Source organism: Sarcophilus harrisii, chromosome 5, assembly GCF_902635505.1.
Source record: "Sarcophilus harrisii chromosome 5, mSarHar1.11, whole genome shotgun sequence".
In the NCBI taxonomy this organism is placed as follows: Eukaryota; Metazoa; Chordata; class Mammalia; order Dasyuromorphia; family Dasyuridae; genus Sarcophilus; species Sarcophilus harrisii.
The window spans coordinates 275,174,277-275,318,455 of NC_045430.1; the positions used below are offsets into that span (position 1 = coordinate 275,174,277).

At 43.2% G+C, this 144,179-nt stretch overlaps 2 protein-coding genes and 1 long non-coding RNA gene across 6 annotated transcripts; all 3 read right to left on the reverse strand.

The window, feature by feature from the left end:
* Nucleotides 1-896: 896 nt before the first annotated feature.
* Nucleotides 897-12,985, reverse strand: NUP42 (nucleoporin 42). 3 transcript variants are annotated; one of them, XM_031940620.1, is made up of 8 exons: nt 12,184-12,985; nt 10,638-10,878; nt 8,803-8,897; nt 8,183-8,338; nt 5,686-5,762; nt 4,944-5,030; nt 3,655-3,739; nt 897-2,526 (listed from the first exon to the last, which is right to left on the reverse strand). In XM_031940620.1, the coding sequence occupies exons 1-8, from the start codon at nt 12,332-12,334 to the stop codon at nt 1,922-1,924; spliced, it is 1,497 nt and encodes a 498-aa protein (XP_031796480.1). In that variant the 5' UTR covers nt 12,335-12,985; the 3' UTR covers nt 897-1,921. The 3 variants fall into 3 exon arrangements, with proteins under 3 accessions (XP_031796480.1, XP_012406889.1, XP_031796481.1); XM_012551435.3 differs by lacking the exon at nt 12,184-12,985 and adding an exon at nt 10,987-11,387; XM_031940621.1 differs by lacking the exon at nt 8,183-8,338 and having other exon boundaries at nt 12,184-12,434.
* A 2,612-nt stretch (nt 12,986-15,597) lies between these two features.
* On the reverse strand, nt 15,598-70,799 carry KLHL7 (kelch like family member 7). 2 transcript variants are annotated; one of them, XM_031940622.1, is made up of 11 exons: nt 70,553-70,799; nt 53,471-53,573; nt 52,636-52,729; nt 52,160-52,284; nt 46,932-47,107; nt 44,666-44,840; nt 37,605-37,747; nt 24,293-24,533; nt 22,323-22,524; nt 17,642-17,739; nt 15,598-16,012 (listed from the first exon to the last, which is right to left on the reverse strand). In XM_031940622.1, the coding sequence occupies exons 1-11, from the start codon at nt 70,670-70,672 to the stop codon at nt 15,729-15,731; spliced, it is 1,761 nt and encodes a 586-aa protein (XP_031796482.1). In that variant the 5' UTR covers nt 70,673-70,799; the 3' UTR covers nt 15,598-15,728. The 2 variants fall into 2 exon arrangements, with proteins under 2 accessions (XP_031796482.1, XP_031796483.1); XM_031940623.1 differs by lacking the exon at nt 70,553-70,799 and adding an exon at nt 53,898-53,915.
* Nucleotides 70,800-115,106: 44,307 nt separating this feature from the next.
* Nucleotides 115,107-131,470, reverse strand: LOC116419612. The gene is made up of 3 exons (XR_004229864.1): nt 131,170-131,470; nt 117,350-117,508; nt 115,107-117,132 (listed from the first exon to the last, which is right to left on the reverse strand). It is a non-coding gene; the product is annotated as an uncharacterized LOC116419612 (long non-coding RNA).
* Between the last annotated feature and the right edge of the window lie 12,709 nt (nt 131,471-144,179).

The window sequence follows — 144,179 nt, forward strand, 5'->3', positions numbered from 1 at the left end:
TTGGTTTTAAAGTTTAACACTTAGCCCACTACCTGGTGGGAGAGAGAGCTTGTTGACTAACCAAGTTTAGGAAAGAAGGGATGTGAATCCTCAGATGCAGATCACCATCCCTCACACACACCGCTGTGGGATTAATACAGAGACCACCATAGGACAAAGCGGGCTGTCAAATCTTCTGCCGGGGCTATCTGGGGAGGCGGCGCAGCAATTCCGATTTAAACAATCAACAGGAATCCATCAAGGGAAGGGGAGGGAAGGCACCCTGGGCATACAGAGCCGGGGGGTGTACAGGCTATCTTGGGGACCCGCAGGAGTCCACTCTGGCTGACTTCCAGTGCATATGACCCAAGGCTTGGGACTGGTCCTAAATTGGGGAGGGTCTTAAAAGGCCGAGCACAGGACCAACTTGACAGGGCGGACGGTGTGGAAGGGTCAGAGCTCTAGGTAGGTGCCGAGTCTTAAGAGAGCTCGCACTTAAGGGGAGGCAGGACCAGCCCTGGGAGATGGCACTGCTGACTCCTTGGGAGAGCTGCAGTCCTGCGGGCCGTCGGGCCCTTAGCCCACTCCAGCAATACTTCCTGCCCAGGCTCAGCCTGGCTCTGGAAGTTTCTCTCCCTGACACTGGGCAGACATCAGGAGGTCGGTATGATTGAAGGGGGCTGGGGGCAGCCTTGGGGCTTCCCCAGCTCCCATTTTGGTTGCAAGGGGCTTCACCTGGGCATCTTTGGGGTGCTCTAGGTTTGTTCCCAATGCCGACTGGTTCTAGGAGGGCTGGGGTGGGGAGCCTGGTGCCAGCCCCGAGCCTGGCAGGTACCCAGTCCCTCTGTGGCACTCTGAAAGGATGCCAAACTTGCTCGCTCTTTGCTGGTTAAAAAAACACAAGACATCACACGTGCCACATTCATAGAGAACACAGCTGCTAGGCAAAGTTTTTATTTTCATAAAAAAACCAGCCCGACCCAAGCCACCCACCTCCGCGGCCACGCCGCCTCCAGCACCGGCTGCTGGGCTTCAAGGAGTGCGTGGGAGACCCCCACCCTAGAGAACTCGGAATCGATTTTACCAGACGCTAATTGCAGGTCTCTGCCTCCAGTCTTTCACGGGAGATAAAACGGTACAAAAGCCCACTCCTCCTGGCGGAGGACAAAGAGGAGCCTTCAGTGGGCTCCACAATTCCCAGCAGAAGGCTCCCAAGCAGAATCCTGGGAGCCTGGGTCCATTGTGCACTCGCCATGAGCTCATGGGGCAGGTCACAACTTCCATTTCTCTCCCTATTCATCTATCAAATGGGGATGATCTTCTTCACAAGGCACTGAGAAGAAATATCAAGATTATAGCAATCATCTGCTATCGAGATGTTAGTCATCATCTGAATGCTCAGAGTAATTCAATTGGCAAGCCCTCAGTTTGAAACTTTTTCAAAATCAAGAGGGATACAAACTTGTAGAAAGGAAAAAATGGCCTATTATCACCTAGGAACAAAAACTTCTCCGGTTCTATTTAAACGTATACTTAACACACATCCCCTCTATCGTGAAGGAAAAGTTCTAGTGTCTGGTATTCATTGTGTAAGCTGGCTAGCGTCCTCTCTTCTGGCTGCAGGCGGCAGCACCCCCCTAAGAGGGACACCGCCAAGAAGAGGAAGGGGCAGGAGGTGAGCCCGAGTGGGCCAGGGCCGGGACAAAGCCAGCCAGCCGACCGGCAACCCTCGGGCGGACGTCCCGTCCATAATTACGTGGAGAGGAGCCCCCGGTTGCTAAGGGTCCCTGGCCTAGGACATGAAAACATAACTGAGGAAAATAAAGTATTTCAAAGCCAAAAACATTTCGGTGTGGAGCCTGGACAATCTAGTTATCATCATGTGTGCAAACTATCCAAATTACCCACAAAAGACATGCTCCCCTTTCCTTAAAGTGTCCTTTTAAACGCTCAGAAGCCCTTCCGGTGGTGGCTTGAGGGGAACCTTCCCTAACGTAAACTTCTTTGCCACAAACTGTTTGAGCTCCTCGGCTGTCAGTTCGTTCTTGGGTGTGAACAGGTTCTCGGCCGTGTTACCGGCCCCGGACGGCGGCCCAGAGGAGGAGGAGGAGGAGGGGCCACCGGGCCCAAAGCCGCTGGTGGGCAGTCCAAACAAGTTGGCCCCCGAGCCCGAGGGGCCAAAGCCACCCCCCCCTGTTGCGCCACCCCCTCCCCCAAAAGCAGGGGTGCTGGTGGCACCTGCTGTGCTTAATGGGGAAGAAGCAGGAAATCCCGAAAACCCAGCTGATCCAAAGCTAAAAACTTCCGGGCTTTTAAATGAAAAAGATGCTGCCGAGACAGTGGAGGACTCCCCGAACCCAAAGGAAGTGGGAGCGGAGGAAGTCATCGTCGAGCCGGAGGAAGATGCAGCCGTGAGCGCCGGGGAGGCCGGTGAGCCAAAGACAGAGGTGCTGCTGCCTGACGGGGCGGCCCCAAATCCTGAAGTGGGCTTAAAACTGAAATTCTGGACACTGCTGCTGCTGCTGTTATTGCTGCTCCCTGGGAAGGCTGCAGACACACAAAAAAACAAAGCAAGCCGCTCAGGCTGGAGTCTGCAGCCGCCCCCGGCTCGGGGACAGGACCCGGCCACTTGTCAGAGTGCAAAGGGCCTCCGTGGGGGAAGGTCTCAGGGGTCACTAAGGCCTTCGGCCTGGTGCTACCGAGCTGCCCATTGTGATGATCAAAGTGTTTTGGGAAACCTCCAGCCCCACGGCAGAGGCAGCAATTAGGAGGAAGGGAGAGAGCAGACAAAGGGCTGGGAGGGGAGAGAGAACAAAGTCCCCTGAAGGCCCCGGCTGGCCACCTTTTCCAGGGAAGCCGCTCGGCCCCACCAACTCCGAGGGCAGCCACTCCGACCCCTCCCCCCAGACCCCACTTCTGGGCCAGGCTGCGGGTGGGCTGGGGAACAACGAGGCCCACGATCTCGTCCCCACGCAGACCTGTGTGTCGCAAAGATGAAGCAGAAGGGAGACACGGGGGTGGGGGTTACGGGGGCAGCAGATGTGGGGTCTCCCACCCTAAACTGATCTCAGGACACTTTAAAAAAAAGTATTCCCCTCCCCCAAGAAACAAACAAAACAAACAAAAACTCCCGAGTTCTAAAGCAGAGGGCCTCGGCCCTGGCCCACCTCCTGTGAATGAATACCCAGACACCCGCTGGGGCTACCAGCCCCCACTCTTACTGCTACTGGCCTGCCCAGGAACCCTCACCCCATCTTCGGCCCGTCACCCGCTGTTCTGTTATTCTACAGACACAAACGATCCTCTTTCCGGGGGGGACTTTGGGGGGCAGCTCTGAACATTCCGAGGTCCCAGAAGCAGGGCTAGGATGGCCCTTCCAGGAAAAGCAGACTCCATCTTTCCCCACACGGGGCCAGCTACGATCGGCTGTTGGGGAGGTCAGAACCTGGCCAAGCCTCCGAGAGCGCTTCCAGAATTAAGCTGCGATCGAGTCTGTCCCCTTCGGGACCGACTGCCAGGACGAGGGGGAGTGACGTGGGCCGGCCTGGTTTGGAATGGAGAGGCTCCCACTTCCAATGACCCCGAAAAAAAGGCTTCAGAGCTAGAGAAGCGCTTTGGGTCATAGCACTGGGGTCAGGCAGGGGAACGAACAGGATAGACTCCCCTATAACATACCTGCTGAACCGAATGTGGAGGTTGGCTGACTCTGAAATCCAAAGGTAGGAACCACTTGTCCCCCTTCATTCTTCAGTTTAGAAAACTTAAAAGAACAAATGCAAATACAATACTCAATTGTTAATTTTGAGAAAACCTTTTCCCATACAACTATATGTAAGAATTCTTCGTTTTAGATAAATACAAGTAGAAAAGGGCACATTTCAGTGTCTATTTTACACTGATCTACAAATGTTGATAAATATCAGGCAACTCAGTGTCACACTACAAAATCCCTGGTCATGATTAGAATACATTTAGTTAAAAACAACAACAACAACAATCCAAACTCATTAGTTTAATGAGAGCTAGGTCAAGAAAACCCCCCAAATGGTCTGGGGATACCACTGTACACCTCCTTGTATAATATAGGAGGCCAGGGGCTTTGGGTAAGCAATTCTGTCCAAGACCCCCTGCCTCTTTCTTTCTTTTGTTACAAAGTTTTACTCTGGGCCAGTTAATCAGGCTTTGCTTCTTGGAACTGTTCTTTCCATATTTCTCAGTATGTTCTTACTATTTTTAATGGCATCATTATATTAATATACCATAATTTATTCAATTACATAATTTCTTTTCTATTAAGATGATTTTAAAGAAAAGAGTAATTTGAATGACAGGCTGATATGTCCTATACAGTCTATCCTAAGTGTTATTAGAGACAAATGGGTCAATTTGGAACCCTCTTCTACTAATCAGAATCATTTTTTTCTTGATTTTGATAAATGACCAAGAATACATGCATCATCAAGTGCGTTCACTTATAAGAGACGACTGCCATTACAATGAATAGATACTTATAGCTAACCATTTTAAAAACCAATTTCTATACTTCTCAAGTGGTGAACTTGAAATTCTTGGAATTAATCTAACTTGTTTCAATTTTCACAAAGTTTAACTAACATTAAAACTAAAAACTTAAGTTTCCAAAGTATTCTTAGGCAAGGAAAAGAAAGGAAGGAAGAAAGGATGGGAGGAAGGAAGGAAGAAGGAGGGCAGATATTTATGAAGCACTCTCATTGTGTCAATAAAGGACAATATCATTTTTTAAGATGAGACCAAAAGGTCTTAACTCCTAACTATAAAGCCAGAGTAACAAAAACAAAAACAACTAAACATCCTTTTTGAATTCTAATAATTCCTAATACCACTGTTTATGGAAAAAATCTATTCCTAACAAGAAAGGAAACACTGTTCTTCCAAGGGTTGTCAGAACCACCCCCCAGGAAGAGAGTTTGAGCTCCCATTCTTACCAATGCTCCTTTGGTTGCTGAATTTATGTTCTTCAGCTCAAGTAACCTGCTCTTCCACAGGTTTACTAATTGCTGGATAGAATTCAGCTGAAACAAACACAACGGATAAACATGCTTGTCACTATTGGATAATTTAGAGATATTTTAAATGCTAAACATTAACAAAGGCAAAATCTCTGTTATTTAAAGAACCGTTCACATCAATCCCATTAGGTATAACTTTCTCCAATTACAAAGCCAAACAAAATTGGATCTGCCGCCGCAGCTTTGAAAGGGGTTATAAAAAGCATTTGGCCCACCCACAAATGTCCACTGACCCTGCACAGATGTACCCACCCTCTTCACCCCTCCCTGTGCTAACAGGCAATAGAAGACAGATACGAAGTACATACAATTTTAAAGGTTACTAACTCTCTCAAGGCTCAGGTCTTGGACACATCAGGATGTGGTTATTTGCATAACATACAGAAAGGACTTTAAGACTGCCATCAGTGAGTTTTCTAAATAATCCAATGATGTCTCAAATTAATAAAGCCAGGGTTACCATAATTATGTAATTGGGTCAACTAAAGAAAAAGCTTCTGAAATAAAAATCAAACCATCCTCAAGAAGGAAAAAAAACCCCAAACCCCCAAGTCTAAAATTCATCCACTTTACAAACAACAATGAACAGAGGAAAAGCTACAAAAAGAGATGGCTGGCCATGACGTCTAAATGTAAAGTGAACAGGAAAGAAACTTACATAGCTTTGTAAGTTATTGCTGCTTATATAGTTAGAATATTCAAGTCTCAACTCTTCTGGTGAAATATCTGTAAAACCTGCAAGGAGAAATCAATTGGAATCTTAAAGGAGAGAGGACTGAGCAGAGTTTCTAGTAGAAACTAGCTCCCCCCCAAAGACCTCTTCAGTTACTAATCAACGTGAACAAAGGTATGAAAAGATTGACAATTCAAGGAAACGTGTATTAAGGAGGCAACAGACGGAGGAGCCGAGACCAAAGTCAAACAGCCTCGGCCCCCAGGAGCAGCCGTTGGGAGGCCAGCCGGGACCACGGGCCTGCCCCAAGAACGTCCCGCCATCTGGGCAGGGGGCAGGCTGAGACGGGACCCTCGGCTGCTCAGACCTTCAGCTCTGTGGGGCTTTGTCAGCACCATGAAAAGGAAGGATTACAGCAGCTCCAAGGCCCCTTTCACAGACCTTCCACATCATTTCACCCAATCTCCACATTTGATTTGGGGGACGTCCTTCGGGGAGGAGGAGGAGTGTGGAGGGCAGGTTGGAGCCGGCCAAGACTCGCCAAGGTGACCACGGGGGGAGCGGCCTTGATAAGAAAATGCCCCAACGATGTCTGTGCAGGGTGGGGAGGGAGGGGCTGCAGCCAGGCCCGTGCCAAGGAGAGCCTGTGTGCAGAATCAGAGAACAGGATGGTGTGTTTATGAGGGTCCTGATGACATTGAGGGCAATGGGATGGTGGGATAGGATCCAATGCTTCCACTTCTGGCACCCCTGGCTAGTTTCCCATCCTGCCCTTGTCTCTGGGCATGAGTTCAAATGCTGCTCTTTCCCTCCCCTCCCAGGTAGTCCTTAGCTCCTGTCCCAAGCCCTTTGGCCCAGGTCTTGCTGCTGAGCTCGACCCACTTCTGCCAGGATGCAGATTTACTGCGGAGAGGGAAGCTGTTGAGTCCACTGGGTCCTAGGCGAACAGAGGCAGGGCTAAAAGGGCCCTTACTGGCCATTGAGTCTGAGTTTTCCTTTACCGGAGGAGGGAGGCTGCCCCAGAGAGGCTCACAGGGGCAGCATTTACGCTCTGACACGCTGATGGAGACTTTGGGCCATCCAGGCTCAGGGCATGGCAGCTCTCAAGAGGGTGGCAAGTCTTCTCCCTTTCCTTCTTCCCTCTTTGCTTCCCACATGAGAAAGTCCTTTTGCTAGCTGGTCTCTTGTGACCTTCTCAGAGGGAGAGTAGAGATGACAAGGTAACTCCCCCACCATCGGACCCCGCTAGAACACAGTTTCTTGAGGGAGGGGACCTACCCCTTTTAGAACCGTGCCCTGGGCTCAGCAAGGTCCAACAGCCAATGAAGAACCGTCTGCCAAGTGCCCACCATGTGCCAGGCAGGGCATCAAGCAAGAGGTATCGAGGCACAAGACCAACCCTCCCAGTTGGAGGCAGCCAAATCTGACCCAGGACACATCTGGCAGAGGCAGGTTGGGTGGAAGATGACTTGTGGAAAACAGGATGGGGCCAGGCCCTGAACACGTGCCCCAGGCCCTGGATACCAATAAGTGTGAAAAGGCAGGGGAGCCTGGGAGTGGACTGAACGGGGATGGGGTGGGGGGCTGGGCCAGAGCCAGATTAGGGCTGAGCCAAAGACCCTGGGGCAAACTGATGTGGCCCACGCCAGGCTGATGGCAGCCTCGGGGAAGAGGGCACTGACAGGAAGTGCCGATAGACAGCACAGACCGCGTGCTTTGTCAGTGTGGCTTTTATTCACGCCTGTTCTCCCCAAGAAAGGGTCTGAGGGGATCCACGGCTAGCACAAGAGGGCTGTGCCCTCCCTAAGGGGGATGAGCAGGGACTAGGCAAGAGGCCAGAGTGACCCATGTCACTAGCAATCAGGGACAAGAAGAGGGGACCTGGGCCTCCCAGGGGGGTTGTGAAGGCCCAAGAGCTGATCCTGGAGAAGAGCTTGTTCCTCTAAGGACTGAGAGCAACACGGTTTCTGAGCCGGCAGCCCACCAGTGTTTAATAATCACTTCTGTCACCTTAGCTTCGTTTCAATGCAATTGGTTCTTCTCTAACCCTGTTTTAGGTATTCAAAAATGGGCTTCTGAGATGGGTGCAGGACCCAAACGAGGGGCTGTGGGGAAGCAAGGGGGGTCCTGTGAGACTGGTGGAGGCCAAATGGGGGAATGGTGAAGGAGCAGAGAGAAAGGGAGAAGTTCTGTTATTGTGGAAAACAAGGAGGAAAGCAGGAGGCTGGGGCCAGCTGGGGAGATTTCAGTCATTAGCCAAATCGGGACGAGGGCTCCACGCACTAGGAGAAACAGGCCGGGAGGTGGAGCCTTCCGGGGAGGGGCTGCCCTCGACCCTGGTGCCAGCCTGAGCCGAGCCGAGCTGCTGACAGCTCTGCCCCCGAGACAGGGCCTTGCTGCCGGGACTCGCACAGAAGCCTCAGCGGCTCGAGCGTCCTGCCCAGTCGACCCCACCCCATACTTGTCCCACTTCTGTTCTTACTTGCCCGAGCCTGCGAACTGCCTTGGCATGAACTCCGGGCCTCCTGTTTGGGGTGACCGCACCGGGGCCACGAGGGGCCAACCAGGGAGAGTCTGAGGTGTGGCCCTCGGTCTGACCGAGCCAGGGAGGCCCCGAGGCTGCCTGCTTGTGCCGGCCCTGGGGAGAACAAGGGCTGTGGGAGTTGTGACGGGCTTCATTGGGAAGCTCTCAGTCATCAGCTTTCTGAGACCCCGGAGAAGGGATGCCGAGAGCAGAGGCCGTCCCACACCCACACCTAGCCCTCCCGGGACCATCAAGCATCACACATCCCCATGCAGGAGCCAGCTCAGCTCCCAGTCGTTCAAGAGAAGCCCAAAGGCGAGCCTCAAGGGCACTCTAGGGGGCTTCTCCCTTGCTCTTCCAGCCCAAGAGAAGGACAGGGGAGAGTCCATCCGCCTCTGGCTGTGATCAAAACGTACTGTCACAGACACATTAAGCAGTTAGCACAGAGACGGATACAGGGAACTTCCAAATGAGGAAGGTCCCTCTGCTGATGCAGGTCTGCACCTTCTGAGCAGCTAATAGCAAGACTGGCAGAAGTGATGAACAATATGTATGTGTAGAGAGAATTCCTCTATTACCTGATATATTTGGCTTTTCTTTCACTGGTGAATAAACAGAGAACATCCACTGCCCCGAAGATTCCCAAACCTCCATGTCCTTTACTATTCCTTCACTGATGGGGGAAAAAGCAATAATACAAACTTCAGAATACTACATTAAAAAAAAACCCTACTTTATTATAAATCCATTTTTAATGACTTCAAAACACGGAAAAGTATCAATCTATATATAGATTTATCTACTTATAAATCTATCTTTATATATATATATATGTATGTATCTTGCTTGTTCATCTGAAGACTGTTCTTTAACAATGTCTTGGAGTGGCTGAGCTGGGACAAGGGGAAGGTTGGCAGATTGCACCCATCTATTGGGATCTAGCTAAACATCCGAAGTGAAACAGGTGACCTGCTAGAGCGCACGATAACTCTCTTTGGATTACAGAAGAGGAATTTTCTGACATTAACTACAGGTGCATTTATAAAAACAATAATATCCATTTTTCACTCTGTCCCCTGCAGGTCAGACTCTAAGCAGCTGCTGCCTCCCCGTGTGTCCTCATTCTGGCCATGCTCAGACCTCACGACTATTGTTATCAACAATAGACAGAACATACTTCTGATTTCAAACGACAGAAAATTATTATTCACCAGGCAGGGAACCCAGTGTTAGGGCTAATCAAAACATTCTACGTACCATATATCCACCAGACATTGATGACATATTTCAAAAGAATTACACTTTAACAATATAAACAATCCTGATTTCTCTTTCCCTGCTAATTTGACCACTATACCTCAGTTACTGTAAAGAACTTTATTATACTGAGAAAATGTTAATGCAATAGTTCATAGAAATAAAAAAAAAAAAAAACACCCCCCAAACCTAAAGCTGAATAGTAGGTTATTGTACTGAACTGGGGATTTTATTCACACTTAGGTAACTATGAAGAGGGGTTATTTTTCAATTATACACTGGGCTCAAAATGCAGCCCAGACTACTGCTGCTTCTGCTATTCACTAGACCTTCTGGTCGGCTTCTAGAGAGGAAAAGAGCCTGTAAGAAAACAGCTGGCTTAAATAAGCCCCTCAGTGGGGTGGGATGCTAGTCCGAAGGAAGTCAGCTCAAACTCCAGCATCTGTGACCAACTCCAAAGACATTTTCATCCGATAACATAAAATTCTGCTTCTCAAAAATATCTTGAATTTATTTTACAAAAAGCAAGTCATATATTCTATTACTCTGAATAGGATTGAAACAAGCCTACAAAGGGAGTGATCAGATTCAGAAATTTAAAATAGTACTTTTCAATTTTTTAACAAACTGAAACTCTTAGGTAGTTATGAATTTTAACAGTAATGTCTATAAAAATAAACAGAACTAGATTCAAGCATGGGGATAGAGCACTGGGCCTGGAATCAGGAGAATCTGAATTTAAATCTAGCCTCAGACACTTCCCAGCTGGGTGGCTCTGGGCAAATCATTTAACTTTGCCTCAGTTTCCTCATCTATCAAATGAGCTGGAGAAGGAAATGGCGTTACTGGAGTATGTTTGCAAGAAGAATCACAGAAAGTCAGACATGACACAACCAAATACCACCACCACCAGTTTCAATCATCAATGATGCTTTAGAAATAAAGCACTGTGAATGATGGAAGGCACCCGAGTCAAATGCTCAGGGTCAGTGTGGTTTTAGGTAAACTGCAGCCCCCCACTGAGACTTAATCAAGTTGTTAGGGGGGTCCTCAGAAAATACAAATGAAAGCTGTGCATAAGAAACATGAGTGATCATTGAACAAATATAAAGGATAAATTATCACTATGAAGAGACATTTTCTCAAAGCCACTTACATCAGTTTATCCTCTTCATCTTTCTGCCCATCCACTTGGTTGGAGTTCAGTGAAGAGAATCTATTCTGAGAAAACCCCACATTTCTGCTTCCACTACTTGAAGCCCCTGAGTCAAAGGACCCAAAGGATGTCTTCCCTGGATCTCTGCTGCCCCCCCAAGTTGTGGACTTGGAGAAATTAGATGGTTGGATGACATTAGAATATCTCTGAGAACTGTTGCTCCATCCCCCTCGGCTACAACCTAAAATAAAAAATAAAACCTGAAATTATTTTATTGGCCATTTAATGCATTTTTAATGAATTATTTAATTCATTTATTTGATAATAAAAGAGAATTTACATATCTTACATAAGTCTATTTGCCTCTTTAAGATCACCGTAAAACAGGCCACAAGTATTACATTTCCAGTTTTAAAGATGACGGGGGCACACGTATCATTTGCAGAATCAGAGATGCATCAATGAAGCAAATCATAGCAAACCGCCACTTTCATTAAGCACAGTTGGAAGTACTGGAATTTCAGCGTGGCCATACTGTGGGTGTGGTGGAAGACGGCCCGACAACCGAAACAGTTTAGAAACTGTCCCCAAAGCAGCAGCAAAAACTGCGCAATCCAGCGCTAACACTGAGACAGCCCGTTTCTCAGAGTCCGGGCCGAGCCGGGCCCCCGATGGTTTTCGGGGGGGGGGCACCTATTAGTGCAGGGCTTGCAGCCTCCCAGGATCAGCGGTTGTTGGCGAAGGTGAGAGTGCGGTCCCCGCCCCCCCCCCCCCCCCCCCCCCCCCCCCCCCCCCCCCCCCGCTGGCGGCGGCCCCCAGGGCGCTTTCTTCTCACTAGTTCGCTCATCTTATTCCTACCCAAGTTCCCTAGCTGGGCCCCAAGAAGCTGGAGTGAACTGCTGGAGATGAGATTTTTTGGGAAACGGAGGGAAAGACCAGTCCGGTTCCCGCCTTGACCCCGAACGAGGGGCGCAGGGGCCGGCGCCCCCACATTTCTGCTCCTCTCTCACGCTCGTCCTCGGGGGAGGGGGGGGACAGAGAGGCTCCAAGGGTTTTCTCGCCCGGGGCAGCCGCCCTTCCTTCCCGGCCTCCCCCAGCCCGCACTCTGCCACGTCCCCACGGAGGGGCAGCGAGAGGAGGCGGGCACCGGGCGTAGGATCAAGGGGCAGGATGAGCTGGGGTCACGTGAACCCCGGACACTCGTGTCTCAACTCAGTTTCCTCATCCGGGAAATGGGCTCCTACCGCACGAGACCCTGACGTCACCTAGTCCCCCATTTGGCAGGCGAGTAAAACGAGTCCCGGGCAAGCCACGTGACCCCGCCCAGCCGCCTGGCCGGGACTCTGCGGGGTTTCCCTCTCGCTCCCTCACGGGCGGGGCTGGGGAGCACCGATTAGACACCTTTTGAAGCCAGGCTGTCCCCTCCCCCCTTCCCCCCCCCCCCCCGGCCTGATTCGGGGCTGGGCACCCAGTGGGGACTTATACACATGGGCCCGAGTTCGGGCCCGGGCCGGCGGGCCCTGCTGGGTCCCCGGGGTCACCGTACCGGAGGGCGCCGCCGGGTACTGCTGCGGCGGAGGCCGACCCCCGCCGCCGCCCCCGCCCCCGCCGCCGCCACTGCCCCCTCTCGGGTGCTCGTTCCAGCAGCGCTCCCCAAAGCGGCAGCGGCCCTGCAGGAAGAAGTGGCAGATGGTCATGGCGGCGGCGAGGCCCGAGGCCCGACGTACGTCCGAAGCGGCCTCCCGCTGCTCCTCCTACTCCGCCGCCGCCGCCGCCGCCGCCGCCGGGGCGAGAAGCTCCGCCTCAGTTAGCGTCATTTTCCAGCGCCGGTAGGCGCGAGGCCGGGGGCGGGACTTCGCTTCGCACGCCCAATAGAGGGCAAGCTCTGGTGGGCGGGGCCATGACGTTGTGAGTTCGACGCCTTCTTGCGACAATCCGGACGCGGACCGTTAACGGCCCCAGGCCTTTTGCCTCAGTGTACGCATGCGCGGCTAACGGCCGCGGGAGGGCAGGAGGCGCATGCGCACGCCTCTGCTGTGGTGACTACCTTCATTTCTGCTCTTAGCAAACCCCCCTCTTCGGCCCATTGTACAAAGCAGTAAACTGAGGCCGGGGCTGGCCTCAGGACCTTTCTAAGCTGTGCAACTCGGGTCCCCTCCCCGAATAGAGAGAGACAATGAGGCCTGGAAAGACCAAGTTCCCTGTACCAGGCCTCCTCTGCTCTGGGCATTTAAACCGTTCAGTTTGGAGACAAGCCCATAATTCCAGGCACCACTAGTCAAGTCGGGACCGGCAGAGAAAGGGCTCCTTTGGGCCCCTCTAGTTAGTCCCGCCCCCTGACCTCTGACCCCCGGGAGGTGACAATTGTCAGAAAGAAGCAGGATTGCAAGACTGCGCGGAGGACCCTGGGACCCTGAGGCCCCAGGCAGGGCTAGGAGGAGACGCCGAACAGGACGCTCCCCCAAATGAGGGCTCCGGGGCCCCAGTTCTTGTACGGGGGCAGCCGGGGAGGAACCGCCAGGCCGGGGGGCCGCCACTTTTATCCTCGAGCCTCCCCCCTGTTTCTGGCCGGAGCGTTCCCGGAAAAGCGCCCCCGGGAGGGAGACACGGAGGGAGGCCTTGGGCCCAGAGCGTCACGCGGCTCTCCGAGCGTCACAGCCCCCGGGAAACGCGGCTCTCCGAGCGTCACAGCCCCCGGGAAACGCGGCTCTCCGAGCGTCACAGCCCCCGGGAAACGCGGCTCTGGCCGCTGTCGGAGCCCCGGCTCGGGGCCCCGTGTTTCACTGATGCTCGGTTGGGCTCCCGACAGCCGGGTGGCAGATCCTCGTGTAAGAGGCGCCGTGTCACACTTTGCACACACGCGGACCCCGCGCGGAGAACGAAGGCCTCCTTAAAAAGGCAGCCGAGGCTTCCCGCGGGGCGCCCTCAGAGCCCGGGGAGGCGGGAGCCGGGGGCGCCCCGCCCTCAGGCGCAGAGACCCCTGGTGCCGGTGCCATGGCCCGCCAGTCCCGAGGCCCGCCAGTCCCGAGGCCCCCGAGTCCCGAGGCCCCCGAGTCCCGAGGCCCGCCAGTCCCGAGGCCCGCCAGTCCCGAGGCCCCCGAGTCCCGAGGCCCCCGAGTCCCGAGGCCCGCCAGTCCCGAGGCCCCCGAGTCCCGAGGCCCGCCAGTCCCGAGGCCCCCGAGTCCCGAGGCCCGCCAGTCCCGAGGCCCCCGAGTCCCGAGGCCCGCCAGTCCCGAGGCCCCCGAGTCCCGAGGCCCGCCAGTCCCGAGGCCCCCAGTCCCGAGTCCCGAGGCCCGCGAGTCCCGAGGCCCGCCAGTCCCGAGGCCCGCCAGTCCCGAGGCCCCCGAGTCCCGAGGCCCGCCAGTCCCGAGGCCCCCGAGTCCCGAGGCCCGCCAGTCCCGAGTCCCGAGGCCCGCGAGTCCCGAGGCCCCCGAGTCCCGAGGCCCCCGAGTCCCGAGGCCCGCGAGTCCCGAGGCCCGCCAGTCCTGAGGCCCGCCAGTCCCGAGGCCCGAGGCCCGCCAGTCCTGAGGCCCGCCAGTCCCGAGGCCCCCGAGTCCCGAGGCCCGCCAGTCCCAGAGCGAACGGGCCGCTCCGAGCTGCTTCCGTGCCGTGCCTGAAGCACAGGGAGGAGCCATGCAGCCTCCTACTGCGAACAAGAAGGAACTTCGGCTGGGCGCATTTGATGCGGCTGCCCTGGTGCGTTAAAGAAGCGGCTTCGGCCGGGCCATTCGGCTTTGCTAGGCTCACAGTGACGGATTCGCCGCGGCCCACGGGGAGCCTTTGCAGAAGGAGCGGTTTAAGAGCCACAGTGACAGCTTGTACAGCGCGGTCCGTTCGGCGCCTGGGCTGGTCTCTTCTTTAACTTCGTGTCGCATCATGGAATACAATGACAAAATACAAATGTAGTTTCACAAACTTGAGAAGCAGATGCTGATTGAGCACAATCTTTGTAACCTAGAAAAGGCAAAACTGAGCCCAGGGTCCCTCACACAAGGATTTTATATCAGCTGTGAAGAGTGACCCCCGACGACTTACGTGACTCCCTAAAACAGCAGCAACTGATTGTTGATGGGAAGAGCGGCATGGAAAGGATTGCTAAAGATCTGATTGGCCACGGAGTGGCAGGTGCGGAAAAGACATCAAGGTCTGAAAGCCGAAGTATGGAAAGGACACTAAGTCTTGAAGGCTGACATTTTAGTTTCAGAGAATTCTGGGTAGAGCATCTTAGGTGAACTCTGTCTTCTAAGAAGAGATCAATAATGGTTTAATGCAGTACAAAGCTTAACAACTGATGCACACAGTGTGATCATCAGTGTTATGCTAGGCAGTCTAGAAGTAAGTTTTAAACTGCTTTTTATTTTACCGAAAGTGCAGATGGCAAGACAGACTTCTTTTCACCCATGAGTGCCTCAGGAGATCTTTTAGCCACAAAACAAAGAACCTAAGCTTCAGACTTTGAGTTTCCAAAATAACACGAGAATATAAAAGGAATTAAATCGATTTTGTACCCCCTTAGTGAAGAGTTGGACAGGCGTGATTTGGATTTCTATTTGCAACGTGTGTGTGCATGCACCATATCTAAGTCTGGACTAACTGCGCTTGCAACTTTTAGAATGGAATACATTTGGCATCAACAAGTGGACAAGCAGCATTTCCTTAATATTTGAGCAAGTATAAGTAAAAACCAAGTTGTTCCATCAAAGCACCTTGGCTTGGGCTCAACTGCTGCTATGACTTTAGCAGAAGCTGTAAATTGTACCAGGCAGCACAGTGCCTTCATTGAGAACCGAGTTATCTGTCTTTTCATAGTGATCTAATCTCACAACCCTATGATCACATCTGGACCTGAAAAGCCGCAAGGACAAACAAGCTTGATCAGCAAGCTCTATTTTCACGGAGGACTTACAATTTTGCGAGTTTATCCTTGCTAGATTGTGAAGGAAAAAAACCCACATAAAACCAGCATTTAATAGGGATTTTACTTCAGTTACAAATTTTGAATTTTAAAAAAGGTAACAAAAATGTCAGAAGGAAGCACAAGGGGGCAATTGTTTTCAAAGACTCAGAAAATATCCTGTCTGTGAGAATTCTTCATGTTTCAAGAGTTTCTTCATTTGCTCCACAGGTATCGACCACACAAATCAAACAGCTCGTCACAGGAAAAGCTCGGACTTTTGAGTTGGCTATCCACTTGTCTGTTTCAGTATTATATTCAAGGATGTGTCCTAAACGACCCACACCCTGGAAACCCGCCAAGACATAAACTATGGAACCGACCGCTGCACATTTCACCGTTACGCCCTTCCACGGCATTGGGGACACCATCTTCCATTCATTCAGCTTAATATCATAATATTCCACATTGTCCAGACCACCTTTGAAAGACAGAAATGAGAAATTACTCTATCTGATCAGAATGAATAATTCCAATTTCATAAATATTTCTTATAAGGCCTCTAAACACCAAATACATTTATAAAGATATTTCAACTTATATAACTTTTCTTAGGTTAGAATCATGCAAGTATTTGCTTTAGTGCTTTTTAAAATGAAGAGACATCGCATTTAGGGCAGAATCAGACACTGAAAATATCTGAAAACAATCAATGGCATTTTATTATTGTCCAACTTGAATATAAGTATTCAGAGTTCCTTATTTCTTTTCCTTGGACTGCCTTTCAAACATTCTACTGATCAATAACATGCTTGCTTTCTATCTCAAGGTATTTATGTTGATATTTAAATATAGTTTAAAACGTATTTGAATATTATTTCTTTCACTTTGCCATTTAGGGTTTTGTTCATATTCAGAGTTTGTCCATAGGATTTAAGCTAATTTTTTTTTCTGGTGAAGCAATTGGAGTTGTGACTTGCCCAGTCATACAGCTACTAAGTATTAAGTGTCTGAGGCTGGATTTGACCCCTGGGACAGTGCTCTATCCACTGGGCCATCCAGCTGCCCTTCCAACTAAATTTTTAAATAGAGAAACATGCTCAGAAGAAATAAGAAGAAAAAATTAATATTTAAACATCCAGTTAAAAAACAGTGCCCTGGCATATAGGATTAGGATTAGCAGGAGAAGCAACGCCTATTGCTAAGGATTGTATTAATTATATTAGGTTTTGCAAACTGTTTCTTCAGTGTGTGTGTGTGTGTGTGTGTGTGTGTGTGTGTGCACGCGCAACGTGGGCAGGAAACATGGGCAAAGAAAAATAAGGCTGGATATATGAGGGGTGGGCTGGTGGTAGTGTTGAGTCTGAGCATCATGTAACCTATGAAGAGCTTATGTGCTCCACTAATAGTCTCAGGAGTCATGAGAAAAAAAGAGGGGCTCCCCACAATCTGGTGGACCATCTGATGTGAACTTATAAGGGAAAGCATAGATGAGAGTCGCCCTAGAATGGAAGGCTTGGATGGCCCATGATCCATATCACGAGGCAATATCTGACAGCAGCCGTGACATCCCCAACCCACTGGAATATTGGGGGTATTGCCCACTTTTTCTTCCCAGGGGAAATGGCTGTGCAGTGATCACCCTCAGAAATTGAGTGTCCCCATCCCGCAGGCCTGACCTCCACGAAAGGCAAAGGTTACAGGTAGGAAGAATAAAACATGCACAAAGCAGGTATGGCCTACAAGGTAGGAACCCACGACTGTTGGGTACAAGGTAGACGTGAGATGGGAAATCCCTTCCCTTCACCATCAATCCCTGCCCATGTTTCCCAGAACTTCTTTCCTTCATTAGCTACAGATAACGTCATTCTATTTTGCAAGCAGCTCTTTTTTTTCCATGATTTTCTCCCCTGGAATATTGCAGATTTAGACCAGATTCAGTTGACCTTTGCAATGCAAATATTTTACCCAAGTTTTCATTTTGAAAATGATCTACTAATTCTATGTCCTGTGAAGGAACAAGACAAGCTTCATGCTTGTAGATTAGAGACACTCTTTGGTCCTCTAAAAGGAGGAAGACTGTGGGCCCGGGAGTTAGTAAGTCAGATACCTAAGCCGTTTTGGCCGCCCACGGCAAATATCTTGTCTTTTACAAACACCAGGCCGTGATTCTTCCTGGCTTCAATCATTGGACACAGCTCCGTCCACCTGGGGAAAGAAAAGAAATGGACTTCTGAGTGTTTGCATCAGAGGAAGAAAAAAGGATTTTTATTCTCATCAATGAGAAAAAAAGGGCAGTTATTTTCAAATAGTTATCTACCAAGCTCATCAATTACTCTTTGCTGGTAAGGGTATGAAACCGTATGCGCACAGAGGCCCACAACGGTGCTATATCTCGGGCCTGTGGGTGAGGTGGTGCTGTCCCTGCTATTCTGGTATCATGGCTGACCTGTGTCCTGGGCGTGGCTGACCTGGGAGTCACATATAGATGTAGACTTTCTTGAAGAAAATCCAACGTGAAAAAATAAAAATACAATTTCACAAAGCAAATAGAGAAGGACGTGATTATTCATTACTACAAAAGGACTTCTTGCATCAGAATAAAAGATTTGCTAGCAGATTCTTTCACGTGACGTAGTCCTTCTTGAAGTCCTTTTTGTATAATCCTTTTGTATCATTACTATTTTTGATTCTGGTGAGGTAGGTCAAGACACCATAGCAATGGCTCTAGAGTCATAAGAAATTGTAATTTAAATTCATGCTCAAGACACATATCTGATGTATGACTGAAAGTAGGCAATTCTCACTTAACTTCTCTGAACCTCAGTTTCTTTACACGTAAAATGGGGATAATAACTGTACCACCTATCTTGCAAGGTTGTAATGAAAGCATCTTGTAAAAGTTCTCAAATTATGAATTAACTGAGGCAGGGAATAGATGCGAGATGATAGTACTAACATTTTAACATTTTTTTCTTCCTACATATATTTTAAAGTTTATTTATTTTTAATACACATTGTTTTTTGAATCATTTTGGGAGAGAAAAATCAGAGCAAAAGTGAAAAACCATGGGAGAAGAAAAAAAACAGGAAAAAAGAAATGAACGTAATATGTGTTGATTTATATTCAATTTTTTCTGGATGCAGATGGCATTTTCTGCCCAAAGTCTACTGGGATTGCTTTGGATAGCATTTTAACTTTGGAAAAGATCTTTGAGGTCATGGAGTCCAAGCCTCTTTTCTAGATAAGAAAATGAGGTCTTAATGAAGAACACAACTTGCTAAATTGTCTCAAGTCAATCTGTGGGACAGGCAAGACTTGAATTCAAGACTTGTCATTCCTTTTCCAGGCCTTTACATGCTGAATCATACTGCTTCTCCAAACAGCTTTATTCTTATATTTCTAGGATCTTTGATGTCATTCTTGTCAAAAGTCTCTCTGCCAACGCAGAGAACAACAGCCCCTATGCACACTAGGAAATGCCCTCTGTGAGTAGGGATGTCCAAAAAAAAAAAAAAAAAAAGTCACCCCTTGAGGTTCTTGTTGTGATGAGCCTCTCCTAAATAGTAAAGCCTTTACTAGTGGGGTTCCAGTGGCAACACCCTTTTAGAACCCTTCACACCAAAATAAAGCATTGGAACAAGAGTCTTTAAATAGTGAGGCCATAGTACACATGGTGGAAATGAGCTGAACAACAAAAATTCAATTTGCATGCCCCTCCCTCACAAAACATTATACAAAGGGCACCTGTGTGTGCATGTGAGTATATACATGTATGTGTGCGTCACTGTCTCCACTGTAGACTCAAAGATCAATAAATGTTAAAAATATGCTTCTTTCCATAGACCATATGTAGTGCTTGGACCTGGCCCTTTTCTGATTTATAGAAAGTTGACTCCCAGAAGTTAACAGTTTGTGAATTTCTGTTTTTCCCTAAGTAGAACCCAATTAGCTTAATTCCTTAGTTTAGTATTAAAATAATAATTTTTTAAAAATATGATAATTTCAAACCTGTTCAGGAATATGTCAAAACAGGTAGAGAAATTTCATGAAAATTAACTTGGATGTTTGCATTGCCTTTTAGAAGTGAAATTAGGTTCACAGATGATGTTTTTTCCTTTGGATAACTAGATCAGATAATGTGTTCATAGTATTTTTGTATTTGTGAAAATCTAAGTACTCTTTGAAAAATATTGAATTTTATTTCAACACACATGCTTTTAAATTGCAGAACAGCACTTAGGTGCCATATGTTTAAAATATTCTCTATACTGAATAAATGTAATTGGTTTCCAAGATTCTTAGGGCTATATGATCCCTAAGTAATTGAAAAACCAATAATGGTCTTGGAAAAGAGATCATGGAGTAGACCTCCTTCTCTTGGAAAGACAAGGCAACTGTAGGGCAGGATGCCTAAAAATTGTTAGATGAGCTCATTGAACTGGGGGCTTTTGCTTAACTGGTTTTCCTTATTATAAGATGGGGCTGAGTTCTAGGCATGAGGAGGGGGAAGGTTTCCAAAAATGTCTGATGCCAAAACAAAAGGCATCAGTAAAACTTATTTAAAAATAAAATAAAAACAAAACTACTAGGGATATGGATCTTCATAGCTCTCCTCTTTAGTGGGAAGGACTGTAGCTTGGTTTAAATGAAATGGGAGGAAAGGAGGACAGCTTGATTGTGAAGGTGTCCATGATGACGTTAGCCCAGAAGAGGTGCTGATTTTCTTAAAATCTTCCTAAAGGGTGGGCGATGCTCCTAAACTCAAGCACAGGCTATCTGACCATATCGCTTCCCTGACTTGTTTCTTAACTATTACTTCATCATTACACTGAAACCGATCTCTCCAAAACCCAACAGTGATCTCTTAAATGCTAAATCAAAAGGCTTCATCTCAGTCCTCTCCTTCTGGACTTCCCTGCAGCATTTGCCAGATCACCCTCATTCCCTGCAGAGTCTCTCTGGGATGTCCCGACACTATTCTTTCCTGGTCCTTCTCCTCTCAGACATCAATCCCCAAGGGTTCAGCGTTTTTTATGCAGACAATTTCCCAATCATGTAGATGAATCGGCCAGGCCACTTTCCCTGTATGGTGGGTTGTCCTTCGCTCCCTCCCAACCAGTGACTCTTGGCTTTAAGGATCACCTTCTGCAGAAGGCCCTTCCTAGTTATTGTCTCTTCCACTGCCAAGTAAGTTCCCTAAGGACGGGGGTCATCTTTTTTTTGCCTTTCTTTGTATTTGTGGTTGCTCTTCAGTCTATCCAACCCCATTTGGGGTTTTCCTGGCAAAAGTAGTGGAGTGGTTTACCTTTTCTTTCTCCAGCTCATTTGACACATGAGGAAACTGAAGCAAACAGGGTTGAGTGACTTGCCTAAGGTCGCTAGTAAGTGTCTGAGGCTACATTTGAACTCTGGAAGATGAATCTTTCTGACTCCAGGCCAGGTAGGCACTCTATTCACTGTACCCCCTAGCTGCCCCTTTCTTTGTCTAGCCAGTGCTTAGCAGAGGGCCTTGACAAAGTGAGCTTAAAGAAATTCTTTAATTTATCTAGAAATTTAGCTAAAGAAATTTAAATTCCCCATTAATGCCAGGAGAAATATAAATTGCTCAGCCTGGCATTTAAATCCCTTCACAAACTATAATTTCCCTTTAAAGCCTTATTACTCATGGCTTTTCTTCATTCTCTCTATGGACAAACGGAACTGGCCTTTCTTTTGTACTTTACATGTGACCTTCCATTTCTTGTCTTGGTATACCTCTGTCTAAATTGTCCCCCATGCCAGGAATGTAAATGTATTCTTTCAAGCAAGTAACCAGGAAAAAAAACAAAACAAAACTTTGCAGCCAATTTCTTTGATTAAAAAAATTTACATAAAAAATACATAAAGAACTGATGCAAATTTATAGGAACAAGTACCATTTCCCCATAGACATATAATCAAAATCTATGAACAGCAAGCAAGATACCCAATAGTCATATTAAAAAATGCTTCAAATTTCTAATAATCAGAAAAATGAAAATTAAAGCAATTCTGAGGCATCATCTCTTAAACAAAGATGACGGGGAAAAGAGAAATGCCAATTGTTGGGGGATTGTGGGAAAAAAGGGCACACTAATGTGCGACGGACAGAATTACAAATTGGTCTGGTTATTTTGGAAAACGATTTGGGTCTATGTTCATAAAGTCATTAACTTCATCCATTATACATTAAACTGCATGCTTCAGTCCAGTGATATTGCTGCTAAGGCTAGACCCTCCAAAGAGCTGAAGAAAGAGGAAAAGGGCCTAACTATTAGAAAATATTTATGCAGCATTTTTTCACAAAAGCAAAAAATTGGAAACTAAGGGAGTGGCCATCAACTGGGGAATTGGGGAATATCCTATATGGAATACTGCTCTGCCAGAAGAAATGGCAAAGGGATAGTGTCTGAGAAATCAAGGATAATTTGTATGAACCGATGCAGAGCCAGACAAGCAATATTTACAAATACGATGACATTGCATGGACAAACAACTCTGAAAAACCAAAGAACTCTGACCAAAGCCAGGCCCCAGCACAAAGGCAAGGGGCTGGTGTGGAAGCCCTCCCTCTCTCCTGATGCAAGGGATGGATTTACGATGCTGAATACATACAATTTTGAACATGGCCGATGTAGGAACTAGTTTTTCTCAAGTCTTTGTGTCCATTTGTTAGAATGTTTTCGATGGGGAAACGAGGTAGGAGAAAGAGAAAACAAATGTTTATGAAATGAAAAAATTTAAAAAAAAGTTCTTGATCAATACATACGTCTCTGTGGCAGGATCATAAACTTCACAGGAATTCAAGACTCTTCCAGAAACATTGTTCCCTAAACTTCCACCGCAAACATATATGAGACCATTGGCTTCCACCATTCCGTGGCTGCAGCGCTGAGTCAGCATGCTTGGCTTGGTGTGCCAGCTTTCTGTTCTGGTATCATAGCATTCAAACAAGTATAAAGCAGAGTTTCCTTTAAGAGAAAAAAGGCCCATCAGTGTTTATTTCACTTAGTTTAGTAATCACGCGTGAATTCAGAGTTTAGCGAGCCAAATCATTAGTGACTGGAGGGAAGAATTTAAGGTTTGGGAATCAGTTTATTCCAAAGCCACAAAAATTTCATGTATTTCAGCAAAATGAGAAGAAAATTATTCCTACATCACACGTTGTTTTTAGAGTGGCTAACTATGGTTATACAAATGTTGGAAAATATGGGAAAGACAATCTGTGGGGAAGACTGTTTTGTGGGTGGGTTGAGCTTCCGAAGAAGAATTTCACTGTTTAATTTTCAAAGAAAAGTTAAATATGCCTTCAAGCTAGTGGTCTGTGAAAGAAACTACCTAAACCAGCAATGTTTACATTGTACCAATGTACAAATGGAAGAAAAACAGTCCAAGTGAGCCCAGATGGTAAATCCACATCTAAAAAAATTAGGAAAAGGAAAAAACCCTATTCAATGGAATGCCAAGTCCTCTCATTTAGATTTCTTTATTGCACAGAACAAACCTTTGGTCCCTCCTAAAGCATGAGTGATGTCACATTTCCCTGCGGTCCTACCTTTGGTGATGGACCATGTTTGTCTGACACCCAAGGTCATTATTGATCTACTCTGTTGGGGTAGGTTGTGTATTAGTAGCTAATTTACCTCCTCCTACTCTGCATTTGAGCTGCAAATCCCTGAGGGCGATTCCCATACATTTCTCTTACTTTGCTGCTCTGCCTCCCTAGGAGCATTCTGGACAGAGCCATCTCTGTGCTCCTCCATCCTACTTCACCCTAGAACTCTGACTCCTCAGATGGCCCCACGAGCCCAGGAGAATGTCATCTCCTGAAGATGGTTTACATCTGTCTCCCCGTGAGGGATTACGGTGAATTGTGGCAGACAGGAGGCACTTCAATAAATGTCTGTTGGAGGACTTGAATTTGGTTGGATCTGAATTCCTTCCCTACTTCCGGACCTTGCAAATATTAAGAGCAGAAAAGGAGTCAAACAGCCGCCAAAACACTTAAACAGAAGAAACATCAACAGATTGCTTTTCAGGGAGTGTCAGGAAGGAAGCCTCAGCTCAAAGCATCTCGGATGGTTTTCCCCTGACTGTCAGGGCTCTTTTTTCTCTGTTGCACTGGTAATATGGTAGCTTCATCTCTAGGGCTCTTGGGGAACATCTAGAGGACCCAGCAGATTTTCCAAACAGCTGGTGCTGAAATCAGAAACTGAAGTCAGCTGATGAGGTGGCTGGGAGGGTGCAGAAGGGGCTCCTGAAGAAGAGAGAGACCTGCAACAGTAGAGGGCAGCTCTGGGCTATCGCCCCACATGGGTCATTGTAGGGCTTACAATCACTGGACAGGCAGAAAGCCATTTTTTCCCCCCGATGGAACAATTGATGGTTTAAAACTCTCCCACATAAGACAAAGCTACAAGGGAAATGGGAGAAGAGCCCAACCAGGGAAGTGCATGTCTGGAGTGGAACCCTAGAACTGAAAACCATAAGGCAGCAATGTAGTATCACATTTTCAGGTGGTGCTTAATAAATGCCTTAGGAGAAGAACCTTGGGTAGTTCATAGGTTGTAGGAAGCTGTGGCCTTTTCTGAGAGGGAGCTGTCAAAATCTGGCTTATTAATCAAGATGGCTCTAAACACCGACAGACAACAGAGCAGCTCCTCTCAGAGATGTAAGAAATGTTCACTGAAGCACTCCAAACATCAGAAAATTATATCAACCCTTCCCCCCGGTTCTTACCCACTTCTGAGCCTCCAGACGTGTAGATCTTGCCTTCGGCAGCACATGCTGCTAGGCTATCTCGGGGTGCCGGAGGTCCCAGTTTGGAATACCAACTGTCCTTGACTACGTTATAGCAATCCATCCGTTTTATAGGGAAGAGCTGAGAGCCTCCCAAAATGTAAACTACATTGTCCCAGAAGACGCAAGCTGCATCTCTGCGCTTTTCAAAAGGGCAGCGGATGTCTGTCCAGCTGTAATCCTGTAATGGGAGAGAAGAAGATTTGGTTTGATGAGGGTCAGTGAACAGTGTCCAAATTTACAAATTAACCCACACAATGTTGTATGGAAAAACCAGGTAATACCTCACCCAAGCCCAAGATTTCAATTTAAACTGCAATGATTCCTTGAGAATGGCTGTTAATTCAAGGGGTAGGTGGTCCCTCCTTCTACTCTGAAGTAGATTTGGTGAAGAATCTTAGATCTATCACCCCTCTTCCTGTTTTCTGCTTATAATAATGACTAAAACACTCATGGTGCAAACATCTTCAGTTTTCTAAAGTAAATTCCCTCCCAGATCTTCCCACTTCCTTCCCAATGGACACAGACCCTTGGAAGATCTTCAGATAACAGAACCAGACTGCAAGCTTGTAATGATGCTTGAAGATAAAAGAGGAAGCAGGAGCTTGCCTTTACTTCCTCAAGCGCCTTGCTGGTGGGGTTGCCCATGTCCAGTCTCTTTCCACTGACATTCATTATCTACTCAGATGCCAAGGTGACCTTCTGAGAGTGAAGGTCTCCTTATGTCACTCTCCTCCTCAATCAACTGCATCAGCTCCCTATTCCTCCTAGAATCAGGAAATCCTCTAGAGTTCAAAGACCATAATTTGCCCTCCCATCTTCCTTTCCAGTCTTCTTGTACCTTACATCCTACCTAGTACTCTGTCATCCAATGATAATGGTTTCCTTCTTAGCCCTTAAACAAGAGACTCCATCTCCAGACTCCAGGCATTTTCCTTGGCAGTGTCCCATGCCTGGAATGCCCCCCCCCCCCACTTCTGCCTCCATGCCTTTTTCCTACAGCATGCCTTTTTTTTTTTTGACATCTCTTTATTCTAATGAATTTCTTTGATATCTCTTTATTTCTCTATTAATTATGTCTACTTATCTGGTCTATAGCTTGTTTGCGCATAATGTTTTGCATGTTTGTGAACTCCTTGAGAGTAGAGACTACATTTTTTTTAATTATAATAACTTTTTATTGACAGAATCCATGCCTGGGTAATTTTTTTTTACAACATTATCCCTTGCACTCACTTCTGTTCCGATTTTTCCCTCCCACCCTCCACCCCCTCCCCTAGATGGCAAGCAGTCCTATATATGTTCAATATGTCCTAGTATATCCTAGATACAATGTATTTGTGCAGATCCAAACAGTTTTCTTGTTGCACAGGGAGAATTGGATTCAGAAGGTAGAAGTAACCCGGGAAGAAAAACAAAAATGCAAACAGTTTACATTCATTTCCCAGTGTTTTTTTTTTTTTTTTTTCCCCTTTGGGTGTAGCTGCTTCTGTCCATCATTGATCAATTGAAACTGAATTAGGTCTCTTTGTCAAAGAAATCCACTTCCATCAGATTACATCTTCATACAGTATCGTTGTTGACATATATAATGATATCTTGGTTCTGCTCATTTCACTCAGCATCAGTTCCTGTAATTCTCTCCAAGCTTCTCTGTATTCATCTTGCTGGTCATTTCTTACAGAACAATAATATTCCATAACATTCATATACCACAATTTACCCAACCATTCTCCAATTGATGGGCAGCCACTCAGTTTCCAGCTTCTAGCCACTACAAACAGGGCTGCCACAAACATTTTGGCACATACAGGTCCCTTTCCCTTCTTTAGTATCTCCTTGGGGTATAAGCCCAGTAGAAACACTGCTGGATCAAAGGGTATGCACAGTTTGATAACTTTTTGGGCATAATTCCAGATTGCTCTCCAGAATGGTTGGATTCGTTCACAGCTCCACCAACAATGTATCAGTGTCCCAGTTTTCCCACATCCTCTCCAACACTCATCATTATTTTTTCCTGTCATCTTAGCCAATCTGACAGGTGTGTAGTGGTATCTCAGAGTTGTCTTAATTTGCATTTCTCTGATTAATAATGATTTGGAACACTTTCCTATGAGTGGTAATAGTTTCAATTTCATCATCTGAAAATTGTCTGTTCATATCCTTTGACCATTTATCAATTGGAGAATGGCTTGGTTTCTTATAAATTAGAGTCAGCTCTCTATATATTTTGGAAATGAGGCCTTTATCAGAACCTTTCACTGTGAAGATGTTTTCCCAGTTTGTTGCTTCCCTTCTAATCTTGTTTACATTAGTTTTGTTTGTACAGAAGCTTTTTAATTTGATGTAATCAAAATTTTCTATTTTGTGATCAATAATGGTCTCTAGTTCGTCTTTAGTCACAAATTTCTTCCTCTTCCACAAGTCTGAGAGATAAACTATCCTATGTTCCTCCAATTTGTTTATAATCTCGTTCTTTATGTCTAAATCATGGACCCATTTTGATCTTACCTTGGTATACGGTGTTAAGTGTGGGTCCATGCCTAATTTCTGCCATACTAATTTCCAGTTATCCCAGCAGTTTTTGTCAAATAATGAATTCTTATCCCAAAAGTGAGGATCTTTGGGTTTGTCAAACACTAAATTGCTATAGTTGACTATTCTGTCTTGTGAACCTAACCTGTTCCACTGATCAACTAATCTATTTCTTAGCCAATACCAAATGGTTTTGGTGACTGCTGCTTTATAATATAGTTTTAGGTCAGGTACAGCTAGGCCACCTTCATTTGATTTTTTTCATTAATTCTTTTGAGATTCTTGACCTTTTATTATTCCATATGAATTTTGTTGTTATTTTTTCTAGATCATTAAAATATTTTCTTGGAAGTCTGATTGGTATAGCACTAAATAAATAGATTAGTTTAGGGAGTATTGTCATCTTTATTATATTTGCTCGACCTATCCAGGAGCACTTGATATTTTTCCAATTGTTTAAGTCTGACTTTATTTGTGTGGAAAGTTTTTTGTAATTTAGCTCATATAGTTCCTGACTTTCCTTTGGTAGATAGATTCCCAAATATTTTATGCTGTTGACAGTTATTCTGAATGGAATTTCTCTTTGTATCTCTTGCTGTTGGATTTTGTTGGTGATGTATAAAAATGCTGAGGATTTATGGGGATTTATTTTATAACCTGCAACTTTGCTAAAGTTATGGATTATTTCTAATAGCTTTTTTATAGAATCTCTAGGGTTCTCTAAGTATACCATCATATCATCTGCAAAGAGTGATAGTTTGGTTTCCTCACTGCCTGTTCTGATTTCTTTAATCTCTTTCTCGACTCTTACTGCCGAGGCTAATAGTTCTAATACTATTGAATAGTAATGGTGACAGTGGGCAACCTTGCTTCACTCCAGATCTTACTGGGAAAGATTCCAGTTTTTCGCCATTGCATATGATGCTTACTGATGGTTTTAAATATATGCTCCTGACTATTTTAAGAAAAAGTCCATTTATTCCTATACTCTCAAGTGTTTTTATTAGGAATGGATGTTGGATTTTATCAAATGCTTTTTCTGCATCTATTGAGATGATCATATGGTTTTTGTTAGTTTGCTTATTGATATAGTCAATTATGCTAATAGTTTTCCTAATATTGAACCAGCCCTGCATTCCTGGTATAAATCCTACTTGGTCATAGTGTATTATCCTGGGGATGATTTTCTGTAATCTTTTTGCTAATATTTTATTTAAGATTTTAGCATCGATATTCATTAGGGAGATTGGTCTATAATTTTCTTTCTCTGTTTTCAGCCTACCTGGTTTAGGTATCAGTACCATGTCTGTGTCGTAAAAGGAGTTTGGTAGGACTCCTTCAGTCCCTATTTTTTCAAATAGTTTATATAGCATTGGGGTTAATTGTTCTTTAAATGTTTGGTAGAATTCACATGTAAATCCATCTGGTCCTGGGGATTTTTTCTTAGGGAGTTGGTTAATAGCTTGTTCTATTTCTTTTTCTAAGATGGGACTGTTTAGGATATTTACTTCTTCCTCTGTTAATCTGGGCAAGCTATATTTTTGAAGGTATTCTTCCATTTCATTTAAGTTGTCAAATTTATTGCCATAAAGTTGGGCAAAGTAATTCCTAATTATTGCTCTAATTTCCTCTTCATTAGTGGCGAGTTCTCCCTTTTCATTTTTAAGACTAACAATTTGATTTTCCTCTTTCCTTTTTTTAATCAGATTTACTAAGGGTTTGTCTATTTTGTTGGTTTTTTCATAGAACCAACTCTTAGTTTTATTAATTAATTCAATAGTTTTTTTACTTTCAATTTTATTGATCTCTCCTTTTATTTTTAGAATTTCAAGTTTAGTGTTTGACTGGGGGTTTTTAATTTGTTCCTTTTCTAGCATTTTTAGTTGTAAGCCCAATTCGTTGACCTTCTCTTTCTCTGCTTTATGCAAGTAAGCCTCTAGAGATATGAAATTTCCCCTTATTACCGCTTTGGCTGCATCCCACACATTTTGATATGATGAGACTACATTTTTATATTTCTGTTCATCTCCATCATTTAGCACAGTGCCTGGTATATAATAGGGACTTAATTTAATAAAAATTTGCTGTCTAATTGGATATTCATTATTAACAATTATTGATGTTTTCATTAATGTTGATAATAATATAATGCTTCAAAGTTTGTAAAACAGTTTAGAATTCTTGTTTATTTTGTTCTCACAACATCTTATGTGCTAGATGTTATGGTTATGCCTTTTTTTACAATTGAGGAAATTGAGGCACACATGACTTGCTTAGGGTCCCACAGCTAGTAAGTATCTGAAGCCAAATGCATCATGAAAGCTGGATCTACTGTACCCCCTAGCTGCTAGTGTCTATTGGATCCTGGAAGCTAACAGGGTTATCTGAGGAGGGGGTGACATGGTCAGACCTGTTCTTCAGGAAGATCACTCTGGGTGCCTGCCAGGCTGGCCCAGGAGACTCTTCCATCAGCCGTGACACAGAGAGATGTTTGGGGACTAATAAGGGGCCATCCACCTGGCATGACATGGGCCACTGAGGGGATGCTCTGCTTGTCATGTACCAAACCTTATGATCCTCTAGCATCCTAATAAAGGAAATGTTACTTAATATATGCGGGAGCCTCCAAAGGCTAAAATTCTAATTCTGGGATTCCCATAGAGATTCTGGAAGAGTTGCTGCCCCTCTCTTTGTCTTGCCCAGAAGCCATCAAAGGGTCATGATCAGGCTCAGTTTAGGCAGCAGGTGGGGAGAGCACTGACTCTGAATCGAAGGTGAGTTCAAATCTAGCCTCAGACACTTAGTAATATGTGACCTCTGGCAAGTCATTTAAGTTCTACTTGCCTTCATTGCCTCAACGATAAAAAGGGAGCTGATAAGAGCATGTAGCTTGCAGAGTTGTTGTATCAAAGGAGATGATATTTTGAAAGCCCTCAGCCCAGTGCTTGGTTCACAGTAGGTATTCTATAAATATAAGCCATCATCATTATCAGAAGAAGAAGAATGAGAATATAAGTGATGCTAAGTGAAGGAATATAAGTAATACTGCTCAAAGTGAGCTGTCCCTGTGTCGAAGGAATTAATTCTCATTTCCTCCAAAAATTCACTCTCCATCTAATTTGGCTAAGGAAACCATGAGAAAAACACAGCAAAACCAATTTCATGAGTAGAGCATGATGTTGACAAGGTGCTCTTCCATTCAGCTGCTTGAAAGCATTGATTTCTTTCCAGAGTACTCTCTCAGAGCTAACATTTTGGGTTTTTTTTTTTGACTCAACTAATGAAACTCTCAAGACAACTCACCTCTCTTCCAGTTTCACCCTAATCTCCTCCACCTCAGTTGATGGTGGTCAGGAAATTTAACTTTAAAAAGTTATTCTCAAGTTCCAACTTGACAATTAAATATAATTGCCTAGATCCTGAAAGTGACAAAAGTTTTTCTTTGCCAATAACGTATTTGGTTGCTTTTAGCCTGAACAAGTGAGATAATAGTTATGGAGGCACTTTGAAAAATGTCAAGGGTTATGCAAATAGCAGATATTATTATTAAGGCCCAAAGAGACAAATCAATCAGAATACAGTTTGTATTTGAGGTGAAATAATTCCCTGTGATCAAAGGAGAGAATGAACAGTTATCTGCAGAATGTGGTTATGCTGCAAAGACTGGAATTCAACTGATATGCTCTAACAAATGAAACACAGGAAAATGATAAAAATATAATCGGGGAAAGGCAAACACATTTCCCCTTGCAACTTGATCTCTTGCAGCTTTCTTCTATCTAGAGACCCCCCCAGTATAGAATCTTTAGAACACGGGTTGCAGCTAAAGACCCTATGCTAGGATCTGACTAATTTGATATGAACCAAGCAAAATGAAATGTTGTCTCTGAATGGATTATGTCTCTAGTAAAGAAAGATTGGAAATGATTTGTTGCAGAAAAAGCCACTAGAATGCAGTCATTCAAAATGGAAATTTAGGAAATCTCCAGGGAAAAGAAAAATAATAAGGAGGTAGAAATGGTGGAGGCAATTGAGGAGGGGGGAGAAAGGGGAGAAGAGAAGAAAGAAGTTACCTTCTTCCCACCTCAACTCTTTACATCACTCTATATCTGTGTGGAGGAGCTCATATTGTACATGAGGCAATGAAATAATAACATATGGCAACACACGATCAAGTGGATTGTGGCCTTGACTGCATGTGGAAATTCAGAAATGGGGAAAACAATCATGGCTTGGGGTTAGTCCGGAAAGGCACCATCGAATAGATGGGCCATGAGTGTGGCCCTGATAAAAGGGGAAGACATGGAGTATTCAAAAGTGGGGGGAGATCCAAGATATACAGGAAACTAACTACCACATACGATGAAATGCCCCTCCCCAACGGATGAGTTGGCAAAGGACATAAATAAACAAGTTCTCAAAAGAATAAATGATTACTCTGAATCACTATGAAGGAGGAATAACAAATACAACAAACAAAGCTGTTTCACTTTACACCCAGATAACTGGCCAAGATGACAAATGCAGATATTAAAACACTAAAAAATGCTTATTGTTGTTGGCAACATGGGTTGTGGAAAGACTGGCACATCAATGCAAGATTGGTGGAGCTGAAAATCTGATTGAAATTATGCATCTAAAATTACTCAAATGTTTACACCAGCTGAACCAGAGATTCTATTGAAAGGTTCTACAATGTAAAGGTCCCATATGCATCAATATATTTAGAGTAGCAGTTTTTGTTTTTTGTGGTAGGAGCAATGAATTGGAAAGAGGAGGTCACTTTGAGTGAAAAATGGCCAAATAAATTGTGGTACATTAATTTACACTGGAGTTTGTCTATATTTATATGAATATCACAAATAAAGTATAATGTGTTTTATAACTAATAAAAGTGTTACCTTTGAAGACAGAAATGATCTTCTGGCCTCAGTTTTTTGGACCAACTCCAAATGTTTCCAGTGAGGTGACAGAACTGGTTCTGAAAACCTACTCTCCTAGTTTGGAACTATGCTCAAAAAGTTATCAAACTGTGCATACCCTTTGATCCAGTAGCAGTGTTACTACTGGGCTTATATCCCAAAGAGATTATAAAGAAGGGAAAGGGACCTGTATGTGCACGAATGTTTGTGGCAGCCCTTTTTGTAGTGGCTAGAAACTGGAAACTGAATGGATGTCCATCAGTTGGAGAATGGCTGAATAAACTGTGGTATGTGAATATTATGGAATATTATTGTTCTGTAAGAAATGACCAACAGGATGATTTCAGAAAGGCCTGGAGAGACTTACACGAACTGATGCTGAGTGAAATGAGCAGGACCAGGAGTTCATTATATACTTCAACAACAATACTATATGATGACCAGTTCTGATGGATCAGGCCATCCTCAGCAACAAGATCAACCAAATCATTTCCAATGGAGCAGTAATGAACTGAACCAGCTACGCCCAGAGAAAGAACTCTGGGTGATGACTAAAAACCATTACATTGAATTCCCAATCCCTATATTTATGCCCACCTGCATTTTTGATTTCCTTCACAAGCTAATTGTACAATATTTCAGAGTCTGATTCTTTTTGTACAGCAAAATAATGTTTTGGTCATGTATACTTATTGTGTATCTAATTTATATTTTAATATATTTAACATCTACTGGTCATCCTGCCATCTAGGGGAGGGGGTGGGGGGGTAAGAGGTGAAAAATTGGAACAAGAGGTTTGGCAATTGTTAATGCTGTAAAGTTACCCATGCATATAACCTGTAAATAAAAGGCTATTAAATAAAAATAAAAAAAATTTAAATTTAAATTAAAAAAAAAAAAAAGAAAAAAGAAAACCTACTCTCCTTATTCTTACTTGCTAAGTCCATGAAAGAAAGCGTTAATGAGCAGTCAAGGAGGAAGAATATGCTCATCTTGGAATGGAAGTCTTCCAAGCAAGGTAGAGTCTTAGGGACTCTGGAGGTGGTTGAGTAAAATTAGGCTTAATTAACAACAGCATGCAAATGGGCCATTTCCCACTAGTTAAAAAGATCAGCTGAAAAAGCAAAGGTCAAAGGGGATACCAGGACTTAGCTCTAGGTGATTAGCAATTAAGAACCACAGGTAAGATAATAAATCATGAAAGGCTCTTTCCTTGCCCCATCCATTAAAGTACTCAGTTTTAAATACAGTCTTTGGAAGCCAAATCTTGAAGCAGCTTGTGAAGAAGGCATTAGGCACCAGGTCTTTTCTGAACAATTAACAACTGAACAATGAATGGAGAGGGAGGAGCTCTTCCATCCTTCTCTTCTCCACTTGCCACTTTGCTACCATGGGATGACGCTATGAAATGATTTTTAAATCTGGCTTTGGATCAGCCAGAGACATTATGACCTATTAGCTTTAAGCAATTATCCTGACGCCACAAATCCTCTCCCAGCCCCATATACTTCCAGGAGTAACTGACCGACCCATGCCAGCTCTGCCTGCCCGGTCGGGTAGGTCTTTGGCAGACCATGCCTTCAGTTTTCAGCATTGCTGTCCTTGATGGAGAGAGGCTTTTAATTAAATTAACTTTGGGTCCCTTCCCCCCATTCCTCATTAAGTTTGCTGTATTAACAAAAATCTAGACAGTTGGAAATCACAGAATTCTCTATAGCATTAAATAGGAAAAAAAAAAAAAAGGAATAGACTCAGTTCTGATTTCTTTAAATTAAAAAAAAGCCCTCCAATTAGCTGATTGATGCCAGATTAAATTTTTTGATAAAGGTACAGTCGGGGTCAAAGGCTCAAGGGTTTTCCTTCCTTAGTGTGTATTTGGAAACACACATTGTATGTAAAACTATCTACATGTGCATGTGTGCACACACAACTAAGTAAAAATCCTGCCTCTACCTGTCTATGACCTCTAGTCCTGGAGCCGGCCCCCAAGAGATTGTCTTCATGACCCTGAGACCAGCTTTCTATCCACTGTGCCATGGAGCCTCTCACAAGGGAGGACATCTCTTCTGGGAGAAACACCTGGAAAGGCTGGTTTGATATAAGTGGGTGGAAGAAAAGTGATGGAGCTCATCTTCAGGGTATAAAATTTTGACTCATAAAAGTGAGCCTTTTTCCCCCAAATCTGCTGCTGTGCAGAGGTGGAGGAACAACAGGTGGGGGGACACTGCCAGGGATGTCAGACTTCTGTTGGCTGTTTGGCCTCCTCTCTGCCCTCTGGGAGGGAAAATATAAAGAATATAAAAACGAAAGATAAAAGTTAAAAAAAAAAAAAACTTTTGCATCTGATCAAGTGTGACTCACAAGAAAGAGTCCCCTAATTCTACACTTCACATAGAAAAGGAAAGTTTCCTAAAAGGTTGGGGAAAGAGCTGATAACTTTAATAGTAAACGGAAGGTTAAGGTACTGAATTTAATACAAATCCTCAGTAAGTGAAGGACTACATGGATTTCACATTGAGGGATCCTTAAGGGTCTACTTAGGAACTACCATGGTTCCTAACCGATACCTCGGGATGAGGTCATATGACTTCATGTAAAGCCCTTGGTGTAGCTACAATGTATTGGGGCAGTGGTGGAGGCTGTGGGGATGGGGATGGGGGCTGTGACAGTGGAGAGCGCTGTGCCTGGAGTCAGGAACAATCAAGTCTCAGATACTTTGCAGTTGTGTGACCCAGGCCAAGGTACTGAATCTGTCTGCCTCAGTTTCCTCAACTTTAAAATGGGTATAATAACAGCCCCACCTCCCAGGGTTGTTAGGATCCAGTGAGATCCTATTTGTAAAGCCTTCCAAAGTCAGCATTTAAATGCTTGTTCCCTTCCTCCCCTCTCTTCTGCTCTGCTTGAATACACATCTGTTAAGGGGAAGGGTTTTTCTCTTAAGGGAAGGAGTAGTGATAAATATATTTTCTAAGAGCATCAATAATGTTTTTAATCGAAGGAAACCAAAAGCAGCACAGATGGGGGCACAAGCCCCTCATTCAAGGAGGGATAGTTTTCTTTAATCATGACGCCCAGACAGAAGTCTGCAGCTCCTCACATAATCCCCCCTCTTGTTCTCCCCATCCTGAATGTTCATGCTTGTTGATGATGGGGCTCAGGCTAAGAGTTGCCCTTCATTAGGCCCCCGGGCCTCTGATGCTCTGGGCCTGGCAGGGATGGCAGAAGGAAGAAGAGGACGAGAGGAACATGGAAGCCCTGGGACCTTCGCGGGCCGGCGCCGTCCCCCAGGAGAAAGATGAGCCCCCCTCCTCGTTCCTGCCTGCATTCAGCTCATTAGCCGAGCCCAGGGATCCACAGTCCCCGGTCTTTGCCTTTCTATTGATGTCAGTTTGCATTCAGGTATCAACAGCCCTCCCTGTAGATTTCCAGACTTCGCTACAAGTAACTGGATGGGGAGGAGACCACCAGCGCTCAGAACTAGTTGAACAAACAATTCCGAGGGGAAAAACGAGCAGGCTTCAGAAAATAACGATGGTCTGAACAAAGGCATCATTTCAACTCGGCACAATAACAGAATAATCACTCGCTTCCCTCTCGGTGCATAACCCTGTCCCACTGACTTTCACACAGTAATTAAAATTGAATTCTTTCCCTCCTGTCACTACTGATGGGCAAGGAAACTTTGCTGTCTTTTTAAAAAATAACTCTCCGGATCTCAGCTTAAAGATTACTGGCCTAATTCCAGATAATTCAATTAAGCGAATGTTCCGATCATTTCTTTAGCTGGAAATGGTCCCTCTCTCATTGCTGACTGGTACGGGACGGGATTCCTAAAAAGGCTGTCGTCAGCCTGAATCCAGCTTGTTCTGTGGCGGTACTTACACAAACAGGAAGAAGCAGAGGCTGACTAAACCCTCTATTTATTAGGCAGCACATCTGGGACACCGCAAAGGAAAGCCCATCGGGGAACAGGGATCCAGACCTTGCCTCAGTTGCCCCGTTTATAAGATAAGACGGCCTGAGGTTCTTTCCAGCTTCAGATCCACAATCTTATGATATCTATAGATAATTTATGCTTTGGAACCTTCGTTTTGGGATCTGTTGGGAGACCAGCCTTTTCATTACTGAAGAGAGGAGCTGGATGAATTTAACAACTGATATGTCAAGAAATCCCACTCAAATAACAAAAGAGGATAAAAACAAAAACTTTCAGGACTTAAGTAATCAAAAAAATTTTGGACTGGCACAAAGGGATTCTAGTCCACACTGCAGGGGAAGTGGGACTATGGCTGACAGTTCATGGGGACTCAGCTACATCTCACCCTCCCCAGTGATCAGAAGCTCAGGGAGGAGTTTTTTCCTTCCAAGGATGAAGAGAACTTGATGTCTAATAGTCTGTAGGGGAGTAGGAAAGGTGAAAGTTCCAGTCTTCCTACAAATTGCCACAAAAAATACTATCTTGGGAAGCTTTTAGAGATGTTTCCTCCGAACTCTGGGTCTGGGAATAATGGATATTTCTTTACAACTGAATAAAGAAATGAGTTTAGAAACTTGGGGAAAACCACCTCAATTAGAGTTCATCCCATGAAACACATTTCTAGCCCTCCTATTCATATTCTTTTTTTTTTTTTTCTATTCATATTCTTAAAGATCAGTTCTCAACTCCATAGCTTTTCCATCAGTCCCCCAGTCCTCTTACTGGTCAGCCAGCCTTGTGCTAAGCGGCATTCTGGCCCAAGGAAAGCTAGATTCGTGCCAGGGAGCTAGATGGATAACTAAGTTGAGTAAATGAGAAACTTTTCTGGCCCTTTGCTTTCTCATCTGCAAAAGGGAAGTCTCTCTGCGGTTCCTTTCAGTGCTACCTTTTTATGATTTTTACTTGATTCCTAAATGTTTTTTCTATCTGCAATTACATGTCAGCAGGGTCCTCGGCCTTTTGGTTCCTAATAAAGAGAAGCTTCACTGCTAGGCCTTTTAATCCTACAGGGATGTAATTATTTCCAATAGCTTTATCCACCATGGAATTGAGACAGTGCATATTAGTGGTCTGAAAAGATAGATATACAAGACCAGTGAACTATATGTTGCTTTGTTTTTTCTCCAAACCCCTCATTACCACTAAAAACTCCTCAAAATCTCATACATCATTTTTCTGTAATGTCCCCAAATGGTTATGTCTGAAGTTTCTTTTGATCATGTAAAGGCAGTGCAAATGTTAAGCAGCTGGAGCCTGTTAGTTGTTCTCTGGGTAGATGGGGGGACCAATCTATCAGGGTGTCAACTCTTTCAGGTCTTGAGGAGATGGATTGCCTGGCGCTAAATGTGCCTAACATGTCACTATGAGAAGAGACCCACTTTGTTCCTGATGCTGGAGGTTACAAAGACAAAGGATAATTTGGAAATCCCACCTAGCAACTGGTCTCTACAGGAGGGAATGGGGGCAGGGGGAGGGAAGTAAAAAAGTCTGGTTTACTATTTGGCAATAATTCTTAATCAATCAGACTGACCGCAACAGTGACACCAGAGAAATTGTCTGGACAGATACTGACCAGCTAACGCCCCCATCAAGAGGGTGCAAAAGAGAGAATCTAATGGTCTCCCGCACGCCCATCCCATTTCATTGTTTGATATACTTTGGGCAAACACAGCTGTAAAGATGGACGAAAACCATGGACAAGTATGGAAATATCGCTGAAGAAAAGGAGAAAGATTTAGAGAAATTCACTCCAACAGAGTCTGTTCTACGCCAACACTCTGGGATGGGCCCTGAGTGAAAGGGAAGAGAATTCCGTTACCTTTGGATTGAAATATCTACAGGACTGTGGTTGGGATCCTCCAAACAGGGCAATCCGATAATCATGTTTTTTCCTTCGAGGCCGTGTGCCTTCTACCAATTCTTCTCTATCCTCTGGGGAAAGCAGATGGTACCTCATTCCACCTAGAGAAAGATGACTATTTACTGCTAAGAACTTCAGATTTCTGACCCCTTTGAAAACCTGCCGTTGTAACTACAACGTTATATTTCCTCACATAATTTCTCCATAGTTTCCCTCTAAAATTCAAGAAGGGGAGAGGGAAGAAGGGAGCCGGTAGAAGGAATGCAGGTGAGTTATCGGCTGCCCCTACTACTACCCTTGGGAATGGTCACTGCTCTGAATCACAGACTGAGTCTGACTCCTAATAAGACCAGATAAGATCGCCTTCGGTTATATCCCCAACATGGGCAGGAAGAGCCCTGAATGGGAGGGCGGGGGGTGCGGCGGGAGTCCGTTGCATCCCCAGCCTGCCGCCTGTTCCATTCTGGACGACTCACTGCTCTAACCTAAACTTGCCTCACTGAAGCTTCTATCCTATCCTGTCTTTCACAATAGTTCTTCAAATCACCTTCCTCTGAACCTTCTCTAGGCCCAACAAGTTCCATTCCTTCAACTGATCCTTATGTAACATGACCTCTTCCATTTAATTCCTACAACCTTCTAAAGATTGCCCAAAGTGTCTAAACAATCTAGGCAATTTCTCTACACATCAGGTGGGGGGATTGAAGTAAAAGGAACAAGGTGTTCTTAGCATCTCACTACTGTTCAGTGCTGAAAGAAATTCATTCAGGCTCTTCACTAGAAGGCCAAATACCGAACCCCAAACGTACAGACTTTGGCCACTAAATGAGAAGATGAGGCTCATTGGAAAGATCCTGGTGTTGGGAAAGGTTGAAGGCAAAAGGAAAAGGGGATGGCAGAGGATGAGACACGTAGATAGTATCATGAAACAATGAACGTGAGCTTGGACAGCCTTCAAGAGAGAGTGGGTGATAGAAGGGTCCAGCATACTGGGGTCCGAGGCATCATGGAATATTAGCCACCAGGGAATGACTGAACAACTCTGACTCAACAACTGAGCTGCTCACCTCTGACTCCTGACCTCTGTGACACTATTTTGACAAAACTACATCTTGCTTTTTTTTTTTTATCCTATGACATGCTGTAACCTTCAAATTCTGTACATATCTTTTTTCCCCCAAAAAGCTCATTTACCAATCTCTGTATATCCACAATATTCTCCTTAGACTGCCGCTTCCTTTTATCAGAACTGTTCTATTTTTGTCACCATAATTTCATTCCCAAGAGTTTCAGATTCCTCCATAGCATTTCCGTCTGTAGGATCCCACTGGCCTCTGAAGCCTTGGCTACATATGACTCTCTCTCCCTGCTCTGGTCTTTCTCTATAAGAAAGTCCAAAATGGAATGTTCAGTTTCCCTCAGGGTTCCTAGCCCTCTATCCAGGGCTTAGAGCTTCTTCTGATGAGGATGTCCTCTCTGTTTCTGCCACTCACGAGTTTCTCCATCCAATTTCTTCACAGACACCTATCTTAATTGCAAAGAGATTTCACGTTGCCCTCTAGTCTGCTCTTTTAGTGGAATAAAGTTTACTCTTATAGAGGAATCTGCCAGTAATGGGCCCCCCATCCTGCCAGGTTTCACAGACACTACTGACAGGGTCAGATCGGCCTCCTGGCCATCCTTCGCATTTGGGTATTTGTCTCTCTCTGCTTTGGTCTCAATAAAGAGCTGGATGTGCATGAGCAAGGCTAGCGTCATCGTACTCCTAGCCTGTGGGGCTTGAAAGGAGAAGGTAAGTGAGGAAGCAAAGGGACGGACAGGAGGGCAGGAACAGAAGATTGTTGACTCATTCTTCTTGACACCCCGGCTGCAGTCAGTGGGAAACAGTTGATTCCCTTGTTGGCAGCCTTGGAATGGGAGAGATTATTTGGGCAAAATATTTCTCTTGATTCTCTTAAAATGATAGTAGGGAATGAAAAAAGTAACTCAGTGACAGAAGTTTCAAGGTAGAAAGGACTCCTGGGTCAATCTAGTACAAACTGTTCATTGGATTAGATGAGAAAACAGGTTCAGAGAGGAAGTAACTAGCTCCAAATCACAGTGTTAAGTTCTAGAGTTCGGATTCGAACCAACGTCTTCTTATGATTTCAAATCTGCCTCCTTTCACTACATTAGGTGCCTTTCAGTAGAAGGGATTTTAAAACTATCTGCACAAAAAAAAAAATCAATCATTGATACTGTACTTAAAGCTGATGAATATGATGGCACCGTTTCCTGACCTTTATTCTTTATGATAAACATCTCATAATCAAAGTTTAAGATACATTGGTCAAGAGTACAATCACCCAAATACCTAAAAAACTTAATAAAAGGTCCACATTCCACTGCTAATGAAACTCATTTAATCTGACAAACTAAAGGATGCTTTTTGTTCCAAATGAGCCAACTTCAGGGAAACTGCAGTGGTACAACTCGAGAGCCAAGAAATGCTATCCCAATGTCTTTTGGAGCCTAGAAGCCTCTGGAGAGATGACCAAGTATCTAACCTTGTTGTTCTGTACACGGTATCTCGTTGGCACTCACACCAGAAGCACACAACTACCTGATGATATCTATTTAAGGAAAACCCAGAGACAACCTCAAGTATTCACAATATATATATTTGTTGGCTGAACTGATAAGTCACTCCAAAAAAAAAGTATTTTAAGGAAAAGAATAACAAAAATAATCTCTTGGATGCCAACCACAGGGAAAGCTCTCCTGCTTTGAATGTTACAGAGGCCAAAGAATTCTTCAGATCACAATTTGTGTGAAATGAATGACTTAGTTACGTGTGATTTATCACTTCACCTATCAGGCTACAAGTTCTTAGAGAGTGCAGAGTGTTCCATTCTTTGTATTTATAACCCTAATACCTAGGACAGCTCTGACATCATGGAGATGGTTAATAAATGCTTGTTAGGTGACTAACATATCACAGACTTTCATATTCTGAAGCCACCAATGAATCAGGATTTTGCCCATTTCCTTAGATGGCAAATCCAAAGTACTATAGAACATGAGGGTGAAACCTCTATTGAAGAGTACTTTGGATGTTAGGCAATGGTTTGCATGTGTGAACCACTTATTATCTGGCTTATTTATTTGTATTAAAAATTATAGGACTGTACAGATCTCTCAGGAAGAAGGGAGAAAATGATCTCATATAAAAAAGAGTGCAAAGAAAAGCTTTTAGAGAGTAGAGGAAAACTGGAGGAGAGTGGCGGGCAACTCTTGAACTTGACTTTCATTAGAATTTGGACCATAGGGAAAGAATATACATACATACACACACACACACACACACACACACATACATCCCCTCACTTGGGTAGAGAAATATATCTTGCCCAACAGGAAAATAGGACAGGGAAGGGGATCAGAGAAAGCAGGGGAAAGGAGTAATAAAAAGGAAGGCAGATTAAGGGAGGCAGTTGAAAGAAGCAAAGGACTTGTGGGGAGGGACAGGATAAAAAGAGAGAAGGATAAACAGAAGAAAATAGGATGAAGGGAAATACACAGTAATCCTAATTGTGAATATGTCTAGGATGAATTGAGTCATAAGACTGAATGGATTAGGCACCAGAACCCAACAAGATGTTGTTTATAAGAGACAAGCTTGAAATAGAAAGACAGACACAGTGTTAAAATAAGTGGTTGGAGTAGAATCTATTAGGCTTCAGCTGAAGTAAAATAACAACAACAAAACAGAAAACAAAAAAAGTGTGGTAATTAGAAGCAAAAGAAAAATAGATCTAAGTAAAAGAGATAATGGGAAACTACATTTTGCTAAAACTTACCATGGACAGTGAAGTAATATTTAAAAAATTTAAACAAGTTTCTCTGATAAAGGTCTCAGTTCTCAAATATATAGGGAACTGAATCAACTTAATAAAACTAAGAGCCATTCTCCAATTGATAAATGGTCAAGGGATATAAACAGGCAATTTTCAAAAAAAAAAATCAAAACTTTTTATAATCAAATGAAAAAATACTCTAAATCACTACTGATTAGAGAAAGGCAAATTAAAACAACTCTGATATACAATTTCATACCTGTCATATTTTTTAAGATGAAAGAAAAGGAAAATGATAATTGCTGGAGGGGATTTAAAAAAGCAGGGATGCTAATGCATTGTTGTTGGAGGAACTGGTCCAACCAGTCTGGAGAACAATTTGGAACAAGGTCCAATGGGCCATAAAACCATGCATAGCTTTTGATCCAGCAATACCACTATTCAGTCTGTATCCAAAGAAAAAGGAATATGACCCATATGTACAAAAATATTTATAGCAGCTTTTTTTTTTTTGATAGTGGAAAAGAATCAGAAAATGAAGAAATAACTATCAATTCAGGAATGGAATATATCAAGCTCCGGTATATGATGAGGATGGAATACTATTGTGCTATAAGAAGTGATGAGCAGGATGCTTTCAGAAAAAAACCTGGAAGACCTATATGAACTGATGCAGAGTAAAGTGAGCAGAATCAGGAAATCACTGTACACAGTAACAGCAATATTATAATGATGATCAACTGTGAAAGACTTTGCTACTCTGAATAATATAATAATATGAGGTAATTCTGGATGCATGATGAAAAATACTATCCACACCCAGAGAAAGAACTGATGACCTCTAAGTGCAAACTGAAGTATAATTTTTTTACTTTCAAAGAAAAAAGAAATAGATCTCTCCTTGAAGTCAGGTTCACTGAAATATGAGATATCATCTGGTTTTTAAAATGAGCCCTTTTAATATCCCTACTATTTGTAGACTAATCAGAGAAATAGGAAGAGGCCCAGAATTTTACCCCAAAGTATTGCAATCATACATTGGAAACTGCTTTCACCACATGATCTTGCCATATATGGACCGGAGACAAGTTCTCTTTAAGGTCCTTGAAAGGAACCAGAGCCAGAGAGGGGACACAGAGCCACTGTCATTAACGGCATCATTGGGTGGCACTTTTAGCACTACTTCTGCATCCTAATACACTTGGCTGAGTCCAGAATTAAGCCTGTATTCTTGCCATCCATGGGGCTCTTTCCTTCAATACACGGTAAAAGCGGGCTGTAGGAGTCATTACTACAATCACACTGACTCCTTCCTCTGGGCTGGTGACCAGTGCTGATTATCCCCTAGCTTTTTCTCTGCTCCTGCTCCCAAGAGGTGGTACTAGAGAACCCCATGATACTGGAGCAATGAAGGGCTCCTTTACACACCCTCAGGAGCAGCTAGATGGCACAGTTGATAGAACACTGGGCCTGGAGTCAGGAAGATTCATCCTCATGAGTTCAAATCTGGCCTCGGACATTTACTAGCTATGAAACCTGTTTGCCTCGATTTTCTCACGTGTAAAAGGAACTGGAGAAGGAAATGGCAAACCACGTCAGCATCTGTGCCAAGAAAACCCCCAAAGGGAGCCATGAAGAATGGGACACGATTGCAAGGGACTAAACAACAAAAAATCTTCAGTCTCTAATCCCAGCTGAGTGTTAGGCCAATTGTCAACAGTCAGCTTTGTGAACTTTCCCCACTGTCCTCAAATTCTTCAATTCCCTCCTCCCCCCTTTTCCTCAGTCTTTGCAAAATAGTCTCTGTCCCACTGTAGTAGGGCATAAGATAGAGTGGGGGGTTAAAAACTCACAGAGAGGCTATCTCAACCCATTTCTGCATCTCCAGTGATCTACAAGTCCAATCTTAGAAGAGAGGTCATCTTTTACCATTTTTACTCTTATGTGCTCAATTCCACTCCTTCCTGACTCTCAATTGTCCTCTCTTTTTTTGAACCTTTGCTCTCTCCTCTCAACTGGCTCTTTCCCTTCTGCCTATTAAAATGCTAAAGACTCTTTTATCCTAAAAAGCCACCTTCTACTAGGTCAACTCTCTTTTCATCAACAGAGGAGCAGGCACCTGCCAATGCCACACTCCCTTTTCCCACATTTCCTTCTGAATCCTCTGCATACCGGTAACACCTATGACCTCCAAATCAGCCCATCCAATGGGCTTTCCTCATTCCCCTTGGTTTTCGGTAGCATCTGAAATTGTTGCCCATATCCTAATGCTTGATAATGCTTCCCTTGATTTCTATGGTACTTGATCACCCTGGTTCTCCTTCCATTATGCTGCATCTTTATCTTCTGCTTTGGTTTCTCACCTCACCGCTTCAACACAGATACCCCCTAAGTCCATTAATTAGCCTTGCTTCTCTTTCTGCCCAGCCCCCTTTGACTGCCTCATCTCCAGCTCCAACTACCACCGCCATGAGAGTGATCCCAAATCCTGCTTCTCTGTCTAGCTCCAGAGCCTTGGCTGTTGTCTCTCAAGTCTCTTATTCATCCTTACATCGAGCACCTTTAAGAGCTATCCCCTTCTTTCCACTCACACTTCTATTAGCCTGGTTTAAACTCTCACTGCCAGTGTTCTCCCTTTTTAGTGTCTTCCTCTTTTAATCCATTCTACACACTTTTTACCAGAGAGATTTGCCTAAAACAAAACGTTCCCTTGTAGAAAGACCTACAGTGGCCATCCCTGTTAAAGAAGCAAATCTAGTTTCCTTTGTCTGAGGGCAAGGCCCTTTAAAGCTTTCTGGCCTTGGGCTTACTAACCCTCTTCACATACCTCACGTCCCAGCTCAACTGGACCATTTTCTGCCCTATCCTTTCTCAGTCTCCATATCTTTGTCACACTGTCCCCTCCGAATGGGATAGCCTTCCCTGACAGCCGCCCTGCTGATCTAAACTTTACCCATCCTTCAAAGCCCATCTCGAATTCTAGCTCTCTCAATGACATGCTCCTTGCTCCCACTAGAACAATCTTTCCTTCCTCTGACCCCACCGAGCACTGCCCATTAGACTCTAGGTTCCTAGAGGGAAGGCATTGGGTCGACCTTCACAAAATACTTGCTTAATAAACAGAAAAGAACAAGTTGCTTTTATAGCTTAGCTTATAGATGGATATAAAGGCAACTTACTTACTTATCACCATTTTAAGGCACTCGGGATTGTCCTGAATTAGTGGTTCGGCTTGTACTGTTTTACTTAAGAAATTCTTTGATATGAGAGGAAATCTGACTTTTGCAAGAATGTCAACCATAAATGATTGCCGATTGGGTTCATCATATTTCAGCCACCTGACTGCAGCATCGTATACCTAAAGCCAAAAAAGAACAATGATAAGGCACAAAGTTCTGCTCGGGCAACACTATTTCCCAGCTGCCTTTACTGCCCCTTCTCCCTCAACATGCATGGGAGGCTCTGGAGTTGGAGAAAGCCTCCAAGCATGTATGTGCTATTTCCATATTTTAGACAATTTTACATACACTTGTGAGATGCTGGTTTACTAGAGCTGATCACTAAAAGTAAATCTGTCTTTTGTTATCAAACCATGAGATCATTCTGGTACATCCACTAGAGAACACCAGCCCCTCCTGCTCTTCTCCGGCAGGGCCCACCTTGGAAATTGTTTTTAAGTGAATAGATTTTAGCTCATCGGGATGCCACCAATAACACTTAATCTCTCTGGAGTTCAGCCTTCTCATCTGTAAGATGGGGACAATAATCCCAAGTCTCTTTCTTCTATGAATACTATTGGGAGCAAATGGAAATGCGCATAAAGCACTTTGTAAATCTTCAAGTGTGAAATAAATGGCAGCTACTAGGATGATCATAACAATTTTTACATTTATCTACACACCCCATCTTCAGGGAGGTTGTCTCTAAAGATCCCTTTAAGTGTAGGAAATAAAATCACATGGTGATCTCCAAACCAAAGGTCACTTACTGTGACTTGATAAATCATATACATTATAAATAATGCGCACTACCTTAAACAAGATCCAAGTAGCAAAAATTCTACCTAATGAAAAACTTCAATTTGAAGGTTCCAATTCATATTATACACACATTTTTAATCTTGAGGGCAACTGCTTTAACTGGACCATTTCAAATATCTGCATCACAACAAGATTAATGTGGACGCAGCCTTTTCTTGATGTAATTCTATTACATAAAGCCAGGGCACTTGTAGAGAGTGCATATTGGACACTTTAACAGAGAGAGAAAGAAAGAAAGAGAGAGAGAGAGAGAGAGAGAGAGAGAGAGAGAGAGAGAGAGAGAGACAGAGAGTCAGAGACAGACAGAAACAGAGAGAGTGAGAGAGAGAGAGACACACACACACAAAGAGAGAATGTGTGTGTGAGGGGGCGATGACCATCATCAGCTGGTAAAAATCAAGGGCTGATGATGACAATTAGTTTGTTCTTGGTATAAAGCACAGAACACTGCAAAATGGAAAGCCGCCCCTCCCAGGGCATCTCCCATATCCCAATGTGTGCGCCTGGGTCCCAAGGAAAAGGAGGCAGGGGAAGCCTTGGAACAAACTTGCTGCCAACTGGAAAATCAGAGAATGGAGCTTCCTGCTGGGGACTCACAGCACCAGCTTGGTGTGGGCGCATTCTAGCCTGGGCACTCACCAGCCCCCGGGGCCTTAGAAAGGTCACTCTCCTCTGGGCCTCATTTTCTCCAAGTACAAAAGAGAACTGATGCTATTTAAGATTTACACCCAGCAACCCTCGGTGAAAATGTAAAGTTTCAAGGTATAATTTTCGTACATGTATAATTCTTCAAGGTTGGCAAATTGCTGTATATATGCTTTCTAATTTGATCTTTACAAGAACCCAAAGAGGAAGTGCCATTATTATCCCCATTTTATAGAAAAATAAATTGCATCAATGTTGAAAAATTATCCGTTAAAAAAAAAGAAAGAAAATTATTCATGCATGTTTTGAAAATAAAAAGCTTTAATTAAAAAAAAAAAAAAAGAAAGAAAAAGAAATTGCAGATGGGAAGGGTTAGGTAACTTATCCAGCATCTCACATCTTATTAACTGTTGAGCTTGAGCCCACGTTTTACTGATTTCACATTCATTGCTTTACCCAACACGCCACCAAACTTCTCCAGGAAAAAGAGCTTTATTTGCAGGTTTAGACCAAGTGGCCTCTCATCAGGCCTTCTAGTCAACCTCAGGTCTTTAAAACTCATTTCTTCCCCCATTTCTCATATCGTGGAATATCTTCCACTTATGATCATTTCCACAGAGAACCAATCTTTCCCATTCTTTTTCCACATGCTCATCCTATTCACATTCTGAGATTTACTAAAGCCTTGCTGGGGAATTAGTGGATGAGGCACGACAACTGAGCACAGGGCCCTCTCTCCTCCCTCCATATGATGTCAGTCTCACCTGATCCTCTGCTCTCACTGTCAGGGTGTCCTGGTTCAGGAGGTGGGTTACTCGTTTGACATCAAGTTGCAGGAACTCATCCGTTTTGTAAACTTCAGTGAAATGCTGATGAATGAAGTCATCGGCTGTGGCCTTCAGTTCAGGGCAGTCAAGGCACTCAGCTAGAACACTTATACCTACACGTAGCAGGAAAATGAAAAAGATAAAGAAAAAGCAACCAAGGAAATACATTCAGAAATACTGAAAGCACAGAACTATAGCAACTGTGGCTTAAGGAAAATTAAGCCAGTGTAAATCAATTTCAGAGATTCCATTTTTAAAAATATAACATTAGCTGTGTGACTTTGGGCAAATCACTTAACCCCAATCGCCTGAGCAAAAAAACAAACAACAAAAGGAGGTCAAGCTTCTTTCAAATTGTTTTAAGCTCATGTTAAAAACAAACAGATAAAACTTGGATTCAATAAAGTGAACACAGATAGTAGATTCTATATCTATAGATATAGATAGTACAGACAGCAGATCCTAAGTTAAATTCTAGCATTGACACATATCTAGAAGAGATGATTCCCATTAGTTAACTTTATTATTAATATCTTTAAGAAAAGATTGGATAAAAGAGAAAATAACTTGATTGTCAAGATTGCTTTCAAATCAAAAAGCACATCAACAAGAGCAATAATGTGCCAGATCCTGTCCTCAGAACTTAGCACAGCAAGAAAAGGCAAAAAAGAGCTACCAGCCTCAAGAAGTTTACATTCTCTCTGGGAAAACTTTAGTTGAGATGAAATGGATTTAATGTATCTGAGTCATCTCTGTTACCCATGCTACTTAGTGATAACTGAGAATGGATTAAATAGAAAACTGGCTTTTTATGCCATTTAAGTTCATAAGATGCACTTCTCTGTCCAGTTTACACACAATGTGATGGCCTTCTACCCCTCTGCCAGTATTTGAGGAGTAAAGTACAAGAGCGTGGGGGCAATGGCATGCTAAAAACCATACTATTGATGGGAGAAAATATTGGAGAAAGCAAGATGTAAATATATAAGGTAAAATAAAAGGGAACAAATAAAAGTACTTTTCTTTTGGTGAAAAGGGGGCTCCTGGTTATATAATGAAGGTCCTGTTTGCATAAAAGTAGACCATCCTTTGAAGCACTCAAAGGACTGATGGTACCATCAATAGGAGAGACAGCCCTGTACCAGAATATCATTCACATGCACACATTCACACACATTTACATAACATATACATCCACACAGCTACACACTCACATGTACATTTCCAGTCACACATACTACTCCCAGTCACTATCTAGACCAGAAGAAATAGAAATTTAAACTATGTATGTAGGCTTACATGTCATTTCTGGCCCTCTGAACAAAATACTCAAAAAATATTCTCTTATTCTCTCTGAAAATTTCAAAATAAAATAATAATGCTAGCAAAAGTCTCCCCAGTGGCAAATTCCTAGGAAGAGAAACTGTTCCTTCAAGAATGATAAAAGGGGCTTTGGCCAGTTACAAGACTAAAAATATCAACTAAAACCCTTAGGACATGGAGAAAAAAGAGCTGCTGCAACAAATATTTACTTTATGTGTCTGCTCTGGAAAATGTCCCTACCCTTTGACTCAAAGATTCCAATAATAGGCTTACATTACAAGGAGGCCATTAAGAAGAAGGTCCTCATATATACCAAAATACTGAGAGCACCATTTTTGTTTTTTTGGTTTTTTTGGTAATGGCAGATGACTGAAAACAAAGCAGATGCCCATTGATTGAAAAATAGCTAAATATATAGATACGTGAATGTCACAGAATATGACTGGACTGTAAGAAATATAAGAAAGAAGCATGGAAGGAGCTAGATGAACTGATGCAGGATGAAATAAGGAGAATCGAGAAAACAATTGAAACAATCACTACAATAATGCAAATGGAAAGTGCAACCACACACTCCACACAAACACAATTCAAAAGTACAAGATTAAAAAGAACAAGCCTGGTTGAAAAAAGAGATATGAGATGCTCTCTGACAGGGGTGGAGGTCCACAAATGTGGCACATCACATCTATTTTCAGACTTATGCAATGTATTGATCAGTTATGGTCTTTTCTTTTTGTCTTTAAAATATTATTTGTTATAAGATATAGTTCTGGGAGGGGAAAGGAGAGAGATCCCAGGAGAAAATGAGTGATATTAAAAAAAAAAACAATAAAAATTTATATTCTTAAAAAACAAAGTACCTACTTTGGGGAAGATATTGCCAAGAATGTTAAGTAAGAGTGACACACCTCAAATCAAGAATGTGAAATGATAAGCTCAGAAATCTGAAGCTGGAAGGAAGGAAACAAACATTTCTTGAGAACTTCTTATGTGTCTAGCAATATATTAAACTTGGAAAGGAACTTACAGCCTATTTATTTCAATCTCCTTATTTTACAAATGAGAAAATGGAGTCCAGAAGTACCCAAAGTTCCCCAAGGAGTAGCAGGGACAAGATTTGAACTTCCTGCCCTTGGAGTTGTGTTCTTTCTGTGCTAGTAGACTGCCTCCAAATATTTCCAGGAGAAAATTAGCCTGGATTCTATTGTCTTGTGGATGAAGACAAATCCAGTGTTATTAAAAACCCTTACAAGGAGCTCCAAGATCTTCTTGACCTGACAGCCACTCCCGGGAATCCCTGATGCTCTCTTCTGGGGCTCATTCAGGGTCTACATTTGTAAATGAGGGAAGTGGCCCATCAGAGCTTTAGGATCCTAGGACTCTTCAAATCAGATTCTGTAGATGCTCACTCTACAGTAAGACTAAAGGTCTGGCCATTAGGGCCAGCAAACCATCACCACTCACTCAGGCGAAGAGAAAGAATGTTCTTTACAAAGTTCTCAAGTAAACATTTCAAACAGGAAAAATAGCAACCACTTTTCTTTTCTTTTCTTTTCTTTTCTTTTCTTTTCTTTTCTTTTCTTTTCTTTTCTTTTCTTTTCTTTTCTTTTCTTTTCTTTTCTTTTCTTTTCTTTTCTTTTCTTTTCTTTTCTTTTTTTCTTTCTTTCTTTCTTTCTTTCTTTCTTTCTTTCTCTCTCTCTCTCTCTCTCTCTCTCTCTCTCTCTCTTTCTTTCTTTCTTTCTTTTTTTGTTGCCAAAGATTTTTTTGATCCTTATGAAATCCAGGAATCTCTCTCCCTACTCTCTGGCTTGGCTCCTGGATGTGTTGGTAACACAGATAATTAATATTCAGGTTTGTCTGGGATCCTACTTTAGTCAGAGGTCTCCAGTCTCTCAGTCTGGCTGTCTCCCCTCTACCTTTCAGGGTTTGAGCAATGCTGGCCATTTCAATGAGCAAAGACATGTGGTTGATAAGCAGAAGAAAGAGGGAGATCATGTTAGGTGCATGAAGTCTTACTAGGTTTGGGAGTGCATTAAAAAAAGTAATCTCTTTAAATGAATTAAGCTCATAAAATCATTCAGAAAAACCAACCTGACTTTGTGATTCCTCAGTTTAACATTTTAAATCCTCCACAAGTTGGCTTCTTGCTCAGTCTTATTTTATAAATTTCATAAGTTTTATGTTCTCATTAATCTGGCTTCCTTTCAAGCCCAGTTCAAGCACTGCATTTTCGACAAGACGAGTACTCTGTTATAGCTCTTAGCATTTTCTCTCCCTTGAAATTACTCCACATTACAGTAACACTGTATCTTTAAGAGGCAACAGAATCTTGGAGAAATAGTCTGTTAAATTCTTTTTTTTTGGGGCAATTTTTTACTCTGTTGAGTTACCCATCATGACTGGAATGAGAGGGAGTGAGGTACAGAGATAAACTCTTTCCTGAAAGAACTTGCTTAACTCTGTCTTGGAAGGAAAATAAAGAGAATAACTTGGGGAAAGACTTTAATTAATACTGTGAGATAACGACATGGTGGGATTGTGTTTCCAGAATTGAGCAACGATGGCTAAAGCTGGTTGTGATTTTTCTCACAGATGACACTTGGTAAATACTCACTGGGATCTTGTTTGTTAAGCTGCTAATAAAAATTGTACAGCCAGCGGATTACTTTAGAAGATAGGAGTAGGAGTAGAGATCATCAACATATGAAGACGGTAGATACCGAACCCTAATGTACATGGGTATTGGGTATTGTTAACGGAGATTATGATATTTTTTCTTTTCCGTAAGTATTTTCCTCTGTATCAATCATCTATATATTATTTATTTAGTTAGTTGTGCTCTTCTTGCATCCCCTCAGGGAAAGATAAGCTCTTCAAGAATACAGATGGTTTTATTTCTGTCTTTGTGTCTCTAGAATCTTGTACACAGTAGGTACTTAATAAATGTTTGCTACATTGAATCCCAGAATGTTAAAAATGAAAAGAAGTTTCCTAGAACTTTCAGATGAAGAGGCTGGGGCTAGGAGAAGGTGACACCTCAAGTTACACAACTAATTACCCAGAGGTGTTACCAGAACACAGAAGTTCTCACCCTTCAGACTGTGCAAAGAGCAATGATCACAGTGCTAGCTGGACTTCAGGCCCCCTGGGTGGTAGTGAGGATACAAAGACATAACAAGGGCTAGTGGAATGGGAGCTGAGACTATTCCACTACCCCTCACAGTTCCCGCTCCTCCACTGTCACTGTGGCAAGCCTGCTACAAAAGGACTCATTAGAGCCACAAGACACAGGATCCTGTGCCAGGCCTCCTGTAATGTCACCTTCATTACAGAGCCCAGGGAAATCTCGGTGTTGACTAACACGTTGACAGAAATGGTGATTTAGTGACAAGAGCAACTTTTAAGGAACATACACTATCACCCACCGAAGGCTCCCGGTCGATGTTCTAAAAGCAGTAAAATTCTTTTACATTTCAGAATGATTTGATGCCCTGCTTTAATGGGCTCCTGTGCTTATGAAAAATCGTTAGTTTTACGTGGGCCATGAAAAATATGTCATTGGACCAAAACGTGGAGCAAAAAGAGAACTTGGAAGCTGTCTAGTCCGACCCGCTCGGTTCTTCGGATGAGGAAACTGAGGGAGGGACCATGGCATGGGATGATTTCTCCCAGGTCATCCAGCCAGGAAGTTGTAGATTCAGTATTTGAACCCAGGTCTTCTACCTTCAAGTTCACTCTTTCCACTTCACCAGATGAGAAAAATTAAAACTAAGGGACATGGGCCAAATTCAAACTGCTGGGAAAAAGCACCGACTCCTAACGAGGTCCCACTTCCTTACCGAGACAGTTGGAAGCATCAACTTGTTCTTTTAAAAAATCCACACACATCTTCTTCACGGGCTCAATCTGATACTGGTTTGCAGCATCCAATAGAGATTGAACATTGTTACTGTTCACGGAGATCCTGCAGACACAACACTCAGAGTTACCTCAGGCTTTCCACGAGTATCCCCTCCCTATCTTCCCTTCAGCCCAACACTGAATTTCCGAGCGCTGATTAAGCTTTGCTTTACTTGGGCACCGTAACATCGGAGGCCCCGAGTTGGACAGTCAGTCTTTCCGGAGTAAAAGGGTGTTGTGCTCCCCCCCTCCTGCCAGCCAGAGAGAGCGGATGGCAGACCCCGTTGGTGCACTACTGCCCACGGAACCGCGCTGGAGCTAGACCTAGAAGCGCGTCAGCTACAGTCCGGGCAGGAGCACTTCCCCAGAGGTCACAGGGTAACAGGAAATGGGAACCCTTCTCATGGCCACTTACCGGGCAGTGTAAGCAAACTCCACCAGCTGCTCGATGATGTCCGGCTCAGCATCTTTGAGCTCAACTTCAAAGGACTTTGATTCCAGCATGTTGGCTAAAAGGAGAAGGAACGAGAAGCTTGAGCTTGAGCCACGGTCAGCTCACAAAGACCTTGTGCATGTGATTAGTGGACACGAGGTAGGGAAAAAAATCAACCTCCTCATTTCCCCAAAGGGGGTCACCTCAAATAGCAGTAACAGGGACTCAGAGCTATCCTTTCTCAAGTGCTTTAAGGTTTCATGCATATTATTACACTAGAACTTCCGGTAAGTAAAAGTGCTTTCCACGCAGGAGATGACTAAGTGTGACATCTTTGGTTTTTATATTACTTGCAAGTCCCTTTGAAAGACAGAGTGAATATTACCTCAAAAATTGGCTCCTTTGGCTTCCACTATCCTTAAGATAATTTTTAGTATCACCCTCTTAAATCCCAATAGGACAAGTGAGTTGGGAATGGTTTAAACTTCCACAAATTGAGTTTCTGGTTTAAATTGACCCTCAGGTTGAAATGACATTTGTCTTTTGTCTCCTTCTCTCCCAGATCTCAAAAGAACAATCTCCGAGAGCTCCAGCAGGGCCACAAGTCTATGGGTATGACCGACTCCACTTCCAAAACGGTCTTAATAACAGTAAGGCAGCTGACCTAAGGCCACCCCAGCCGGGGATGATGAATCACCACCAAGCCAAGGCTTCATCCCCCCAGTGTCTCCATCAACATCCCCTTCATTTCTTGGTGCCTTTACAAAAAGGGGCTCAGGAAAATGGTTTATTTATTTATTTTGCTTCAGATACTTACTTGTAAACATTAAGTTAAAAAAATGACTGGCTGCAGCAAGAACCACCCTATGAGCAGGGATTTTTCTCTCCTGGACCATGAGAATCACGTCACACAGAGTTTTCTGTTTAAAAAGAAAGAGCATATTCATTTTTTTAATGTTAAAAATTGTTTATTCTGAACTTTTCAAATAAAACGAGTACTTCAGATGCAAAACAAAAGGGCGAGATAACCAACTGATAAGCAACTTTCAAGGATGTAAAATCCTGCTTCTCAGTGATTCTTTCTGACTTTTTTCTTAGCATCTTCTGTTCATTAAGAAACAAATAAGAATGCACCCACCCCCCTCACTAACTCCCCCTCTGTCCTTACATCCCCACCGCCCTGCAGATGGAAAAAGCAAAAACCCTCGGAATAATGACGCATCCGGGACAAAGCCAAAGCCCACCTTGGCCGTGCCCCCAGACGTCTGGCTCTTTGCACGCTTTGATTCCCTGGTCTCTGTCTGGAGAAGGTGAATGGAACCAGGGGAAGAGTTCTCAAAAAGTCTAGGAGAGTGATGGGTCAGGCTTAGCCTAGGAAGTTTCAGGAAGTCACATGGTCCCTGTTCTTTGAGGGTCAGAGGGCAGAAAAGGTCAGACTTGGGCCAAGTTTCAGGAAGTCACGTGATCCTGTTCTTTGAGGCTCAAAGGGCAGAAAAGGTCGGACCCTAGGCCTAGGGTTCCGGAAGTTGTGCATCTCACAGGAAGCAGACAGCGTTGCTAACCAGTGGTCTGTGGTTACTTCCTTTTTAGTCCAACCCAATGAACCTAAGTCTTTTGCTATATAACTGACTCTCTATGGGATTGTCTTCATTTTAAAGATGACTCACAGGGTCTGACTGCAAAGCTTTTGCTTTTTGGTCAGAATGACATCAGTGTGTGTCCTTTTGGAAAAGCCCTTAAACCTGCAGGGATTGGGCTATTTCCCCCTTTGCTGTGTGATCTTTGCCCAAGAAGCTCCAAGGGCTCCCCATTGCCTCTAGGACAGAAGAGGGACGTTTCCTGCACTTGGAAGTGCTCACACTCAGGCCCTTCCCCTTCACACACAATGCTCCGTCTCTCACCTCCCAGCCTTGGCTGGGCTCCCTGCCTGCCACACTCTGGAACTCCCTTAATCCCCCCAGGCTCAGCCAAGGGCTCCCTCCAACTTTCCCAGTGGCCACTGACCACCCCACTTCTCACATGCATTTTCAATGTACTTATAGTTCTCCCCAGGGCAGTGCAAGGTCCCAGAGTCCCGAGGCTGCCATTTTGTTCCTGCAGGTCCAACGCACTCAAACATACTGAGTCCTGGCTGAATCCAACGGAACTAGGGAAACAAAGGCTGCGCTTGGCTTTTAAAATTCATTGTTAAAAAGTAACGCCGAGTCCCGGGGCAATCTTGGGATCCCAATCCTAAGGCCTGGAAGAGTAATGGCAGCCACCATTAGCCAGTCTTCAAGCCCGGGCAGATTCTCCCTTTGGCTTCTCCTGTCTTTCCTAACCCCCCTCTCCCCGGCTCTGGGCTGTCTCCCCTCCCGGCCTGACTAATGTCTTTAGGATGCCGTCAGCGCACCATTCCCTCCTGCAGAAACCCTCTCCGGCTCGAGCCCAGAGGCCTCTGGAGGCTTCACTGTGGCCGGTGGGTGCTCACCACTCTCCCAGCCCCTCGTCTCTGCCCTCCGACGTGGCTCTCCTTTTGGGCCCATTTCATAGAATCCCAGTGGGCCAACCAATCTAGTGCAACCAACAAGCCAAAGGATCCCTGTTGGGGATCTAGTCCTGACCAGCAGAATAGATCCCTCCATGTGAGAGGGATGAACATGAAAATGCTACAAGGAGACTGAGAGGCAGGGGGTTCTCTGGCCTCCCTCCTCTTCCCTCTGATTTATTTCATTCCCAATCCACAAGCAACCTCTGTGTCAGTAAAGGCTGATTTGCAAACTCCTCCAGGGGTGTTGGGATTCCCAGCCGTGGGGGCTTTCAAGAACTAATGTGCCCCTTCATACTTAGCAGGGTCCTTAACAGATCCCCATGAGAACATACCCAACAAGTGTCCTTCCTGGGTCCTCCAGGGATAGGGGACCCATCACCCCTTGAGCTGCCATTCCACTCTGGGAGAAGGCCTATCATTGTTAGGGAGTTTCCTGGCCTTAAGCTGGAATCTCCCTCTGCACCTTCTCCCCCTTCCACCTACTGGGAGCAAACTGAACAAGGCCGATTCTTCTCCAAAGACACTGAAGCCAGCTCTTCAGCCTTCCTGGAGCGTGTGCTCCTTTAGGATACACCCATTTTTTCAATCTGCGCTCCTATGTGACAAACGTAAGGCCTTTCTCCATCCTACCTCCTGTCCTCTCAGCTCTCTTAGTGTCCTTAAGCTGTGGCCTCCAGAACTGAACGCACGACTCTAGATACAGCTCCCTTTTCTTGGAAGCTGTGACCCTCCTCGTTCACAGGATACAAACTGACCAGAGCCCAGGAATCCTGGGATCACATTCTCAGTCGTTGTCCTGAGAAGCCAGCACCTGGTACCTGCTTCTGCAGAACATACAGTCACGGCTGCTGAGGACTCAGAGAAGAAAGTTCTCACCTACCTGGTCCACAGTCCTGTGAAATGGATCAGCATATGAAGCTGAGGATTTTAGCCACAGAAATGACTAAAGCGAAGGGATCACCATCAGCTTAGCTGCTCCACTCTAAAGACTATGAGACCTGCTGCTAAATCTTCCTTATGTATTTCCCCCCACCCCCATTAGAATGTGAGCTCCCAGAGAGGGGGGTGGGGTGGGGTGGGCTGACTCCCCTATTGGTATTCCCAGTGCTTTGCAACCACGAAGTGTTTCATTCATATCTTCACTTTTTCAGCTGCCACCTCACACTGTTGATTCATACTGAGCTTGCAGTCCATGAAAATCCCAGGTCTTTGGCCACACCAGTGCTCTTTCTCCCCACATTTCCACCCATCTTATACTTGGGGAATTGATTTCTTGTACTCCAGTATCAGACTTTGCATTGATCCCTACTGAACTAATTTAGTCCAAGGCTTAAGTCTTAGTTCGGTTCAATGTCACTTCAAAGTCCACCCGCGTTGAAGTGATCTGCCTCTCCTGCTCCCATCATTGCTACTCATTATGTACTTGCTTGAGTAAGTAATTGCACCTCACCACCAAAACAAGACTGCAAGCCTTCAGAGGGTGAGATTATATCTTCAGCTTCTTTATATATGCCACAGAACCCAGCACAACGTCTGATCCTTGGAAGTAATGGCCTGCAGGCTGCCAAGTTCTTCCCAGATGCAGCTCATCTCCTTTCTTTATCCCTCCCCTCCTCCCTCCCCTCCCTCCCTCCCTCCCTCCCTCCCCTCTCCCTCCCTCCCTCCCTCCCTCCCTCCCTCCCTCCCTCCCTCCCTCCTCCCTCCCTCCCTCCCTCCCTCCTCTCTCTCTCTCTCTCCTCTCTCTCTCTCTCTCTCTCTCTCTCTCTCTCTCTCTCTTTCTCTCTCTCTGCCATCCTCAAATCAGGATTACTCCATCTCCTGTTCGCTGATCCTAATCTTAATTGTACTTTAGGTTGAAGACCTACTTTCTCCCAGAAACCCACTGGCTCTGTCCAAGAGCACTGCCTACTGCCTTCCCTCTGTGGCACTTACCACCTCTACCACTTTATAATTACAAAATCACAGGCTCTCAGAGTTGAAAGGGATCTTTGAGGTCACCGAGTCCAACCCTTTCATTTTTACAAATAAGAAAATGGAAACCCCGAGAAGTTAAGAAAGTTTTCCCATTTCACACAGTGTAGAACAGGGATGCAAACACTAGATCAAGCTTAATATCCCCCTCTTTCCCATACACTGAGATGCCTCCAAGAAGTGACAGTAAAAGTACAACTGTGTGGCTTTCTGCACTTGACAGCAAGTAGTAAGGATGGACATTTGAGTTATTATATAATTGCTTGAAATTAACTCTCTCAATGTTGTTACACTACTGACAAATTCAGACTGCTAACAGGTGCCTCCCACGTACCCATCTCAACGTATTTTCTTCACAAATCTTCCACTAGAGATTTCATCCTCCTCTTCCCAATTTCAATCTCTGCTGATTGGAATCCCATTCCTCTTTTAAGTTCCAGTTAAGTTGAGGCCATGGCTCCATGAAGATTTCCTTGATCCCCTCAGAACAAAGAATTCTTTCTTTTGGGAACTCTCTTGTGTATTTAATTATAAGCCAAAACAAAATATAATATTTGTATATAACTTGTCTTCTCTACTATACTACAAGCTCTTCAAATAAAATATCTCCATTGATTTTAAGGGCCATTTACTAAGAGATTCTTGCATGCAGAACACTATACTAGCTTGCAAGCTAAAGACAAAGGCCTTTTCCTCATGGAGCTTACAATCAAACAGAGAAAACAGGACATAGTGACAAATATCTTTCTGTATTTTGTGTTAAAAGGCCATGAAGAGGGGCAGCTGGGTGGTGCAGTTGATAGAGCATCAGCCCTGAAGTCAGGAGTTCAAATCTGATCTCAGATACTTAACATTTCCTAGTGGTGTGACCTGGGGCAAGTCACTTAACCCCAGTTGTCTTACCCCCCCCCCCCCAAAAAAAAAATGAAAAGAAAAGAAAAAAAAAAGGCCATGAAGTGTAGCCAGGAAATGTATATTTACTAAAAGACAAGTGACCAAATATGAACAGTTCTCAAAAGAAAAATTAAAAGCTATTAGCCACCATAAGAAAGAGTGCTACAAATTACCAATAATAAGAGAAATGCCAATTAAAATAACCTTGAACTTTCACCTGCAAATTGACAAAAGTTGCCAAAAGATGGGGACAGTCAGTGTTGGAGGAATTGTGGGAAGATGGGCCCGCTAATAGTGCATTGTTTTTTTGGTTTTTTTTTTTTTTTATTTAATAGCCTTTTATTTACAGGTTATATGCATGGGTAACTTTACAGCGTTAACAATTGCCAAACCTCTTGTTCCAATTTTTCACCTTTTACCCCCCACCCCCTCCCCTAGATGGCAGGATGACCAGTAGATGTTAAATATATTAAAATATAAATTAGATACACAATAAGTATACCTGACCAAAACATTATTTTGCTGTATAAAAAGAATCAGACTCTGAAATATTGTACAATTAGCTTGTGAAGGAAATCAAAAATGCAGGTGTGCATAAATATAGGGATTGGGAATTCAATGTAATGGTTTTTAGTCATCTCCCAGAGTTCTTTTTCTGGGCATAGCTGGTTCAGTTCATTACTGCTCCATTGGAAATGATTTGGTTGATCTTGTTGCTGAGGATGGCCTGGTCCATCAGAACTGGTCATCATATAGTATTGTTGTTGAAGTATATAATGATCTCCTGGTCCTGCTCATTTCACTCAGCATCAGTTCGTGTCAGTCTCTCCAGGCCTTTCTGAAATCATCCTGTTGGTCATTTCTTACAGAACGATAATATTCCATAATATTCATATACCACAATTTATTCAGCCATCCTCCAACTGATGGACATCCATTCAGTTTCCAGTTTCTAGCCACTAATAGTGCATTGTTAATAGAGCTGGGAATTGCTATGATCACTTCAGAAAGAAATTTAGAATTATTCAAATAAAGAGACTAAAGTGTCCATAATCTTTAATCCGAAGATTCTCTTACTAGATTTATACTCCAAGAAGGTCACTGAAAAAAGAAAATCTCCACATATACCATTTATAACAGCACTTTTCACAAAAGCAAAGAATTAGAAACAAGGTAAATGCCCATTGTTTGGGGAATGGCTAAATACATGGTGATCCATAACTGGAATGAAATGTTACCGTGCTGTAACAAAGTTCAAATGTGGAGAAGGCAGAGAAGCCTGAATAGAGATCCATGAACTGATTTGGAGTGAAGGAGGAAGAGCCAAGAAAACAACATTTACAATGATTCCAACAATGTAAATAGAAAGAACAATTACATCTAAACAAATGTTTACATCGTGAAATTACAAAGATTGTAATCTTTGGCAGAGGTGGGAGGTCAACAAGTGTTGTACAATCTACATATTTTGACTTTAGTTATGCTGATTTTTTAATTTTATTTTGGTCTTCAAAAGTATTCATTTATCATATAAGGTAGCTCTCTGGGATGAAAGAGGGAAGAACAATGAGGGAAACTGTGATGATATAAAAAATGCATCAATAAAAATGTGTTATAATAGGAGTGTTTAGAAAAATTGCACATATTTAACTTCTATTGGATTGCTTGCTGTCTTGGGGGTGGGGAGAGAAAAATTTGGAACACTAAGCTTTGCAAAGATGAACGTTGAAAACTGTCTTTATAGGTATTTGGAAAAATAAAATATTAAGCAGAATGTTGGAGGGGATGTGGAAAAAACTGGGACACTGATGCATTGTTGGTGGAATTGTGAATACATCCAGCCATTCTGGAGAACAATTTGGAACTCATGCTCAAAAAACTATCAAACTGTGCATACCCTTTGATCCATCAGTGTTACTACTGGGCTTATACCCCAAAGAGATCTTAAAGAAGGGGAAGGGACCTATATGTGCAAGAATGTTTGTGGCAGCCCTCTTTGTAGTGGCCAGAACTGGAAACTGAATGGATGCCCATCAGTTGGAGGATGGCTGAATAAATTGTGGTATATGAATATTATGGAATATTATCGTTCTGTAAGAAATGACCAACAGGATGATTTCAGAAAGGCCTGGGGAGACTTACATGAACTGATGCGGAGTGAAATGAGCAGGGCCAGGAGATCATTATATACTTCAACAACAATACTATATGATGATCAATTCTGATGGGCCTGGCCATCCTCAGCAATGAGATCAACCAAATCAGTTCCAATAGAGCAGGAATGAACTGAACCAGCCTTGCCCAGAGAAAGAAATCTGGGAGATGATTAAGAACCACTACATAGAATTCCCAATCCCTCTATTTTTGTCTGCCTATATTTTGGATTTCCTTCACAGGCTAATTGTACACTATTTCAGAGTCTGATTCCTTTTGTACAGAAAAATAACTGTTTGGACATGTTTACATATATTGTATTTAATTTATACTTTAACATATTTAACATGTATTGGTCATCCTGCCATCTAGGGGAGAAGGTGGGAGGAAGGAGGGAAAAATTGGAACAAAAGGTTTGGCAATTGTCAATGCAATAAAATTACCCATGCATATAACTTATAAATAAAAAGCTATTAAAATTTAAAAAAGTAAAATATTAAATCAAACAAATTAAATAATTATTTAATTAATCATTATGTTAAATGTAAATAAAAATTTAAAAGAACAAAAATGTATTATAAAAAGATAAATGATATCTGAAGGAGAAAGGATCATTTCTGATTGAGGGAAAAATCACAAAAACCTTCAGATAGGAGATGACATTTGAACTCAGCTCGGATTCAGAGCTGGAATGGATCTTTAAGAAGTCATCCAGTTACCAATTTACCCCCTTCATTTTACAAATAAGGAAAACAAGGCACAGAAATGTTCAATAACTTGCCCAGAATTGTACAACATATGAAGTGAGACTTGATCCAAAGTTTTCCTGACTGTGACTATAATGCTATCTTCACTACGGCATATTGATGATTAGGTACTGAACAGGAGGAGAGAGGCCAGGTGAGAGGTTGGATAAAGTGTGTGTGGTTATCAGGGAGGGAGAGATTGTAAGATATAGATGGTGTCAAAATACAGCAATAAAGTTTGTTTTAAAGAATCCATTCAAAGAAAGTGCCCGAGGGGCAGTTAAATGGATAGAGTATCAGCCCTGAAGTCAGGAGGATCCAGGTTCAAATCTGATCTCAGATACTTAACACTTCCTAGCTGTATGACCCTGGGCAAGGCACTTAACTTCATTTTGCCTCAGAAAAAAACAAACAAACAAAAAAAAACCCAAAACAAAAACAAAGAAAGTGGCCCAGTTCCAACAGTCTTGTGATGAAGAGAGTCATCTGCACCCAGAGAGAAAACTATGGGAAACTGAGGGAAGATCACAACATAGTATTTTCACCTTTTTAATGTTGTTTGCTTGCTTTTTGTTTTGCTTTATCATTTTTTCCTTTTTGATTTGATTTTTCTTGTGCAGCATGATAATTGTGGAAATATGAAATGAAGAATTGTACATGCCTGACATATTGGATTACTTGCCCATCTAGGGGAGAAGGTGGGAGGAAGGGAAAAGGGGAAATTTAGAATATAGAGTTTTGCAAGGGTGAATGTTGAAAAGTATCCATGCACATATTTGGAAAATAAAAAGCTTTAATTAAAAAAAAAAAGTGGTTAATGAATCTAGAGATAGCAAATGTGACCTCTTCCCCTTCTTTCCCCCTTAAAAGTTTAGCCTCAAAGAGGAGAGAGGTGTAAGCTGGAGGCAGAGGAGACAAAGACTTGTTGGCGTTTGGTGGTTCTGGTTTAGTATGTTATCATAGTCATCACAGAAGAGAAAGAGACTGAAGGTTAGAAGCAGAAGGGAAATTCTCAATGGGGTTGAGATTGCTGAAGAAATAGAAGATGACAAGATCTTTGAGCAAAGACCTACACGGTGAGGTAGACAGGACAGAAAGATTATGGGAAAGCATGAGACAATCAGACCTTCCTCCTTGGTTGTCTCCTTAACCATCCTCACCAGTACTGGTTCCAATATTCTATCCCTAGGGGAATCTCCTTTCTCTTCATAATGACCCTCATTCTTGGCGATTGCGACACATAAGCAGATATCCTCTCAGATGCTCTCAATGCCCAGTTCTCTGACCTAGGGAATGGCCACATCCTTCTTTCTCCATGCTACCTCAGCTATGCACAAGAAAGATTTGACCCTCGATCTTCACATTAAACACAAGTTCTTCCTTTTCATGTTCAAGAACTCTTTCTTCCATCTGATACAAATCTTTTCTTTTTACTTCTCTTCCTGTGCCCAATGACTCCTAAACCTGCTTTTCCCCCCTACAAGCTCTAACCTCTCCCTCTACCCTCAGGACCATCCCAGGTCATCACCTTTGTTCTGGTAAACTCTCCTCCCACCCTAATTTTGAACTTGGTGAATTAGTTCAATTCGATACAGTCTTAATTTGTTGAATTCCTTGTTCTCTTATATCCTATCCTTGTTCATGCTTTACTAAATCTCAGTCGTGGATTACTCCTGCCATCCATCTCCACTCATAATCACTTGGTGCTGAACAGAACAAGAAGAGTAACAATATTGTGCTGTTGGGGCAGTTGGGTGGCAGAGTGGATAAAACACTGGGCCTGGCATCCAAAAGACCCTAGTTCAAATCCAGCCTCAGATATTTACCAGTTGTGTGCCCCTGCACAAGTCACTTAACTTGCATGTACCTCTTCTGTAGAATGAGGATAATAATAGTAACCACATTAAGTTGTTAAATGAGATATTTTATTTGAGAGAGAGTATTTTCTATCTCTTTTTTTATATGATCTATATAGATTAGATTTTATATGAGAGATAGTATTATCTGCTATGGGCCAGGCACTACCAAATGTATGCCTGGCCCATAGCAGATAATATGTTTTCCCTTCTTCTTCCACCCAAACACAAAAGATGACTGAGGAAAGAGGGAAAAAAATACATTTGAACATGAAGGTGCTATGTTAAAAACAAAAATAAAAACCATTCAAAGTATTCTTCAAAGGAGAGAAAAATGAGAAGAGAGCTAGGAAGTAACATTTGAGCCATGCCTTAAAGGGGAGAAAGGAAGAGAGAGAGACAGAGAGAGAAACAGACACACACAAAAACACATACACACACAGAGACAGAGAGAGAACAATTAAAATATCAGTTGGAATCAGATCACAGAAGTCAGTTTTATTCTATAGATTTTGAACTTAACCAAGTAGGCAGGAACTAGAACTATAGGAAATACCCAATGAAGACTGGGGAGTCAGAGAAAGGCCAGTGGAGGGTAACTTAGTATCTCAGTAGCTCAAGAGGAAAGGGAGTATGGAGAGGGATCAGTGTCAACTGCTACTGTAAAATCAAAATGGAAACAGGCCAAGAAAAGGCTACATGTTATTAACCAACTTTGTATCCGGGAAGCCCAATAGTCTCTGCACACGATAAGCCCTTAGGAAGCATTCGCCTGATGAGATTTTGGGGTCTAGAACTCCGGTCTCCCGCCCTCAGCTTGCCAGAAGCCACTCATTGCAGCCACCTGTAAGCCACAACCCACCATGATCTAAGGCGAACGCAGTAAAGACACAGGAGAACACTTTACACTCGATCGCAGCAGAATGGGGAAAGCACCACGATGCCCTCTGCTCTCTGACCAGCGCGGTCCTTGGCAGCTAAATAGTCAGGGAGGCTTCTCCACTTTCAGTGGAGACAGAGGCCTGGAAGTGGAGGCCATGCCGGCCAGCTCAGCTGCGTGGGATCAGTGAGTTGCCTTCTTGGGCTTAATAGCCTTCCTTGGTTCTCCTCTACAGAAGAGGGGGTGAAAATTGACAAGGATGTTTAAAAAAAAATCAATAAAATAACCTGCGCATATCCCTCCCCTCCAGAAGAGCTAATGGGGCTTCCTCTGTAGCCATCAATCTTGGAGAAATTCTCTTCTGAATTCAGATACCTGGCTGGTCTCAGCTTATGAAATTCCCAAACTCGCCACTCTTTGCCAATTAATGTTAAAAGAGGTTGATGATGATGAATGGGAATTGCCCTCTCTATTCCTGGCTGACTTGAAGAAGACAAAGGACCAGCTAAATATAATGTTGTGGTGTCTTTGTTTTTAAATGACTTGGGGCTCTAATGGTGTCCTCCTCTTGTAGCTCTGTGTCTCTGATGCCAATAAGGCCCAAACGATCCTCAGTGGACAGGATCGTTGTACTAACTCCGGACAAGCACCAGAGCTTGTCACTTCACTACTAGCCTGGAAAAGTATTCTTCCTGCAACTACTTGGAGAAGATTATTAAGAGTTTTCCACCCTTATTTTTGCCTTTTTGCATCTCAGCAGTCTGCTTTTAAATTGGGAGCCCCCAAAAGGCCCAAATAGAGTTCTGCTACTTCCCAAGGTCAAGGCTCGGGGTGTATCTGAGAAACAAAGAGCTTCGACTAGGAGACCTGTTCAAGCTCTCTTTCAGTTCAAAATCCCTTGATCCTTAGGAGTTCATCTAATTTGACTCTTATTTATCGTCAAGGAAACTAGCCAGGATGTCAGTGAACTTTTCCTATTAGTTGGTAGCCCCCAGCAAGGCTGTGTCCATGATACCCAAACTATTGGGCCTGCCAGTCGACTAAAATAGTCCTCATTTCTTTCATAAAAGAAAGGTGAAATGTTAAGGCCTTTTTATTTCTTTTTAAAGAAAGCAAACTTTTTTCCTTTATAAAAAAAAAAGAAAATAATTGCAAAAATAATATCTAGGAAAGGCCTTCCCCCTCACTCATTTACCTCTGAATGATTTGGAAGTTTGTTCCTTAGCAAAGTATTCTTTGACTATAGGAGGAGGGTGGAAATTGGAACCTCATGCAAATTATGAGAGCTAGTTAAAGGTTATTTTCACTTCTTTGCAAGACAAATTATTTCCTTCCTTCCTTCCTTCTTTCTTTCCCCTTCCTTCCCTCCTTCTCTTCCTTCCTTTGTCCCTCCCTCTGTCCACATAGAGTAGCATATACCTACCTACAGATGCTTTTAAAAGCTTTTTTTTTTTTTTTTTTTTCCCTTTTGGATCTCTGAATCTTTGGCCAGAAACCCTGAGAGTTTCCCCTCCAGGACTTATTTGTTTAGATTTTTTTTTTTTTGGAAAAAAGGGATTCTTTGTCTCAATTGCTACCTAGCCTTAATCACTGAATGGATGTGGCCTCTGTCAGACAGACTGAGAGACCTATTAAAGACCTGAGCTTAAAAAGGCCAAGAGCTCGCATTTCATCCTGGACTATCTCCAGCAATCTTGATCTATATCTTGCTACCAGCCCTAGATGGCTCTGAAGGGGAAAGTGAGGCAGATGATCTTGCTCAGCCCTCCCTCACTTAAATCCAATTCACTTGCATGTCATGGTGTCACCTCCCTAATATCATGGTCCTCCTTGAAAATGAAGGACACACAACAAGAAGTAGCTTCTTGCAAAGCTTCAATGGTGGGGTGACAGAGACCCCCCCAAAATCCCTTATCCTTAAAGAGTTTATACTTTACTTAAAGAAGATTAACATGTAGAATATCTATTGTGATGGTTCCAAAGAGAGGGATATATCTTGTATATCTATTATATGACATTATACATAATTAATATATACAAAATATATAGGTAATATATTAATATAAAATTAATATAATATATAAGTATATAATCTTGTATTATATTATTGTATCGTATTACATATATAATATTAATATATAATTAATATATTATATAAGTACATAATCTTGTATATCTATTATATACAAGAGGGAGAGAGACAGAGAAAAGGGGAAAAAAAAGAGAAGGGGAAAAGAGAAAGAGGGAGGGGTGTGTGTTGATGATGCCCTATGTCCTTCCGTACCATAAGACTCTCAAACACTTGCTGCCAGGCCATCTTCACTAAGTTCTCACACAGAAATAAGATCTAGTTTATTGATCAAATAAAATTATCTTTGTAAAGTACTGAACTCAGTGCCTGGCACAGAGGAGACACTTAGTTCAGGCTTGTTCCCTCCTCTTCCCTTCCAAATTTTGCTCCTTCTTTTTACTCTCATCCTCATCTTCTCTCCTTCAGAATCTTTGTTATTAGAATTATCTAGATAAAGTTTCTCAGCCTGTGGTTCATAGACTTTTTTGGGGGGGGGGGGTGGGGGGGGAGCTCTATGAACTAAGAGGGGAAAAACTCTACACCTCTATATCCACTAGATATATCTCTATATATCTCTCTCTATATTATATCCACTAATCTCTAATCGAAATTTAGTATTTCCTTCAGTGAACCTAACTCTGAGAAGGGCTCCATAGGCCTCACCAGGTTGCCACATTTTTAAAAGAAGTCATAAAAATAAAGAGAGCCGATGATAAAACTGATTCCACCCTTCACATCCCTAATGCCTTCAAGGCCATCTCTGCTCAGAGACCCAGCATTGGTTGTTGGGGACGCTCCCGGCCGTCCAGCAGCTACCTGGAACACAGGAGGCTGTGCCCCAGAGTGCAGCCTCCAAAGGCAGATTGTCCAGCGGCGCACCCAGAGTCCGGTGGCCCAGGCAGGCCACGCTACACCAAAGGGAGACTGCGTTGGGTTAAAGAAGCCGGCCAGACTGTACAGAAAGATTTGTCACTGCTTTACTTCCAGTAGTGACAGGCTGGAAGCCCCTCTGTGACCAGAGAGGGTGACAGCAGAAGATAATGAGGTCCTAGCTAGTGGGTAACAACACACCACTGCACTGCAGAAGTGACAACTCTGACATTCACAAAGAAGCCCACAAAGACACAAGGACCTGCACTAATAGAAGCCGGAAGGAAGGGAAGAGAGAACAAACAAGACTGGAGGAGTATCTGGCTTTTATTGAAATGTAAATAGTTGGGTATAGGGGCTGTTATTGAAATTTGGTTCCTTTCTTTGCCAGAGATTAATATTATTTAAAAAATGTAAAATATGGTTAAAATTCCCAAGGGACGTCCACGTTGGAGTTAGGGCTTGCTAGGGCTCACTAAGGCTCACTAGGGCTCACCAGGGTTTGCGAGGGCTCACTAAGGCTCACTAAAGCTCAGTAGGGCTCACCAGGGCTTGCTAGGCCTCACTAGGGCCTGGCTAAGGCTCACTAAAGTTCACTAGGGCCCGCTAAGGCTCACTAGGCCTCACCAGGGCTTGCTAGGGCTCACTAGGGCTCTGTATCCACACACACAGGCGATGACTCTGGCATCTTCCATGGGTCAGGACTCTTGCTGGGCCCCTGGCCCCCCCCAGCTCTGACAGGGGAGTTTTGGGCCTTATCTTGCTGGGAGCCTCCTGCCCCAGCTTCCTGGCCATGCCAGCTTTCTAGGGCTGCTGTATAGGTTGTCTTTCCCAGCAGAACGTGAGCTCCTTGAAGACAAGGATGTCCTCCTGGCTGGGATTTCTGTGTGGAGTGTTTAGCCCAGTACTGGACACAAGTAAGAGCTTTAACGAGCTATCTCAGTGACTTGGGCACCTGGAAAGATGTGGCAGCGACTTCAGGGACCTGCAGGCCCCAAGCACAGGCCACCCACACAGCCATTTCAATCTGAGTAGGGGAAGTGTCACCTGGATACACCTAAATCACAGAAATCACTTTATTCCGACCCTTATGGGATTCAGAGCTGTCATCCAGCCCACGTCCAGGAACAGCGTCTCCACAGTAACAGATGGGTACTTGCTCAGCCTTTGCTTAAACAACAGGGTGAGTGGGAAGCCATGTCACTACTGAGAGTGAGATAATTCTGATAGGTGAAGCTGTTCTGTTCCTAAGCACTGGAGGGGCCTGGCTGCTGCTCCTCTCAATTGCTCTTGGGACTAAAACATACAGCCCTTCAAATACTGGAAGTATTTGAAATACTATTCTTCCCACCCCCAAAACTCCCAGGGTCCTCTTCTTTAGGTGAAACATTCCTTCCTTTTCTTTCTTTCTTTTCTTTTTTTTTTTGCAGAGGCAATTGGAGTTAAGTGACTTGCCCAGGGTCACACAGCTAGGAAATGTTAAGTGTCTGAGGTCACATTTGAACTCAGATCCTCCTGACTTCAGGGCTAGTGCTCTATCTACTGCACCATCTGGCAGCCCTGATTCCTTCCTTTTCAAATAGCCTCATTTGATATGGACTTGAGGACAGTAGTTCTCAAAGTATGATCTAGAGAATCCTGGGGATCTCTGAAATCCTTTTAAGGGCCTACAAATTCAAAAATAGTTTTTATTTCCAATATGGTAAATGTCTATAAATATAATCCAGATCAACAAAAACGCTTTGGAGAGCTCCTCAGTCATTTTTAATAGGATAAAGATACTGAAAACAAAAGTTTGAGAACCACTGCTTTAGGAGCTCTCCTCTAGATGTCTTACCCTGATGTGGTAAGACACCCAGAATCCATTGGCTCACAGAACAGAGCAGGAATCTAGCCACATTTCACCCTACCCCCCATGGGCAAAGGCCAGTTACAAAGTAACAAAGAGAAATAGATTTGATGTCCTAACTGTCCATTGCCCCATGGTTCCTGTTCCTAATCTCCATTGCTAAAAGTAAGGCAAAAAATGCAGAAGGAAGACACTCGTTGCACGTCTCAGTTGCTATTTTTATTCACTGAGTGCTAGAGCTGGTGGTTGCAGCACAGATCCACAAACATTTATTAAGTGCCTGTTGTGTATCCTGGGGGGCCCTCTGCTCCGCTCTCTAACCCTAACCCTCTTTCTTGGTAACTTGCCCGTCTTCTAGGGGTTGGCGGTGCTTTCTCCACATGACTCCCAGCTCCCTACATCCAGGCTCAGGCTTTCCCCTGAGCTTCAGCCCCGCGCTACCGACTGGCTGCCCCAGAGTGATCACAAGCCCAGTGTGGCCAGAGCAGACCTTTCCTCCCTCTTCCCTTCTGTACCTCCTGAGGTAGGAATGGAAAGATGATAAACCAACCCAGTCCTACCCCAAAGGGTTCCTGCTCCGGAAACAAAATCCCTACAGGAGCAGCTCAAGGATGGGCATGTGGTTGTGCAGAACAGACGCTGAGGGGGAAGGGGAACCTATTCTGAGTCTGGAAGGACAACAAGAGGAAAGGCTCGTGGATGAAGGAAGAAGAAGACTGTGATGATCTAGTTGGGCTGAAACGGCATCGTCCTGGAAAACTGCTCCAGGATTATCAGAGGAAGGGCCCTGAATGTCAGAGCAAGTCTACAGAACAGCCCATGATGTAGGGAGCATTCTAACGTTTATACTCAGCCCCGGAGTTTGTTTCCAAAACACACCTTCCTTTCTCCACTTTCCCAGGGGAAAAGTTATCAGGGAAACAAAAGTGTTTCCATGACGCACCACCATGTTTACTGGCGAATGTTTCCGTTCTGGGTAAATATAAACAGAAAGGTTGGTCTTTGACATCTACCAACTCTCCTCCTCCACCTCCTCCCCCATCAATATTTAGTAGATTTAGTAGACGGCCTTCCTGGCGACATTAAGGGAAATGTCTAGATCTTAGATGTAGAGTGGGAAGGGACCTCAGGAGGAAACGTGTAGAGTGAGGTGACTTGTTCAGGCTCACACCACTAGGGTGCGGGAGAGGGAGGATTCGAATTCAGGTCTTCCGATGCCAAGTCCTCCGAGGCCCCATTTGGCAGCGGTGGGTAGGGGAAGAGCCACCTGGGCATCAGCTTCGGGTGTTCCATCTCTACCCCGAGCAGAGGAAGTAAACTCCCTGAGGGCAAGACCTTTCACTTTCGTTTTTGTTGGGAGGAAGGGACAGGGTCTGTTTCACTAGTCAGTTTCTCCGGGTTTATTTCACTGTTGTCTGTTTAATGCTCTCTCCCACCCGCTCAGGGCCGGGTCGGTTTCACTGAATCAGTTTCACTGGGTTTAGCTTTTTCTTTGTCTCAGTGCCCTCCCCCAGGAGCAGGGTCAATTTCATGGTGTCAGTTTCTCCGGGTTTATTTCACTTTTGCTTTTGTCTTAGTGCCCCCTTCTCCCCACCCCCGCAGGGTCGGTTTCACCCGGTCAGTTTCACTTGGGTAACATATTCCCCCGCCCCTCCCCCGCCCCATGTAAGTTCCCTGAAGGCAGGGTCTGTTTCACTTTGGTCTAGGTCTTCCCAGACCGTAGAACTGGGTGCCTTTTTTTTTTTTTTTAAACAACCACAAATGCTTCTTGATGGACGCCGAATGCTAGACTGGAGTCAGAAGGTCTGAATTCGAATCCCTGTCGGCCTCTCACTCCCTGGTTGACCTTGGACCAGTCAAGGTCCTTTCTCCTTCTAAAGCCAGGAGGCCACGACGGGGCGCGTCGGCGGGGCCCGAGGGTCTCCTTCGGCGGTCAGGCTCCGGGGACGGAGAAGGGGGAAGGGTCAGCGGGCGCCCCCCGAAGGGCCGCAGGAGAGGGAGTCCCATTCTCGCCCCTCCCCCTCCCCGGCCTGCCCCTCCCCCCCTCCCGGCCCTGCCCCTCCTCCCGGGGGCGGTACCTGCTTCCGCATGTTATTCATGACGCCCATGAAGCTCGCCAGCAGCTTGGCCTCCTCCCGGGCCGCGAGCTTTTTCTCGGTTTTCTTCTTGTTGCTTTTTTCCGCGCCGGACGCTGCCATCCTCCCTGGGCACACGCGCGGCACGACCCCGCGCGCACGCGCACACGCATACACACGCACGCACACACACTCACACTCACCCGCTCACCCCGAGAGCGGCAGATGGAACGCCCCGGGCTCCCTCCCCCGCCCCCGGCCCGCCCCGGCCCCGCCCCGCCCGGCCCGCCCCAGGCCCCGCCCCGGGCCCGCCCCGGGCCCCCGCCCCGCCCCTCGGCCCGCTACGTTGGGCCGGCCGAACGCGAGCCCGGCCGCCGAGCCTGCGCACAGGGTCTCCCCGAGGGCCCGGGAGAGAGGAGTAAGGGGGGAGGGCCCGCCGCGGACTCACGTCACCGCCGGGCGCAGGCTCCGCGTCTGCAGCTGAGGCCCGCGCGGGCCTGGCGCTGGGGCCCGCGCCCCCGGGCCTTCCCCCCCCCCTCCCAAAGGGGAGACTGAGGCTTCTGGCCTGGGGCCCTCAGGTAGGGCCGGAAGGGCCCTTGATCTCTGGTCCAACCACACTCCGTTTACAGCTGGGGAAACTGAGGCCGAGGGGAAGGAACTCACCCGGTCATTCCAGTAGGGCCGCCAATGCCCGGGTCTCCCCGGCCAACAGTGTCATCTGTAAACGGAGGTCCCAGGCCCCCGCAGTGCGCCCAGCTCGTGCCCCGTCTCACGGAAAGGGCCCCTCTCTGCGGGAGGTGGGAGGGAGGATGCGGAGCCCCGGGTCTCGTGGGGGCTCCCAATGCCCGCCACTCAAAGCCGGGAAACTGAGACCAGCAGCGCTCTGTTCTGGATGTTGAGATGGGGAAATCGGGGCGCGGCCAGGAAAGGATCCCGAGAAAGGAGAGGACTCTCAAGTGGCTTTTGCCCAAGGAATGAATCTCCATTTGAGCTAACTCGGGCTCCCAGCATTGCTTCAGGCCTGCTCGGAGCCATGAACGGCGTCCCCAGCCCTAAAGAAGACTGATATAAATGCCATGTAGGCTGTGAGGCCCAAGCCGGGGAGTCCGCGCTAAGGATGGGTCCCCCAAAGCGCTGGTCTGGGAATTAGGGCTGGGCTCAAACCCTGCTTCGGATAAACGGAACTTGTTTAACTCTGGGCAAGTAGCTCGGCCTCCCCAGGCTTCGTAGGCTCATCCGTCAGATGGGGAAGCTGGGCGGGAAGATGGATTTTGAGGGCCTTTCCAGCTCTAAATCCATGGTTGGAAATGGCAGAGGGAGTGGACGTTGGTTCAGTCTAAGGAAAGTGCGTTCACTCCAGCTTTCCCAAAGTGCAATGTGCCTCAGAAGGTGACTGGCTCCTGCTCACAAGGTTTCAGCTAGGAGCTGGATGATATTGTACTTGCTGGGGATATGATAGAGGAGGCTCTAGTTCTGGGGCTGGAGGAGGCCCCAAAGTTCCTTCCAATCCTGAGAAGAACCAAAGACTTTGTGAAATGGGTACAATTCCTAAAGACCCCAGATTATGTGGGAAGGAACTGCAAGATATGTGCCCCCTCCTCCCTTAGCAAAGTTAATTCCTTTGCTGATATAAAGAAGCATATAAATTTCAGTCACATCCTTTAGGCATGTTTCCCATAGATAAGCTTAAGGGGCCCAAGGGCACTGTCTGAGCTCACCCTATGTGTGTACCCCAGATAAAGTTCCAGCCCTTCCCCTTGCAATACTAAAAATCACATTTTGTAAGCTCTTGGTTTTGTCTAGTGAGCAGCCAGCCTTAGCCAGAGCAGAGCAGCCGGCTTGGTCACTGAGACCGACCAGCTAGTGGGACGGGGAACCACGATTCAGCAGCCTTTAACGGGGTGCTCCTGTGCCCCTGTACATACGGACGGCTCCCATCAGTCTTGCCCGACACCATCCCTGGCTTTGGGCTTTTAACCACCTGCCTTCACAATAAACTCTTGGGGGGGGGGGTCCTCAAACTACGTCGCTGGCCAGATGCAGCAGCTGAGGACGTTTATCCCCCTCACCCAGGGCCATGAAGTTTCTTTATTTAAAGGCCCACAAAACAAAGTTTTTACTTTTACTATAGTCCGGCCTCCAACAGTCTGAGGGACAGTGAACTGGCCCCCTATTTAAAAAGTTTGAGGACCCCTGAAAACATCATGTATTCTGCTATCACTCCTAACTGGACCCCAAGTCATTCACGGCACCAGCATGTCACATTTTGACAATGTAGGAAGAACATGAAGGCTGTCTTCAAAGTTTCTGAAGGATTGTCGGGTCTGTCTGGCTTTAAGGGCCAGATTGAGAGTAATGGGTAAAGGTTAGGGAGAAGCACACTGCAGATATGGAAAAGCTGCAGAACTATTAGAACCGTCCCAAGTGAGCTGTTTTGGAGTTCATGGGGTCCCCCACTGGCGGGGGGGAGGTTTTCAAACAAAGATGAGAGAGATCAAGAGCCCCCTTGCCATTCGTTGTGGAGAAAACCTTTCTTTGCTGAAAATGGAACCCAATGGATGATACATTCTTTCATTTCCTACTATGTATCTGGCTCCACATGAAACAGTTCCAGGGTTACAAGGAACACTGAGTAGGTGTGGGAATAGCCCTAAAGGAAATACTATAAAACCTAGATTTGGATACTTCAAAGATACTATATTGTGAGCTCTCCCTGTATGACATAGTAGTGGAACGGCTGCTCTGGTGCTTCTGGGGGTAAACAACTGCACTGCAGTCAGACTGCATCAGAGCTGGCCTGAATCTCCCTCCTCTCCTTCTGACTCAACGTAGGCCTTAATTCCAATAGACTGGGGGTAGAAAATGCCAGTCACACCCAGAGAGAGAACTATGGAGACTGAATGTGAATTAAAGCATAGTATTTTCACCTTTTTATTTGTATGTTGTCTTTTTTTTTGGTCTTATTTTTATTTTTTGCACAACATGAAAAACACGGAAATAAGTTTGAAAGAAAAAAAAATGTACATATTTAACCTCTATCAGATTGCTTCTTGTCTTGGAGAAGGGGAAGGGTAAAGGAGGGAAGGAGAAAGATTTAGAACACAGTTTTACAAAAATGAATATTGAAAACTATATATATTTGGAAAAATAAAATACTCATGGAGGGGAAATGTAGGCTTTGAACAGACTTCACGGTAACGTTCTTCATATTGCCAATGTTGTATGATGCCCCCAAACAAATCCTTAGAGAGCTCAGAGCTTTCTGTAGGGAGTGAATCCCCAAGTTCTGGGAAATTGTTCATGGATTAATGTTTCCCAGAGTCCAGCTAAAGTAGTTAGTAGAGAACAGGCTCCTAATTCTACAAAACAAGTCTAATTAATTAATTTACAAAGTCAGCCAAGTAGTGAGTCAGACTGTTTCCCCTGTTTTTGCTTCATTCCCTCTGCAATCTAAATCAAAATTCAAGGATTCCAATGCACTGACCAGGAAGTAGCATCCAAGTAACTTTTCCACTTCTCAGCAGTCCCTGTAAATACATTGGTAAAATATAATACTAGCTAGCATTTTCACAACACTTCAAGATTTTCAAATCCCTTTACATAAGTTTTCTCATTTGGTATTTACATTTCTTTTCTTCTATCTACTTCTTACAACAATCTTATTAGGAAGATACTATTATCATCCCTATTTATCAGAGGAGGAAGGAAACTGCCACTAAATAAATGTCTGAAGTGAGTTTCTAACTTAAAGATTTCCTGGCTATGAGGCAGTTCACTGTTTATTGCACTAAATCAGGCTGTCTCTCATCACTGACACCTCAGAGATAGGACCTTTTCTGTATAATAAGGGAAAGTTGGGAAGTCATCTTTGTGACTATACCCTCATTAATTGATCTTACACAACAGGCATCTTGCTGACTGAATAATGGAGGCCCACAATCTCTCCAATATTTTCCCCAAGAATGAGATCATGAAAAGTCTGGCATGACTGAAATGATTGAATAACGACAATAATAACAAAACCTTATGAACCAGATTTGAAGAACTTGTATCATTCTCTACCAGAAGCCCTCCTGAGGTCTCAATATGTTCCAAAGAAATCCTTCAATAAAGCTCATTATCATATATAGATTTTGTCTTTGGGCTTGTTTTTAGTGCTGACTTACTCCTTTCTCCCCCTCCTCCCCATAAAATACACGTAGAGAAGCATTTGTTAGTAAATAATAGTATAATGGATCAGAGAAATTGATTATCTTCCCTATCCAGTTATCTGAGTCTGTGGACTCAGAAACAAACCAACCAAGCAAGCCATTAACTCAGGCAAATGGGCACATGCCATTCCATCTCATCTGGAACGCCCTCCCTCCTTATCTCTGCTTTCCTGTCCAATGCCCACACCCATATTGACACCATCAAATGAGTCAGTGTCAAAAATGGACATGTCTTTGTCAATGGAAATATCATTAAAGGAGATTTTCTGCTTTACCACTGAGTCCCATGAACCATTGACCATTTGGACCTTTCCATTTGACTTGTTCCCAAGCCTCCACTACCTGGGCAGCTAACTGCCTGCTATGTAAGAGTCAGATCCTTGGGAGCATGCATTGTTTTACTTTGCTGTTTGTACCCCTGGTACTTTCCATATAGTGAGTGCTCCCTTATTACGTTTTTCATTCAGTCCTTTTTAAAAAAGAATTTTTTTTAAAGTAATTAAGATAAAGTGACTTGCCAAGGGTCACACAGCTAGGAAGTATTAAGTATCTGAGGTCAGGTCCTCCTGACTCCAGGGCTGTGCTCTAGCCACTGCACCATTCAGCCCTTCCTTCAAAGCAGAATCAGGTGTCTCATCTTAGAGGAAATCTCACCTAATTGGCTTAGGCTGTTCTGTAATCAGATGTTTGAAATAATGAAAGCTCCTCAAGACTAAGCATGATTTCCACTTTGCATTTTGTAAGGTTCTCTAGTTCTTCTTTGGCCACAAATTCCTTTCTTCTCCACAGATCTAAGAAGTAGATTATCCCTTGCTCTTCTAATTTGCTTATAGTATCATCCTTTATATCTAAACCATGAAGCCATTTTGACCTTATCTTGGTATACTATGTTAGGTGTTGGTCAATTCCTAGTTTCTGCCATATTATTTTCCAATTTTCCCAGCAATTTTTGTCAGATAGTGAGTTCTTATCCCAGAAGTTGAGTCTTCTGTTAAATACTATCTATCAAACACTAGATTAATATAGTCACTGACTATTGTGTCTTGTTAATCTAATCTATTCCACTGATCTATTAAAGAGAAGGGATGGTTTTAATTATTTGTGTCTGTCTAGACATTGACCCGTACCTAACACCATGTACCAAAATAAGGTCAAAATGTGTTCATGATCTAGACAAAGAATAATATTATAAACAAATTAGAAGAATATAGGATAGTTTACCTCTCAGACCTGTGGAGGAGGAAGGAATTTGTGACCAAAGAAGAACTGGAGATCATTATTGACTACAAAATAGATAATTTTGATTATATTAAGTTAAAAAGTTTTTGTACAAACAAAACTAATGCAGACAAGATTAGAAGGAAAGCAATAAATTGGAAAAACATTTTTACATGCAAAGGTTCTGATAAAGGCCTCATTTCTAAATATATAGAAAATTAACTCAAATTTATAAGAATGCAAGCCATTCACTAATTAATACATGGTCAAAGGATATGAACAAACAATTTTCAGATGAAGGAATTGAAACTATTTTTAATCACATAAAAAGATGCTCCAAATCACTATTGATCAGAGAAATGCAAATTAAGACAACTCTGAGATACCCCTATACACCTCTCAAATTGGATAAGATGACAGGAAAAGATAATGACAAATGTGGGAGGGGATGTGGGAAAACGGGGACACTAATACATTGTTGGTGGAACTGTGAACAGATCCAACCATTCTGGAGAGCAATTTGGAACTATGCTCAGAAAGTTATCAAATTCTCCATACCCTTTGTTCCAGCAGTGTTTCTACTGGGCTTATATCCCAAAGAGATCTTAAAGGAGGGAAAGGGACCCACATGTACAAAAATGTTTGTGGTAGCCCTTTTTGTAATGGCAAGAAACTGGAAACTGAATGGTTGCCCATCAGTTGGAGAATGGCTGATTAAATTATGGTACATGAATGTTATGGAATATTATTGTTCTGTACAAAATGATCAACAGGATGGTTTCAGAGAGACCTGGAGAGACTCACATGAACTGATGCTCAGTGAAATGAGCAGAATCAGAAGATCATTGTACACGGCAACAACAAGATTAGACAATGATCAATTCTGGTGGACTTGGCTCCCTTCAATGAGATGATTCAAACCAATTCTAGTGATTTTGTGATGAAGAGAGCAAGAGAGAGAAAGGAGTATAGGAACTGAGGGTGGATTACAACATAGCATTTTCACTCTTTTTGTTGTTTGTTTACATTTTATTTTTTTTCTCATTTTTTTCCTGTTTGAATTACTTTTTTTTTTTTTTTTTTTGGTGTGTGTGCAGCAAGATAATTGTATAACATGTATGCACATATTGGATTTAACATATATTTCTATGTTTAAAAAATAAATATTTAAACCTGTAATTGGAGGAAATTATAAACCTAAACACACACACATATATCTAGATATATATAATAAGTTGCATTTAAAATGTTTAATAACTGATATTGCATGAAACTAATTTTAAATATCATTAAATTCTGTTCTCTATAACTTACTTGACAAACAAAATTAAAATTTCTGGATTTGATTAAAAATAATAAAAGTATGCTTTTCATTCTTCAAATCTAAAAAGAATTATTTGTGTTTTGTGTTTCCGATACCTACTAGCTGAGTGTCTGGCAGACAGAAAGAACTCAATACATAGTAGTTAATTGTTGACACATTTGTTTTATTTTGTATGCATTTACTTACCTGTATACATTGTATGCACCCAGTAGAAGATAAACTCCTGGAAGTCTGGAACGAATATCTGTGTTAGTATCATCATCAATGACCAGCACAGGATTCTGCACAGAGTGTGTGCTTACTAAATATTTGGTGGATTAAATTGATTGAAGAATGACAGAACAAATTGCCACATGTCAATGGAATGCATCATTACAAATGAGAAATAGAAAGACTACAGAGGGGAAAAATCTAATAAATCTAATTAACAACACAGGGTGAAGAGCATTTCTATCTTTATATGTAGAAAATGATCTGGAAAAGGAAACAGAAAGCTAATCCAGCATCTTTGGCAAGAAAACCCCAAATAGGGTCAAGAAGAGATGGGCAAGAAGAACAACGGAACAACAACAAATATAGAAACAATGCAACTATAAGTAAATGGACAGAAGAAACATGAGAAGGAAATCAGGAAGAGGAATAACCAAGTTTTGATGTTGGTAGAGTATATTTGCGATGTCAGTAGTTTTGATTACATGCTATATTAGGCTCTGTTTTGTCTTTTTATTTTGTCTTGTTGAGATTGTTAATACTTTTTTAAAAAATAGAGTCAATGGGGGCAACTAGGTGGCACAGTGGATAGAGCACCAGCCCTTAAGTCAGGAGGACTTGAGTTCAAATTTGAACTCAGACACTTAACACTTACTGGCTGTGTGACCCTGGGCAAGTCACTTAGCCCCATTTTCCTCAGGAAAAAAAATACTTTAAAAATAGAGTCAATGAGTCAATGTGATGTGTTGGTAACACAGAGGCTGACAGAGGATACAGAACTGGCTGAAGATCTGGCCTTAGGTGCCAGTGACAGAAGGGGGAAAATCAGGTCCAGGGAACCAGATTAGGGGAGAGATCAGGCCCATGTCAGAAATATTGAGTTAGAAGTGAGAAAGAGGCATTCTTGTGCAATATTAGGCAACGAAATACACGAGCCTGGAGACCAGGAGAAAAATGAATAAGCAAGACTTTCTGTTGGTTACACCCATAGGATTGGGTCACCAGGCTGCCTTACGTTCCAGACAACTTCTTCTATCTGGTTTGTTTCCTTCTATTTTGGACAGGCAATCAACGCCACCTAGCAGATTCCTTGTAGATTCTTTCTGGATCCCAGTGTGGCCATCTCTGGACTTTTTCTTTTTCGCTTTCATCCCTGTCCCTGATCTCTCAATAATACCTCTCAAGGGAAGGCTGAGATCACACAACAAATCAATATCTAAACTCTGTCCCTAGAACCCAAATTTTCCAATTATAAAATTAATCCTTCTACCTCACAACTCTGTCTCTATTTATTTCCAATACATCAGCTTAATGTGGTGGACAGGGCACTGGATTCAATCAGAGGACATGGCTTCAAAGCCCAGGAGCTGCTAATTACTATCTGTGTACCCAGAACAGTCATCATGCTCTTTGCCTTAGGTGTGATTTGTGGTCTTTGTTTCTCATGCCGTAAGAATTAGTTATTGAATTTTCAAAAGGACAGAGCTGAGTCAGAGTTAAGCTAAAAGTTTGGAAGATAGAACTTAGTGTTCTATTCTTCCCCCTCCCTACTTTCCTGTGCTCCCAGTTTGGAAATTTTGAGAGCAAAGGAAGCAGGCCTTAAAGGGAGAAATCTCAGGAGCTGCTACCAGAGCTATTGCATTTGACTGCATTAGTAGGCAATAGGGCCCTTCAGGAAGATGCTTTTTTAGCACAAAAGAGCACAAAACAGGCACCTGGAAGATTCCCTCCTTCTGCGTCCTCATGCTCTGAAATTCAGCCGAGATGATGCTTTCTCTAAGTAATAGAAACAAAAGGGTTGTTGTTTTCCTTCATCGGGAAGAGGATTTGGTTGAGACAAGGCTGTGCAAAGTCACCAGCCTGAAGAAATAGATTAGTTGATCAGTGGAACAGGTTAGGTTCACAAGACAAAATAGTTAACTATAGCAATCTAGTGTTTGACAAACCCAAAGATCCTCACTTTTGGGATAAGAATTCATTATTTGACAAAAACTGCTGGGATAACTGGAAATTAGTATGGCAGAAATTAGGCATGGGCCTACACTTAACACCGTATACCAAGATAAGATCAAAATGGGTCCATGATTTAGGCATAAAGAATGAGATTATAAATAAATTAGAGGAACATAGGATAGTTTACCTCTCAGACCTGTGGAGGAGGAAGAAACTTGTGACCAAAGATGAACTAGAGACCATTATTGATCACAAAAATAGAAAATTTTGATTACATCAAATTAAAAAGCCTTTGTACAAACAAAACTAATGGAAACAAGATTAGAAGGGAAGCAACAAACTGGGAAAACATCTTCACAGTTAAAGGTTCTGATAAAGGCCTCATTTCCCAAATATAGAGAGAATTGACTCTAATTTTTAAGAAACCAAGCCATTCTCCAATTGACAAATGGTCAGAGGAGATGAACAGACAATTTTCAGATGTTGAAATTGAAACTATTTCCACTCGTATGAAAGTGTTCCAAATCACTATTGATCAGAGAATGCAAATTAAGACAACTCTGAGATACCACTACACACCTGTCAGATTGGCTAAGATGACAGGAAAAAATAATGATGAATGTTGGAGGGGATGCGGGAAAACTGGGACACCGATACATTGTTGGTGGAGCTGTGAACGAATCCAACCATTCTGGAGAGCAATCTGGAATTATGCCCCAAAAGTTATCAAACTGTGCATACCCTTTGATCCAGCAGTGTTTCTACTGGGTTTATACCCCAAAGAGATACTAAAGAAGGGAAAGGGACCTGTATGTGCCAAAATGTTTGTGGCAACCCTGTTTATAGTGGCTAGAAACTGGAAAATGAATGGATGCCCATCAATCGGAGAATGGTTGGGCTAATTATGGTATATGAATGTTATGGAATATTATTGTTCTGTAAGAAATGACCAGCAGGATGAATACAGAGAGGCTTGGAGAGACTTACAGGAACTGATGCTGAGTGAAATGAGCAGAACCAAGAGATCATTATATACCTCAACAACGATACTGTATGAAGATGTATTCTGATGGAAGTGGATTTCTTTGACAAAGAGAAGATCTAACTCAGTTTCAATCGATCAAGGATGGACAGAAGCAGCTACACCCAAAGAAAGAACACTAGGAAATGAATGTAAACTGTTTGCATTTTTGTTTTTCTTCTGGGGTTATTTTTACCTTCTGAATCCAATTCTCCCTGTGCAACAAGAGAACTGTTCGGTTCTGCACACATATATTGTATCTAAGATCTACTGTAACCTATTTAACATGTATAGGACTGCTTGCCATCTGGGGGAGGGGGTGGAGGGAGAGAAGGGAAAAGTCGGAACAGAAGTGAGTGCAAGGGATAATGTTGTAAAAATTACCCAGGCATGGGTTCTGTCAATAAAAAGTTATCTAAAAAAAAGTCACCAGCCTGATTTCTTTCTCCAGTACCATCTGGATCCAGTGGCATGATATAGATCAGGATGACCAGAGATTGTTTTGTTCTGGATGCAAAAGGCAGAGGGGACAGGGCAGGGCTTAGGGGGGAGAGACAGATGCAAAGACAGAAGGACAGGGCAATGTGGCCCAACAAGGCATCTGGAAGGGATATATGAAATCAAAGTTGTGGTATCAATCTTATGTCCAAGAAACCTACCCTTTCTCAGTATTTAAATATCATAGGCAAGAAAAAATCCTGACTTATCGGGTCAACAAAAAACTTTGAGTTCTGTTCCATTCTTAAATGGAGAGTCTTAAATAACATGATAGGAGATTTCATTGGGAATTCTGCAGCCTCTACACAAAAGGAGTCCCTATTAGAATGTATCTGCCCAGCCATCATTCAGCCTCTGTTTGATTACTTCCAAGGAAGAGGAATCCATGGGTCTGGAGGGAACCAACCCAGTCCCCTCTGGGATGGCTCTTGTTGGAAGGGAGTTTTAGTTTTTTCTTACATCCGACTTCAATTTGTCTGTGGATGCTAAGGGAAAAATATGAGGCCTGATATGATATTGATATATGATGTCATATGATAGTATATTATATGATGTATAAATATATCTAACATATAAAATATGATATACCTTGTACCCAGGTAAGTAAACACATAGGTTGTGCAAAGTAACATAAAGTCATTCTGAAAGGAAGAAAGTGCTAATATAATAACTGGGAGAGGTAGCCCAGGAGAGACCTGCAGAAGGATGGAGCTCTGCTCTCAATCAGTGACTTTGTGTTTTATTGTCCTTGGCCCCCATCTCTTAAAAGTGAAGGGCCCCAAAGACCCATTTAATCGAGGGTCCAAAGGAATTGGGCTCCAGTTATAGGAAGTTTTACTGTAGTTGTGTTAAGAACAAATGTTCTTTTTGAATCTCTCCAAGTGACTGTAATTTCCTCCTGATTGTCCCAATGACGGGGATAGCATGTTGGCTTTAGCATGGGAACTTTTTTTGTCTAAAATTAATTTAAATTTGTTTTGAAGATGACAATAATCTCTCCCAAGCTTACTTTAGCTGCCATTTACAGAGAAATAAAGTAGATAAAGTACAGATCAATCCTCTTAAGGCTAAATTGACTCCAGGAGGAGAGGAGGGTCTGACAGTTAGACCGTGATGGGAAGTTTCAACTTTGATTTGAGAGGCAATTGACTTGACTGACAAATTATTTTTATCTTGGGAAAGTTTAAATGTAGGACATTAGATTATTCCTGGAGGGATGCGTCCATAAAAACCTCTCCCACCTCTCTGTCATTTTATGGCACTCTAATGGACTGTGATTGGGAGTGGGGGACGGTAGAATTGGCAACCTTGCCTGTTTTTCTCTTACTTAGTGACAATCTCCTTTGATTTCCCCGTGTCATAAGGGAATGTGCCGAATGGCTTCAGCAATGACTTTCTCTTCTGTAACTATGCTGTTTTCTTGTTCAAGATGGCCTGTGGATACCCAATGGAGCCAGCTGTCACTGAACCACTTCTAACAGTACTTCTTGGGAAAGGTCCTTGAAAAGCCCCAGCTTAGCTTTGGATTTGACCAGTGAGCTTGTGGTGTCACCTGGTTCGTTATCTAGGCCAGTTTGGGGCATTTGATCTTAGAATTCACTTTGAAATCTAAGAATGGAACAGAACTCAAAGTTTTTTGTTGACCCGATAAGTCAGGATTTTTTCTTGCCTATGATATTTAAATACTGAGAAAGGGTAGGTTTCTTGGACATAACAATAATGATCAGAGATAGATATTTGTGTGCCCTGGGCCCTTAAAACTTGATTCCAATTATATTTGATAATAAGACAGAAATAAAACTCACTTTTTGCCTAACTCTTCTGATCCCTGTGTACAAGTGCCCTTTATGATGTGAGAAACGAGCATTTCTCTCTTGCATTTAATTGCTAATTACTGTATTAGGGCCAAAGTTTTTCGCCTTTTCTATTTCATTATATAGAAACTAACCAGAATGGGAAATCTCTCTTAGAGAGATCTATCTAATCAGACAGTAAGGAAACAACACCCTGAGTTTGGGCTAATGGGTATATTCCTGCTCATTGTGTTTGCTCTGCCAAGGAAAATGTTGATTCTCCCTTTTGTCGATAGGTGATGTCGACATTGATGTCTCTTTGACCAAGATTTGGGTAACCCAGATAACCTCAAGACCCTCATTTTAATGTAGCCCACTTTCCATTGTACTAACTCAGTGGTTCTGAAAGTCTGGTCCAGAGCAGCCTGGGAATCTCTGAAATCCTTTCAGAGAGTCTAGAAATTCATAATTAGTTTTTTTTTTAATGTGATCATTATCTATAACTATAACCCACATAAGCAAAAACTCTTTGGACAGATCCTCAATCGTTTTTAATAGGATAAAGATATTGAGAACAAAAGTTTGAGAATCACTGTTAACTAACCAATCAGAGTTGATTGGCAGCCTGGAGAACACCTACTCTTGGAAGGGCATATAAATGTGGCTTGAGCAAGATGGTCAAATGACCATCCTTTTATTGACAAACATTCTGGCCTTATTAATAAAATGATTAAATTACACAGAAACTACGTCTCTTGAACCTTTTTAATCACCTCAATGACCAAGAGCAAGGGAGAAGCGTCTGAATCACAAATAGGACTCTTGAATTCTGGGTACATTACGGGGAACTATCAGTCAGTCAATCAGCAAACATTTACTAAACGCTTTCTATGTGCCAGGCACGACGTTCGTACATTCCTTTTAAAAAATAACTTGTATTTTGACTTCCAGTGATAAGCGCAGTTTTTCAAATATATGAACAAGAACATTAGAAAGGGAAAATGAGCTTGCCAACGGAAACAAACAGAAAACTAACGACAGACTGTCAACAATCGTACATGTTCCTGTAACTTACTGATCATTTACTAAACCTCAAGAGATGTGGATATTGACTTTGACACGCCGCTAGCATACACATGTTCTCGTTTTCCTAATTATGTTTGACCTTAGAAAAATAATGATAAAAACTAACGATTATATCTCAGGCTAACATTTGCAAGATGCTCTGTCTAATTGTCTTGCTTGAACCAGCTCTGCTGTGTGTCTAATATGACTTCAGCTTTAATGAGTTGGCTGGAGTGATACAGGTGGGATGGTCTTTTGTTTCCACTCCTTCTCTCGGGAAACTTTTGCGTTTCACTCAAGGAGCAACTGTTGGGATCTCCTTCCCACAGACGTCACCTTTCCTTCCCTTTGTAATCTGTATCCCACCAATGGTCAGCGGGAGTTTGGACCTGCTCTCCTTCCCGCAGTTGTCACCTTTCCTTCCCTCTGTAATCTGTATCCCACCACCGGTCAGCGGGAGTTTGGACCTGCTCTCCTTCCCGCAGTTGTCACCTTTCCTTCCCTCTGTAATCTGTATCCCACCACCGGTCAGCAGGAGTTTGGACCTGTTCTTCCTCCCAAGATGTTACCTTTTCTTCCCTCTGTAATCTGTATCCCACCACTGGTCAGTAGGAGTTTGGACCTGCTCTCTTTCCTGTAGATGTCACCTTTCCTTCCCTCTGTAATCTGTGTTTTTCAGGCCGACTCTCCTTCTCCAGTCCACACTGGCCATTCAAGGGCCAGGTCCCACCACCAGTCAGCGGGACCTCCTCTCTTTCGGAGCTGCCTTGGGTTGCCCTTCCCTAAGCAGGCTGGGGTTTCTCTCCGCTTTTGTCCCTGGGCTCATGCCAAACTCAGAAGAGATCTTTGAACCCCCCACCCCCAGCCCCTCCAACACAGAGCTTCTGAGCTCCCGACACCTATTGGCCTTCTCCTTCCAGGCCATAGGGATTACAGGTATGGACCATCTTGCTCAGATCTTGGCTTACTACTTACCAACGCAAGGGTTTGGACATTGCCTCGCTCATATTTTGTGTCCAATCTATATTTGTGAAAGGCAATTTACTTTTTTTTTTCTGATTGGAGTGATCACAATTTTGGTTAAGTGACTTGCCCAAGGTCACACAAGTGTCTAAGACCAGATTTGAACCCAGGTCCTCCTGACTTCAGGGCTGGTGCTCTGTATATCCACTGCACCACCCAGCTGCCTTGGTAATTTACTTTTAAATTAGTTTTTTTTTTAATTTTTCTTAAATGTATTAAATAAATTAATTAAATTAAATAGTGGCTAAAACTCAAACCATTGATCTCATGTGACACCCCATGCCATGTGACCGTGATCATGAGTCAGATGCCTCAGTTTCTTCAGCTGTAAAATGGAGACAATATTATACCACCTGATTCACAGAGTGCCTGTGAGACTGATTTATAGATCTTGGAGCACAATGGAAATATAGGCCGTTGTTGCTATTTTTCTTATTGTTGTTTGTTTGTTTCCTGGGGTTTTTATGGCAAACTCTCAGGAAGAGAACAGGCAGTGTTGTAGGCATATTATAGGAAATGTTTAGACTGAGATCACAGACACATCGATGCATTTGAATATCATTGCTGTTTTTCTTAGCTCTGATCCTGGGGTTTCAACAGTGGAGGAAATGCTTGTTATAGAACCATTAATTGGAATGGATCAATAATTCTTTTTCTTGACTAGGGCAACAGAAAGGTTATATTACTTCCCAGTGGGCATACATATGTCCAGAAAAGGACCTGAAAGCGGGTCTGCTTGACACCAAGGCTAGCCACTGGACCACCTTGCCTCTCATTAGTGTACTGTTATCAATAAATATTTACTTTATTCCACTAATTTGTCCTTAGATTAGTTTTAAATGTCTCCAGAGGGCAAAAGTGAGCTCAATGGCTAGAATACATCTATTCTTTTGGGGAGGGGAGTTTAGCAGTTCAGTTCTGTGATTTCATCAGTGTGAAGAACTATCTCTACCAATATAGGTCTTCCTGGGGCCCTGAGAAGTTAGATGACTTACTCAGGATCATACAATTAGGATGTGCCAGAGGGAGGTCTGGTACACAGGCCTTGATTCCAAGATCAGCCCCCTAGTCACTGTACCACTCTGCCTCAGGGTAATAATAAAAAATGATGATAATAATAATAATAAACATTTTAATAATACTTGAAAGTTTGCCGAGCACTTTACAAACATTTCATTTTAGCCTCTCGGTAGCTCTGGGAAATGGGTTTATAAAGTGCTTCACTTATTTATTAACTTGTTTGATAGCTGGTATAGGCAGTCATAGTTGAGCTTTGACATCAAGATTAATACCCAAACAACTTGAGCTCTCCAAAAGCAGGCTGGGCCGTCTTGGGCGTCCCTTCTAGTAAAGGGAAATCTGGCTGATGGGCTAGGACTGGGGCAGTGAGAATTCCTGTGTCCAGGTGGGTTGAACTGAATGCCTTGGAGATGTTCCAACATGGAGAGCCTGAGAGTCACAGATTTCAATTTCAATAGAAGGAAAGCTCAAGCAGATGTCTCCTGCAAGGAACTTGTTGGACTCCTGGGCAGAAGGATGAAGAGCCTTTCTCCTCTCACTTCTCTTCCTTCTCCATTATATCTGTAAGCCAAGCTCATGACTGGGTAGCCTTCTGCTAAATGTCCCTCAGCATCCTCTCCGGCCGGAGCAGCGAAGGATGGAGCAAAGGCTATGCTCAGAGGAGAGCAGCCAGTCAGCCACGATAGCCAGAGGAATAACACACTTAGAATGCGTTCCAACATTAACCAAAACCTCTGTGTTCCTTATCTCCTTGGAAGCTCAATCTAGCTCTCCCATTTTACAGAAGGGGAAACTGAGAGATGAAATGCTTGCCCAGGGCCACACAACTAGTGTTTGGGATAGCATTTTAACCTAGTTCTTCCTGCGCCCCTGCCAAATGGTCTGGCACCACTCCACAGTTCATGGTAACACAGCTCCAACTTCCTGCTAGCTGTTCCCACTGGCCTTGTGGTCTTGAGAAGTTTTGGAGCTTGGGGCCTGTAATTCTCCAGGGGCACTTTTCCACATGATCCCCCAGCATGCTCTCAACGTGCCGCTCTGCCCGCCCGCTTCCTTCCACAGCGTTCTCCTCCCACCCGCTGTCCCTGCTCACTTTCCACACTTTCATCCCTCTTTGTTGCATGTTCTAGGACCAGTCCTGGGTTGGGGAAGAAAATCTAAAGTAGTGATTCTCTGGCTCAGTCTCTGGGCTGGATTGCTGTTGATTCTTGCTGTTAGTGGTCTCAGTGGCTACAAGTGTCTTTGAATCTCCCAATGCCTCAGCTCCGATCTTCTGTTAGACTGGGATCACTGGCACCTGCTCCTGGGTATTTAGAACTTTGCCAGTGAGCTCTCCTGACTCCTGCCTTCATTAGTGGAAAAAAGTGTTGGACTTTGAGTCAGAAGAGATTTGGTTTCAGGTTCTACTTCTGACACGGCTTGTGTGACTTTGGGAAAATTATTTAATCTCTCGGAACTTCGTTTTCCTCACCTGTAAAATGGGAATAATAATACCTCCTAAGGCTATTGCGAGGAATAAATGAGATGATGTAGGTTAGCTATTATTATTATTATATATTAACTTGCATTGTCATATTATTATATGTTGATTAGAGTATATATTGGCTTCTGTTTTGGTCTTGGCCTATAATAGTTATATGCTTGAACCAGCTCTAACTGGCTCGTGAAAGGTGCCGTTTAAATGTTTAGGTTGAGCATTTACACCTCAGGAAATAGCTAAATGATCTGTTTGATCTATTGTGACTAAAAATGATAGAAAAAATGTTAATATTGCAGATTATGCTAAAAAAACTATGTGATGCATACATTCCCCCCACCTCCTGCCCTGAATCTGATTAGTAAACATTTCCCAGAATACCCTTCCTTGCTCCTCCCTGCCTTGCCTCTTATGCTCCCCTCCCAGACTTGGATCCATTTTATAAATTTACATTCATGCACGTCTAGTCTTTGGCTTGGTGACCCCTGGCCAGTGTGTTTGTTTTTAGACCCCCTAACCCTGCTGCCTCACATCTGCCTAGCTTCTTGGCTTTCCTCACTGTGACCTGCAGCACAATATTAACAATTTAACACTTACCCCTTTAAGAAGCAATCTCTATTAATAAGCAAGGGCAGGTTATAAAATGCTTAAGCCCTGCTGAGACTAATAAATAAACTCATTCTGTTCAATGGGTTTATTTACCATCTTGTCAAAACAATTAGCTCTGTAGCCACCAGTTAAGAGCTTTCAATCACTCTATGTTCATTGGCTCAGTATCAAAGCCAAATTGGAGCCAACCCAATACCCATCTCCAACTTGAAGCCAGGAACTCGACAAATGTGGACCTCCAAGTTCAATGCCTTTTTGGGGACAGTTTCTACCTAAAATCATAACTTCTGACTACAGTATGTTTAGCTTTTGCCAGTTCAAATCATAGGGAACATTAATGCAAAGCAAAACGCATTGAACTTGAATAGAATAGCAAAGGAAAGAACAAAGAAAAATCATCTCATAGACACAGGAAGCGTACTCTTCCACAGGTTCCCTTGCCACTAGTGACCAGAGAAAATAGGGAGAGCCAAGAAGCATCATGGGAGAGAAAGAAATGTGACCTGGACAACTCATGGTCTTGGGTTTGTTTCCCAGGGGGAAAAAAAAACTTCTTTGTCTCCAGAAATGGCTATTTGCTACTTTTGCACAGGTTGCAGATCTATAGATGTCATTAAGTGGGTTGCTTTCTTCCTTGAGTTGTAAGCTGCTATTGTCATCTGCTGGGTTCCCATAAATTCCAGTTGTTAAACAGCCTCTCTGGTGACGATGACTCTTTTAGTCCATAGGAAAGAGTCCAAAAAAGTCCCAAAGACCTTTGCAATGCTGGCTGGGTGTGGCTGTGGATCTGACTGAAGAACAAAACAAAACAAATCTTACACAAGCCTGCAGCTCTTCCAACTCTTCTCTCATTAACAGCTTTGTAACTATCACTTCTGTACCCTGGATAGTCTTTTAATATTCTAGGATGTGGTTCAACTAGGTCTGGCAACTTGAATTTTTCCAAGTCAACACACTCACTTATCTTTTCTTCATTTCTTGGATTTTAATTTATGAACCATTTTTTGTCTTTTTCTTGCAGCTCTGAACACAAAAATGGTTCATAAGTTAAAATCCAATTTCCTTGCTGGAAGTTGAGTGGCTCTGTCTTCTTTATGTTATTCATTATCATTATTTTATTTAAGTCAAGCTGCAGTCTTATTTATCTTTGTTCTTCTTCTTGTCCTAATAACACTACAAACCCCCTGCTTTCCTTAGTATTTATCACCAGCCTCAGCTTGTTCTGGGCTTTAACACTCGGTATTATTCTCACAGGATGGTGCAACTCTTCTGTGCTAATCCTCAGAGACCTACTCTTATTTCCATCAACTATAAATGTCCTTCAAAAACATGATTGGAAAACAAAAGAAAATATCTTGAAACTAAGGATGTAGCTATAAATTAGAGAATGATGGAAAAAATTGCAGTGCAAAATAATGGCATATTATTGCCTCTTAGAAAATGATGAAAGAGAGAATTTCAGAGGATCCTGAGGATTCAGAGGAATAAACCCATGAAAACAATTAATACAATAACAATATTATACAAAATATCAGTTTTAAAGTTTTAAGAACGCCAGTCAAAGCAATGACCAGGTCTCTGAAGGACCTATGATGAAGTATGTTACTCACCTCTTAAATGAAGGAATTAATTAAGTGGAAGGAAACATATATTTTTGAAGGGGCCATTATAACTATTTCTTTTGCTTGACTATGGTGATTTGGATATATGAGATCTTTCTTTCCTTCTGTTTTTGACTGGAGAGAGGTTAGGAAAAGGGGGTGATTGTGGTAATGCAAAAAAAATCCAAAAACCCCTCTTGGATTGATGTCCCCTATAGAATTTTAGGATGCTTTCTTTCTTTGAATTCTTTGAAACTCACTGTCTCCAAGCATAGGTTATTAAACCCTGCCTGACATACCTTTCCTTATTCTGTTATGAGTTCCTAAGTATGGTGAGCATTTTTCCTAATTTCTTAATTTTTCCTAATTTCCTAATTCCATCTTTCTATTCTTCAATATCTGATATTGGACAGAAATAAATCTTGAATCTCATAAAAAAGTTGCATGTGTGTGTGAGGCGGGGAGGATTCTGGGAATAAGGCAAAGTAGGTTGGTAAATTTCAGGCTTTCCAGAATTCCCCCATAAACAGAACACATTTGCTTTTCGGGACTGGTGAAAGATCAAGAAGACTTGGGGAGAACAGGGGTCCTCTTGGCACATCCCAAGAAGATCCAAAGAAAGACCTGACAAGGGATTAACCTATTCGGAGAGCAAACACCTCTGAGCTAACTCTGCAGAAACATCAACTGGGGACTCTTGCGGCTAGATGAGTTTGGTTGGAGCCTCAGCAGGAACTTTCACCTCTGAGATAGCGTGAGGAATCTGGGGTCCAAGTCCTGGAAGACTGAGGGAAGCTCAGTTAATTAGGAACACCAGGCCCAGCTGTGCTGCAGAGCCCCAGCCCTGGGTGAGAAGTAACCAGCACACTGTGAGTGCAGAGGCAGGGGGCACAGATGCTGCTGCCTGCAGGCACTTGCAGGAGAGAGGAACTCTTGATTTGGGGTTCCAGTTCAGAGGGAGAGTGGAAGGGAAGTCAAAGGCAGCATCCCCTCACCCCAAGATTAGAGGTACTTACACTAATACTTCTCATTAAAAAAAATAAACTAGTAAAGAAGAAAGAACTCAAGCATAGAAACTTACTATGGGAACAAGGAAGCCTGGCATTCATCTTCAAAGAAGGACACTGAAATTTTAAAAAAAAAAGCATCTATCCCAAAGAGTAATGTGAAAAGGCTCTTTGCCCAGAAAGAATTTATAGAAGAACTTAAAAAAAAGAATATAAAAATCAAATGAGAGACACTAAGGAAAAACTAAAAAAAAATTAATAAAATAAAAACCATCCAAGAAAAACAATATTATGAAAAAAAAAGTTAACCAAGTAGAAAAAGAGATTTAGGGTCTTAAAGACAAAATAACTCCTTGGAATTAGAATTGGGCAGGGGGAAACCAGTGAAGCTATGAGACCAAGAAATAACAAAATGGAATATAAAAAAATGAAAAAATAGAACAGAATGTGAAACATCTTAGAAGAAAAACAATGAATCTAGAGAACTGATCAAGAAGAGAAAATATAAGAATAATTGAACTATCTGAAAGCTGTGACCAGAAAAAGAACTTTGACACAGTATTGCAAGAAATAATCCAGGACAATTATACTGGAGTGATAGAACATAAGGGAAAAATAGAAATAGAAAAAATCCACCAATCACCACATTAAAAAAGATCCTTTGTGGAAAACACATAAGAATATTACTGCCAAATTTCAAAACTTCCAGATCAAAGACAAACTTTTATAAGAAACAAGAAAAAAATAATACAAATATTCTGGAGCTACAATTAGAATTGTACAGGACTTGTCAGCTACAGGCTGATAAATAAAGGCTACATAAAAAGGCTACAGGTCCTGGAATCATATATACTGGCAACTAAAACAACTAGGCCTGAAGCCAAAAATATCATATCCAGCAAAATTATCCATAATACTGAATGAGAAAAAATAGATATTCAGTGAACTTGCAGATTTTTAGGACTATCAACCAAACCCAAACTCAACAGAAAATTGAACACATGAGAACCAATATCAAAGATCAATATGAAGGAACTCAACATGGACAAATAGTTTTTACATGGAAATGTATATGATATGTTTAAAATTGGCATCAACAATTAGGTAGCTCAAAAAGATTGGGACAGACTCTAAAAAATTAAAACTGCCTAGAAAAACATAAAAGTAATAATTATGCTATACAAATGAAAATTTGCGAAAAAGTTGAAAAAGGAAAATAGACACAAAGACATTGGGAGGGGGGGGAATAGGGCTCATAGTTTTTCTTCTAAGATGTTTCACATTCTGTTCTATTTTTTCATTTTTTTATATTCCATTTTGTTATTTCTTGGTCTTATAGCTTCACTGGTTTCCCCTTGCCCAATTCTAATTCCAAGGAATTATTTTGTCTTTAAGTTCACCTGCTTAAATAGGCATATATACCATGAAGGCTGTAGTACCCTCCAAAATCTATAAAGAAATAAGCAGGGGGAGGGAGGGATGGATTGGGAAGCAAAGAGTGAGAGAATAAGACAAGGGAGGGATCCATAGGTATGGGGAGGTTAAGTAAATAGGAAGGCAAGTCAAGGAGTAGAATTACAGTAGAAGAATTAGCAGGGATAGGAAAGAAGAGATAAGTCAAACTTAAAGATTCAATTAAGAGGGAAATCTATATTATATGTCAGCCACACTGATGTTGTAGATGCATGTTTGTCTATGGGTAAAGTGTGTATGTAGATATGTATGCATGTTGCTCTATGTATGTGTCTGTTTAGATGTTTATATGTGTGAATGGGTGTGAATATATGTGTATGTGTATCATATATCTATATGTATATGTAACACATAGCTGTGCTAACTATAGCCTGCTTGGGGGAGAGGAAAGGGATATGAAAAGGGGGAAAAAGAATAAAGTAAAAAAAAAATACACAGCAGAGAACAAAAGAATAACCTACAAGGAAGCAAAAAAAAAAAAAGATGGACACTCATGAATATACTTTCTTCTACTATTGTATATCCTTTCTTGAACTGGTAGTTTATTGTTAAATATTTTAAATCCTCCCTGATGTTCTGCTGGTCACCTGACCATGTCCTGTTTTATTTTGTTTTTGTTTTTCTTTTTTCTATTCTGTTTTTTTAATAAAATAACTTTTTTTTAAACAAAAAAGTTGTTTTACATTATAATTTTCCTTAAAAGTGTAGACAAATATAGTAGTTGAATTGGACCTTTGATTTAATCAGCCTTAAGAATTCCTCACAAGGAAACTCCTTGTCCAACTGTTCTACCAAACTTAGTCTTCCAGAGTTTTCCTGAGACATTAAGAATTCTGGTGACTTGTCTCAAGTTTCCCTCAAAGCCCATATGTTTCCTGCCTCCAAGGTCAGCTCTGTATCTGCTCCGCCATGCTGCCCAGAGTCATGAGTTAAATAGTTAATTTGTTTATAGTATTTTAATGAAATGATGTTTTGATCTGGGAGATGACTAAAAACCATTACATTGAATTCCCAATCCCTATATTTATGCACACCTGCATTTTTGATTTCCTTCACAAGCTAATTGTACAATAATTCAGAGTCTGATTCTTTTTGTACAGCAAAATAATGTTTTGGTCATGTATACTTATTATGTATCTAAGTTATATTTGAATATATTTAACATCTAAAAAAAAAGAAATGATGTTTTGAATAGACAAAGTATTAGTGACTCTTTCCTGCACTAATCTCTATTATTCATTTCCAAATATTAAAAGTCAAAACAAAATCATTCCCTCTTCGATTCCCCCCTGCTCCCCAAAAAAGAATGACTCATTTTAACAGATAGACCCTTCTTTCTAACAGTCAAATATTCCTATGGCTCACAGATCCTGGAATTCTTCCAATGATCAGATCTCGGGTCATCCATATCTACTCATTCCACATGGGGCTAGTGTCCACTATCCCAGTTTGGACATAAGGGTTCCATCCAGTTCTGGAGGCCTTTCTTAGACTTCTCTTCCTCTCATGCATTACTTGATGACATCCTTTCCCCCGATTCTTCTTAGGCCTTCCTTCTTGGTTGCACATTGCGCCCACCCTGGTGCCTCCGTTGCCTCCCGCGTGATGCTCATATTTGGTTCTTTGGAGACAGTGGTGTTCCATACCTCAGTGCCATATATTAACACTAGTAAAATTTACTGGTGTTTCTTTCTAATAACTAAGCTAACAATAAAAATGTCCACCTAGATAAGTGTTCCCACACGTGCCAAGGGCTGTCATGTGGAAGAGAGATTGGACGAGTGCTCCTTGGTCCCAGAGGGCGTGATAAGCATGCTATCAATGCCTTTCTCCAAGTTATTGATAGAAAAACCCAGTTCCCTGGGGCGCTCCACTGGAGAGTGCCTTCCAAGCTGACAATAAACCATTAATGATTTCTCTTTGGTCTAGCCATTCAACCTGTCCCAAATCTAATTACGCTCTCATCTAGCCCACATCTCTACAACTTCCACAAGATTAGCATGAGATACTGTCAAAGGTCTCACTAAAATCAAAGTAAACTGTATCTATAACATTTTCCCAATCTACCAGTTTAGTAATCCTGTTAAAAAAAAAAAAAGAAAAAAAGGAAATGAGGTGAATCTGGTGTTCCCTGTTCTTGAAACCCTGCTCCTTTCCCTTAACAGAGCCAGGAGCCTCGGAGCGAGCCCAAGGCTCTGTCCCAGCCTCTTGTTGCTCTCCTCTCCCAGTTGATGACCTCATTAGCTCCTATTCTCCCCAGGATCAAATTTAAGCTCCTCTGTCTGGCTTTTACAGTGATTCATATCCCGGCCTCTTCTTACATTTCCAGCTTTCTTCTCCTTATTCCCATCTTAAATAGGAATGGGCAATGATCCCCTCCAAGATATTCAGACATAGCATCGTTTCCCATCTCCACGCCTTTGCCCTGCCTGGGTCCCATTTCTTGATGCTCTGCCCTTTTAACTTTGTCTCTAAGCTTCCTTGGCTCCCTCCAGGACTTAGCTCAAAATCTGACCTTTTTACCTTTACAGGAGAAGGTCCTCCCATCCACTAATGCCTTCCCTTTTCAGATTGCCTTTATAAACACTGTCTGTAGCTTGTCTACACCCAGGTAGTTATATGCTGTCTCCCTCGTGAGAGCCCTGACTACGGCTTGGCACAGTGCCAGCCCACAGCAAGTGCTCCTCATCTCTCTGACTCAATGACTGAACCTCGAGGACAAGGGTCTTCTACTCAAACTCACACTCACACGTCTCATCTCCCACTGCACGTGAGCCATCACCTGCTCCTCCCTGATCAGCTCCCAGGACCTCAAATCTTCCATTGCCTTCCTCCTACCTTTCCCATTTTTTATTTCCCATTCTGTGGCATTCATTTGTAACTGAGACCTTACTTCAATCCTTGTCTTCCTCCTCCGCTCCCAGCCAATCAATGGCCAGTTTTCCTTATTCCCTGTTGTGTCTCTTCCTCCTGTCCCTTTCTCTCTATTCCCCTTGCCACCATTCTAGGACAGATCCTTGTTACTAACATTTTTACTTCCCTCATTCCTTGGTAACACGTCTCACCATTGAGGCTTCTCCCCTCCCTAGTTCTTGGCTGCGGGACTATTTTATATTTCTTTATCTAAGATCCAGGGTTTTTGCCTAGCAAGATGGGGGAAGCAACTGGCTTTTTTCTTCTTTAAATGACTATCCTCAGCACCTAACACAATGCTTGGCGTCTAGATTGGAAATGGACTTAGGCTTTCCTTGGTCTAGGGCACACCCGGTGAGGAGACTCCCTCCATGGACAAAGTTCAGTATTTTATCTGCAGGGAGGAGAGTGGCCTGAAAGGTCCAGAATCTTGCCCAGTATCACATGGACAGTCCCTCAGAGGAAGGACTAGAATCTGACTCTGAGGCAAGCTCTCTAGCGATGCTGCTTGGCACTTAGTAGGTGTTTAATAAACACTTGTTGAGGAATTGATTTACTTAAAGGAACAAAATTAACCTTTTTTTCAAGTAACAAAAAAGTCATTTTAAAATCTAAGCCAGATAGATGACAGATTTTGATCACAATGTCCCTATGCTATTGCTTAATGGGTCATTATAGCAAAAAAAAAAAAATTAAATGTTTCCCCTAGGGGCCAGCTCCTGGTCACGAGCCTGTCCATGCTCAGCTAGCCAGCTCTTGGACAGCAGACACAGCTTGTTCCTGGGCCCATATTTGAGATGTAGGAAGAACTACCCAGGCTTGTACTCTCTGAGAGCACAGGACCCTTAAGCACAAGAACTGAATACCCAGTTCCATGGCTGAGCCTCTCCCCGGGATGTGGCCCTTATGTGCCTTTCGTTTAGCTCAGGTCCGCCTTGGCAGGTCTCCAAAGGCAGCTGGCTTCTCCTGGCCAGGTACCCAAGCTGTCGATATCTCCTACCTTTTGTGCCTAAACTGCCAAAGGAGCCTTCACTTCCTTTGTCTCCCTCTCTTTTGATCTCTCTAGTCCAGCTTCTGACCTCATTATTCAATGGAAACTGCTCTCGAGAAAGTTACCCACAATTTCTTATTGCCAATCTGAATGGCCTTTTCACAACCCTAGTTCTTTTTGATCCTCCTCTTCTCCTGGAGGATCTCCTTGACATTCCTCTTTCCTGGCTTTCCTCCTACCTCTGAAGACTCTTTCTCCATCTCCTTTGCTGGCCCTTCACTCGGAGCAAGTCCATTAACCATCTTCCACCTGGGCCCCTTTTTTTCCTCTCCCTCTATCCTATTTCACTTTGGTGATCTCATCAACTTCCATGGCTGGATAAGCAGATTTGAGAATCATCACCACTGAGGATCCAACTCCAGCCTCTCTAATGTCCTCCACTCTGGTCTTAAACTATGTTTATGGTTAAATATGTTCAAAATGGACCTCATTGTTCCTCTCCCTGAATTCTTCACTCCCCCAAACTTCCCTAGAACTTTGTACTTGAAAATGGTTCCACCCTGGGAACGCATCCAGCCATTCTGAAGAACAGTTTGGAACTAGGTTCAAAAGGTTATCAAACTTTGACCTAGAAGTGTTACTACTGGGCCTGTATCCCAAAGAGATCTTAAAGAAGGGAAAGGGACCTGTATATGTTAAAATGTTTGTGGCAACCCTGTTTGTAGTGGTTAGAAACTGGAAACTGAGGGGGTGCCCATCAGTGGGAGAATGGCTGAACAAATTATGGTATATGAATGTTACGGAATATTATTGTTCTATAATAAACGACTAATAAGGATGATTTCAGAGAAACTGGAGAGACTTACAGGAACTGATGCTGAGTGAAGTGAACAGAACCAGGAGATCATTGTACATAGCAATAAGAAGACTACATGATGATCAACTGTGAGGGACTTGGCTCTTTTCAACAATGAGATGATTCAGACCAATTCCAGTGGTCTTGTGATGATGAGAGCCATCTACACTCAGAGAGAGGATTGTGGGAAGGAATTGAGGATGGATCACAGCATAGCATTTTCACTTTTTTTGTTGTAGTTTGATTGAATTTTATTTTCTTTCTCATTTTTTTTTTTACTTTTTGATCTGATTTTTCTTGTGCAGCAAGATAATTGTATAAATATGTATGCTTTTAAAAAAAGAAATGATGGCTGACTTCAGAAAAGACTGAAAAGACCTACATGATCTGATTCTAAATGAAATAAATAGAACCAAGAAACATTATACACAGTATAGCAAGATTATGTGATGATTAGCTGTGATGAATTTGGTTCTTTTCAACAATGAGGTGATTCAAAACAATTCCAATAGACTCAGGATAGAAAGTGCCATCCACATCCAGAGAAAGAACTATGGAGACTGAATGTGGATCAAAACAGTATTTTCACTTTTGTTGTTTTGTTCATTTCTTCTTTTTTTCTTTCTTGTGTTTTTTTCCCTTTTGATCTGATTTTTTTTTTTTGCTCAGCATGACAAAAATAGAAATATAAGAAAAATTTCTCATTTAACCTATATAGGATGACTTGTTGTTTTGGGAGGGGATGGAGGAGAGAGGGAGAAAAATTTGAAACACAAGATTTTACAAAGATGAATATTGAAAACTATCTTTGCATCTGTTTGGAAAAATAAAACACCATTAAAAATTAAACAATGAATCTAATGAATATTTAAAAATAAAAGAAAGAAAATGGAGCAACCAGCCTTCCAGTTCTTCAGGCTCATAACCTAGTTCAATAGTCTGGGTAAAAGGTGATAAGGCCAGATATCAGGGTGGTGGCGACGTCAGAGAAAACAAGGGCAAATATGGGAGAGATGTTACAAAGATAAAAGATCTGTTGATTGAGATAGCTACTGGTGGGAATTTCTGCCACAAATCTATTCTCACTCCAGTCTCCCTTCCCCTCAGCTATCAAAGGGTTCCTCCTAAAAGGAGAGTCCAACCATGTTACTTCTTATTCAGTAAACACCCGTGGCTCTCTACTATGTCCAGGATCAAATATGGACCCCATAGATTTGGCTTCCAACACCCTCCTTAACCTTTCCCATCTCCACCTCCTTTGAGCTTTCTCACACCTTCCACTGCCTCCCCCCAGGTAACACTGGCTTCTTCAATATTCCCCAAACAAAACCCTCTGTTTCCCAAGTCTGGGCATTTCCCTGGATGTTCCTTATGTCTCTCCCCTATCATCTAGACCTCCTAGCTTCCCTTTTTCTTTAAGGTAAAAATCCCATCTTCTAGAGCTCAGATTCTTCAACTGTTGGTCATGATTCCATGTAGGATCGCATAAGTGAATGGGGGGGCACAAAATTATGATTTATTATGAATAAATGTTTGGTTTTTAAGCCTACTTCATATGTCTATGTATCTGGGGTCATGTAAAAATTTCTCAGGTGAAAAGGGATTGTGATGGAAAAAATTTAAGAAGCCCCACTCTAGAAGAAGCTTTCCTCCACTCCCTTAATTCTAAGATCTTCTCTCTATGGATTATCTCTAGTTTATCCTGTCTAGAACTTGTTTGTACATAGTTGTTTTCCCTATTGTCTTCTAATATGCTCAAGGGCAGGGACTATCTTTTTACTTTTTTTCTGTTAATACTTCACACGCTGCCTGACATATAGTAGGTGTTTAATAAATGCCTGTTTAACTGACCCAAACACCAGATTAGCCTATACTAAAGTAGCTGAGACAGAAATTACAGCAGAAAAGAGGGAAAGAATCATAGACACAGAGAGAGACGACTAAAAAGCAAAGGTTTCCTTAGTGTCCATCAGATTGTGCCCGGTGGAAGTGAGTAAAAGGGCTAGTTAGCAACTCAAAAAATAAAGTGCCAGTGTCTCCATGAGACTGGAATATTAGCTTGTCAACTGATCATGGGGATAAGGGGGTGTATGGGCTGTTCAGGGAGGACTAGCACCTCCGGTGTGAGGACGTGCCAAACCCTTTTCAGGGCTACACATCCACCTGTGGCAGCCACTTTTCACCCAACTCTCACCTGTGGCTCAGCAGCCACACCCCAGTAAAACCGGCTCAGCAGACAGGCTAAACCAGGTCAAGAGTAACCAAGAAGACTTCAACCCAGTGGCAAATTAGGGGAAATGTCTACCTCAAGCTTGTGAAGACTTCCCCTGGTGAAATGAGTAAATGAGAACAATTTATCCCAATAGCCAAGAAGGCAGTCCAAGCAGGTGCCATGGAGTAGAAGTTGGTCAGACATGCAAGACACCAAGGTCATCCACTGCATCCTGGGCCATCAGTTGTCCTCAGTTTTTCCTAGAGATAAAGAGACTAAAGACTTTGTGGAAACTTTGTCTCACTTAAATCCAATTCACGCTCCATTCAAGTTGTCATCACTGGTCCTCTTTGAAACAAAGGAGAAACAACAATAAGATTGGATTTTATTCTAATAACAATGAGATTCTTTGTGGTTTAGCATTCCTTTTTCTGTATGGGAATAAAACTAAAATGAAAGAGGGAGAGAGAAAAAGAGAAAAGGAGAGAGAGAGAAGGAGAAAAAGAGAAAGAGATGAGAGAAGGGAAAAGAGAGAAAGAAAGAAGAAAGAGAGAGAGATGGGGAGAAAGAGATAAAGGTAGAGAGGAGAGAGAAGGGAAGAGATAGGGAGAAAGAGAGAGAGAAAGAGAAAGGAAGAAAGAGGGAGAAAGACACATAGAGACAGAGAGAAGAAGAAAGAAGAAAGGAAGAAGAAAAAAGAAAGACCTCCACATAATCCTTTTTATTTGATTTCATTTATTTATTTATTTTGTAGAGATACCCATTCTTATGTATTAGTAAACTCCAGAGATAAGAAGTGAGGTAAACTGCTCAAGCCTGAGTCGATGAATTAGTGACTAAATTCTGCCCTAAAAAAGAGAGTGGGGACAGGATCTGAGACCTTCTCTGGGGCTTCACTCTTTGGTTCATCTCTCTGCCAACATCAAGTTCTCCCTTCACAAAATGGATTTTCACTATTTGAATTTAAATGGCAAGGCAATAGCAATAGTAAATTAGTTCCTGACCTGTAGGCAAAGCAGTCAATTAACCAATTACATGATATTTATGAACCTCCTTAGAGTACAAACAAGTGCCTCGTTCCTCTAGTATGAACAGGATGTTCCATGCCCCTAGGCAATATCTGCAGGGAATCTTTGCTCCCTTCTCATCTGATGCCTTTCAATACAACTCTGTTATCATCAAAACCTTCTCAATTTAGGTTGGGAATTCAACACCATTTTTTTTCTTGATTTAAGGATCAGTCATTTTGGGGAGTCCAAATATTATTCTATGTGATTTGGTTTGGCATTTTACATGCTGCCAAAAAAAATTAATGTGACTCGAGGTTTGGCAACTGGCAGCCAGCGTGAATGAGGCTGTCTGTGGGTTGCTTGTTGCCATCACTTCTCCCTCGGTTGCTTGGGAGATTTGCCATTACCACCTGCCAGGAGAGTTAGTGGCTGGCACAAGGTTTTTCATCCCTCCTCTTGAGAATCACCAGGCAGCTTGCTGCAAGAATCAATGGGGGAGGTTTGGTACCCCTCCCGGTATGCCAGAAGGACAGGGGTTGGTGTGCTGGCGTAATACATTTGCAAGGTGGCTGATCCCTATGATACAACTCTTTCTTGGATCTGAGCAAAAAGTCATTACAAAGGTTGGAGGTGTGATTGGGAGAAGATGGGCACAGGAATACACTGTTTGTGGGGATAAAAATGTGTCCAACTCATCAGGGGAAACTAGCAAAGTCACTCACTTGTTTCTGCTCTTTGATTCAGTCATTCCGCGGCCAGAGAAGCAAAGAGGCATAAAAATCCAAATATTCAGAGCAGAGCTTTGAACAAAGAAAGTTTGATTTCTGTCTTTGTTTTCCCATCTCCTATGCTCTCCAGTGCATTTCTTCAATCTCAGTGATTTCTTGAACTTCCAGCCTGTGGCCAGCAGGATATAGCAAAATGTCCATTGGCTCCAGGCAAACACACAAGAATTGCTAATATGGGTTTTGCCAAAGGACTAGAGAGAGGCAGAGGCTGCTGGACCCAATGATTATCTGTCAATAATCCTTAAAATGTTTGCATGTTCAACATAATTCTTGAAACAAGAAAAAGATTACCAAACTCATCTAGGACCAAAGATAGAAATGATGTTCACAGTTTGCCCAGCACCCAGGGGACCTGTGGGCCAGAAAGTAAGCTTCTAGAAATAGTTGGGGGCTATTTGGTTATGTGGTCAAGACCGTGGCCACTCAAGAAGGTCTGGGTCCAGAGCTTGGACCTCATCCCTAAGACCAAGTTGGCATAAGGCTACTATTGTAGCTCTGTAGGAAGGAGCCTGGGAGTATTAAATTTCAATTTAGCCCATTGTTCTAGCTTGTTAAGGCTTGTTGGATCCTAACCCTATCATCCAATGTATTAATCAGGATTCAGTATGTCCTTTGCTGATTTGATAAGTATGTCCTTTTTGTCTTTAACCAAGTCATCAATTAAGAAAACAAACTGTGGAATAGTACAGGATACTCTATAAGAGCTTTCCATTCAGCTTTTATCTTGACCTAGCAATGCTTCCTTTGTTGATTTGGTATTTCACCAGAAATACTAGTGGGATTGCTAGTAGACTTTGATGATTGAGGAGGAGAGAGTGAAGCTGACAATTTTGTGCAGTTCTGCCTTACTTAAATCCAGTTCATCTGCAAGTCAAGACATCTTCCTGTGATGTCGTTGGTCCTCTTCAACAATGAAGAAGAACAAGATGTCTGTCTAATTTTACTCTCACCTAGTACATCTCTCTGTATCTTGTCCAAAAGGGAAGTATGATTGTCAAATTCCTCCGATATTTGAAGTATCAAAGGAGAGCTCAACATTTAGTGGATCTCTTGCTGAGTACATGTGGAAAAATGCCTTATCACTCAGTTCTGTCTGACTGAATGTCAGTTCTGAAATTGTTTTGTCCAAAGTTTCCACTGGTCTCTTTATTGCCTAATCCAATGACCTCACTCTTATTGCCCTCTCTGCAACATTTGATCTAGTTGCTCATCTTCTTCTCTTGGATAGTCTCTTATCTCTGGGAGCTTGTGACTGTGAACTTTCCTGGTTCTCCTTCTTACCTGTATGCTGACTCCTCAATTTTCTTTGTTGCAGCTTTATTTAAGTCACTTCCATCAACTATGGATGCCTCCCGAGGCTCTATTTTTTATTTTCTTTCTCTTTTTTTCTCTACCCTCTCACTTGGCGAACTCACTAATTTCCATCGGTGCTGGCAAGAGCTATATATTCAGCCCTAGTTTCTTATCTGAGTTCCACAGCCACATCAGCAACTGTTTATTGGGACATTTCAAACTCTATGAGCCTTAGGTATATCATATCCAATATGTACAAAATAGAACTTATCTTTCTCCTTTCCCCCCAAACACTCCTCTCTTCCAAACTTTCTTCTGACTGTTGAGGCTCCTACCATCCTTCTAGTCATCCAGTTAACAACCTCCATGTCATCCTCTCCTCCTCCCTCTCACTTATTTCATATAGTTGATAAATTGCAAATTGTGTAGTTGCATTCTACAACTCTCCCACTTTGGGAGTGTCATCTACTCACATGGCTACAACTCTAGTTCAACACACTTCTCATCTCAACAGGCACAATAGCTTTTTAGTTGGTTTTCATGACTCAATTCTTTCTCTTTTCTTAAATTTGTTTTTAACATTGATTTTCTAAAATTTTGAATTCTAAATTCTTTCCCTTTCCCCACTTACTGAGAAGACAAGAAATGATATCAATTATACATATGAAATCATGCAAAACCTATTTTCATATTAGCCCTGTTGAAAAAAAAAGGAAGAAAAAAGAAAAGAAGTCTGCTACAATTTGCACTGAATTCATTAGTTGTCTTTCTGTAGGTGGAAAACCTTTTTCATCATGAATCTTTTGGAATTATCCCTAGCTCAATTCTTAGCCCACCTCCCCTCCTCATCTCTATTTCTACCTCTACCAGAAATCTATGACTTCTTCAAGACCCAAGTCACTTCCTGCATGAGACCTGGCCTGCTAAGTCCTTCCTTGAGATGTCCTTCCACCTGCTCTCTGTGTATTAGAATTTGCATACAACTATTTATGCACAAGTTATCACTCCTATTAGATTGTAAGCTCTTTGAGAGTGGGAGGATATTTTTGCAATTTTTTTCTATTCCTGGGGACTTAGTACAGAACTATCAACACCTTGAAAGTGCTTATTAAAAATGCTTGCTTGTGATTTGTATCATTATATGATGCACTCTCCAGGGAGAACTGAGACCCATCTAAGGATTAAAATATAAGTTTTCAGATTATGTGTCTTCTTCTTTCAGCCAGTAGTTGGGAATTACATTTGAAAAATTAATAGTCAACTGACCATCTCCAACCTCTTACCTCTTTTTTTTTCTTTTCCAATTTTTCCAAAATTATATTCAGGTCTTTATCTTCTTTCTTACTTACATTCTACTAATTGAGACTGAGAAAGGTAAATTAAATCCTCACTATTAAAGTTTTTTTTTCTGTTTCTTTCTGTAATAATATAAATTTGGAATTTGCTTTCTGATCCATTCTGCTATACTCTCCCATTTTCTGGATGAAGTCATACCATTAGCACTCATGATTATTATCACTAATTGTGTATTTCATTCCATCTTATTATTTTATACTTTTATTTCTCGTTTTCCTCCATATCTAGTCATTTTAAAGAAGTATAGAATCGTGTATGGGATGGAGTTAGCTCTTTATCCATGCTCTAACTTTGTACTCTAGATTAGGTTTTTGGAGTACCTTTTGTAGGAAGGCTTTTCATAGCTGTTCATCCACCTTAACTTTTAAACAATATTCTTCACCATCCATTTGTCTTTGTTTGGTCACTGTTTCATAGAGTTAATTAATTGATGATAAAATACTACTTCCTCAGGTTTGGACAATAAAATGATGGTTAGACAAGGGCTTCTTCATTTAGTATCTATGAACAGATCACCAAATAACTATCAACAAAAGATTTTGAAAGAAAAGATATTTTGATATTTATATTTGAAGATAGCTGATTTCCTTTGTAACCTAATGTGTCGAGTTTTTTTTTTTATGCATTTAAATATGAGAATCCTGGAAGACAGGACCAAAACCGAAACTTCTTGGTATCACACACAGTGTCTGACAGAGTATCTCCATCATATTAGGCACTGTTGGGATAGACTCAAATACTCATTTTGTATCAAGCTGCAGCATTTCAGCAATAACCATCACCACTTCCTTAAAGCCGGTCCTTGCTCCCAGAAGTCTGTGCTGTGCGTTTCAAGGCTGTGTCTGCTAGGGTCTGGGATTCTTTTGAAAAGTGCCTCGGAGTTACACATTTTTATCACTTGCCATTTACATGAACTCCCAGCTTAGCACACTGGGTTTTTATACCTAATTGAAGAGGGATTTTAAAATGCATTGGTAAGCATTAGAAATCAAACCTACCTTGCAGCATTGCACAAAGTACTGGTTCTCTGAGCCCCTTGAGAATGAGGACCTTTTCCCACCTTGCTTTGTATTCCCTAGAGCTAACTCCAGTGCCTGGCCCATCATCGGTATCCAAGAAATGTTTATTGACCATCCAGAAGTCCCCTAAATGGGGAAATGGAAAAATGGTGCTCCAAAAGAAAGCAGGGGACTTAGGGAAGAGGGTTCTGGTCTGGGCTTCAAAGCCCTGGTGCTTTGTTCTATCTTGCATCTGGATGCCTTCTACTACTTCCTCAGGCTTGGACAATAAAATGATGGTTAGACAAGGGCTTCAGGCTTGGACAATAAAATGATGGTTAGACAAGGGCTTCTTAACTTGGGGTGTATGAACAGATCAACAAATAGCTATCAACAAAGAATTTTGAAAGAAAAGATATTTTGATATTTATATTTGAAAATAGCTGATTTCCTTTGTAACCTAATGTGTTGAGTTTTTTTTTAATGCATTTAAAACTGTTGCTCCGAGAAGGGAGCCATGGTCTCCCCCAGACTGACTGCCCAAGAGGTCCATGACTCGCTCTAAATGAACTCGCCAGTCCTTTCTACCTTGAGAATCCTGTCATTCTGTCAACTGGATTTTACCTTCTCTTCCTCAGTCTTTTTCTTCTTTGGCAAAGTAAATATGAGGGAGAAAAATGAGCTTTGAAAAGGATAAAAGGCATTTTTATTTAAAAAAAATAACTTTGTGATAAGCTTACTTATTGACAAAGACAAATAATACAAAAAACCCCAATGTGCAAAATAAGGCGGAATCGTGTATAAAATCACAAACATCTCATACTGCACATTTTCCTAATGTATCTTCTCATCTTAATTATACTTGCAGGCACAATTATGAGTGTTGTCAGGACTGTCTTTGGATGGTGATTCTCCATTATCTCCATTGTCTTCTAATTAAGGCCTTTGATTGGAAGCATTGGATGGAATAAGATGGAGCTACTTGAGAAATCAGTAATCTGCTTAGACCCCTTCACATGCATGTCATTTGCATGTCATTCTGCTCTGTGGAGGCCATTGCCTAGGACACCATATACAGGTGTGGGACTTCACCCCTAGCCATGGCTACTCTCTGCTTGTCAGTAATACAATTGTGCTTGATAGGAAAGCGGAGGAGTCTCCTGAATAATTTCAAGGAGCAGGCAGTTTCCTTCAAGACAAATGGTCTAATGGGAATGTTGACAGCTATTTAACCATCAGCCTAAATGATACTGAAATGGAAAAGCCGAACGGTGCTGCTGGTTTCCATTAGCAGGCCCAGATGATTCATGTAAATGGCTTTACTCCCGAAAGTGAAATCACTGAGCACCAGTGATATTTATGGAAAAACATTTAACTTCTATTCAAGTTACTCTCATGTCATATCCAACTCCTTTTGTCCTGTATCAAACTAGTTTTCTGACAGCTAGGGACGATGGGAGGGTCAGGATGGAGCAAGTGAAACTTAGGCTGGTCCAGAGGGATTGGGAAGGATGTCCCAGTTGTGAGAAGCTCCCAGCATAATGGAAGTGGGACAGCCTAGTGCTAGACAGGAGGGAATAAAAGATGAATTTGATGTTCTGATTTGGGTGGGAAAGAGACATTTCCTTGCCCAAATGCTTCTTTGTTCAACAAGCATTTATTTTTAAATACTTTGATCTGATATCTTTTGCTTTTATCTCACCTCCATTGCCTAATTTATTCTTCCCCCTCTCCCCCTGAGAGAGAGATCTTTTGTTAAAAAAAAAAAAGAATAAAAAAGAGGGGGAAACAATTTAGAAAAATGAAGTTCTATATGGAAAAAGTCTGACAATGTTGGGAGCAGAAGGGAAGAAATGAAGGGAGACATTTTCTCTCTCTCTCTTCTTTGGGGCCAAGATTGAGCATTATAATTTCAGCCTTTACTTTCAATTGTTTTAGACTCATCAAATATCGATGAAACTTGAATTAATTGTTGACTAGGTGCTAGGGATACAAGATGTCTTTTGTGGAGTCCTCTGGCTGTCTAGTGAAGTCTATGGATACCTTCCAATAATAATAGTTTGTTGCTCTATTCCTAATTATCAAGTGAGTTAACAAATCTAAAGCACTTTGCAGATCTTAAGGTGATATATAGATTCTAGCTATTACACTGGGGGCCTTTGTCTCTGTTATTGAATTCTTTCTACTTCTGGGTTCACGATGCCCAGTGGCTCTTGGGATGGTGATCTTAGAAAGCACCAAATGGCCCAGGGATAGAGTGTTGGACTGGGAGTGAAGAACACCTGCATTCATGTTGTCCCTCAGACACTAGCTATGTGATTCTGGGCAAGTCACTTTACCTCTTTTCTTTTTTCTAAATCTTTTCTTTAACCTCCATTCCCTCATCTTTAAAGTAAGAATAATAAAAGAACCCATCTCTTGGGATCTTTCTAAGAATCAACTGAGATAGCATATGCAAAGTGTTTTACAAATCCCAAAACTTGATTTACATGTTAGCTATTATCACAATGGCAAGAAATGCTAAATTTCAGTTAGAAGTCAGGGAAAAGAAACAAGTATTTTTTCCCATCTAAGTTCATGAACCTCCCAAATCTGAGAACCCCAAGTAAAGAACCTCTGCTTTAGTCCTTGCATATTATAATCTTGAATTCTTTCATTAGACAAGAGCACACACATTTAATTCACAGAATCACAGAATTTTAGGGTTGTCAGGGGATTCTGTAGCCTCTAGACCAAGCTATCCCTGAAAGGAAAAACCAACCATATCCTATCCTCCATTTTCTTTCTGCTTGAGACCAACAAGGAAAGGGATCCCACCACCCCCTCGAGGTAACCTACTCCACAAATTCAGCACCACATTTAGGAACTTACTCTAATTGTGCAGGACCTCCAGATTACTGAGACAATAATGAAAGGGCCACTCGATGGGTTTCCGATGCATTCAGTTTCCTGTGAATATCCAAACCAACTGGGAATCATGATCAAAGAAATGACTTTGGGCAAAAGGATCCTGTGTCACACATAGTTAGACAGAAGGAGGAATGGTTCTAAGCAGGTTTCACCCTAAATTTCAAATGTGGTGATACACTGATCTAGGGTCTGTCTGTGGCTGAAGAAAAACCTAGGGAGGTTTCACTGAAGAAGTTTGGTGTTGGTGTGGGGCTCTCTTTGATTGGTACCATGTAGTCTTGGAACAAAATTTTTTGGGAACAAGGTTAAGAAATGTCATGTTCCCTGTCCCCTCCAAAGCAAAACTGGGCAAAGAATCTACCCAGACAACAGGGTATAAGATTTGCTTTCCAGAGAAGGAATCTGCCTTAAGAGATAGGGTGAAGATGGGTTGATGAGAATAGGCTATCTCCATATTACTGAGTTTGCACTAGTTGATTTTGGGGTGATCAGATGATCCCTGGAGACTCTATGGATTCTTCTCCCCCAAATTCTAATTGCCATTGACCCTCCAGGATGATACTGAGCTAGGTGGCTAGTGGAGCAAGCTATAATGGACACTGCCATTGATATGCCCATGAAGGGTGGGGCAGAGGAAGCACTCACTCATTTGTATGGTCAGAAAAGACTCATCTTTATACACTCTGTACTCCAGGGAGCATGGTCTGCTTGATTCCCAAACTCTGCCTCGGTGCCTTTGCCCAGGCTGTGCCCCTGCCTGGGATGCCCTTCTCACCCAATCCCTTTGCATCTGTTCCTTTCTTCTAAACTCAGCTGATGAGCTGTTTGCTACCCACAATCTAAGCCCACCCCAGCTGTTAAGGTACCATTCCTCCCACCCCTCCAGTGGGATGAAGTTTCCTTAAAGGCTGAGGCTACTTTGTTTTGTCTTTGAGCCCCCAGAATCTCCTAGGCACATGGTATTTGTTCAAGAGATTTCTTGGGTTAGTGAAAGATCACCCAGGCTGGAAAGACACAGGTTGCATCTTAGAACAACCAAGGGGTACCCATGCCAATGACATCACAGAACAATTTGAGTAACTAATAATGAACCCCTCTCCCCAGAATAGAATGGGAAGCCTGGGGAGGAAGGAGAAGGAAGAGTTCTCCCTCCCCGGAGGTCCCTAGACAAAAGCTTGCTCAAACCTTGTCAAGATTGTTGTGAAGATGATTCTTATCCAAGTCCAGATAGGGCTCTGGAGGTCCCTTCTAAAGGACTCTGTGATAAAAAGAACCTGGTCCTTGGAGTCAGAGCTGGTTCTGTTACTCACTATCAGCCCTCCTTCCACAAAAGTACCGAGAGCCTCTTAGCTCCCTTGTGTTTTGCAGAGCTGGTTTTCTGAGGGCTGCGTAGATGATCCCACTGGAGTCTCACCCGAGCCTGTGATGGAGGTAACGCTACACGGAGGTCAGATGATTTGTTCAAGGTCAAACCTGCACGTTCTGGTGGCCGGTGTCGGGGTCCCCTGAATCCAAGTCCCAGGTTCTCTCCTCCATCTGGTGCCTTTGCACCAGGGTATTGTGGGGATTCCTGAGTTGCCTAATTTTGATGGAAGTGCATTTAACTTTCACAAGAGAAAGGTTTGGCTTCTCTCATCTTGTATCAATCATTTCTCCCCAAGACCGTGGGTGGGACAGGATGTAATTTCATGCTGATATACTGTAACTCAGGCCAAGAGAAGAAAGCTTTTCAAATCCAAATGATACCTAATTTTTGCTGTCAAAAGAAAAACAAATCGTATCTGACCTATTACAGAGGGACCCCCTGGGGAAGCCCCAGGCTGTCAGCATCCTCACAGCCAGGGACAGCTAGAGCAGGTGGAAGCCTGGAGCATCATTTCCTGAGCTGCATCTGGAGCCAACTTCTCCCTTGGGAGGAGCAAACTCCCAGAAGGCTCGACTGTCTTGGGCAGCCACCGTCCCAATACAGCAACGAGACTCGGCATCTGGGAAGGGGAACAAACCCCTAACTTGAGAGATGAGTTTGAAATTTACTTCTCCCTTGTCCCACCTCTGTGTCCTTGAACTGGGTAATCTCTACCCTCTGTTGCAGCTGAGATTTGAAACCAATCCTCCGACTCAGGAGAGCTAAGGTTCCTCCTAAAATTAGAGGGAGCTGCCAGGGCCTCTCTCAGCTTTCCCTGTACACTGACACACTCACCTAGATAACAAAGTCACTTAGAGAGCATGGATGAGCAGAACGAGCCCAACAAGTAGAACCTCCCCTAGAATGAATGGTCCCCAGCTCAGACATCCGGTGCTGGCTTTTTCCTGAGAAAGGTCCCTTCCCTGATTCCCCGGGGCTGTAGAATGCTCTGGGCAGAGGCAGGAACTGTCTCCTCCTCAGCCCAAGCTGGTGGAAGGAGCCTGTGGCTGATGAGGCTGACAAAGGCCACTGGCTTCGGTCCCCAGCTGCAGTAGGTTGCCAATTACTTGGGACAAGCAATCATTTTTGATCTGATTCCGTTCTGTGACAGCCGTCGTCATGTGTTTGTACTTGTACTGCCACTAGACTGACTCCAAGTCTGACTGTGACCAGATGAAACCGAATGGAGCCGGCCCCCCCACCTGGCGCGGGTTTTCTGAAGCCGAGATGTCAGACTGCACACATGCTTTATTCCTCTTTTATTACATTTTGAATGCTGAGGGTTTTAGGACTAGATTTTCCCGCTGCTATATAACAGGTGGTAACAGCAAAAAGGCACATCACCTGTGAAAAGTTTTATTAAGATGGCCGAAGTCTGAAGGCTTAGCGTGAGTCGCTATGTAGGAGTCTTTGTCCGGTGTAATTCTCTTGCACCCTGCGGGAGCTCTGTTGTCCATGGCCACAGACTACGCCTGTAGCCCCCAGCCAGCTGCCTCCAGAGAGCAGGGCCCTGGAAGAACAAAAGATGGAGGCTGGATTCAGTGTGAATTCAGGGGCAGCCAGCTATGGCCCTTGGATCCAGCCCACCACCCGCTCTTATGCGGCCCACCAGCTACCGGTGATTTTTGCAGTTTAAAATAAAATTCAGTCAGTCCTGGGACCTTAAGTTTGCTGATCCCTGGATCCATTTGCCATTTCTGGGGATGCAAACTCTAAAACTGTGCAGGGATCGCTGGGTGTGATTGCCCCCTGATTTCCCTTGTTCTGTGTTTGTATCCATGAAAGCTCCTTCAGGGAGGGAGGGAAGATTTCCTTTTTGTTCTTGGACCACCAGGGCCAGAATAGCAAAGTGTATAGACTACAGCACCTACAAGTATAGAATAGAATAGTGTATCCATCAACAAAGTATTTATTAAGTACATACATATATGTGCCCGGTGCTGTGCCAAGTAGTCTCTAGGGATACAATTATAATAAAAAATGATTTCTATCAATAATAAGAGCTAGCATTTCTATAGAGCCTATAATGTGCCAGGGGTTTTACAAATATCAACCTGTTTGATTCTCCCAATAACCCTGGGAAGTAGTGGCTATTATTATCCCCATTTTACAGATGAAGAAACTGAGGCAAAGTCACCCTGTTAGAACATCTCCGAGGCTGCATTTAAGTTTAAGTATTCCTGACTCCAGACTCAACACTGCACCATTCAGATCTTACATTCTGACAGAGAATATACATATATATGTAAATATATTCAGAAAAAAATAGAAGAAAAACAAATACAACTACAAGATGGTTATAAAGTCCCCGTGCAACTTTATGCTTTAATCACTTTCCATGTCCATATGGTAGGAACACACAGTTAATGGAATACAAAAGGGGAATTCTTAATTTTTTCGTGTACTGGTGTTGTTCATTTTAGATTTAATTTTATTTCTATTTACAAATGCAATTCAAAGAACTTCTGAGCAGCAATTGAAAATCAGTTTAAAAATGAGTCATGAAATGTAATGGTTCTGTTGAAGGTTTTTAAACCACTGCATTGCTTTGAAACTTGGCAATTTTTGTTTTTAGCAGCCCTCAAGAATTTGCCTTTATTGTACATGCATCTGAAATGATTACATTGTCCAAGGACTTCAGAACCAGCTTGTCTAGAGAAGGAGCCTCAGTGCGAGATAGATCAGAAGGAAGGGCATGAGAATTTGGGAAGATTGGGCTTTGGGGAGATGCTGTTACCTAGCAATCTGAAAGGAAGAAATGGAGATGCATTTTTGTCATTTGTCAACCACTACGGTACAAAGACAAGGAGAAGAGAGTGGGGAAATGGATTTTGAGGAACAAAGGGAAGACCAGTTCAGCTGCTCACGGGGTGCAGGAGAGGGATGACATCCAGCCAATCTGGAAGGATAAGCTGGGGGAGGTTGCAGGGGACTTTAAATGCTAAGTGGAGGCACTTGTATTTTGTCAAAGGGGAAGTAGGAAGCCATGGAGTTGACTGAATGACATGATCTGATCTAAGGGAGTGACATGGTCAGATGGAGGTTTAAAAAAATCCCATGGGCAGCCATGTGTAAGGTAGACTGGCCTGGGGATACTTGGGGCAGGGAGCCCACTAAGCAGCCTGTTGTTGCAAGAAGAGATGATGGGGTCCGTCACTACAGGAGTAGCTGTTTGAGTAGAGGCAAGGGTACAAAGGTGAAAAGTGTTATAGAGAATGAAATGAGGTCTGCCAACTGATCAGCTACATGAGGGGAGACAGAGAGAGAGAGAGAGAGACAGAGAGAGAGAGAGAGACAGAGAGACAGAGAGAGAGACAGAGAGAGAGAATAATGTAGAGAATATGAGTTGAAGTTGTGAGCTAGCTTTGAAGTCAGGAAGAACTGGTGGTATGACACTGGGCAAGTCATTTAAACTCTCAGTGCTCCCAGAAAAGGTGCAATCTGCATCAGCAGAAGGGATTTCCTCATGTGGGAATTCCCAAATTGGTAAAATCCCAGGATGATACCTCTACCACATTGTGGCTGGCCTTCAAGAGTTCCTGGGATCAGAGCCTTGCCCAGTTTTTTACTGGTCCCACACTAGGCAGCCTGGTCCTGCCTCCTAACAGGGATGGAGTCTGCATTTTCCACCTTGGTAAGTGAGGCAGTCCGGTATTAGGGAAGTGCAATCAGGCCTTCGGAGGCTCTGACCCACACTGACTGTATGAATCTTTGTCAGTCACGTAACCTTTGCTCCCAAGGCACCTCTAAATCGCAAACCCAGAGGCTTCTGTGGGATTCCTTATGCCTGTGGAATCATGGATATGGGTGAAAACGTGTTACTCATGTCCCTTGTTTTTGAATGTGTGGGTTATCCCCCCCCCCACCTCCCCACGAAGCTCTCATAACAAAAAGCCCCCAAAACAAACAAAAAACCAAGTGACTGATAATAATTAATTAAACAAAACTGACTGACAACAGCTAATTAAGCAAAACTGACGGACAAACCCATCAGGTGTGACAGCATATGGAAGATCCCATCCCCACAGTCCCCCATTCCCCAGTAAGAGGAGGGAAGTAGCTTCCCATCTGTTCTCAGGAGCCGAGCTTGGGCCTCCAGATTCTGGGAGTCCTGCTGCCTGTTGGGGCCCTGAGTCCCGGGGGTGGGCGCGGATCTCCCCCCTCGGGCTCCGCGGCCTCGGATCTCCGGGCGCTCACGGACGGCCCTTTCCTTTGTCTGGGTCCCCGAGCCTCCTCCTTTGCGAGGGGCGACGTCCCAGCCCGGGCACGGCCACTTTCCCCCCCACCCCGACGGGGGACCACTTTTCTGGCAGGTTTGGCCGCCGCGGGCCAGGCCCGGGGAAGACGTTCTGGTGTCGGGGCCTGCTAGTCTTTGTGTTAGCGACCTCCCCGAGCCGCCAAGCCTTTCTGCCCTGACAGCTGAGCTCAGTGGAGAACAGGGGCCGGCTGCCCCCTTGAGTCCTGCGCGTTGGGCCCCCGGCGCCGGCGGCGCGGCTAAGTGGGTGTACCTCGGCGCGGGCACGGCCGGCCTCCAGCCTGGGGAGAGGGGCGGCGTGGGCCCGGCCGCCTTCAGCTCTATTAGAGGCGGATGGGGCACCGGGAGCGGCCTGATGTTCCTGCTAATGCTTCCATCAAGGCGGCCCGGGGCCCGCTGGGGGCAGGGATGCCTGAGTGGCCGCAGAGCACGTCCTGCGGGGCGGCCGCCGGCCGGCAGCTGAGCTCCCGTTCCGGGTGCCGGGCTCTCTCCTCGGCGGCCCCGGGGGCCGGGGCTCCCACCGCGCGGGAGCCGGGAGCGGGTGCTGAGTCACTCGGCCGGGGGCGGGCGCGAGGGGAGCGGGAGCCCGCCGGGAGCCGGCCTCCCCCTCTTTGAGGGGGCGGCCGCGAAGCCGAACATCATTTCCCCGCCTCGGGAGCCGTGGGCAGAGATTGCTATTCATTAGCGCGCGGTGTTTTAAGCCGAGCCACCTTCCCGTTCCCTCCCCTAATTGCACTGCGGCATCTCGAGAAAGGCTTGGTGAATCATAGCCCCGAGCCTGGACAGTTGGCGCCTCCCTTTGGAAGGAGCCCGGGACAATGAGGGAAAACGCGGCGGCCAGATTTGTGCCCCGAGTCAGAGCTCAGGCAAAGAGCCCGCCCCCCAGGTCCCTCGGGCCCCCTCCCCTCCCCTGCGCAATGGCCAAGCCCGGGGGTTCGGGGTGACCTTTCTGCAGTATAGAGGGCCCAGAGCCCCGAGGGCTTCAGGTCTATAAGTGGGTCTCAGGGCTGGGGGACAAGCCCCCGAGGCAGGGTTTGAAACCTGGTCTTCGGACTCCAAGCCCAGCCCCCTGCAGAGCCTCTGCGGCATCTGGATATCCGAGGCCAGACCTGCTCGGTGCCCCAGGGCCAGTGGGCAGCCAGAGGGAGGGGCTGCGCCTCTTTCTGCAGGCCTCCTGAGGGCGTGGGGTCCTTTGGAGGATGCCCACCCTCCTTTCTCCCCTGCCCTGGCTCCCACGCCACTTCAGCTCCCCAGCCTCCCATCCGGGCACCCACCTCTCAGTGTCTCTTCCCGGCTCTTACTGCACATCCCACCTCGGAAATCTCCCCAAAGCTCAAGTCCCTCTGCGTGCTCTCGGACTCAGGAAGTCACACCGTGGCTCCCAGGATCCAAAAGCCTCCACCTTAAAGCAGAGCCGAGCTCCACGCTGCCTTTCCACACTTAGTGCCCCTTTCCTTCTTTGCGCACCGCTATTCCTGCCACGCTTTGACCCTCAAAGTGCAGCGTTCCAGAGTTTGAACCAGCACCTCTTCCTCCCCCTGCCAGGGGTGCCCTCCCTGGCTCCCTTCAGCCATGTGTTCCCCCCTACAAGAGACCTTTTTCCTCCTTCATTGGTGCCCTCCTTAAATTACCTCGGATGGATTTATCTGCTCACAGGGTCTATCTTCCTAGCAAAAAATAAACTGGGGCAGGAACTAGTTTTTGTCATGTTTTGCTTTATCTTTGCATCCTTGGCACTTGGTACAGGGCCTGGCAATCGGTAGGTTCACAATGGGCACTTAATGGGTGGGATTAGATTAGATTGGATATTAGAGCATGGGATGCTTCAGGATAGAATTACAGAATCAAAGAACTTCAGAGCTGGAAGCAATCTTAGAGATGTTCTTGTTCCTCATTTCACAGATAAGGACAATTGAGGGCCAGTGATCAATTCATTCACACAAAAGTACTCATGCAAGAACCCAGCTTTAATTGCCATCCTCCCTGGGATCATTTCTAGTTTAAAAGGTCAGGTTACTCTAGGGGAGGGAGTGGGGGAAAAGGGGGGAATTTGGAACATAAGGTTTTACAGGTTGAAAAATTATCTATGCACATGTTATGAAATAAAAAGCTTTAATTAAAAAAAAAACAATAAAGGTAAGCTAGGTAGTGGTAGAATTTCAGGCAGCAACAGAGATCCTATATGAGAAATTCTGGAGTACTGTGATTTTCCTGCGTCCTTAAGCCTGCCAGGGGAGCCCATGTGCTGGTCTGTCTCTAAGCCTTGCACCCAGGAGGGTGCAGAATGGCGCATTAGGAAGTGTTTGGAGCAGCAAATAACAATCATATTTATCTTCATTTTGATCAGTCCCCCCAGCGGGCCCACTTCAGGCAGAGGCAAGAATATTTGTGGGTCTAAATTACCCAGAAAAAGATGACTTCATAACCATGACCTTCCTTGACAATGCTGGAGCTGGAATCTTTTCCTCAGTCTATGCAGCAGAAAAGTGAAATGGAGAGTTGACAATTAATGAATTTGGGGCCTGATAGACCCTCCATCTGGAGAATTCAGAACTGAGAATCTTTTTGAATTATTCAGGCAATTGCTCACTATACTTTTGAGATATATAGCCCAAGATTCAATACAGTAAACATTTATTAAGCACTTACAATGGGCTAAGCATGGTGCTAAACCTGGGGGATAAGAAGAAGAAGAAAAACAATCCTTGACCTCGAGGGGCTTACTATTATATGAAGCAAGACTAGATACAAAGGGACGGAGGGAGGGGGAGTTCCTAGATTGTAGATTTCCAGCTTGCTTGGCTCTAGAGAACATCCAGTAATAGCCCACCCCTCACCAAGTCACTCAGGAGCTGAGCAGAGACTCTGCCTCCGAGTCCAGATCCTCCAGCCTGACCCAGAGTTCTTTCAGACTTTGGCCAAACCAAGGAGCCAGGCAACTGTAGGAAGGTCAGGATCTGCAGGACCCCCAGACAGCTGTATGGTCCAGGACCCCAAAGGAATGACCAGTAAAATGGCTTTTTAAGGCTGAGGTTCTTCACCCTAGCACCAAGGTTGAACCCCATATCCCTTCCCATTTTAGTTGTCAACATTTCCTGGCTGGAGACTCGATGACATCTCACCTCTGCCCTCTAAAAATTGGGGAACACTACCCAAAATCCTCTGCTCTAGGGACATGATGGAAAGGGAGCAAAGGGGCTTACCCAAAGGGCGGCGATTGGTCTTGTGCTCAGAATCCTGGACCTTAGAATCCCTGCTCCTGGGCTGGGAGACCATCTTTACAGTGGGGGAAACTGAGACCCACAGAGATTCTTGAAGTTTACACAGTGGCAGAGGCCCCAAGAGTCGGTGGTCTCTTTGCTGTTCCCTGATTTCAGGGGACTCGGCCATGGATTCGGCCGAGGAGCCCATTTAAGTCTGGGCTCGCCTGGGTCTGGCTCGGCTCAGGGAAGGCAGTGCTCCTCACTCCAGTCACAAAAGCAGATCTAGTCTCTCGGGAAGGGAAGGAAAGATGGCTACGGGGCAAGCTGGGGAGCTTCTTTCCCGTCCTCCATGCAGGTGGAAGGCCCCGGGTCTGACCACTCACCGCCCGGGCTGGCCCAGAGCCGAGGGGCTCCGGAGACAGTTGGTCCGAATGGCCACCCCCCTGCTTAGCATTCCCCACCACGTTTGCCTTTGCCTGGGCTGCACAAAGGCTCTTGTTTATTCCTTTGTCTGGTGTTTACCGAGGAGGCTCCATGGCCCCAGAGGATCTGGACGGCCTTTCTTCGTCCCCATTGCATCCCCTTCTCGGAGGGCCGAGTCGGTGGGCATGTGTCCCGGGGGGAGGGGGGACCCCAAGCCGTCTGCGACAGTGCCAGGCTGGAGAGGTGTCTGCAGGTGTTTATTCCTGGCTTTGCCAGTAGATGTCATGAGAGTAATAAAAAGCAGGCCCGCCTCCAGGTAGTCCTGTGGTGGCCCAGCCCGCCATCATGGAGAAATGACAGATCTGCCCTTTGCCTTCCATTGTGTGGGGCTTTTTATTCCTCCGGATAAGTGCAGCTTTTCCCTTGACGTTTGCGCATAATTTCTATTAATATCAGCTTATGGACACCTAGAAGGAAGAATAGATTTCAGGTTCCAATGGACTGAAAAACAGAATTTGCCAAAGGAAGCTCCTGCCCAATGGGGCTGGGGCCTGAAAGAACACAATGGGCAGGAGGGGGGGATTGTAAGGCACTCTGACAGGGGCTTTAAGTCCATTAAACCCTCCCAATAGGAACCCACCCTCTGCATTTTTCTTTCTTTTTTTTAAAGACTTCTTTTCTCACCTTTAACACTCCAGCGTTTCAATTGAAGCATTGAAGGTGAAAAATCTGATGTCTCCAAACCAAATGGGTGCCCGTCTATTGACAGAGAAGGTGCTGATGGGGCTCCTGGAAACCGTGGCCTTTTCAGGCTGGATCACGCTCGCGTCGCTCCCCACAGGACTATTGAGAAATTAGCAGAAGTAAGAAAGAAAGCAGCCAGCCTCAAACTCAATAGCCCCCTTTTCATTTCTGAAGCATTATCACCGTCCTTGATGATTTTTTGTCATCAGCCTCCAGATAACAAGGCAGCCTTTGACCATTTAATGCCGGCGATTAATTGGATGGGGACCGGGCCCTGCTTCATTCGGATGGGGGCTGGGGGGAATAGAAAAGGATGAAAGAAGAGCAGAATGGCCAGTCCCCACTGATTTCTCTTGCCTCCTCCAGCCCGTGACAATGACTTAGGAGCTTTGTCCTCAGATAATGTAAATTTCCTGAAGGAGGAGAGGGCAGGGGCTCTGGTGGGCCGGTACCACCTGGGCCTTTCAAATTGAAAAATGACTTGAAAGCCGGGCTCTCATGGTCACAAATGAAAAATGCTGTTTGTTCACTGGCACGAAGCAGTGGAGGCATGTTCCTGCATGAAAGAAATGAGGTCCCTTCAAGAGATGGCCTGGCTCCAGGGGAAGTATCCTGCCGACCCAGGCTAGTACTGAAGAGCTGGGGATGGGGGGACGGCTGGAAAACTAGTTTTTCTTTTGAAGAGTCAGTAAAGGCGACATTTTAAAAGTGTTTACACTGGGGCTACGCTGGGGATAGGAAGACAAAAGGAGTCGTCCCTGTCTTTGTGGAGCTTTCATTTTATTGGGGAGACGTCCCCAAACAAGCCCAAGGGTGCTTGATTGAGTCCATCCATCAGTGACCTTCCCCCACTTGAAGTGCTGCTTCTTACTCCCTTAAGCAGGGGAAAAGCTATTTCCTGATGGAATCAATCAATCAGAGGCTTTAGATCAAATTCTCAAAAGTCTGTGATCGGGGGCAGATGTCCTAGAAAGTGAATGGATGAGCATTGCAGAGGAAGTAGCTATAAAATAGCAAACCAGTTTTAGGACCCTAGGAATCAAGTGAATGGTTTGCTATTTAATAGATGCTTTACAGGGTTAGGATTGAGTTTTAATCAATTGGAAAATGCTTCCTAGTATTCTTAAGGAGGACATATCAAAGACCCCAGAAAAAGAACTTCCAGGAGCAGGGACTTAGCTGCCCCTTGGGAAGATGTGTTCCCTAACCTCAAACCCACTTCTCCCCTGGGCTCTATATTGAAAGGAGAATATGTCCAGACTTTTGGGAGAAGATGTGTTGTACCAACTGTCCTTACCATACTACATAAATAAATACCTTTCTAAAAGTTCATTGTTGGACCAACTAAAACCAACTGATAATCATGGCGGGGGGGGGGCAGGACACTGGTGGGGGCTTATGAACTATAACAGTAAGAAAAGTGTGCCTCTGACTCCAGCCCCCCAGCATTGCTTCTAAAACCCAGAGGTGCCCTGGTTCCCCACTCCAGCACTGTTTGCAAGCACCCACTGGGAGTTCAGAGAATGAATCTAAAGCAAGTGCTCCATAAGTAAATATAAGTGTTAAATCATTTCCAGTAGGAGAGAGTGCTCAGGAAATGCCTCCTGGCATAAGAGAGAGACCCCCCAGTTCTGTTTGTGAAGGCAGTCGGGTATTTTAGGACCTGGAGATGCATTCTGGGTCGGGGGAGATATGCAAAATTGAGGTAAAGGGACATAGAATGTGGACTGGCTAATGGGCCAGTTAGATTGGATTGGAGAGTAAGGGAAGAAAAATGGAGAGTCTGGAGGGAGAGCTGGTAGCTTTAGAAATAAGCAGGAACCCTTGCAGAGCCCTGAGTAGGGGAGGGCCCGGTCAGCTGTGCTTCAGGAAGGTCCCTTTGGCTGCTTTGTGGGGGCCAGGTTCCCGAGGCAGGGAGCTCAACCAGCAGGCGACTGAAAGGAGCAGGTGGGAGGCGAGCAGGGCTGCAAGAGCCCGGGCACGCTCTCTGACCAGGCTCTTACCAACATTTGCTTACAATGACTAGTGAGCCAGCTTTCCCCCTTTGCCTGGCTGGCCCAAGGAAGACACAGCAAGGAAGGTTAAATGGAGATGTGAGGATCCACTGGACCAACTCCCCGCGAAGGGCTTCCGGGTCATGGAAGAATCACTCAGATCTTTCCTAATTTAGTCAAGAAGCTCAAGCCTGTCGCTGCCTTGCAACCATGGCGACCATCTGATCATAATGCAGCCTTGTACAAGGGGGGGGGGGGGGGGGGAGAAAAAGAGGAAGAGGGGGGGAGGGGGAGAGTGAGAGATACAGAAAAAAAAACAGTGAGGAAGAGACAGAGAGACAGAGAAACAGAGACAGAGAAAGACAGGGAGAGACAGACAGAGAGAGAGAATCTCTAGACAGAGACAGAGAGACAGGGAGGGAAGAGAAAGAGACAGACACAGAGAAACACTGAGACAGACAAACAGAGAGGGAAAGAAGAAAGAAGGATGATAACATAAGAGATAGGCTTTGCCTCTTTTCTGACCATAACAGACCTAAAAACACAAAAAAATTCATACTCTTTGTCTTCTGCAGCTTTAAAATACAAAATGTACTCTATTTCAATAAGAAAGAAATAGAAGTTTTTCTTTTATTTGCTGAAGGTTACAGCTGACGTTAAATAAGGATGCTGTCATTTATTTTCAGAATTTTTCTTTTAATTCTTTGGGAGTCTTAGAACCTTTGTGGAGATGGAATTCTTGATTACTGATTTTAAGAATTCTGTGAATAGCATCTTTCCTGGTCCCTTCCACTGGCTAAATAACAAAGAACAGACACCCTGGGCTAAGAACTGAGACTGACTGATGCTCTCCTTCTCTGTCTCTGTCTCTGTCTCTTTCTCTCTCTCCCTCTCTCTGTCTCTCTCTCTCTCTTTTTCTCTATCTCTTTATCTCTCTCTCTGTCTCTCCCTCTATCTCTCTGTCTCTGTCTCTCTCTGTCTCTTTCTCTGCCTGTCTCTCTCTTGGTATCTCTTTCTGTCTCTGTCTCTGTCTTTGTCTCTATCTCTGTCTCTGTCTCTCTCTGTGTGTGTCTCTGTCTCTCTCTCTGTCTCTCTGTCTCTCTGTCTCTCTCTCTCTCTCTCTGTCTGTCTCTGTCTCTCTCTCTCTCTGTCTCTGTCTCTCTCTCTCTCTCTCTCTCTCTCTCTCTCTCTGTGTGTGTGTCTCTTTCTGTCTCTGTATCTCTCTGTCTCTTTCTTTCTTTCTCTCTCCTTATGCATGCATACGAGTGTGTGTGAGTACAGATAAGCCAGACTTCCTCTCTGGCTGTACTTCACCATTCAACTTTAGCCAGAGACAGTATGATAGTGGAGGAAAGAGCACTGAATTCAAATCCATCTCCAAGAGCATTTGTCATGAGTGACTTTCTCTGGGCCTCAGTTTTCTTATCTGTAAAATGAGAACTTGAAACTAGTAACCAAGATCCCTTGTAGCAACCTTATATGATTCTGTGATTAGGATATCCCCTGGATTGATGTTGCTTATACCAACCTATCCTACAATTGGCAGAAGGAACACTGAAATTGGAGTCAGAAATCCCAGTTTTCAAGTCTTACCCCCGACAATTGCTGCATGATCATGAACAAATTATGTATGTAGCCTTTTAAAATCTCAGTTTATTCATCTATAACATGAGCTGATACTACTTCCATAATACCTGTAATTGTGCTAGTCCTATATTTTTAATTTTACATGAATAATATAATCTATAGTATTTATAACATGTATAAGGTGATAGTCTTGTTTTTATTTCACATGAATATATATTACACGTGTCATATTGATATCATATTTATAAGGTGATCACAATCCTATATTTTTGTTTCCCCTGAATAGTTGAGCCAGGATTTATGCCCTGATCTTCTAGCTCACTCTCTTCCCATGGCACCGCATTGCTAATAACAAAAAGGGTATTCCATTTCACTTTTAATGTCAGCGTTTCCATCAGTTGTAGGTTTATTTAATCTTATCACTTTGGAGGCTTAATGAAGACTTTGGAGTAAACTTTCAGTAAATGGCTTTTGGAATTATTAAACGCTTCCACTTCCCTGTGACACTGATTCCATCAGAGAAGACCTTTAAAACCTCATGTATTCCAAAGGCATGACCATTAGCCGGTAGTTATCTCTTGAAGTCTGTGGTGATTTGTTCGTGGAATGGGCTCCTAAAATGTCTTTTGTCAGGACCAGTAGGGAATAGAAGATCAAGGGGATGAGTGTCGCCCATTCGTCTTTGGGTCAAGACTGGCAATTTCATGTTTTACGACATAGAAAATATTTCCTCTGCATCTTGTCTTTATCCAACATGGTGCTGGGAGGAAGGTGTATGGCCATGTAATCAATCTGTTTCTAGTAGAAGAGGATCCTCTTCAACCCTGTTGGAGGCTCTTGCCATCTCTCGCTGGCCACCTGTCTAGCCACCCAGCCTGGTCTTTGGATTGGAGAGCAAAACTGCACCTATATTTTGCCTTCTCCCTGTGGGAGGAAATCAAATCACCATCTGAGCTGGGGTTTAGGGCAAAGTTAATCTTGGGGAAGAGACCCAGATGGTAGGTTCCTGATCCTGCCGTGATCCAGTCCAAGAGCCTTTGCAAAGAGAAAAGCAAACCAGTGCCGGGCACATTCAGACCCGCCATGTGGTTTGCTTACTGGGAAATGTATGGCAACCTCCTGTTTTCTTCATTATATATTCCCTATGGTTCAGAGTTGAAGCCTACTTGAGTGAAAATTTCTTGCTTCTCTTCCTATTCCCGTCTCCCTTATTCCCTTTCATGTCAGCCCTGCTCTTCTCCGGCTCCTTATTCACACTCTTCCTTTGCCTTCCATGGCACCCCTTGGGACATCTGTTCCATCCTTAACAAACTGCCCTTCATACTACAACTCTTTTTCTCAGATACATGGGAGGATGGAAGGGGACCTACCTTTGTTTTGGCTTCTAAAAGGGAGCCGATAATTGTGTTGAACCCCTTTAGAGATTTTTTGGAATATTTCCCTTCTGCTTTTCTTCCAGAGTCTGATGTGTGTGGGAGAAGAGATTTCTGCCCATCCATCCCCAGAAACCTTTACCGGTAGCCTTGGGGCAGAAGCACAGGGGACCTCCCCCACGATGGAGCTTGGGTCTAATTTTCCACAAATATGGGCAATGGGATCCCCAGCTCCAATATCAGCACTCGGAGAGAAATGGAATCCAGGGAGAGAACAGCCTCTATTTCATCCCACAGAAAATGCACAAGGTAGAAATAGGACAGACATAAACAGAGATACAAAAATACACAAATCCTCCCCACCGACCACAAACAATTCACACAGTTCTCCTTCCTCTCGGGCGGGTCTCATTTTTCTCCCCGCGCCCTGGAGTCCCGACCTGGCCACCACATCAGTCCTGCGTGTCTCTGACAGTTACTCTTGGTATAACCATGGCCAGATAACTAAGTTCCAGGCACCTTCCTCTGGGATTCTAAGTTTAAAAAGGCTGAGAGGGCATCGGCTCAGGGATTTCGGGTGGATGAAGAGCAGGGCAAAGTAGGATGGTCGTCTCACTGTCTCCCCTAAGATTGATGAAACAACTTGGACTGTTTAGTTTGAGGAAGAGGAGACGTTGGGGGCCATAATTGATACTTGAAGGGATGTTCTCAGAGGAGAGATTAAACAAGAGGGGAAAAGGAGGGTTCTTTTTCCTCGGTCTCAGAATGAACTGACTTTCAGTCCCTTCTAACTCAACTGGGGGGCGAATGGGGCTCCCACATCCCCCAGGCCGAACTCCTCAGTCCCAGCTCCCTCTTGGCTCCTGGACATGTGAAAGTGGCAAATAATGGCCGGAAACAACTTCCTGTTTGGCTCATTTTAAGAAAAAAAACACAACTCCACAAAATGAGCCTTGAGTCAATGCAAACTTTGACCTACATTATGCTTCTCGGTGATGAAGAGAATGCTCTGGTTCCTAAGGCATCTGGAGCAACACAGTGGTTTATAGATTCCCTGAGAGTAATTTCTTAATTGCGAAGAAAAGCTAAAAGCAGAATGGAAAGTGAGCTAAGGCATGAGACTGAAGAGAATACACATTTTCCTCTGAGCTGAGCTGAGTGGTCAAAGGTGGGAGCTTATCTTCCTAGGCAACAAGGCGATTATCGCTGCAACACAAAAGGGAACAATTTTCTATTTATTTCATTTCTAAGGTAACTAGGCTATCAGTAGAGAGAGTTCAGGGCTTAAATTTTGCAAGATCTCCCGGGATCTTGGATGCTGTTCAGTTTTGTAATTCAAAAGAAGAGGGACGAAGAAGTATGTCCTTGGCTGGGAAGCAGGGAGCAGGAGCCAAAAAATTTTTCCCCATTAAAATTCAACCTAAGTTTACATAGTCTTCAGTTCTTCTACATGTAAAAACAGACTCGTGGTAATTGCAACAAATTTGTGGCAGCCGATGGCAGGGAAGGGCTGTGGTTACAGGACAAAGGCAGAGTTAGAGCTAGGAATTCTGCCTGGGGCAAGAGAGGGAATTCCGAGCAGGAGAGCAGTTAGAAGGCTGTAGGATGGTATTATCAGGGCCCTCCCTTCTTGGTAAAAGCCCTGGGCGTCCTGTCCTGGTTGTGACTATGGACAAAAGGGGTCTGGCAAGAGGTAAACAACTTCATATGCATTTATGTCTAACAGGTATGGGTGGTTAAGGCAGCAATCACTCCAGAAAGGTGGGAATAGCCAGGAAAAAGCCAGTGTGTGTCAGGTGTGTGGGGGACCGAGCTGGAGCCATATTCTTATCCAGGGCTAGGGCTATTAGAAATCATTAACACAGTGGATAGAATTAATTCAGCTTCACGCACTTGCCAGTTCTGTTACCCTGGATAAGATACTACCCTTTGTTTGCCTCAACTTCCCCAACTGCAAAATAGGATTAATAGCAGCACTTACCTCCCAGAGATGCTGTGAGAAATAAGTGAGAGGGCATTGGTATTGGATCAGCACAGTTCCTGGCCCACAGTCCGTGTAAGGTTTGTTATTGCCTACTTCTGTCAGCCAGGTGCTTTGGAGTCAGAACAATGTGGGTTCACAGCTGGGAATCTCAGGACTAGGTGCTCCAGGAACTCTCCTCTCAAAGACTGTGGGTAACCTCTAAAGTGGTCCCTTGTGTGAGTCTGTGTCTGAATCTCTGGGTCACCCCACTAGGGATTTATCCTTGTGTTTCTGGGAGAACCAGGACTCTTTTCTAGGGTCTCGTCTCCATAAGAACCTTTGGACTTCAGCAAAGTTCTTTGTGAATAAACCACAGAAAATCTACTCTTGGGATCTTTGAGGGCAGGAACTCTGTTTTTCACCTTTCTTTAAATTCCCAGTACTTAGTCCATGTCCAGCACATTGGAGATTCTTAATAAATTCCTGTTGACTTGGCTTATGTTTGAAATGCAGGGACAAAAGATATTGAAGAGCCTGCCAAAGCCGGGTATTAGAATTGGGTAGCAAAACATGGGGGCTCACGTTTAACCTTTATCAGATCATATTTAACCTATATCAGATTGTTTGCTGTCTTGGGGAAGGGGAAGATAAGGGAGGGAGGGAGGGAGAGAGAAAAATTTGTAGCCTGAGGTCTTACAAAATGAGTGCTGAAAACTATCTTTACGTGTATTTGGTAAAATCAAATATTATTAAAAATAAAAAAAATGGTGACAACAGAAGAAGAGGGTTGGGTAATTAATTAACATTTGGAGAGTAATAAAAAGTGAAAGGTTCCTGGCCAGGTGCCAGGCAGAGGAGCTGCTCTCCCAGGAAGCTCAGGGTCCAAGGCCCACGCATAGACCCTTCTAGCTCATCTAATGACCTTTGGGGTCTGTCTTTAGGTATTAAGGAGGGACTGTGATCATTGAATTGGGAGAGTCCCCGGCTGCTGCTGGAACAGGTCCAGACAAGGCTCCCTTATCTCACAGATCAAGGAAAAATGTTCAGGGAAAAAGGCAGCATTTTCTCCATTTCTGAACTATTTGGCTTGGGATTATTACATTGTAGATTTAGAATTGAAAAGGTCTCCAAGGCCACTTAATTCAAATCTGCTCATTTTACAATAAGAAAAAAGAGGGCTAAAGAAATCAAGTGTTTTGTCCAAAGGGACACAGCTAAGCAGTAGCCACGGTGAGATTTGAAGCAGGTCCTTTGGCTGCTGACACTGTCCTAAGAGCCCAGCTCTGTGGGTCTTTCTCTCCTTCCCCTGGTTTAGCCCTTTTGCCTGAGGGTACCATAATGATCACACCTCCACACAAACACACAAGCCCTTGTTAGGATGTTTTGTTGGGAATTTCAAGGTCTGTATTTTTACCAAATTACTTAGGGTTGGAAATCCAGGCAATTAGTTCAAGCATCAGAAGTAAACTTGGTACAATGAGAACAGAGCTGGCAACCTGGCTCCCTTGGCCAGAGAGGGCTGGACTGGTGCTTGGAGGTACTTCTGAGCCGCCCTCCCACTGGACTCCAAAGAGCTGGTTTGATTCCCGTTCCAGACTAGCCTCTCGGCGCTAACAGAGGCAGAAGAGGGAGCAACTGGCAGGCGCAGCTGGAGGAGGCAGTGCCAAGCTGCCCATAGCCACCCATGGCTCCCATCGATGGAAGGGCCGGGGGCTCTCCCAGGATAGGCAATGGCCCATGGCTCTCAGCAGGTGTGCCGAGGACTTGCGCCATCCACAAGCATGTCGCCAGGATCCCTCACAGCAGAATCAGGTTGAGAACTAGGGCAGTGCCCCATGGGCTCCGAAGGGGCTGCCAGGCAGATGGATGGATCAGTGGGTAGAGCATAGAATCTGGAGTTAGGAAGCCCTGAATTCAAATCCAGCCTCAGACACTTACTAGCTGTGTGAGCCTGGACAAGTCACTTGGTTTCCTCATTTGTAAAATAAGCCAGAGAAGGAAATAACAACCCACTTCAGTAGCTTAGCCAAGAAAACTCCAGTTAGGGCCACAAGGGCCAGACAAGATGCACAAGAACAAGGGAACTATGGGATATTCTTCTGGTGTAGGGAATCCATGAAATGGGTACAGTTAAGAAGCTGTTAGTTGTTGGAAGTTAGTGACAAAGTGCATGGAGTGTATAGAAAACAGGAGGAGATGATGATGTGAGTGCACTAGAGAGAACGAGATTAACTGGATAGGGCCATGATGGTGGAAGGCGAGAAAGCCCAAGTGTGGATGTGAGTGGGGTGAGTGGGAGTAGCCTTTGTGGTCTGTTCTCTTGTCAGTTAGTGGGGTGAGGCTCCCTGGGGTGTGTAGGAGGTTCTAAGTACAGATCCCCAGAGGGCTCAGTTTGACCCATTTGTTGAAGCTCCAGTTATGAAATAAATCTAAGGTCAAGATTTAGAATAGGAATATGCCTTGGAAGCCAGCAAGGTGACGCCCTCATTTTGGCCACTCCCTTAAGGCCACCGGGGTCCAACGCACCAGTGAACCATGGTCCCCAACTCCGGAGTCTTGTGCTAGTGAAGAGTGATGATGAAGGGAGCACGTGGAGGCACCCAAGGGGCCTTAGCCTGTACATCACCGACCCTGCAAACTACAGTTTCTGCTGCTGTTCCTGTCAGTGCCCACAGAACGCTCAGGAAAGAAGACAGCATTTTCTCCATTTCTGAACTATTTGGCTTGGGATTATTACATTGTAGATTAGGATTGAAAAGGCCTCCAAGGCCACTTAATTCAAATCTGCTCATTTTACAATAAGAAAAAAGAGGTCTTAGGTATTAAGGAGGCACCTTAATCTAGCACCAAGGACAGTGGCAAGTGTCCCATCATCCCTCCCGGGAGAAGTTGGAGCCCCCAGAATTCCCACACCTGGGGGAGAGGAAGAGTGAGAACATTAAGCATGTGTCAGTGAGTCACGCCATTCACCATTGCCAGGCCATCTGGTTGGAGGCCCCTTGCCTTCTCCAGACAAGCTTTAGCAGATAATCCACAGCAAAATTAGGCTTCGGTTCCCTCGGCCTGAGCATGACATGGAGAATCTCAATGTCCAGTAATTTGTGTGTTTGTCTGGAGGCGGGAGGAGAGCTGGTGTGGAGTTAAATGGTCATTACAGGACCCCAAACCTTAATTTGAAGCGATTAAATGGAGACTTGGAACGATTCTTTGGAAAGGTTGTTAGTTCTTGGCTTAAGTCAATAAACACTGAAGTCAACTGTTTACTCCCAGACACATGGTGGCTTCCATCACTCCTCCCTCTGCGGACCCGGTTCCTGACCTGCGCCTTCCAGGATGACTTCTGAGTTCCAGACCTGCCTGTGCACCTGCCAGCACATCTCCATCTGGATGTCTCACTGGCACCTCCAGCTCCCCGGCTGAGCTCATCATTTCCACCCTCAACTCGCTCCTCCTCCTGACTTTGGAGGGTTTCACCATCACCCTGGCTCCCACACCTGTAACCCTGGGGTTATCTTGGCTTTCCACGCTTCTCTCACCCCTCCCATGCAGGCCCCAGACACTGCCAATTCCATCTGCGCAATGGCTCTGGAATCTGTCTCCTTCTCTCCGTTCCCACCATTCTCGCCCCGGCGAAGGCTGTTCCAGAAGCTAACGGCTCCTCCTTCCTTTACTCTTTTCTCTTCAATCCATCAGCCTTCTTACCACATGGGATCCCATGGATCAAAGTGTCCCCCTACTTCACCAGCGAGGCCCACGTTCATTCTCAAGAGCACAGTCTAATTCATGGGCCAACCGGAGAATGCCAGGGCACTTTTCAGGGCTCTCTAATAGCCCCCAGTTTGCACCCGTGTGATTCTCTATTCTACACAGTGCTGGAAGCTAATAGATAGAATTACTGAGTCATAAAGCTATTTCTACCCTGTAAAATTGGGAAAGAAAGGCTCCTTCCCCACCACCACGCCCAGAACTTGTTAGGGGACAGAACAAAAGGCTCTGAATAGCTCATTGGTGGCAACCTGCCCACAAACCCAAAAGCTTTGGCTCTCCCTGCAAGCCTGCCCGCCCCAGGTAAAGCTGTGCTGTTCCCTTCCCTTCATGGTGCTGGTTGAACCTGAGGTCCTTGTAAAAGGGCTCAAGGATGCCCATCTTTTTTTTAAGCTTTTTATTTACAAGATAGATACATGGGTAATTTTTCAGCATTGACAGTTGCAAATCTTTTTGTTCCAACTTTTTCCCTCCTTCTCTCACCCCCTCCCCCAGATGGCAGGTTGGCCAACACATGTAAAATATGTTGAAGTATAAGTTAAATACAATATATCTATACATATCCATACAGTTATTTTGCTGGACAAAAAGAGTCGGACTCTGACATAGTGTACAATTAGCCTGTGAAGGAAATCAAAAATGCAGGTGGGAAAAAATAGAGGGATTGGGAATTCTATGTAGTGGTTCACACTCATCTCCCAGAGTTCTTTTGCTGGGTGTGGCTGGTTCAGTTCATTACTGCTCCATTGGAACTGATTTGGTTCTTCTCATTGCTGAAGATGGCCAGATCCATCAGAACTGATCATCATATGGTATTGTTGTTGAAAAGGATGCCCATCTTAAATGTGCCCTTCACTGAAAACCAAGAGCCATTCCCCAAAGCATATGAACAACCAGTTCTCAAAAGAAAAACGGCAACTATCAGGAACAATAGGGAGCATGGCTCCAAACCAATAATAGAGAAATGCAAATTCAACCAATCTTGAGATTCCACCCCCAATGCAGCAAATTGGCAAAAGTGACAAAAAGGGGGAACAGTTAATGCTGGGAAATATTAGTTAACTGATACATTGTTGGTGGAGCTAAGAATTGGTGCAACCATTCTCAAAAGCAATTTGGAATTCACCCAAGGTGAATAAGATGCCCATAACCCTTGATCCAGAGTGTGAGACATTTACTGCAATGTCTAAGATAGAAAATTCTCCAAGAAACTATTATATTTGTAGGAACACTTTTTGTAGAACTGAAAACAAAAGAGGTGCCTAGGAATAGTGGGGTGCAAAAATATAAAAGCAATAAATGACACTAATGATAACAGCATTTATAGAGACTGATTGGATCAGAAATACCAAGAATTGGCAGGTGATTGTAGATGTGACCCTTTGGGGTCACATTAGACTACCCCAGATGTGTGGACTAGCAGCCTGTACTATTGTAACAGCTTCCTGTCTGGGCTCTAGCATCTTTTCACACTCACTGTCTCTAGTTTATCCTTTATAGGGCTCACAAAACAACCTTCCTAATACACAGGTCTCTCCCCAGCTCACAAACCTCCATGGCTCCCTATTACCTCAAGAATGTGCCACAAATTTTTCAGCCTCCACAGCCTTTATCCAGGCTATTTCTCTGACCCATGTCACCTCCAGGTGACATGAGAGGGAACTGCCCATTCTCTGACTTAGCCTTTCCTCCTCATGCTTAGAAGATTCTCCTTTATCTTTGTCTTTTAAAGTATTTCCCTTATTTCAAGACCCATCTTCCTTGGAAGGCTTCCTGTGCCCCACTTTTGTGCAGGGAAGTTTTCCCCATTTCCCATTTCCTTATCCCTCAGTGCTTCCTTCTTTGGTCCTTTCCCAGGCAACTTTGTATTTTGCTGCCCTGTTTACAGGATATGTTCCTTCCCTCCCCCCCTTTCCCTTTCCTCCTTACCTCCCCCTCCTTCCCCCCATCCCAGAGGCAGGGACTATATGATTTTTCATACATAATACATGATAGATGTTTAATTAGTACTTGAATTATAATAAAAGTCACCACCCCCTCAGGCCCTTAGCTTCCTGTCTGTAGCAGATGAGGGTTGGGTTTGATTATCTCCCAGGGTCCCTCTGGTCCTCAGAGTTTCTGTGTTTCCAGGGGGCTCCCATGTGGGAGATTTCACCTTAATGGGCAGGGGGGAAGATGTGCCTGTGAGCAAGAAGGTAGCCGGCCCTTTGGGCTTCCCATGCCCCTTCCCCCACATTTGCTACACGCTTCTTCATCAGGCTTTAGCTCCCTCAAAGCTCCCTCTAGGGCTGTTCCTTGTATGACATCCCTGGAGATGTCAGTGTCTGCCTGTACCCAATGGGGCTTTTCCATTCCATTATTTCATAAAATCACAGATTTGAGCTAGACAGCATCTTCAAAGCTGTCCCGAAGCCCAGAAAGCTCCAACTTGCTCACAATCCCATAGTAAGTGTCAGGAGGGAGATCTGAACTCAGATCTACTCTGATCCAAAGTCTGCGCAGAGATCCATGCTGCTACTTTAATTCTGGACCACATTTCCTTATTTCTCCTTGACAGAGGGCAGAGACAAAAATATCAGCAGAAATCCTTCATGTTCTTATCTTCTCCCAAGTGTTCACAGAATTTGAGCCTCGGGAGGGATCTCAGAGGAAGGAGTCTCCTTTGCAACGCTTTATATAAATGGTCTGAGCTCCTCCACCCCCCTCCATTCCCTTAAGCCAGAGGGAAAGCCCTCCCCTCCTGAGGCACCCATTCCTTTCAAGGACAGCTTGTGGTCGGGGAGGCCTTTCCAATTATCAAGCTGACATTTTCTTCCTCCCTTGTTCCTCTTTCTGTCCCTCTAGAGTCAGGCAGAAAAGCTTTAATTTATCCTCCACATTCAAAACCAGCTCTCATGTCTTCCCTCCTCCAGCCTTCTCTTCTAGGGTAAATACACCCATTTCCTTGAACCATCCTCATATGATCTGGCTAGTTGTCTGGACACTCTCTGGCTAATCAGTGTCTCTCTTAATGTCAGAACTGAACCCAATGATCGGGATAAGGGGACAAGGGATATGGATCCTGGGATGATCACTTACCTATGTATAGAAGCTCCAATCCCTCTTAATGTAGTCGAAGACTGACTTTACTTTCACAGCTTTCACCAACCCCGAGGGAGCTTCTGTGCTGTTAAAAACAGCCCACATCTCAGAACATCTGGTGAAAAGTTGCGTCTCCCTCATTTCACATCTGTAAAAGTGATTTTTATTCCCTATGAAAGGACTTGACATTGAATTTCATTGTGTTACATCGAGCCTAGTGCTCCAGCCTGACAACGTATCCCCTGCCATGTTACTTATTCCTCTGAACTTTCCATCTCCTGCAAGCTTTCTGAGCATGTCCTGTCTGCCTTAACCCACGTCACTGAGCTGACCATCCTGAGCCAAGCCCTGGTTCACGCCACTAGAGACTTCCCACCATTCTAACACTGTGGATCCCCAGCATCTACTCCCCGAGTCTGGCCATGGAATCGTTTCCAAATCTGTTGATTGTTTTCTTGTTTAACCCAATAATTCTCCACCTTTTCTACAACTTTAGTAGTAGGTGTTTGATCAAGCACTTTGGTGAAATCTAAGCAAAGGAAGGAAGGAAATAAACACTTACAAGCAAGCCCCGTGCTAATTGTTCTTACAAATATCCTCTCTATCCATAGCATTTCCCTCACTGATTGGTTTGGTTATCTTTTCACCAAGGCAAATGAGGTGAGTCTGCTCTGATCTATTCCTGATGAAGTCAGGCTGATTTTCAGATATTTGTCCATCATCTCTAATGACCATTTGAAGAGATTTCCCTTCAATTCAGAACAGTTTGCAGTTATGTTCCCTTAATTTTTTTTTTTTTTTTGCTGTGTCATTGGATTTTTCTGGCATTAAAATTGAGGCGTGGTGATGGTGACTAAGTCAGTGATGACAAAATGAAAAAACAGAACTTGCAGGGAGCAGATCTTTCTTAACCAGTCTCACCAGAACCTCTAAGCAGATGGGAAGGACCCTTCCAGACAACGGAGACTTCTTCATTTTAGTTTTTTAAATGTCTTGACATATTTTGCCATGACAGAACACTTTCCAATAAGCTCTGAGAGAAACCCTCTCACAACATGTATTTTCTTTAAAGTGAATCAACAGAGCAGAGGAAAATGGTCTTTCATTTTGACATTGGTGTGCTACAGTGACCATTGTAACTGAACAGAGCTTTGGTGAATGGAGGTTATTATGAACTGAACATAAACTCTTCACCTATATTCTTTCATCTCTTTATAGCTAAAATAAAACCCACATTCGATTAATTTGACTTTATTAAGTGCCAGCTGTATGCTTAAGAAGATACTGTGTAGATATGTGAAAAAAAAAAGTTATCTGACAGGATCTCGGCCCTTAAGAAGCTTACAGTCTGTGACAATAGCTGCAGGAAATTATATTCAGGAGCACTTGAAGTAGACTTTAAAGGAAGTGAAATTATCTGTTAGGAGGTTTAAATGAGAAATATTAGTTAAGAAGTAGATACTAAAGTGAAAAAAATATGTGCCATTACTCAAGGAAGAGGTTAAATGAAATATAATCAAATGCCCAAATGACTTTCTGGGAGAGGAAGGGAGAAATGGGATCCTTGAAGAGGGATCCACCACACATACACTTTCTGAGTCTTGCTCCAGAATTGATGGATCTCTATCCATTCAGGTGGGAGAATGGTTAGAGATTGTGCTCTTTACTTGTATAACTTGGTCTTCTTTTTCCTGGTTATCAGAAAAATGTAGTTCAATCAGTCATCAAGAATTTGCTAAGTATTTGCTGTGTGCTGAACACTGTGCTGAATGCTAGGAATAAAAAGAAAGGAAAAACCCCCAAACCCTTATTCCTTTCCTCAAGGAGCTCGTGTTCTGGTGGAAAAACAACATGAACATTATTCCATGCATGCAAGATAGAGATGATAGAAAGCCAATCTTGGAGAGAAGGTGTTGGCTGGGAGATCGGAGAAGACTTGTGGAAGGGGGAACTTGAGAGGAGCGGGCACCTCTCTCCTGCCGTGGCCCAGCTGCCAAACTGGTCTGTGACCTCGGTCTCCTCCTGGCACCTCTCTTGGCTTTTTGACCCTTAAGATCTCATATGAAATCCTCTGGTACCCAAGCCCTTTGGAACTTGGCCCCTTCCTTCTATTATAGTCTTTTTATGTCTTGCTTATCTTCATGTTCTTTGGGACAATGAACTCCCTGTTGTCCCTCACACAAAATACCCCCGACACTCCAGACTTGGTTCTTTACACCAGCTGCCTTCTTTATCCGGCCCTCTCTCCCTCTTCATCTCCACCTCTAACTTCTCATCATTCTTCAAATTTCCACTAAATTCCTTTGCCCATCATCCTTAACTTGAGCTCCCATTTATCACACATGTGTCTTAGATGTTCCCATTTGTCTGTATCTTGTCCCCACAACAGACTGTGAGCTCTCTGAGGGTAGGAATCAGTTTTTTTTCAGTTTGGCTTTTCTTTGTATTTTTAGCACTTAGAATAGTTCTTGATGGGTACTAGGAGCTTAATAAATGTTTGTGGTGTCCTCGACAATAAGAGGGAAGCTAGGAAAAGAGAAGCTATTTTGGACAGGTTGAATATGAGTCACATCAGGGACGCTTGGTTCAAAACATCTAAAAGCTAATTGGTGATGGGGATCTGGGGCTCAGAAAGAGACTAGGTAGATATAGATATTGATGAATGTGGATATAGATATACATTGATAGATAAAGAGATAAATATCTCAGAAATCATCCACATAGAGACGATAATTAAGTCCATGGGAACTGATGAGCTCAACATGTGAAATGGAAGATAGGGAAAAGAAGGGAAGGTCCAGGACCAAATCCTGGGGGACACCTATAGTTAGAGGGAGGAAGCTTCCAAAGGAAACGGAGAAGGAGAGGTCGGAGAGATAGGAGGAGGACCAGGAGAGAAGTGTCCTGAAAACCTGGAAAGAAGGGAGTGTTCAGGAGGAGGGAGTGACCAACAATGTCCAGGGATGCAAGGAGGGTAAGGGTTGAGTTCACTGGGGACAGGAATAAGTGTGCTTTTGTTCTTTTGTCCCCATGGTCTAGCATCCTTGCTTAAGGATGATTATTTAATGAATAATTAAATTCATTAAATCATAATTAAATCATAAATGAATAATGCTTAATGAACAATTGTTCAATTGAGTCCTCAGATTTTGATGAGAATTACTTCTCCATCTTCTGCTCTGGGGTAGCTAAGGGCTGGGTCTGGAGTCCAGAGGACTCATCTTCACGAGTTCAAATCCAGGCTCAGACACTTACTAACTGTGTGATTGGACAAATCACTTCACTCTGTCTCAGTTTCCTCATCTGTAAAATGAGCTGGAGGAGAAAATGGCCAACAGCCCCAGTATCTTGGTCAGGAAAACCCCAAAGGAGGTCACGAAGAGTTGGATGTGACTGAAAAACAAATGAACAACAACAAACCCTCCTAACCCTGGCCGGAAGATTGTGCTGCTGGTGGCTTAGCTAGCTCTGAAGGCTGGGTCAGGATGCTTGAGGAGGATGAAAGGCCCTGTTTCTACAAGGAAGTGTCTGTTTAACTGCTCTCACTTGCAGCCGCTCCAGAGTTTGGGGGATTTGGTTTCTGTGGTTGTGGGCAGAACCAGAAAGATGAATTTTCCTGTCTGGGACAAGTACCACAAACCACACCTCTCCTGAGCTACAGGAGTTTTTCAGCTGGGTGGGGCAGGATACTGAAACACGATTTGGATTCTGAGATAGGGCTGTAGTGATATGAAACTGCCATTGGAGAGGGGAGGAGTTCATCACAGCCGCCATCTGGTTGCTTCCTATTTTAGCAAATATTTTTTTGCTAACTAGGTGCTAAGTTCTGTTATTTCTAGCTGAGGAAGCACAATTAATGCTGTAAGCTAAAATTCAGTGCTCTGGGGGAAAGTACTAGTTGCCCCACCCTAGTTAGAACTCCAGCTCTGGAGCTTCAATTTAGGTAGGAAAAACAGTGAGTAATTTGCCACATCATTTCTTTTCATCCGGTTTTCAAAAGGATAATCCCACATTGAAGTCAATCAGTGAAGGAAGGAGAGGGAACTCACCCATCAGGGCTTCTTTAAGAAGTCCTCGGGGACATGTGTGTGTAGATTTCTCTTTTGGAATCTCTGGGTCTCACCACTGTCTGTCAAGAGCCTGTTTATAAGTACACTTTTTTTTTTTAATGGCTTTTTATTTACAAGTTATGTGCATGGGTAATTTTTCAGCATTGACAATTGCCAAACCTTTTGTTCCATTTTTTCTCCTCCTTCCTCCCATTCCCCCTCCCCCCCTCCCCCCGCCCATGATGGCAGGTTGACCAATACATGTTAAATATGTTAAAGTATAAGTTAAATACAATATATGTATACATGTCCATACAGTTATTTTGCTGCACAAGAAGAATCGGACTCTGAAATAGTGTACAACTAGCCTGTGAAGGAAATCAAAATGCAGGCGGACAAAAATAGAGAGATTGGGAATTCTATGTAGTGGTTCTTAGGCATCTCCCAGAGTTCTTTCTCTGGGCATAGCTGGTTCAGTTCATTACTGCTCTATTGGAACTGATTTGGTTTATCTCATTGCTTGAGAGGGCCATGTCCCTCAGAACTGGTCATCATATAGTATTGTTGTTGAAGTATATAATGATCTCCTGGTCCTGCTCATTTCCCTCAGCATCAGTTCGTGTAAGTCTCTCCAGGCCTTTTTGAAATCCTCCTGTTGGTCATTTTTTACAGAACAATAATATTCCATAATATTCATATGCCACAATTTATTCAGCCATTCTCCAACTGATGGGCATCCACTCAGTTTCCAGTTTCTGGCCACTACAAAGAGACCCGCCCATAAGTACACTTTTCTAGTGAAAACCCCCCAGAAGCTGGACCCAGTGATTAAAGGTCAAGACAGAAAAGGGGAGTTGTTTTTAACATCGTGACTCATGTCTTTCTGAGGGAGTTCTTGCTCATGGCAGATAGCCCCCAGATCTGCAGCCCCTGGCGGGGGCTCTCTGACAAAATCCTGTGCTTGAAGTTGAATTCTTCCAGCACACTGCTCTTGGAAAACTTCTCGGCAGAAGCTGAGGCTCGCTGGTTTTTGTTGTTAGTCTTATCGATAGCGAACTGTAATGGGCTGAAGCTCGAGTTGATGCACTGAGGTCCCAAGCACGTGAGGCTAAATAGTAATTGGGCCATACTCTGTTAATATATATGCTTGAAGAAAGAATGGCCCCCACCCACTCTTTATGCAAGTCCTGATGTGTTGTATAGGAAATGATGATTTTGGTGGGTGGACGCAGAGGGGCAGGAAGAGAGGCAGAGAGAGACGGCTGCCTGGGTTCTGGTCTTGTGGCTTCTGGTCTGGTTGGCTTCCTGACTCAGCTGCACACATTGCGATCGTGAACCCCCCTTCACCTCTGATCCCCCTTTACCTCTGATTCTTCTTCACCTCTACTGAGAATAAAGATTGAAGATTTTCCCTTAATCTGAATTCCTGACTCTGGCTGATTTTAAAATACGTGGTCACCACAGTGAACACTTAAAGGAGGGAATTAAGATACTTTTCATTTTCGAAAATCTGAGGCAAAATATATTTTAGCTTTTTATTAGAAAGAAGTGCTCTTAGCAAGCTGGGCATTGGTGCCAGTCGTGTTGATCTGTTTGGTTTATGGTCCCAAACTGTGGTTTAATTTCCTGGTGTGGAGACTTCCTCTGTCAATGCAGGTTGCACCTTTTCTGTGATTTATAGATTAGAGAGCTGGTAGGGGTCCCTGGTCATGCAGTTAGATTCTATCAATGGCAACACTTGAACTCAGGTCTCTCTTCTTCTATATTACATACTTCTATACTTTTCTTTTATATTTACTTCTATACTATACTATATAGTATACTTCTATACTATGTACTTCTATATATATAGTGTGTATATATATATATATACACTATATACTTAGTATATATATATATATATACTATATATAGAAGTTTATTTCTATACTTCTATACTACACTCACAACACTGTCTCTCATGACATTCATTAATTTAGTGAAAAATATATTAAGGCTAAGATAGCAAATTTTAAAAAAAGTGTATGAATTTAAATATCAGTGGCAAAATATGCATATGTTAATAGACATCTGGGAAGATTATTTTTTAATAAAGCCAATGGCAAAGATGAAAATATATTTCAACAGTGGAAGCAGACCTTTTTTGTGACAACTAATTAGTTTTATATTTAAATTACTTTTTAAAAAATTATTTTATTATTTTTAACATTTGTTAGAAAAAATTTTTTGAGTACCAACTTTTCTCCCACCCCTCAGTCTCTCCCCCCATTGTAAAGACAAAAAAATGTCAATTTTATATATATGTGAAATCATGCAAAATATATTTCCGTATTAGGAAATGTTTCCATGTTGTAAAAAAAATCAAAAAGTGAAAAATGATGTTTCAATCTGCATTCAGACTTCATTAGTTCTTTCTCTGAAAGCAGATAGCATTTTTCATCACAAGTCCTTTGGAACTGTATTGAATCATTGTATTGATCAGAGTAACTAAGTCAATCTCAGTTGTTCATCATTACAATATTGCTATTACTGTGTACGATGTTCTTTCTCCTGGTTCTGCTCACTTTACTGTACATCACTTCACATGTCTTCCCAGGTTTTCCTGAAATTATCATGCTCATCATTTGTTATAGCATAATAGTATTCCATTACAACCATCTACCATGACTTCTTCAGTTATTCCTCAATAAATGGGCATCCCCTCAATTTTTAATTCTTCGCCATCTCAAAAAAGAAAGGGCATAAATATTTTTATACAAATAGATCATTTTCCTTTTTCTTTGTTCTCTCTGAAATACAGACCTACTGGTGGTATTGCCAGGTTAAAAGGTAAATACAATTTTATAGTCTTTGGGGCATAATTCCAAATTGCTCTCCAGAATGGTTGGATAAACTCACAGCTCCTTCCCAATTTTTCGATATCCCTTTCAACATTTTCCTTTTCTGTCATATTAATTGAGCTAATAGGTATCAGGTGATCTCTCAGAGTGATTTGCATTTCTCTAAGCAATAGTGATTTAGAATATTTTTAATATGATTATAGACAGCTTTGATTTCTTCTGAAAATTTCCTGTTTATATCCTTTGACCGTTTATCAATTGGGAAATAACTCATCCTTATAAATTTTACTCAGTTTCATACACATTTGAGAAATGAGTCCATTATTAAAGAAACTTGTTATAAACTCCTTCCCCCTTTTTCTGCTTTTGTTATTATCTTAGCTTCATTGGTTTTATTTGTGCAAAATTTTAAAAAGTATAATATAATCAGAATTATTTATTTTTGTTCTCATAATGCTCTTTGTATCTTATTGGGTCATAAATTATTCCCTTATCTATAATCTGAAAAATAAACTATTCCATGCTCCCCTGATTTGTTTATATCGTCATTTATGTCTGAATCAGATACCCATTTTGACCTTATCCTGGTATATAATGTGAATGTTGGTCTATACCTAGTTTCTGCCAAAGTGCTTTCTAGTTTCCCTAGCAATTTTGGTCAAATAGTGATTTCATGACTCAAAATCTTGGATGTTTGACTTTATTGAATACTAGATAACTATGCTATTTTACTATAATGTATTGCGTAGCTAAGCTACTTCCCTTATCTACTACTCTTTTTTTTTTTGGTAGCTAGTACCAGATTGTTTTGATAATTACTGCTTTATAATATAGTTTGAAATCTGGTATGGTTAGATAACCTTCCGTCACATTTTTTTTTCATTGATTCTCTTAATATTTTTAATCTTTTGTTCTTCCATTGAATTTTGTTATTCTTTTTCTAGCTCAATAAAATAATTCTTTGGTAGTTTGATTGGCATGGCACTGTATAAGTAAATCAATAAGTAAATTTATCATATTGGTTTGGTCTATTCATAAGCAATTAATATCTTTCTAATCATTTATGTCTAACTTCATTTGTGTGAAAAGTATTTTGTAATTATGTTCATATAGTTCCTGAGTTTGTCTTGGCAAGTAGCCTCCCAAGTATTTTATATTGTATGTAGTTATTTTAAGTGGAATTTCTCTTTCTATCTCTTCCTGTTGAGTTTTGTTGATACTATATGAATATGCTGATGATTTATGAGGGTTTATTTTGTAGTCTGTAACTTTGATAAGATTATTATTTCAACTAGTTTTTAGTTGATTCTCTAAGATTCTCCAAGTATAGCATCATATCATTTGCAAAGAGTAATAGTTTTACTTCCTCATTTTCTATTCTATTTACTTCAATTGCTCTCTGGAGTTAGTACTGTATCTATATTGAATAATAGTGCTGATAATTGGCATCCTTGCTTTATTCCTGATTTTATTGGAAAGACTTCTTCCTTATCTCTATTACAGATAATGTTTCCTGATAAATTTAAGTAGATACTAATCATTTTGAGGAAAGTTTCATTTCTTTCTTTCTAGTGCTTTTAATAGGAATGAGTGTTGTATTTTATCAAAATTTTATCAAAAGCTTTTTCTGCATTTATTGAGATAATTATATGATTTTTAAAATTTATATGATCAGTTATGCTAATAGTTTTCTTAATACTGAACCAGTGATGGGTTCCTGATATAAATCCCACCTAGTCATAATAGATGATCTTTATAATGCATTGTTATAATCTTTTTGCTATCATTTTATTTAATTTTTTTGCATCAATCTTTATTAGGAATATTAGTTTATAATTTCCTTTCTCTGTTTTGCTTTTCTTGGTTTAGGTATCAAAAATCATATTTGTGTCATAAATGAAATTTGGTAGAATTCCTTTTTTGCCTATTTTTTCAAATAGTTTTTATAGGATTGGAATTAGTTGTTCTTCAAATGCTTGATAGAATTCACTTATGAATCCATCTAGCCCTGAGGATTTTTTCTTAGGAAACTCATTTATGGCTTGTTCAATTTCTTTTTCTAAGATGAAGTTATTTAAGTATTCTATTTTCTTTTCTGTTAATCTGGGCAATTTACAGAAGACCTTCTTCTACAGAGGCTAAGGTCTATTAGGGGGAAGAAAAAAGGTTTGGAATGTTCTGCTTTCCAGAAACTAGACTAAAAGCATTGACCTTTAGAAAAAAGCATCTTTTAGGGGCTGTATGAAAGTATAAATGCTTCAATTTCTTAGTTAATGACAGTGTGAAGCTAAAGGATTTTAACTGGGTGTTAACAAGATGAGCTACTCAAGAGCTTGAAGGCTGATGATAATGGACACCTGCAGCTCATCTTTAGGTCCACTTCTGCCTGAAGTGGTGGGAGGACCATAGCTTTAGTTAGTCTCCCCCCAAATCTACGTCAATGTGAAATGGTTAGTGAAATCAGAAATATAGAGAACTTTTTCCTTTCCTTTGTACAAGGATATATTATGCAGAAGAGGATATGCTAAAGAAAGAGATAATTGGAGAGAAAGACAGACAGACAGACACAGAGAGAGACGAGGACAGAGAAAGACAGTTCCAGACATAATGGGAAAAAACCAAGAGATGATGAGAGACTGACAAAGAGAGACAGAGAAGCTGCTTGGTTCTTCCCTGATCCAATCCATTATGCCTGCTTATGTTAAATTAATATTCCCCAAACACTGTTTTATTGACAAACAGCCCTGCATCAAAACCCTCAGTCTTTCTACTATCTGTGCAATGAATGTCAAACATCTTAGAGATGCATTCAAAGCCTTTACAAACTACTGCTAAACACCATTCCCTAAGTGTTATATTATCCAAACCCTTCACTCCAGGTAGAAGGGTCTATTCACTATGACCCTAAAGAGGTTCTTTGATTGTTTGATTGTTTTTGTTTTTTATAGGTCCATTGCTTTTATTTTTTAATAAGAGTTTTTTATTTTTCCAAATACATGCAAAGGTAGTTTTCAACATTCACCTTTGCAAAACTTGTGTTCCAATTTTTTTCTCCCTCCCTATTCAGCATGCAAACCACTATAGGTTAGACATGTGCATTTCTTCTAAACATATTTCCATATTCATTATACTGAACAGAAAAAAATTTAATTAAAAGAAAAAAACCATGAGAAAGAGAGAAAAAAAAAAAAACCAAACAGCACTACCACCAAAAAAAAAAAAAAAAAAAGGTGAAAATACCACATTCAGTCTCCATAGTTCTCTCTCTTTCCATCTCAAGATCATTTGAACTGGTCTAAATCACCTCACTCGAAAAGAGTATTATCTTGTTGTTGCCATGTACAATGATCTCCTGGTTCTGCTCACTTCCCTCAGCACCAGTTCTTGTAAATCTCTCCAGGCCTCTCTGAAATCATCCTGCTGGTCATTTCTTACAGAACAATAATATGCTGTAACATTCATATACCACAATTTATTCAGCCATTCCCTCACTGATGGGCATCCCCTCAATTTCCAGTTTCTTGCCCCAACAAAAAGGGCTGCCACAAACGTTTCTGCACATGTGGGTCCCTGTCTCTTCTTTAAGATCTCTTTGGGGATACAGACCCAGTAGAGACACTGCTGGATCAAACGGTAAGCAGTTTGGTAGCCTCCTAAAGAAGTTTTTTACTTTTATATCTATGGGTTTTTACTCAAGCAAATTTTTCTCCTGCAATGTTCTTTTATATTCTTTTTGTTCACATAACTCCAACCCCTTCTTCAAGATAGATCCCCTACTCCTCTGTCTCTGAGAAGGTCTTCCTTGATTATTCCAGCATGAAGAGATCTTTTCCTCCTCCCAACATCTATTGCATTCAATGTTATCCCTGTGTTTGTGTAACTATTCATTCTAGTTGAAGGCCTAAGGGGCAAAACCCAGGGGGATCCCATAAGGGATCTTATAAGGGATCCTCTAAGCGGACCCAAAACCCAGGGTCAGAGATGCTAAATAGCTCAGGTACATATGACAAGGTCAGCAGAGAAGTCATACCTGGTGAGGGACAAGCTCAGCTGAGCCACCTGTGAGCAGAGAAACTGTTCTATAGGACCCAGCTTCTGGGAGACGCAATGCAGTGACTTTCCAGAAAAAGGAAAAAAAAAAAAGATCTGGTTGTGCTAAAGTCATGGATTTGCAGGTGAGATCACTACACTATTATCCTCATTTCTCTACCCCCAAATCCTGGATTTTGTATTTTTGTGGGAAAGTATGCTCCAGGCTTTGGGGAAAATGCTTTGTATTTTGGGAAAATGCTACACTTTTTGCGATGCTATTTGAGTAAATGATGTATTTTCTAAGCAATAATTGACTTAGTGGCTGATGGTTAATAGGAAGCACATTGCCTGGAGACCAAATTCAGCCTCAGATACTTATTGTGTGACCTCAAGTAATTCGTTTAATTCCTGTTTGCCTTCGTTTGCTTGGGGAATGACACTGGCATCTATCCTGCAGAGCTGTTGTGAAGACCAAATAAGATAATAATTGTCACATGTTTAAAGGGCCTGGCACTATGTGAATTTAGCTATTATTATTAAGCTAAAATCTTTGACGTCACCCATAAGATTACTCTTAGAATCCGAGGCAGCAGTAGCTCTTCTAGGAGTCCAAGTGGCCAGCATGATGGAAGAGCGGACCCAGGATACTATATCTGGGAACCATTCTTGTCTGGCTGAAGGACATCTCTGCTACATCTGCCCTGTGGTTGTTTCAGTTAGTAATTATTGCTTCACTTTTCTGGTATTTATCTCTATCAAGAGGGTTCTTTTTAAATCTTGTGTATCCTGACCTACTCCACTCTCTCGGTCTTTACAGTGACTTGCACATAGTAGGTGCTTCTTTGACATACTTGCACCCATTGCATCTTCTTATACTGAATAATAGCTCACTCCTCTGTCCAAGCATTAAGAAAGAAGATGTAAATGCTGTTAGGCTTTTAAAACCTTCCCAACCTGACTCCAACCTTCCTTTCAAGCCCTCATATACATTTCTCCTTCTTTCTGGACTCTGTTATCCAGTCAGACTATTCATCTCACTGGTCCTGCAGCCCTCCATCTCTTGTGTCTCTGCCTTAGTGCTTGCTTTCACCTTGTCTCAAACAGACTCTTTCCTTATTTCTACCCTAGTGGAAACCCTAGTGTCCTCCAAGACCACCTCCAATGTGAAGTCTTTTCTGATCCCTCTCCCTCCTCAAATTACTTTGTATTTATTTTTCTTGTGTTCTGACTATATATGTCACATAGACACATGGGTCATTTCTTCTGAGAGAATGTAGAAAGTGAGCTCCTTGAGGGTAGCTATTGTTTTTGTATTTCCAGAACTTAGCAGGGCCTGGGACATATGAGTTGCCTGATGAATGTTTGTTGATTGATGGATTGATTACCGTGAAGAGCCTTGAATTTATCCATGATGGGAATCAAAGGAACCAGGCCTACTCAACTTGGAAAAGAGAGGATTTCAGAGAACATCAAAGCTCTCTTGAGGTATTCAAAGGGCTTTCATATGGAAAACAGATTTGACTTGCTCTCTTTAAACCCAGAAGGCAGAATTAGAGTAGAAATTTCAAAAAAGCTTATTTGGGCTTGAGGGAAAGCCAAATTTTCTAATATTTAGAGCTATCTAGAAGTGGAATGGGTCATTAAATGTTTTCCAGACAATTCTGCTGACCACTTGTTGGGTGTGTGGTAGAGAGCATTCTTATTCAAGCAGAAGTTGGATTTGAGGGTCACTGAGATCCTTTCTAATGCTGAAATTCTCCATTCTATTTTGTATCAACTTCCCCTACAAGATCATAAACTCCCAAATATAGAAACAAATTCTATTTACTCACCATGGTTTCTTCTTTAGCAATAATTCAATAGACCCATGATATTTTTACTCTGGGGATGCCCTCCAACAAATTACAATCTAATTCACAATATCTTATCTTGCCTAAATCTTACAGAGGGTTTCCCTTTGTAGCATGGCCATCCACATTTAGAATCAGATGCTCCAGGTTCCAATTATGACTTGCTCACACTTGTATGACTTTGGATACAACTCATTTCATTTTTCTGGACCTCAGTTTCCTGAATTTTACCTTGA

Coding starts and splice junctions, on each gene's coding strand:
- KLHL7 (XM_031940622.1), bottom strand. CDS start 70,672: ATGGCAGCGTCCGGCGCGGAAAAAAGCAACAAGAAGAAAACCGAGAAA. Junction 53,574..70,552: donor TGAATAACATGCGGAAGCAG/GTACCGCCCCCG, acceptor CTTTTTAAACAG/AAAACTCTGTGTGACGTGAT. Junction 37,748..44,665: donor GTGCCTTAAAATGGTGATAA/GTAAGTAAGTTG, acceptor ATCTTTCTCTAG/GTGGAATGAGGTACCATCTG.
- NUP42 (XM_031940620.1), bottom strand. CDS start 12,334: ATGACCATCTGCCACTTCTTCCTGCAGGGCCGCTGCCGCTTTGGGGAG. Junction 5,031..5,685: donor GCAATAACTTACAAAGCTAT/GTAAGTTTCTTT, acceptor TGTTTGTTTCAG/CTGAATTCTATCCAGCAATT. Junction 3,740..4,943: donor CAGCAACCAAAGGAGCATTG/GTAAGAATGGGA, acceptor TGTTCTTTTAAG/TTTTCTAAACTGAAGAATGA.